Source organism: Mauremys mutica, chromosome 20 (genome assembly GCF_020497125.1).
Source record: "Mauremys mutica isolate MM-2020 ecotype Southern chromosome 20, ASM2049712v1, whole genome shotgun sequence".
Lineage (NCBI taxonomy): Eukaryota > Metazoa > Chordata > Testudines > Geoemydidae > Mauremys > Mauremys mutica.
Window position 1 is genome coordinate 19,215,899 of NC_059091.1, and position 140,585 is coordinate 19,356,483.

General features: G+C 56.2%; 2 protein-coding genes across 6 annotated transcripts; both read left to right on the forward strand.

Moving 5' to 3' along the window:
• Window positions 1-2,865: 2,865 nt before the first annotated feature.
• LOC123353812 lies at window positions 2,866-19,424 on the forward strand. Its single transcript, XM_044995225.1, has 6 exons — window positions 2,866-2,922; window positions 4,727-4,754; window positions 5,324-5,380; window positions 6,583-6,723; window positions 7,190-7,345; window positions 18,342-19,424. The coding sequence occupies exons 1-6, from the start codon at window positions 2,866-2,868 to the stop codon at window positions 19,364-19,366; spliced, it is 1,464 nt and encodes a 487-aa protein (XP_044851160.1). The 3' UTR covers window positions 19,367-19,424.
• Window positions 10,962-121,483, forward strand: LOC123353438 (adhesion G protein-coupled receptor E2-like). 5 transcript variants are annotated; one of them, XM_044994520.1, is made up of 17 exons: window positions 10,962-11,370; window positions 20,269-20,403; window positions 28,078-28,209; window positions 30,309-30,440; window positions 31,296-31,345; window positions 31,755-31,856; window positions 32,250-32,421; window positions 32,691-32,807; window positions 33,110-33,345; window positions 33,605-33,769; window positions 37,999-38,196; window positions 38,708-38,970; window positions 39,698-39,764; window positions 40,534-40,625; window positions 40,893-41,061; window positions 41,178-41,285; window positions 42,080-42,228. In XM_044994520.1, exons 2-17 carry the CDS (start codon window positions 20,385-20,387, stop codon window positions 42,083-42,085), a joined length of 2,028 nt encoding a protein of 675 aa, XP_044850455.1. In that variant the 5' UTR covers window positions 10,962-11,370; window positions 20,269-20,384; the 3' UTR covers window positions 42,086-42,228. The 5 variants fall into 5 exon arrangements, with proteins under 5 accessions (XP_044850455.1, XP_044850459.1, XP_044850456.1 ...); XM_044994524.1 differs by having other exon boundaries at window positions 10,963-11,370; window positions 38,843-38,970; window positions 42,080-42,227; XM_044994521.1 differs by having other exon boundaries at window positions 10,978-11,370; window positions 38,735-38,970; window positions 42,080-42,202.
• Window positions 121,484-140,585: the final 19,102 nt, after the last annotated feature.

The window sequence follows — 140,585 nt, forward strand, 5'->3', positions numbered from 1 at the left end:
GTCTAATGGCTAGAGCAGAGGACACTGGGGACGCGGACTCCTGGGTTCTATCCCCACAGCTAGGGGGAAGGGTGTTGGTCATGAGTTCTTGTCTAAGTGGCTGGCTGTACAAAGGGCTGGATCCTGTTGGGTGCTCAGTGCTGCACCCCTCTGTGCGTGCTATGTCCTGGGTGGGGGGGAGGTGCCACGCGTGTGACGCCAGCAGAAAAACCTAGTTTTCAGAAATATTTCTGTCCATGTGGTGCCAAGTGATTAATAAAATGGAGCATTCCTTGCCCTGCTTGGCCCTGCCAGTCCAGCCGCCCTCTGGGGAAGGAGGGAGGGAGAAGGAGACATCAGTGCTGCCCTGGGTCTGTGCCCACCCACCTTCCCAGAGCTTTGGGGGGGGTCTGGTTTTCAATTCAGACTTAGGTTCCTGAAACAAGAAGCCTGACTTACAAAGGGGCTGTGATTTGTAGGCAGGCAGCGCCATCTAGTCGACAGGGTGTCGGGGTGGGAGTCAGAACACCTGGGTTCTTTCCACTGATTTGGCAAATTGCATCCCTGCTCCGTGCCTCAGTTTCCCGACTTGCCTTTTGTCAGTTGAGACTGGGAGCCCTTTCGGGCAGGGACTGTCTCTCGCTGTGGGTCTGTTCTGCCCTGGTCACAATATGGCCTCAATTTTGGTCAGGGCTGACAGTCGCTACCGTAATTCACTTAATAACAAGCATTCTCAGATCCTGCAGAATCTGGGCATAACCAGCCAGCCAGGCCTGCTATTTTAGGAGCCTTGTTGTGGATTTAGGTGCCAGATTTTAGGTGCCAACATTTGGCACGTGGGTCCCCAGCTGGGCTCTGGATCCTGCACTGCATGTTCCAACTCGGCTCCCGTTGGAGGCAGGCGCTGTCCTGCTGGTGCGATGGGCTCAGGATTGGATCCAGGGGTAGTTTGAGCTCCTGTAGCTGCTATCTTTGATGCCTCCTGAGACCTGTGTGGCACAGCCTAGCTGGCAGCAGCTCTGTGGCACAGATGCCCGAGTGGTTCAGGGGCTACGCTGGGATGGGGAAAATCCAGGTTCAATTCTCAGCTCTGGCACTGAATTGCTCTGTGCCTCAGTTTCCACAGCAGTAAAATGGGGCAAATGGTTCTTCTCTTGCCTTGTCTGTTTGGGTCATTGGCTCTCAATACCAAGGCTTGTAGGTGCCAAGCTTGGTACAATGGGGCCTTGGTGCCACAGCAGTATGGCTAATAAATACCAGCAGTGACAGTAGAATTGGTGCCAGCCATTTGTTTGATCAGTGGCTTTGTTTTTTGTATTTGATTTCCTGGTTTCATAAAGCAGGGGGGAGCTGGGAGCCAGGACTCCTGAGTTCTCTTCCCAGCTGCCATTTGCTCTGAGACAGTGGGTGAGTTGTCGCTCAGTGCCTCAGTCTCCCCACCTGTAAAATGGGGCTGGTGGCAGCTCTTTCTCAGCATTGGGGCCGTGCGGGCTGTGAATGCCCGTGAGGCGCTTTAGGGCTGGATGGGGCCGAAGTGCCGCCAACGCGCCGTCAGGGAGGGGCCGGCAGCGCTCGTGTCCGGGTGTCGGCCTTGGCCTGGCAGCATCTCTCCCCATCGCCCCTTGGCTGGCAGGGCTGTAACGCGAGAACTGACGGAGCGAACGTGTCTAGTCTCACCAATGTCTGGAGCTACGGGCCTGGGTGGGAACTGAGCTGCCGGGATCTGTCGGCAGATTCCTCCTTGGCCTGTCTCCTCTTTGCCAGGGGCCGTCGTTCTGGTACAGTGGGGATCAGGCCCCTGTTGTGAGATGCGGGGCCTGGGCAGAAAGGCAGATACAGTATCATGGAGGCGGGGGGGCAGTTCTCCGGATCCCCGCAGGGTTACGCAGTAGCAGCGAGATGCTGAGGTGACAGCGATTCCTGGAAACTACCCAGGGCAGAGGAAAGCACAGTGGGGCCAGAGCCCGGCTGGTGTGAATCGGCCTCCTTCCACTGAGCTCAATGGAGCTAGGCCGGTTTACACCCACTGGGATTGATTCTGAGAAAAATGTCTGCTTTGAGAGGTGTTGGGAGGGGGAGACCCAGCACTCTGGGTGTCCTTGCACACCTGGGCACTATCACCTGGGTCCCTTGCACCAATCCCCAGCCCCTGGGTGTTCTTGCACACCTGGGAACTAGCACCTGGGTCCCATGCACCAATCCCTGGCCGCTGGGTGTCCTCGCACACCTGGACACTATCACCTGGGTCCCTTGGACCAATCCCTGGCTTCTGGGTGTTCTTGCACACCTGGGCACTAGCACCTGGGTCCCTCGCACCAATCCCCAGCCCCTGGGTGTCCTTGCACACCTGGGCACGAGCACCAGGTCCCTCACAACAGCTGCCGTAGGGCCAGGCTCCCTAGTGGGACAGGCTCTGTGCTCAGCACTTGTAGCTGGGATGACCTCAGCGAGCCTTGTTAGCAACCTGGCCCCACTGCCGCCCCTAACGGCTCAGGGCTTTCGACACCGCTTGAGTCCTGCCCTTCGGAGAAGTTGGGGGGAAGTAGCCAGGAGATAAGTGGCCTCGTGAAAAGGGAACCGATAAAACCCCTAGTTACTCCCCAGATGTTTTCACAACAGAGCCGGCCTTGGCGCTTCCCCCAGATTCCATGGTCTCGCTCCGTGGGGCCAGCCCCCCAGCTGGGGTGACAGCCTCGCTCCATTGGCCTAGCAAACTACTGCCCCCCTCCCTTCTCCCCGTACACCATCCCCCGCCCCTCTGCTTCAGCCCTGGGTGTTGGGTCTCTAGGTGCAGCCCATCTTTGGCCTTTCTACTGAGACTGGGTCAGGTCACTTCCTCTCATGCATTAGGTGTATTATGGTAGCAGCTACAGACCCCAGACTGAGATGCGGGGCCCCATGCGCCAGGTGCTGCACAAACTGGGGCAGTCGGCCTCGGACCACGTAAGATGCTCCTTAACACCCCTGCATCCCTCCCCCGCCCGGCCCCCGTCCCGGGCTGGGAGGTAAAACTCTGCAGATAAACTGTTGAACTCTGGGGCTGCACTGACCAGGGCCAGAGACTTTTGGGGTGTTGGACTTTTGGGTGTTTTTTCGGGTTGCTGGACTTAAGAGGAGTGAAGTTCTGGAACAGCCTTCCAAAGGGAGTAGTGGGTGCAAAAGACAAATCTGGCTTTAAGACTAAGCTTGCTAAGTTTATGGAGGGGATGGTATGATGGGATAGCCTAATGTTGGCAATTAATTTTGGCAATTGATCTTTGATTATCAGCAGGTAAGTTTGCCCATTGGTCTGGGATGGGATGTTAGATGGGTTGGGATCTGAGTTACTGCAGAGAATTCTTTCCTGGGGGCTGGCGGGTGAGTCTTGCCCACATGCTCAGGGTTTAGCTGATCGCCATATTTGGGGTCGGGAAGGAATTTTCCTCCAGGGCAGATTGGCAGAGGCCCTGGAGGTTTTTCGCCTTCCTCTGCAGCTTGGGGCACGGGTCATTTGCTGGAGGATTCTCTGCAGCTTGAGGGGTGAGCTGGAGCCGGTTTGCACGGGTTCGCGCGAACCCGTTGTTAAATTTAGAAGCGGTTTTAGAACCGGTTGTTAACTAGCTTCCCTGCGAGGGAAGCTTTGATGGGCTCTGCCTGGGAAGCATGTAATTCCTGCTCCTGGCCGCCAGGGGGCGCCGTGCTGCGCTGAGGGAGCCATGTGAGCTGCCTCCTGGCCCTGTTGCTGCTCCTGCTCTTTGGATCTCTGGCCCTGGGGCTCCTGCTGCTGCCTGGTGAGTCCCGGGCTGCGTCCTGCTGCGCCCAGCCCCCCCCCCCCCCCGTGTGAGTATCTGCGCCCCTCCCCCGCCTTCCCAGGGAGGGGCTAGGGATTCAGCACAGGGGCCAGCCCAGCCCTGCATGTCTGATTGCAGGAGAGTGGGGGTGCTGCTGGGGCCTGCGGGCCCCTGGGGCCGGGGCTGCTCGGACGGGGGGGACGCCATGGGGCCCTTTGCAGACGGCCCCCAGCTGGTCCCAGCCAGCAGCTCCTGGGTTGGAATTTGAGCAGCAGCTGGTCCAGGCTCCTGCCTGCAACCAGGGATTGGGGTTCATGGGCCCGCAGAAAGCCTAGAGAGAGACTGACCAGCCATGGCCGCCGGCCACCAGCCCCCAGCGCTGGGGGGACTTGGCTGGTGCTTCCGGCCCCATCTGGGAAGCGGCGCCCACTGCCGGGACCCCGTGTGCGTCAGGGGAAGGGGGACACCCCGGGGGCAGCAGATTCCAGAGGAAACCGCAGCTGAGCCTGCCTGAGAAACGAAGCCCAGACTGTGCAGAGCTAAATCAACCCAACTGTGCAGGCTGCCTCTGGGGGGCCGCAGGCCAGGAATGGGGTGGGGGGCTTAGCCCACCCCGCCCCCGCAAGGCTCTGTCATCTTAACCCCTTGTGGCCCCAGGAGGCACCGTTCTTCTGAGGCCAGAGCCTCTGGTTGTTTTTGAGTCCAGCTCCAGCACAGAGCAGAGCAGCCCAGCGGGATGGGCTAAGGGGGGAGTGTCCTCGACATGCAGAGGAGTAGGCTGTTATCCTGCAGTGGAACGATGTGACTGGCACTCAGTAAACAGATGGAGGGGGGAGTCAGTCACCCCTGGGCGAGCCTGGTGAATTGTGACAAGGCTGTGCAAGGGAAATCCTGCCCTCGGTGCCCCCTGCATGGCCCTGCCCCTGCCCATGGTGCTCTCTGTGCCCCTAATGGCCCCATTGACCTTCCCGCTCCAGTCGGTGGATCTGCCTGATACGTACGTACGTACGTGTGTGTGTGTCCGTGCGTGCGTGCGTGCCTGGAGTACCCAAAGTATAAATCCAGCCCTGACAATGGGGGCTCCCGGTCTTTGTTGCTCATACACACAATAAAAGACCCAGCTGCCCTGGCCAAAAGTCCAGTTCCTAACCAGAACCAGTTAAAAATATGACCAGGGACAGGGGCGGCTCTAGAAAGTAGGCTGCCCCAAGCAGCGCGGTGCGCTGCGCTGCCCTTCCCCGGTCTCGCGGCGGGTCCCCTCTTCCCGCGGCTCCGGTTGAGCTCCCGCCGACATGCCTGCGGCAGGTCCACCGGAGCCAAATGCCGCCCCCCCGGGAAAGGGCCGCCCCACGCGCCTGCTTGGCGCGCTGGGGTCTAGAGCCGCCCCTGACCAGGGATCCCAGCTGGGGCTGATTTCCCAGACCACCCCGTTTCTGCATTTTTAATTCCACCATCGGCAGGGCCCTGACTGGCCATTGGCCCAGGATTGGCAGGACTGGGGCGGCTGGGGGTGTGTGCAGCTGAGTGGCGGTTACCATCTGTCCATGGGGCCTCACCCTGTCTCTGCCTTCCAGGGCTCTGCATCGCCCTGTGCCTGTGGGGCACCGTGGCCCAGAATCCTGGCGTACAAGGTAAGACTGACTCCTCCTGGCTAACCTTCCCCAGTGCTCCCAGCTGCCCGGGCTCCGGCCTCCGGTCCCATTCCCTTGTGGGAGGAGAGCAGAGTCAGAGTTCTGGGGAGCCGGGAGCAGCCCTTTGGCGTGGGCGTCTTGGGGTGGGTTTACAGAGCAGGGTGGGTGCGTGCAGGGGAGAGGAGAAGGCCCCTGTGTAGCCCTCCCCTTCCCTTCCCAGCCCCGTGGCCAGCAGAGAATAGACCCTGGGGCCCAGGGCTCTACGCTGGGGGCTGGAGTGAGGGGCAGGTCCCCTTTGTAGCCAAGGGCCGGGTTACTGACCAGCCCGAATCAACCCCCTGATGGCTCAGATGTTAGAAGAGGCATTTGTACGTTCCCCCTCCCAAAATTGGGCTGAATTGAAACGGTCCCACGTGCACAGCTGGGGGGCGTTTGGGATTCGGGCAAATTCCCATTGACCCACTAGGGTCCTCCAGTGCTGCACCCACCCTGCTCCATCTGCTCCCATCCCAAGCCCTGCAGCCGGCTGAGCTACACTGCGATCCTTCCGCTCACGCTGGTCAGAAGGACGGATCCCAGCAGAGCCTGAAACACTGGGCAGCTAAAGGATCCAGGAGCCCCCGTAGGCAGGTCACAATCTGGGTCATGGGAGGCAGCTCAGGATCCAAACTGGCCTCGCAGCCAATTTTGGTCTCAGTCAATCCAGAGCAGAGCCGGGCAGGAATTTCCCAGGGAACCATTTTTTGCCAGAAAATGCCGATTCGGTTGAGAGGAATGTTTGGTTTTACTAGAAAAATTGCACAGAGGAGGGGGGAGATGAAATAATTTTCAAAATGAACAATTCCCGTGTTCTGGTTTGAAACGAGGTTTGGGTTTGAAACTGACGCTAACGAGAGTAATGACGAGAGCAACAAAAAGGAGAAAAATGGGGTGAGATTGAAAACGTTTCACTTGAAGCGATGCCCGGCTCCGGGGGCTCTGCCTGTCTGTGCCGGGGGCACCCCGGGGAGCCAAGGCCTCCTGTGCAGCCGAGGGCAGCTTGTGGCCAGGCGGTGGATGGCGTCGGAGCTGTTTGCCAGGCGCCTAGGGACGAAAATCAGTGAATGGGGCGTGTGAAAGGAGTCGATCCCCCTGTGTGTGTGGGGGGGGGGGGGAGCCGCTCTGCACTGTCTGACCCTGCCTAGCTGTTCCCGCCCCTGCAGGTACCACTGGGGACTGCAACAACCATGTGATATGCCCAGCAAACGCCAAGTGTGTGAACAGCACCCACTGCACCTGCCTGGATGGATACCAGCCAGATGGGAATCACTTCTTCTTCACCGACACAACAGAGACCTGCAACGGTAACGGGGCTCCCACGTTGTCCTGCGGGGGCTGGGACAGAGCAGAGCATTAAGGGCTGGAGCAGCCGACTCCACTGACTCCAGGGCCTGCTGGGGGTGCTCAGCCCAGCTGGGGAATGAGGGGGGGCAGCAGCTCGGGTGAGGGCCGCCCTCCTGGGGATCGAACCGGAGCCTCCAGAGTGAGCAGCAGGAGCCAGGAGTGTTGGGCTCTGTGAATGGGGCACAAGGTGGGGATCTGGGTGTTTGTGGGGCTGAACCCCCCATACCTGGGACAGGAGCCTCGGGGGGGCTGTTTCCAATGCTCCAGCAGCAGAAATGGGTAACTGAGAATCAGGCCCTTAATCACTAACCGCTCAGGGGCCCGTTCACCTGGGTCCTGTCACCCAGCTCAGTGCAGGGGCTGGGGAGTGATATGGGGAACGTCTCCCTGCCAGGACTGTACAGAGCATCCCCTCTTGCATTACAGATATTAACGAGTGTGTGGGGCCGAGCCCGCCAGACTGCGGAGCCAACGCAGACTGCAACAACGCACCTGGGAGTTACTCCTGCACCTGCATCGATGGCTACGAGCCCAGCTCTGGGAAAGCCAACTTCACGCACCCAACTGACAACAGCTGCCAGGGTGAGCTCTCCTCTGGCCCCACCTGCTGAGACCCCCCCTCGCACAAACAAATGCTCATTCCAGGCCTGGCGCTGCACCGGGGCTGCTGCTGTCTTTGGCAGTGGCCCGAGGCCGTCAGTGAGGCTGTGATGAGACGTGACCCTCACCTGCTCCCGCAGAGCATGGGGCCAGGCTCACCCCTGTGCCCGGCGCTTGAATGAGGAATAAACCCTCTGGGCTAGAAACAGACCCACGGAGCAAACTCCTTGTGCTGCAGAGATGCACTGGGGAGGGGGGAGGAGACCCTCGCTGGCCCCAGCATGCAGCATCTGGGCTGCTAGTGTCCTGCTGAGCCTGGGAAGGGGCCCCGGGAACGGCTCTGGGAATTGGGCTAATGAGTTCTTAAATTCGCCCCTGGTCCCCTATTGCTTGAGCTTCCGCTGGGGGCAGGCAGCCGTGCTCCGCTGTGGCCTCTAGGGGGCGCAGATGCTAGTTCGCGGGACCCTCCCACTGCCCCAAGCTCCCTACGTGGGCAGCGCTGGGAGGGGCATGTGCTGTGACTGGCATTGCCAGCCCAGCCCCAGGCTGCCCTGAGGCCCCCCGAGTTCCAGCAGTCTGGGGCGGGGACGTGGGGTTGGTCGTCGGCTCCGTGTGCTGTCCCGGCTCTGGGCGGGTCGCCGGCCCGGCAGACCCCCAGCGAAGTGCCCAGACAGCCCAGAGTCGGGGCAGTGGCCAAGGCGCTCGGCCAGGTTTATCGTCAATGCAGCCTGGTGCCAGCGCCCAGAGATGCCACAGGGACACGGCCACACGTCTGCCTCTGCCAATGGACCCCGACAGTTACAGACTGAGACAAACCATCCAGGATAAACAACCGACGTCCCAGCTTGTGTGTTTCACAACATGCTTGTTACCCCCCTTGTGCCTTTCTCCTGCTGCTTCAGACAAAACATTCCCCACCCGTCAAACCATCTGATCCTGTGCCAGGCAGGGGAATCTGGTGCTGGGATGTGGTTACATAGTCACTGTGTTGTAGCAATGCCGGCAATACCGGTGACGAGTTTGTTTACCGGATGGTGAACTTGCCGGCAACCCTCTGCTTTGTGACAGGGTGTGACTGGTGCCGGGGGGCAAACTGCACAGTGGGGCCGACAATCCCCCAAACTGTTGGTTATTTCTGATACTTAGATTCACCGAGCCAGCAACAAACCAGCTGCTCCGATACCGGCTGCTTCCCCAGAGCCAGAAACAGCTCCCGGCTCCTTTCCTAGTGTGGTTTCAAAGGCAGAATTTGGGTCATTTAGCCTGCAAGGTGCTTAACCCTTTCTGGCTCAGTGTCCCACAGGGCCGGACTTTGCTCAGAGCATCACTTCTGCTGACTTTGTTTCGGGCCTTATACCAGGCCCCTGCTCCAGGCTCTCTCTGCTCCAGCCCCATGTCGCTCCCCCAGGGCTGCTCTGTGAGGGGGATGTGCTGGGACTGGCATTGCCAGCCCAGCCCCAGGCTTCCCTCAGACACCCTGGCTCCCAGCAGCATGGCCCAGGGACACACAGGCTGGGCAGCTCCGTGTCGCTCCCCCAGGGCAGGGAGTTTGCCCAGGGCACAGACCGAGAGGTCTCTCTGGGCTCGCAGTGCAGTGGATTTGGAGACCCCTTTGCGCTGGTGAAGTTGGCGCATGCACCAATGCCAGTCCCCTGGCAGGGGATACCCACATGCTGGTGTCTCCACCGGGGGACGCTGGAAGCTGCCAGCTGCTTAATCACTTTGTGCTGGTCCCTCTCTGTGCTCCCTGAGCCCTCCGAGTCAGCAAAGCACGTGCTTAGCTCCAGCCCTGCCCAGCTACGCACTTAACTCAGCTCCAGTGGGTCTTAAATGCATGGCTGAGCTCGTGACGCCAATCCCAGGCATTAAAAAAAGATCAGATTCACTTAGAAAATCACGAGCTTTAGAAAGACCAGTGAGCAAGGGGCAGTGTGTGGAGAGAATTGAATTGAAAAGGGGCAAATTTAAAGCAGATACAAGGAGATACTCCTCCTCCCGGGGCAGCCGTAGCCTCTGGAACTCACTGCTACTGCGGCCAGGGGCCTGTGAATGTGTCGAGTTTTAAAGAGGGACTGGCTGTTTCTGTGGGGAACGACAATGCCTGGAGCTGTGCTAGTTAATGGACAATAATTCTGGGAGGGAGGGGAAAGCTCCCACTTCAGGGCTTAAGCCAACCTCTGACTATTAGAGACCAGGAGGAGTCCTGCATGGGGGCAGATTATCCCTCATCTGCTGCGAGACTCTGACACCTTCCTCTGTAGCACCCGTCGCAGACAGGATACCGGGGTAGATGGGCCTCGGGGCTCACCCAGGCTGGCAATGCCTGTGTGTTCCTCTGTGATTGGAACCTGAGGGGGATTTCTGCCAAGTCCCAGTGTTCCCACCCCTTGGGCAACTCAGCTTCAACCATGGACTCCTAAATCTCCCCAAATCTTGGCCCCATTGGGGCTTGGCCCATAGAGGCCACAGTGGCTGTTCTGGGGTCTGAAGGTCCCCTTCCCTCTGTTACGGTCACAGCACACGCACACAGTTAGAAACAAAGCATCACATCCTCTCGCTGGCAGGCTGCAGCTCAACACAGGGTTATTCTCAGAATCCAGAACCCTAGCACACGAGAACTCCAAACAGAGAGAGACAAAGCAGGCTGCTCCTGAAGGCAGATGGGCACAACTAACCCCACTTTGCTGTAGGCTGGCCCTTTGGCAGACACACTGCTGAAAACTCCAGATCCAATGTTTGTCACCTGAACCCCCCCTAGCCTGCAAGAAGGTCAGGAAGCCCCTTGCAGATGTAAAGTGAGAGCTTGTGATGCTAACGCAGTTTTCAATACACCATATTCTCCAGTGGCCGTTCTGCTGCCAGAGCAGCCTAATGTGGCCTGAGCGTAGCTGAGAATCAGGCCTGTGATTGTTAAGCTCCCAGGGGCCCGGTCGCTTGGGTCCCATCACCCAGCTCAGTACAGGTGGGTGATACAGGAACATCCCCTGGCAGGACTGTACAGCGCGTCCCCTCTTGTGTTGCAGATATTGACAAGTGTCAGGGCCCGAGCCCGGCAGACTGCAGACCCCATACAAACTGCACCAGCTCTGGGAAAGCAAATTTCACACACGCGAGTGGGGACACCTGCCAGTCCCCCACTGCACCCTGCGCAATTGCCCCCCACACACATACTTCCCACACACCCCTGGGCTCATTCCAGGCCTGGTGCTGCACTAGAGGCTGCTGCCATCTGCGGCAAAGGCACCTGATCCACTCACCGGGGCTGTGATCAGCTGTGACCCTCAACTGCTGCTCCAGCACTTGGGGGCCAGGATCTCCCCTGCCTCAGTGTTTGCATCGGGACTAAACCCCTATGTTTACAGGGAGGCAACGGGGAGACAGGTGGGGCCCTCACTGTCCGCACCACACAGAATCCAGGCTGCTAGTGCCCCTGAGTCTGGGAAGGGGCCTTGTGTATGGTCCACGTACAGCACAGTGCGCTCTGCCCCCTATGGGCCTGGGGGGCAGGGAATAGCCCCAGCGCAGGGCACCCCGGCCACGCCCCGAATCTCCCCCTCCCTCAGGGCTGGGAGCAGAGCCTTTTCCAGCCCCACACTGACAGGGAGCCCCCTGGGTGGGAGGGTGTTTCCTAGGGGGGCCGTTATCCCCCCGTAGGCAGCCAGGGCGGCCTGACCGGAGAAGGGGCCGGGGCGTTCCAGGCCCTTGTTTGTGACGTTCAGCCGGTAGTTAGAGCTTGTGTCAAGTCCCAGCCGGCCGTTCCCATGGAAACCGCCCGTTACACCCCCGTTTGGGGGGCGCAGAGCACCGGGCCCGTAGCACTGGGAGAACTCAGGAGCCCATTGGTTCAAACGCTTCCCCTGGCAGAGACCTCGCCCAGCCGTTCCTGCGCCAGCCCCAGGCCGCGTGGGATCACCCCAGCCAGTGCCCTGGGGCAGGTCTAGGCACAAGAAGAAATCAGCGCCGCAGGGATCTCAGCCAGCGTCCCGGGGATTGTGCGGGGATAGCTGGTATCGGGAGCCGTGTGGAGAATCCCTAGGGCTTCGCCCCGGGGGGATTGATGGCGATCGCTGTTCTCTTTGGAAGCGCACTGATTATTCCAGACCAGCAGGGGCGGCTCTAGGCACCAGCTAAACAACCGCTCCTCGGCTTGTCCCCGCGGGTGCACACCAAGAAGCGGCCCCTTCTCTGCAGCCCGGGCAGGGCTGCGCTACCGGCTCCCACCTTTCCGCGGTAAGCAGCCACCCCCCCCCAGGCGGAGCTGGTAGCGCGGCCCGGCCCCGGCTGCAGAGGAGGGGCCGCTTCTCGGAGTGCACCGGCGGGGACAAGCGGAGGAGAAGCGGCCCCTCCTCTGCAGCCCAGGCAGGGCCGCGCTACCAGCTCCGCCTGGGGGGGGGGGGGTTGCTTACCGCGGAAAGGCGGGAGCTGGTAGCGCAGCCCTGCCCGGGCTGCAGAGGAGGGGCCGCTTCTCCTCCGCTTGTCCCCCCCCGTGCACTCCGAGAAGCGGCCCCTCCTCTGCAGCCGGGGAAGGGCCGCGCTACCAGCTCCCGCCGCTCTTCCGCAGTAAGGCCCCACCCCCAAGGCGGAGCTGGTAGCGCGGCCCTGCCCCAGCTGCAGAGGAGGGGCCGCTCCTCAGCTTGTTCGCGCTGCTCTCCTGCGGGCAGCGGCCACCCCCCACCCTCCAGATGAACCGGTAGCCAGCTGCGGGCCGCCTCCCTGGGGGGGGGGGGCTAGGGCGGCGCTGCGCTGCTCGGGGGGGCAGGGGCTCGGGCTGCGGTCGGCGCCGCTTGGGGGGGGCGGTGCTCTTCTTTTCTGCCTGGGGCGGCAGAAAAGCTAGAGCCGGCCCTGCAGACCAGAGTGTCCGGACGGGGAGCGATTCCACAGGAGCTGTTACCCTCAATTTCCCCATGTACTTAAGCCCCTAGAGACACCCAATCTCAGAGCTCCCTGCAACTCGGAGCGAGTTTGGAAGCCGCGGGACACCCGTGTGCCCGAGGGAGGGGAGAGCTCTGGCCACACCACCGAGAACCCAGCGCATGGCCCCCCTTTTCCAGCAGACAGAGCGTCAGAGCTGGGGAAACAATTTGGAGCAGCGGCTGTGCTGTGGCTGGTTGTGTGTACAGCACCTGGCACCACGGGGCCCCGGCTGCAGCGCTACCCGCTATAAACATCCCAATGGAACCAGGACGGGATGGATAAGGACGCTGGAAGCTCTGTTCCCATCCCACGTGGACTCTTGGAAGCCTTCAGGGGCAGAACCCGATTGTACGTCGTTTCCGGAATAAAGCAGGTTCTGGAAACACGGAGCCGCCTTGGTGCTGTCAGGAGAACCGGCGAGTGTCGCATGGTCGAGGGGCGGAGGAGGCAGCACTTGGCAGGTTGCAGTTGGTAGATTCTGACAGGGTTCAGTCTGCCCTGGGAGCAGCTCAGCCTCTGAAGAGGCAAAACCGGGCACTGGCCAGGCTGAGACACAAGTAACGTGGCACCTGCACAGCACAGACGGGATCAGAGCTGAGGCCCATCTAGCCTGGTATCCCAGCTCCAACGGACCAAAGCCAGATGCTGCAGAGGACAGTGGAAGAGCCCTGCAGTGGCAGCCGGGGGATAATCTGCCCTCACTTCCTGGTCTCTAAAGCCTGAAGCCCCACAGCAAGAGGTTTTCTCTCTCTTCCCAAATGTTTCTCCCTTTAACTATGATCCCTCTGGCTGTTCTTATCATCCGCAGGAATGTCCAGTTGTTCCTGGAATCTTGCTAAATTCGTGGCCTCAGTGACTCCTGTGGTGGGGAGTTCCACCGGCTAATCGCACATTGCGCGAAACAGCCTTTCCTTGGCTCAGTTCCGAATTTCCCCTCTTCTCACTTCCCTGACTGGCTCTGGCTCTCGTGTTATGAGGTGGGGAGAACAGAAGGTCCCCATCCCCCTTCTCTATCCCCTTCAGGCATTTATAGACTCTTAACACGTCCCCTCTTACCAGGGCCGGTGGAAGCACTAAGCAAATTAAGCAGCCCTCTAGGGCGCCGAGATCTGGGGGGCACTAAAAAGCCGGTGCCTAAAAATAGACGCAGGCTCAGGCTGCAGATCGCAGACTGTAGGGAGGACGTAGATGAGAACTAGGCTCCCAGTGAATTGCTCTCCTGCCATTTACAAAGCCAGCGATTAGGGAAATCCTTTGATTCCATCACAGACCATAGGGAGGAGGAGGTGATAAGAACCAGCTCCCAGTGAATTGCTCCCCGGCTCCTGTCTCCTGCCATTCAAGCCTGGTCTACACTAGGCGTTTAAACCGGTTTTAGGAGCGTAAAACCGATTTAACGCCACAACCGTCCACACTAGGAGGCACCATATATCGATTTTAATGGCTCTTTAAACCGGTTTCTGTACTCCTCCCTAACGAGAGGAGTAACGCTAGTATCGGTATTAACATATCGGATCAGGGTTAGTGTGGACGCTGATCGACGGTATTGGCCTCCAGGAGCTATCCCACAGTGCAGCAGTGACCGCTCTGGACCGCAATCTGAACTCGGATGCAGTGGTCAGGTAGACAGGAAAAGCCCCGCGAACTTTTGAATATTTCCTGTTTGCCCAGCGTGGAGCTCCGATCAGCACGGGTGGCGATGCAGTCCGAAATCAAAATAAAGAAAGAGCTCCAGCACGGACCATGCGGATGTGATCGCTGTAAGGGCAGGCAAATCCATTCTATCAGCGCTCCGTTACAGAAGATGAAATTCAGAATCCTTTTTTAAAAATCTCCAGACAGACGCCATAGCAGGGACTCAGCGCACTGCAGCGTGACAAGCGTAACGGAAAGCCAAAGAATCAAATGGACGCTCATGGACTGGAGGACTGAAGCTATCCCACAGTTCCTGCAGCCTCCGAAAAGTATTTGCATTCTTGGCTGAGCTCCAAATGCTTCTAGGGTCAAACACAGTGTCCGCGGTGGGTCAGGGCATAGCTTGGCAATCTACTCACCCCCCCACCCACCCCCAGAAGCGAAAGGGAAAACAATCCTCTGACTCTTTTACATGTCACCCTATCTTTACTGAATGCTGCAGATAGACACGATGCTGCAGCCGTCAACACCAACATCCTCACTCCCCCCCCCCCACCATGGGTGGCTGATGGTACAAAAGGACTGGTAACTGTCCTCGTCATCAGTCTATTGGCACATGGGGCAGTAACTATGCTGATTAGCATCCGTCAGGTCAATCAAGGGCGCCTGGCCCTAATTTTTTCTGGTGGATGGTGCAGTATGGCTGGTAACCATCGTCATCATAGCAACAGGGGGCTGAGCTCCATCAGCCCCCACCCTTCATGTGTAAAGAACAGATTCAGTTGCCCCTGGACTAGCAGAGGGATGCTGGGCTTCTCTCCTACACACTGCTTAATGTCCTGTCTGGACTATCATAGCAGCTGGAGGCTGCCTTCCACTCATTTCTCACTAACAAGTCACCATGTCTTTTTATTCCTGCATTCTTTATTACTTCATCACACAAGTGGGGGGACAATGCTACGGTAGCCCAGAAAGGCTGGGGGAAGAACGGAATCAACAGGTGGGGTTGTTACAGGAGCACCCCCTGTGAATAGCATACAGATCATAGTTTCTGCAGGATCTGACACAGAGCAGCTGTGCTCTCTGGTTCTATGATACAGTGGTTATCTAGTACACTTGCCTATATTCTAGGCAGGACTGATTCTATTTTTAGATACCATAAAGGAGGGATTGACTCAGGGAGTCATTCCCAATTTTGGCTTTTGCGCCCCTGGCTAAGAGCAGCCAGGGGCACTTATGACAGCAGCAAATGGTACAAAAGGACTGGTAGCCATAATCATCCTCAGTTCCAATTTATAGAAGGGTTTGGATAGTGCAGTATGACTGGTAACCATCTCTGCTGTCATGCAAAAGCAAAAGCATGCTTCTGTGTAGCGCTGCTGAATCGCCTCTGTGAGCGGCATCTAGTACACATACGGTGAGAGTCACAAAAGGCAAAACAAGCTCCATGATTGCCATGCTATGGCATCTGCCAGGGCAATCCAGGGGAAAAAGGCGCGAAATGCTTGTCTGCCGTTGCTTTCCCAGAGGAAGGAGTGACTAACGACATTTACCCAGAACCACCCGCGACAATGATTTTTGCCCCATCAGGCACTGGGATCTCAACCCGGAAGTTCCAAGGGGCGGGGGAGGCTGCGGGAACTATGGGATAGCTAGGGAATAGCTACCCACAGTGCAACGCTCCAGAAGCCGACGCTAGCCTCGGACTGCGGATGCACACCACCGAATTAATGGGCTTAGTGTGGCCGCGCGCAATCGAGTGTATAAAATCTGTTTTACAAAACTGGTTTATGCAAATTCGGAATAGTCCCGTAGTGTAGACGTACCCTTTGAAAACCAGGGAAGTCCCAATTGCTCTCTGACTCCTGCCATGTGAAGTCCTTTGATTGTGAATCACTCATTGTACAGATTGCTGTGTCGGTAGGTACATTATTACAGTACTCGTTCTTCTGTCTTGTAGTACATTGCACAGCAGCAGCCAGAAGGAGAGTGGAGCAGCTGGGGGTGGGGGGTGCGTAAGACCCCCCCGCTGGGGCTAGGGTGACCAGATGTCCCGATTTTATAGGGACAGTCCCGATTTTTGAGTCTTTTTCTTATCTAGGCTCCTATTACCCTCCTGCCCCCATCCCGATTTTTCACATTTGCTGTCTGGTCCCCTAGCTGGGGCTGAGCGGTGCTGGCAGTGCGGTGCAGCCGGGGCCGGCTTGCATGGGATGCTCCTTGGAGAGCAGGCTGCAGGTTTTCCAGGGCAGATGCTCTGCTCCCTGGGGAGAGACGGGAGGGAGGCCACAACTGGCAGCTCTGTGGGCTCTCTTGCGTGGAGGGGCGGCTAAGCCGCTTTAACCCACCTCTCTGCGCCCCAGCTTTCTACCCTCCCGACCCTGCGTTGGTGTGAGGGCCGCGCACTCTCTGCCTCACAGTCCTGCCTGCCCCGCGCCCCCTGCCAGAGCGAGAGCCCAGCATTCAACTCCCCAGCCCGGGCGCAGGACGGACTGCGACACGCTCCTGTTGCCCTGGTGCAATTGCACTGTGACCTGGCCCACGGCTGCATGCCAGGGACTGGAGAGGAGAGCGTCCATTTCACCTTGCGGCTCTTTGAATCCTACCCCATCCGCCGCCCCCTCCTCACCCAAACCCGGTCTGCTCCCCTGGCACTCCCCAGCCAAACCCAAACCCTCAGTGACCGAACCCAGTCTGCTCCCCTCCCCCACCTAACCCGAACCCACACTGACCCGAACCCGGTCTGCTCCCCTCCCCCACCTAACCCGAACCCCCACTGACCCCAAACCCGGTCTGCTCCCCTCCCCTACCTAACCCAAACCCCCACTGACCCCAAACCCGGTCTGGTCCCCTCCCCCACCTAACCCAATACCCACTGACCGAACCCGGTCTGCTCCCCTCCCCCATCTAACCCGAACCCCCACTGACTCAACCCGGTCTGCTCCCCTCCCCCACCTAACCCACACCCCCACTGACCAAACCCGGTCTGCTCCCCTCCCCCACCTAACCCAAACCCCCACTGACCCCAAACCCGGTCTGCTCCCCTCCCCCACCTAACCTGATACCCCACTGACTCAACCCAGTCTGCTTCCCTCCCCCACCTAACCCGAACCCCCACTGACTCAATCCGGTCTTCTCCCCTTCCCCACCTAACCCGAACCCCACTGACTCAACCCGGTCTGAGCCGCGCGCCCACCTCACCCGAACCCCCACTGACCGAACCCGGTCTGCTCCCCTCCCCCACCTAACCCGATACCCCACTGACTCAACCCGGTCTGCTCCCCTCCCCCACCTAACCCGATACCCCACTGACTCAACCCGGTCTGCTCCCCTCCCCCACCTAACCTGATACCCCACTGACTCAATCCGGTCTGCTCCCCTCCCCCACCTAACCCGAACCCCACTGACTGAACCCGGTCTGCTCCCCTCCCCCACCTAACCTGATACCCCACTGACTCAACCCGGTCTGCTCCCCTCCCCCACCTAACCCGAACCCCCACTGACCGAACCCGGTCTGCTCCCCTCCCCCACCTAACCCGATACCCCACTGACTCAACCCGGTCTGCTCCCCTCCCCCACCTAACCCAATACCCCACTGACTCAACCCGGTCTGCTCCCCTCCCCCACCTAACCCAATACCCCAGTATGACGGAGTATCTGCCATTCTAATTTTATAAATTTTATTAATAACAATAATTAAATATTATAAAGGTAGAATAAAAAGTAGTACATTCTGATATGAAAGAATGAAGGAAGGAAGTATAGGTGACCAAAAAGGGTGTATTTCTGATTACAATCAACGTTGCTTAATTTTCAGGAAAAGTCATCCTGATCTCTTACTCAATGTTTACGTCACCTAGGGAAAGACATACAGAACGAGCTTATTCAGCTTCTATCCAATGCCATCCAACAAAAAATCCCAGCATCTGCTCATGCTGCAAAATACTTTTCGATCATTCTAGATTGTACACCAGATGCAGGCCATGTTGAACAAAATGACCATAATCATTTGGTTTGTGGATAGGCCTACTTCAGAGTCAGAGAATGAGACTGAATCAGTATTCAGAAAGGAACACTTCTTGGGATTTGTCGCTTACAGGGACAACTGGAGCTGGTATGACAGAAACGATTCTTCACCAGTTAGAAGAGATGTCACTGCCTATAGAAAACTTGTGTGGTCAAGGGTACGATAATGGGAGCAATATGAAAGGGAAATAAAATGGTGTCTGGCGAAGAATTCTGGATATTAATCCACAAGCCTTTTTCGTTCCTGGTAGTGCACATTCATTGAATTTGGTTGTTAATGATGCTGCAACGTGTTGCTTGGAGGCAACTGCCTTCTTTGATTTAGTTCAACGTGTGTACATGTATTTCTCAGCTTCTACACGTCGCTGGGAAGTTCTAACACACCACGCATCTAATCTCACAGTTAAACCATTGAGTGAAACAAGATGGGAAAGTCAAATTGATGCCTTGAAACCTCTTCGCTATCACCTTGGTGACATCTGTGATGCTCAGATAGAGATCTATGATGAAACTACTCTAACAGGGTCATCTGGCAATATGGCACGAGTTGATGCAAAGGATCTTGCAAAAGCCATTTCTAGTTTCAAGTTTCTTGTTTCTCTTGTTATGTGGTATGACATATTGTTTGAGATCAACATGACTGGCAAACAACTTCAGGCGAAAGAATTCGACATAAGTGACGCCATTAATCAACATGGAGAAACCAAGAAGTTTCTTGTAGGCCACAGAAGTGACGCAGACTTTGAGAAAACATTGGTAGATGCAGGTGAACTTGCGGAGGAGTTGGATATACCGGCACTTGTTGAACCTGATCCAATCCGTATTAGAAAAAAGAGGAAGCAGTTCACATATGAAGCAGATGACGAACCTATTTATAATCTGAAAGAAAAATTCAAAGTGAACTTTTACTTTGCAGTCATCAACACAGCAATACATTCAGTTGAAGAAAGATTCACAGTGATGCAGCAAATTAGTTCAGTATTTGGCTTCCTATATGATGTTTACCGTTTGCAAAATACAACACCAAAGCAAAGTATGGAACATTGCTTGAATCTGGAGCAAGCTTTGCAACATGGTGAATCCAAAGATACTGATGCCTTTGACTTGTGCAATGAATTGCAAGCAATTGCCCAACGAGTCCAAAAGAGTGCATCGCCGCAAGCTGTATTGAACTTCATATGCACAAATAAACTGACCGATAGTGTCCCCAACACAGGTAATGCTCTTCACATCCTCTTGACTCTCCCAGCTTCTGTGGCCAGTGGTGAGCGAAGCTTCTCGAAGCTCAAGTCGATAAAAACACACATGCGGACATCAGAGTTGCAACAAACACTTGTTGGGCTCTTGACCTCAATAGAACAAGGTCGGAGCACTGACTTGGAGGAACTTGTTTCTAAATTTGCTAAACTGAAAACGCCGAAAAATTAATTCTAACGTGTGACTTTGGGACAGTGTGTTGTGTAGAAGGCATGTGATTTATTTTCAGATCCAGGCTATGTTGTGCAAAGTGAAACCAATAACAGTGTCAACACTGTCAGGTTATTCATTTATTTTCATTAAATATGTAGACTAAATAATAAAATTAATAAATATTCAAGCCGAATGTGTATTAATTCTAATGAACAATGCCACGTTAGGCAGCATTCATTTCTGAAAGCTTTTAATAGGCGATGCTCACGGGGTGGGGGTGGGGGCGCAAGGTGGAAATTTCGCCTAGGGCGCAAAATATCCTTGCACCGGCCCTGCCTCTTACGTTCACTCTAAGGTGACAGTCCCAGTCTTTTCAGGCTCTCCCCGTAGAGGGATTTTCCAGCCCTTAATCATTCTCATTGCCTGTCTCTGAACCCCTCTGGTTCTGCACTGTCCTGTGTGCAAGGGGGTGCCCAGGGCAGCTCGTGGGCTGCAGAGGAGATCACCCCATTGACTGATATCCAGGCATTAGACCAGCCCTCATGTTAGTCTCTATCCCCTTCCTCCAAAGCAGCTCCCCATTTGTCCCCTCCAGGGGCGGACGCCTCATTCAGGCATTGCCGTCTGCACTGATATTGTGGCACTGGGCATCGCCAGATCCGCTTGGGAGCTTTAGCAAGCAGCACGCGCGTGTCATGGCAGGGCTGCTTTTCCCTTCCCAGCTGGAGCGGCTCATTCTGGACAATAGCCACTTGCTCCCATTCGCTGACCCAGTAACTGAATTCCTGGCTCTAACCAGCCCCGTCTCCCCAGAGCACGGCGCATGTTGGACGCCTGGATTATCCCGCAGCAGCGTCACCCCAGTGCCCAAGGTCCAGCTCCTAGATCAGCCTGACCCAGCGCTTTCTCTCTCCTTGCAGACATTGACGAGTGCCAGCGGAACACCACAATCTGTGAGCCCCACGGGAACTGCATCAACACGCCAGGGAATTACACGTGTAAATGCAGTGAGGGATTTGGGAAGAGTCAAAAGGATATGGCTAAGATCTGCACAGGTATAACAGGAGCTGGAAATAGTCATGGCAAAGGCATGATGCTTCTGGCTTGTCTGCAGTGTTACTAACGCGTGGTGTTGCCTTAAAGCCCCACCTCCAGGAGTCACGTGATTCTGCTTTTGGCTAAAATCAAAATTAGTGCCCAGCCCACGTGGTGGAGGAAAAACTGCCAAACCTTACGCTGGGGTGACCGACAGCTCCCAAACCAGAGTCAAACAAAATGAACCCAAAATGGATTTTTAAAAAAAAAATCTGGCTCAGGGTTTGGGGCTTTTAGTGATTGCTGTTAATGCACCGTCACTGAGCTTACCCGGGATCTCTGAAACTAACCCGCGTGCCTGGATGGTGAAACTAACAAGGTTGCTCTGAGGTCTCGCTCTTTCTCTGCGCCACACTCAGGCACAGTGTCTGTTCTGACTCCCAGCCTGTCTTACAAATTAGATACTGACCCCGGGGACTGAAGGTCGCCATGTCTCTTGCTAGGCTGCTTAATTCCCCCAAGGCAGGAGCAGAGGGCACTGAGGATGTCATTAGAAGCTGCAACATCCCCCCAAACCTGCAGATGCAATCAGAGCCCAAGATACTCTTTCAAAGCAGAGCTTTGAGCAGGAGCGGCTCTAGTAATCCGGCCGCCCCAAGCAGGGCGGCATGCCGCAGGGGGCGCGCTGCTGGGCGCCGGTCCCGCAGCTCCAGGGGACGTGCCTGCGGAGGGTGCACTGGTCTATGAGTCTATGAGTCCCGCGGCTCCAGTGGAGCTTCCGCAGGGATGCCTGCGGGAGGTCCACCCGAACCGCGGGACGAGCACCCCCTCCGCAGTCATGCCTGCGGGAGGTCTGCTGGTCTGGCGGCTCCGGTGGACCTCCCGCAGCCATGACTGCGGAAGGTCCGCCAGACCCACCTGCCGCCCTCCTGAGAAAATGCCGCCCCACGCGCGTGCTTGGTGCGCTGGGGTCTAGAGCTGGCCCTGGCTTTGAGGTGGGGGAAGGTCAGATCTTTGCAAAGCAAACTGGGCTGAGACAGAGCCAAGGACTCTGTGTTGGATCAACCTTTAATACAGCTTGGGCTCAAAAAGCCCCTTAGTTTCTAGAGCCCCATTAACTGAACCCTCAGCAGCTGCTAAGGCTGGGGAAGGAGCTGGCATCACAAAGGAACCAGCTTGGGTCATCAGCAGGAATCAAACCCAGACCCTGCCTGCTGAAAGCACACAGTTCAGCTGCTGGAGCTAAGGGAGTAACTCCGTTAGCTAGTCATTGTAGCAGGCTCTTATCTACTTATGGGAACCAGCCACCAAAGCAGGACAAACTTGCTCTCTCCTTGTTCCATGGCTCTAGCGAAGGCCGCTGGCACATACAAGCCCCCTCACAGGCATGGCATAGGCCCGTTGCCTTCAAAGAGGTTTAACAATGGAGCAAAAGTTGAATTTCTTGACAAAGAAACAAGGGATTTTTTCCAGCCCTGATGCACTCCTGGCCATGAGCCAGGGGACACAAAGCTCCTCTCAGTGATGGGGAGCAGAGGGTAAAAGCTGCATGGTGAGGCAGGGGAGACACATTCTTGGCCTTCTATGGAAGAAACGCGCGGAAAGAGACAGGTCTAGTTGGTTGGGTATGAGACTAGGACTCAGAAGACTTGGATTCTAGTCCCAGCACTGTTCCTGCTACGTGTCCTTGGGCAATTCCCTGCCTCTGTTCATAGAATCATAGAATCATAGAATCTCAGGGTTGGAAGGGACCTCAGGAGGTCATCTAGTCCAACCCCCTGCTCAAAGCAGGACCAAACCCAACTAAATCATCTCAGCCAGGGCTTTGTCAAGCCTGACCTTAAAAACCTCTAAGGAAGGAGATTCCACTACCTCCCTAGGTAACCCATTCCAGTTCTTCACCACCCTACTAGTGAAAAAGTTTTTCCTAATATCCAACCTAAACCTCCCCCTCTGCAACTTGAGACCATTACTCCTTGTTCTGTCATCTTCTACCACTGAGAACAGTCTAGATCCATCCTCTTTGGAACCCCCTTTCAGGTAGTTGAAAGCAGCTATCAAATCCCCCCTCATTCTTCTCTTCTGCAGACTAAACAATCCCAGTTCCCTCAGCCTCTCCTCATAAGTCATGTGCTCCAGCCCCCTAATCATTTTTGTTGCCCTCCGCTGGACTCTCTCCAATTTATCCACATCCTTCTTGTAGTGTGGGGCCCAAAACTGGACACAGTACTCCAAATGAGGCCTCACCAGTGCTGAGTAGAGGGGAATGATCACATCCCTTGATCTGCTGGAAATGCCCCTACTTATACAACCCAAAATGCCATTAGCCTTCTTGGCAACAAGGGCACACTGTTGACTCATATTCAGCTTTTCGTCCACCGTAACCCCTAGGTCCTTTTCTGCAGAACTGCTGCCCAGCCATTCGGTCCCTAGTCTGTAGCAGTGCATGGGATTCTTCCGTCCTAAGTGCAGGACTCTGCACTTGTCCTTGTTGAACCTCATCATATTTCTTTTGGCCCAATCCTCTAATTTGTCTAGGTCCCTCTGTATCCTATCCCTACCCTCCAGCGTATCAACCACTCCTCCCAGTTTAGTGTCATCTGCAAACTTGCTAAGGGTGCAGTCCACACCATCCTCCAGATCGTTAATGAAGATATTGAATAAAACCGGCCCCAGCACCGACCCTTGGGGCACTCCACTTGATACCGGCTGCCAACTAGACATGGAACCATTGATCACTACCCGTTGAGCCCGACCATCTAGCCAGTTTTCTATCCACCTTACCGTCAATTCATCCAGCCCATACTTCTTTAACTTGCTGGCAAGAATACTGTGGGAGACTGTATCAAAAGCTTTGCTAAAGTCCAGAAATAGTACATCCACTGCTTTCCCCTCATCCACAGAGCCGGTTATCTCGTCATAGAAGGCAATTAGGTTACTCAGGCATGACTTGCCCTTGGTGAATCCATGCTGACTGTTCCTGATCACTTTCCCCTCCTTTAAGTGGTTCAGGATTGATTCCTGTTGTTCTCTCCCACCTCTTGTCCATTTAGACTAGAAGCTTTTTATGGCCGTGTTGGTGCAGCGCTCTGGGTGCTGCCTTTAGGCGAATAACGATCAAGAGGAAGAGGCATAGTGGGAAATAGCAAAACTCTGTCATGGGAAAGAGAGAGAAGAGGAGTCTGAGAAAGAGCTGCTGAAGCACGGCCCAAGGGGAGGATCCGTGAGCGCTCTGGACTCTCCCCGCTGACTGACGTGTTTGCTGAAGTCCAGGTGAAGGGGATTTTAGCCACAAAGATTTCTGTGAGAAGTAAAAGTGTTATGGATAAATATCAGGGAGAGCTTAGCTTTCTTCCGTGGCCCTGCTCCTACTTCCTCAAGAAGGGTCACCACCCATCTGTCCCCAGGGATGGTGACTGATAGACCACTGCTGCTCTGAACGCCAGCGGGAAGCAGCAGAACAGCTCTGCATGCTGATCCAAACCTGCTCGTTCACTGGCCAACCCTTTGGCTGTTTGGGTAGATAAATGTCTGTGATTTTATTGGCAAACTGTTTGCTCCAAAAACTTGTCACGGATGTTGTACAATTGTTTGCCTGAGTCCCATGGTCTTTCTCTGCCTCCTGATTGGACGGCTGAAATGTTGGGTTAATAAGCAGGCAAATGTCGAATTCCAGCACTTGTTTCTGGCTGGGATTTCCAGGAGAATCAGTCATGGCCATTTCCGCAGCAGCTCAACCGCTTCCCCCAACCCGCGGGAATGACTGACGATGCGCCCGTCCCCCATGCGTCGCCACAAACTCAGTGTTTCTGTATGTGAAATGGTCACAAAGTGGGGGCCAGAGCCCCAGTGGTGTAAATTGGTGCAGCACCACTGACTTCAAGGGGTTTTCATCCCAGCTCTGCTTCTCCATCTCTCATTGCCCCAGACAGGACTGCAGGCTCCTCAGGGGCTGGCTGGCCGGAACGAATGCGTCTCTGCACGAACATGCCAGGTCCCTAGATAGAAAACCCCACTCCCTGCACGGGATGAGTGATCCTACTGCACCATGGAGCCCCGACATCCCCCGTGTATCCCCCTCTGCCCGGCAGCTGGCGCTACCCACGTTGGCAGCCTGGCGGGTGCCCGGCCCCCCAGCGTTTGGCTAGATCACGGCAGGGCTCTCTGTGCCCGGGTGGGGTGGGGCCCGTCTGTCAGATCAGACTTTCCACCGCGGTGAAAGGCCCCAGGAGCCAGGAGGGCAGTAAAGTCCCCTCCGTTTGGGGCCGGATTGGTGACCCGCTGGATGGCGACTCCGGCTGGGGCTATGCTGGGGGTCAGGCTGGGCAGGTCTCTTCTGGCTTCGGCTTCCACAGGCCGGATCGGCAGCGAGTGTTGAGCTGGTGTCATCTGTGTGAGGGCTTGGTGGATTCACCCTGTGGGGCTCTGGGCCTGGGGGTCACAGCAGGGTCCGGGAATGGACGTTGTTGGGCTGCTGCTCACTGCGCAGTGTTAGGAATAGGGGGATCCCCTGGGTCCAGCTGGCTTCCAAACAACCCGTTTACCAGCCGTGCAGGGCCTGGCTGCATGTCAGGGTCTGCGGGCTTCTGCCATAGACCCCCCGTGAGCACAACCAGAGACGGAGAGCAAAGAAACGAGCTTAAAGGGACAACATCCAATTCCCTGCACTCCCCTGGGCACAGCCCACCCACCCTTCTCCTAGTGCTCCAGGGGAGGGGAGGGGCGGGGCTGGGTGTATCCCGAACGGGGAGGGGACCCATGGGGCTGGGGTCTGTAACGCTGAGTGTGGCGCCCCCTTCTGGTGACTAGCTCCAGTTCAGCGCCCCCTTTCTTCTCCTCCACCATTGCAGCTCCCGGAGTCGCGGCTGCCCCGTGTCTTGGCCGTCCGGCCAGGTCACGCTGTGATCCCCATTCTGGGGGAGCCTTTCAAAGTCAGACCCCTCTGTCCTCTGCCTGCTAGTGAAACCCTTCCTCCGGGCTCCCAGCCCCCCCTCGGGGCTTCCTAGGCCCCCTCGCCTCAGGCCCCACCACTGGGCCCAGCCCTCGGGCTGTAGAGAAGCCCCACCTGTCCCCTCCCAGGCGAGCTTCCTTCTAGCCAGCGCCCTGCACGCAGCCTGAGTCACTTCCCCTTTACAGCTTAACTGGCTGATCGGCCCCCCCCTTAACCCCGCTCTGTCAGGGCTGGTGCAGGGAGGGGATCGCAGGGGCCTGGTCTGGAAAAGGTTGGGCCCCCGTTCTGGGGGTGGGGGAGGGGTTGTGCTGCAGGGATTGGGGCCCTGCAAATAGCAGGGAAGAAAGGAGAATTGAACGGGGGGGGGGGGGTAGATGGAGCAGACAGACTGACCGACAGACCACGCCCCCTGCAATGGGTGGGGGGTGCCTCCATGGTCATTCGCCCCCCTATGTGCCCCCAGCCGTGCTGTGTGTGACCCCCTCCCCCGCTTTCCCCTCTCAGACATTGACGAGTGCAACAAGACCCCAGATATCTGCGGCCCCAAGGCCACGTGTATCAACACCATCGGGAGCTACCGGTGTGAGTGCCGGGCCGGCTACGTCCCCTCCAACAGGAACACGACCCTGTGCCAAGGTGGGTCCTGCCGCGGGGGGCATGGAGGGGGCAGCTGGGGTGCTGGGCAGGGCCTGGGGTTACACAGGCAGAGGTCCTGCCCGAGGGGGCAGCGAGCTGGGAACTGGTCTGGGATGTTGCGCCAGCCCCCTGTGCCCCCCATGGACGGGGTCCCTCTGGGTCTCAGCCCTGGCCGGGGAAGGCTCAGCCTCCAGGCTCTCCCCTCCCCCAGCCCAGCCTGTCCGTCCACTGGGGTGTTTCCTGTTGTCTCAGAGCCACAGGCACCAGCGAGCCCAGGTCTGGCTCTGGGAGCAGAGCAGGGCCGGGCCGGGGAGGGGTGAGCAGGGCTGCCAGGGGTCGGGTGTCTCTCTCCACCCCCCCAGCAGTGTCGAATTCCAGCACTTGTTCCTGGCTGGGATTTCCGGGAGAATCGGTCATGGGCATGACTGACGATGCGCCCGTCCCCAATGCGTCGTCAGAAACTCAGTGCTGCTGTATGTGAAATGGTCACAAAGTGGAGCCAGAGCCCCAGTGGTGTAAATTGGTGCAGCACCACTGACTTCAAGGGGTTTTCGTCCCAGCTCTGCTTCTCCATCTCTCATTGCCCCAGACAGGACTGCAGGCTCCCCAGGGGCTGGCTGGCCGGAACGAGTGCGTCTCTGCACAAACAAGCCAGGTCCCTAGTAGAAAACCCCACTCCCTGCACGGGATGAGTGATCCCGCTGCACCATGGAGCCCCGACATCCCCCGTGTATCCCCTTCTGCCTGGCAGCTGGTGCTACCCACGTTGGCAGCCTGGCGGGTGCAGGTCCCTCCAGCGTTTGGCTAGATCACGGCAGGGCTCTCTGTGCCTGGGCAGGGCGGGGCCCGTCTGTCAGATCAGACTCTCCACCGCGGTGAAAGGCCCCAGGAGGCAGCGAGGGCAGTAAAGTCCCCTCCGTTTGGGGCCAGATTGGTGACCCGCTGGGTGGCGACTCCGGCTGGGGCTATGCTGGGGGTCAGGTTGGGCAGGTCTCTCCCGGCTTCAGCTTCCACAGGCCGGATCAGCAGCGAGTGTCGAGCTGGCGTCATCTGTCCAAGGGCTCAGTGGATTCGCCCCATGGGGCCCTGGGCCTGGGGGTCACAGCAGGGTCCGGGAATGGATGTTGTTGGGCTGCTGCTCACTGCACAGTGTTAGGAATAGGGGGATCCCCTGGGTCCAGCTGGCTTCCAAACAACCCGTTTACCAGCCGTGCAGGGCCTGGCCGCATGTCAGGGTCTGTGGGCTTCGGCCATAGACCCCCGTGAGCGCCACCAGAGAGCAAAGAAACTACTTTAAAGGGACATCACCCAATTCCCCTGCACTCCCCTGGGCGCAGCCCACCCACCCTTCTCCTAGTGCTCCAGGGGAGGGGCGGGGCTGGGTGTAGCCCGAACGGGGAGGGGACCCATCGGGCTGGGATCTGTAACGCTGAGCGTGGCGCCCCCTTCTGGCGACTAGCTCCAGTTCAGCGCCCCCTTTCTTCTCCTCCACCATTGCAGCTCCCGGAGTCGCGGCTGCCCCGTGTCTCGGCCGTCCGGCCAGGTCACGCTGTGATCCCCATTCTGGGGGAGCCTTTCAAAGTCAGACCCCTCTGTCCTATGCCTGCTAGCGAAACCCTTCCTCCGGGGCTCCTAGCCCCCCCTCGGGGCTTCCTAGCCCCCCCTCGCCTCAGGCCCCCACCACTGGGCCCAGCCCTCGGGCTGTAGAGAAGCCCCACCTGTCCCCTCCCAGGCGAGCTTCCTTCTAGCCAGCGCCCTGCACGCAGCCTGAGTCACTTCCCCTTTGCAGCTTAACTGGCTGATCGGCCCCCCCCTTAACCCCGCTCTGTCAGGGCTGGTGCAGGGAGGGGATCGCAGGGTCCTGGTCTGGAAAAGGTTGAGCCCCCGATCTGGGGGGTGGGGGAGGGGTTGTGCTGCAGGGATTGGGGCCCTGCATGTAGCAGGGAAGAAAGGAGAATTGAACGGGGGGGGGGGTAGATGGAGCAGACAGACTGACCGACAGACCACGCCCCCTGCAATGGGTGGGGGGTGCCTCCATGGTCATTCGCCCCCCTATGTGCCCCCAGCCGTGCTGTGTGTGACCCCCTCCCCCGCTTTCCCCTCTCAGACATCGACGAGTGCAACAAGACCCCAGATATCTGCGGCCCCAAGGCCACGTGTATCAACACCATCGGGAGCTACCGGTGTGAGTGCCGGGCCGGCTACGTCCCCTCCAACAGGAACACGACCCTGTGCCAAGGTGGGTCCTGCTGCGGGGGGCATGGAGGGGGCACCTGGGGTGCTGGGCAGGGCCTGGGGTTACACAGGCAGAGGTCCTGCCCGAGGGGGCAGCGAGCTGGGAACTGGTCTGGGATGTTGCGCCAGCCCCCCTGCCCCCCATGGACGGGGTCCCTCTGGGTCTCAGCCCTGGCCGGGGAAGGCTCAGCCTCCAGGCTCTCCCCTCCCCCAGCCCAGCCTGTCCGTCCACTGGGGTGTTTCCTGTTGTCTCAGAGCCACAGGCACCAGCGAGCCCAGGTCTGGCTCTGGGAGCAGAGCAGGGCCGGGCTGGGGAGGGGTGAGCAGGGCTGCCAGGGGTCGGGTGTCTCTCTCCACCCCCCCAGCAGTGTCGAATTCCAGCACTTGTTCCTGGCTGGGATTTCCGGGAGAATCGGTCATGGGAATGACTGACGATGCGCCCGTCCCCAATGCGTCGTCAGAAACTCAGTGCTGCTGTATGTGAAATGGTCACAAAGTGGACCCAGAGCCCCAGTGGTGTAAATTGGTGCAGCACCACTGACTTCAAGGGGTTTTCGTCCCAGCTCTGCTTCTCCATCTCTCATTGCCCCAGACAGGACTGCAGGCTCCTCAGGGGCTGGCTGGCCGGAACGAGTGCGTCTCTGCACAAACAAGCCAGGTCCCTAGTAGAAAACCCCACTCCCTGCACGGGATGAGTGATCCCGCTGCACCATGGAGCCCCGACATCCCCCGTGTATCCCCCTCTGCCTGGCAGCTGGTGCTACCCACGTTGGCAGCCTGGCGGGTGCACGTCCCTCCAGCGTTTGGCTAGATCACAGCAGGGCTCGCTGTGCCCAGGCAGGGCAGGGCCCGTCTGTCAGATCAGACTCTCCACCGCGGTGAAAGGCCCCAGGAGGCAGCGAGGGCAGTAAAGTCCCTTCTGTTTGGGGCCAGATTGGTGACCCGCTGGGTGGCGACTCCGGCTGGGGCTATGCTGGGGGTCAGGTTGGGCAGGTCTCTCCCGGCTTCAGCTTCCACAGGCCGGATCAGCAGTGAGTGTTGAGCTGGCGTCATCTGTCCAAGGGCTCGGTGGATTCGCCCCATGGGGCCCTGGGCCTGGGGGTCACAGCAGGGTCCGGGAATGGATGTTGTTGGGCTGCTGCTCACTGCACAGTGTTAGGAATAGGGGGATCCCCTGGGTCCAGCTGGCTTCCAAACAACCCGTTTACCAGCCGTGCAGGGCCTGGCCGCATGTCAGGGTCTGTGGGCTTCTGCCATAGACCCCCGTGAGCGCCACCAGAGAGCAAAGAAACTACTTTAAAGGGACATCACCCAATTCCCCTGCACTCCCCTGGGCGCAGCCACCCACCCTTCTCCTAGTGCTCCAGGGGAGGGGCGGGGCTGGGTGTAGCCCGAACGGGGAGGGGACCCATCGGGCTGGGATCTGTAATGCTGAGTGTGGCACCCCCTTCTGGCGACTAGCTCCAGTTCAGCGCCCCCTTTCTTCTCCTCCACCATTGCAGCTCCTGGAGTCGCGGCTGCCCCGTGTCTCGGCCGTCCGGCCAGGTCACGCTGTGATCCCCATTCTGGGGGAGCCTTTCAAAGCCAGACCCCTCTGTCCTATGCCTGCTAGTGAAACCCTTCCTCCGGGGCTCCCAGCCCCCCCTCGGGGCTTCCTAGCCCCCCCTCGCCTCAGGCCCCCACCACTGGGCCCAGCCCTCAGGCTGTAGAGAAGCCCCACCTGTCCCCTCCCAGGCGAGCTTCCTTCTAGCCAGCGCCCTGCACGCAGCCTGAGTCACTTCCCCTTTGCAGCTTAACTGGCTGATCGGCCCCCCCCTTAACCCCGCTCTGTCAGGGCTGGTGCAGGGAGGGGATCGCAGGGTCCTGGTCTGGAAAAGGTTGAGCCCCCGATCTGGGGGTGGGGGAGGGGTTGTGCTGCAGGGATTGGGGCCCTGCATGTAGCAGGGAAGAAAGGAGAATTGAACGGGGGGGGGGGGATTAGATGGAGCAGACAGACTGACAGACCACGCCCCCTGCAATGGGTGGGGGGTGCCTCCATGGTCATTCACCCCTGTGCGCCCAGCCGTGGTGTGTGTGACCCCCTCCCCCGCTTTCTCCTCTCAGACATCAGCGACTGCCACAGGATCCCAGATATCTGCAGCCTCAAGGCCACGTGCATCAACACCAATGGGAGCTACTTGTGTGAGTGCCGGGCCGGCTACGTCCTCTTCAACGGGAGCATCACCCTGTGCGAAGGTGGGTCCTGCCGCTCGCGGTGTGGGGGGAGCACCTGGGGGGCTGGGCAGGGCCTGGGGTTACACAGGCAGAGGTCTTGCCCGAGGGGGCAGGGAGCTGGGAACTGGTCTGGGATGTTGCGCCAGCCCCCTGCCCCCCATGGACGGGGTCCCTCTGGGTCTCAGCCCTGGCCGGGGGGAGCTCAGCCTCCAGGCCCTCCCCTCCCCCAGCCCAGCCTGTCCGTCCACTGGGGTGTTTCCGGTTGTCTCAGAGCCACAGGCACCAGCGAGCCCAGGTCTGGCTCTGGGAGCGGAGCAGGGCCAGGCCGGGGAGGGGTGAGCAGGGCAGCCAGGGGCCGGGCGTCTCCCCCCAGCAGTGCCTGTATTCCTGCTGCACGGCTGGATTCTCTGCCCTGGGAAGAGGCAGCAGGGGGCGCAGTCTGTGCCTAAGGGCCACTGTGGGGCCAGCCTGGGGCTCCCTGCTGGATTCTCCTCCCCCCCCCCAACACACCCCAGAACCACCCACAGCTGGGGGGAAAGAGTTGAGGGGAGATACGGCTGGGATGATTCCACAGCCCCCGCCCCACTGCCGCTCAGTCCCCCTAGGACAGGGAGGGGGAAGGGATCCTTTCACAGAGACCGGCTGGTGGGCAGAGGATGGGGAGAAGGGGCTGCGCACATGTGTGGGGCTCAGTGTGTGTGTGGGGGGGGGGGTCACTGCTCCCCCTGCTGCTGGGAGTGAGGGGGGGCTGCTGCTGCCCCCTGCTGGAGGGAATGAGTCCTGCTCTCTGTGCCTGGCTCTGGTGCATGCACCTACCCAGCCAGACCCCGTATTTCCCCCGCCCATCTCTCACTCCTCCTCCCTTTCCATCCCCAGAGCTCACCTGTCCCCCGCTGCTGGATGATGACAGCTCTGCCGGAGCCAAGGTGAGTGGGGCACAGACACCGGGAGACCCGATTCCCCTTTAGTGCCACGTTGCTTTTCACTGATCTCGCCCAACGAGGCTTCTGGGGCCAAACTCGCCCCTGGGCAAAGAGCCAGTGGCCAGTCCCTGGAGCCCCTGCAGTCCAGCCACGGCCCAGGCCTTTGCCCCCGGCGTGATTCTCACCCTCCAGGATCAGCAGCATCAGGCTGCTGCAACACACCTCAGCTTGCAACCACCGTCCCCCACCATCCCTTGCAAATGCCATGCACTCCCTGGGGGCCAGACGGGGCATTGTCCGTGCTCCCTCTGGCACCTGGCTTCTGAGCCGAGGGATCCTCTCGGGACGGGGGGATGTGGGCTGCAATTCTGTGATCTCTTTTCCTGAGCCAGGCCTGGGCCTTGTTTTGCAGAACCTCCTGGGCAGCTTCCAGGCACAGGTGGGAAGCCTCTGCCAGGTGATGCTGAAGGAGCTGAAGCAGATGGAACCACAGAACGCCGAGGGAAAGCTGCAGGTGCCAAGCCAAAGTTCGGGGCCTTGCTGGGTTTGTTCTCGTAAGGGGGAGGAATCGCTGCTCCTACTCAGATCTAGTCTCAGGGTGATCTATAGGGATTCAGCACCTGGAACAGGAGATAAATAAACAGCAACACTGCCCAGAAATTCCCATGCCTGCCTCTCCAGTGGGCTCTGTGCCCAGGAAGCTGGCTCTCCTAGGTTCCTAGGCTAGACGGGACCATTGTGATCATCTAGTCTGACCTCCCAGGCAGCGATGTCAATGGCAGGAGAACTTGTCTTTCCTTTCAGGGGGATTGTGGGAAGGCAGTGGAGGACTAGCAATCCGGGAATGGGGAGCGTGGCAGGGGCTCAGGCACTGTGACACCAACACCCCCCACGTTTGCTTGGCCAGGGCTTCTTGAACATTCTGGAGAAGCAGATAAATCTGGTCGGGCAGCAGAGCGAGAGCGTGGAGTGGAGACATCGGATCGCGACGGAGCTGATGACCATAGTGGAGAAGCTGCTGAGAACGCTGGCCCTGACCGTGCGTGATAGGATCAGCATCACATCCCCCAGTGGCACAGGTCAGCACCTGGCCACATGACTCCAGTTGGGCTTTCATCAACCGCAGCCTTCGCTCCCGCCCCACTCCTCACAGTGCCGCCTGCTGGGAGACAGGAGCTCCCCCACATAGCCAGTGCTCCCGCCCCACTCCCCACCGCGCCCCCTGCTGGGAGAGGCTGGGACTGGAGTAGCTGGGAGCTCCCCCCACAGCCAGGAAAGCACCTTGCCTAGCTACAGGCTTCCTCTCCATGTTCTCTGGTGTGAGCCCTGGCTGGCATTGTGGTTGCAGAGCTGGGGCTGGTGGTCAGGCAGGCTGGGAACCAGAGCCAGGAGACTGTGACACTGCAGCAGAGCAAGACGCAGATGGACTTAAAGTGGGCCGGAGCCCCAGGGCAGAAAAATGAAGGTATGTGGTCATCCCCTGTGCTGGGGTGTGTATAGCGATGGGCACGGCCAGGGCATTGGGAGCAGCAGCACAGTGCCCCCTGGTGCCAGGCTGAGGTATGAAGGGGGGGCGGAGCATGGCCAGGGCATTGGGGCCGGCACCCCCAGCAGTCCAGTGCCTCCTAGTGCCAGGCTGCGGTGTGTATAGCGATGGGACAAAGGCAGGTCATGGGGGTAGCACCCCCCACAGCACAGCGTCCCCTGGCACCAGTCTGCCCCAGGGCCCCTCCTGCCCCCCATTTCATCCGTCTCCTCTGTCCCTAGCAGGCGTCACGCTGGCCGGGCTGCTGACATACCAGGGGATGAGCCCCATCCTGGACGGTGCTGGGCGGGTGGAAGCGCCCGAGTGGGACAAGATCGGCCGGACGGGGAAGTGGGCGCATGAGCCGGGGCGGCCCAGCTACCGTGTGCTGTCTCCAGTGGTGTCGGCCTTCATCAGTGACCCGAACCCCCAGGCACTCGGCCTCTCCGTCAGCATCCGCTTCAGCCACCCGGTGCCGGTGAGCCCCTGGGCTGGGCATGGGGGGAGGAGAGCCTGGGGCGCTGCGGGGCAGAGCCTGGGCCCATCTCTAGTAACACCCCCCACCCCGGGCAGCAGGTGAATCCACCTCCCACCCAGGGACAAACTGATGCTCTGTGCCCCCAATGCAGCCCAGCCCCACTACACTCCCCCAATCTGCCCTCTCAGGGCCTGGGGAGTCCTGCCCCCTGTGCGGCTCCAGCCAGCCCCCCATGCACCAAGCGTGTCTCTGTCCCCAGGAGAAGAAGACTGACCTGCACCTCCTCTGCGCCTACTGGGAGCCTGGCAGCAGGCGCTGGGCCACCGACGGCTGCACCCTGCAGAAGTTGAACGCCACCATCACCCGCTGCCAGTGCAACCACCTGACCAGCTTCGCCGTGCTCATGGCCTTCTACGAGCTGGAGGTAGGCGCGGCCCTCGCTGGAGCCTCGGGGCTGGGCTGGTTCTGCTCTTCCCCTCAATCCTCCCCTGTGGAGCAGGAGTCACTCCAGATTCATTCCCCACCAACAGGCGGGGCCCTGGATCTGATCGGGGCACAAGGGAGACTCCCCAAGTAGCAGCGACCAATGTGTCTGGCCAGGAAGTTGGGTAAGGGGGGGCCAGGCCGTGCTCCACAACAGCTCAGGAGCCTTCTGCCCTGCAGCCCTTCCCCGCCCCCCGTCAGGTGCACTTGCTGGGGGGGTTTGGCTGTGGGGGCCAGAGCAGGGGGAGCAAGAGGGGCGTGTGGCAGTTTAATCCAGGGAGGGCGAGGGCCTGTTCTGCCCATGTTGGAGCCGGGGGGAGAAGAGAAATCAGGCCCCCGCCCTCCCTGGATTCATTCCTGCTCCATTGACAGCAGAACATCCCGGCTCCATTTGGAAAGGGGCAGGGCTGAGAATCCACCACGCCCCTGGGAAGCTGTTCCGGGGTTAATTTACCCTCCCTGCCCATTTCCAGTGTGAGGGTCTCGCTTCCAGCCCTTTGGCTGCTAGACAGAAGAGCCCATGATCACAGTCCCCACAGACTGACCAAGTCACCCCTTCCCTGTCTCTCTGCTAATCCCACTGAGCTCCTGGAGTCTGTCACTACAGGGCAGGTTTGCAAATCCTTTCACCGTCCTCACGGGCCTTCCTACTATTAATGAAATAATCTTATTTATCATTAATGATCATTAGTACACAAGGAGACTTCAAACATTAAAGTTCAGCACCTGCTTTACCATGGTGCCGATTCAGAATTCTTTCCCACACCCCAAGCAGGAGCTCCTAAACCTCTTGGGTTCTTTTAGTAAAAGCCCGGTTTAAAGTGCCCACTTTCATTTCCTTTGACTTTGTCTCATTCCTCCCGGCTTGTCCTCTCTGTTAACCCCTGGAGCGCTCTGCTAACGAGATGACGCACAACTAAAAAACACAACCCTGATTTGTTTACATCTACACACACACTAGATAGATAGAAACCAGCTTTTTAACACTAGCAGTAGCAATCTGTTGGGCATGTTTGTTTTTTGTTTGTTTTTACTAACCACTTTAATATGGAATTTTATGTTATTTCTTTGTATTCTTTTTTATTTCTTTTTTTCCAATAAATCCGGGGTTTGGATTCTTCTTATTTTTAAAAGCAGCAAAGAGTCCTGTGGCACCTTATAGACTAACAGATGTATTGGAGCATGAGCTTTCGTGGCATCCGACGAAGTGGGTATTCACCCACGAAAGCTCATGCTCCAATACATCTGTTAGTCTATAAGGTGCCACAGGACTCTTTGCTGCTTTTACAGATCCAGACTAACACGGCTACCCCTCTGATTCTTATTTTTAAAAATTCTTCTTATTTTTTTCCCCTACCTATTAAAAGAAATTAAATTAAGCAAAAGCTGCACTCATGGTCTTTAACTCGATCTGTTATTTCCAGAAGGGGAGGGGATGCAATCGATTTTATAGATTTATTTTTAATTTGACCATCTCGGCCCTTTGTGGAGATTTCTAGTTTAACGTAAGTACCAGGAAGGGCAGGGAGAAAACGAGGTTTTTCCAACAAGCATTGCAGCTGTCAGAGGCAGCAGTAGGAAGCCAGTAAATTAACAAATTGATAATTGCTCAAGAAACAACAGCAGAAATAAATTAAACAAATAAGAGAGGAGACTAAGGGGGGATATGACAGAGGTATATAATCATGAGTGATGTGGAGAAAGTAAATAAGGAAAAGTTATTCAGTTGTTCCCATAATACAAGTACTAGGGGCCACCAAATGAAATTAATGGGCAGCAGGTTTAAAACAAATAAAAGGAAGTTCTTCTTCACCCAGCGCACAGTCAACTTGTGGAACTCTTGCCTGAGGAGGTTGTGACGGCTAGGACTAGAACAGGGTTTAAAAGAGAACTGGATAAATTCATGGAGGTTAAGTCCATTAGTGGCTATTAGCCAGGTTGTGTGAGGAATGGTGTCCCTAGCCTCTGTCTGTCAGAGGGTGGAGGTGGATGGCAGGAGAGAGATCACTTGATCATAACCTGTTAGGTTCACTCCCTCTGGGGCACCTGGCATTGGCCACTGTCGGAAGACAGATACTGGGCTGGATGGACCTTTGGTCTGACCCAGTATGGCCATTCTTATGTTCTTGTGTTCTTATGGGGTAAACCCAGATCTGGAGCTAGGGGTAAATCCAGGCCAATGCTCTGAGGGTCGAGGGAGAGCTGCACTGGGGGATGCAATCAGAGGGTGTGTGTGGTGCATGTGCTCCTGTGTATGTGGGCATGTTTCACTTTCTCCCCACCACTCATGATTTTATATACCTCTATCATATCGCCCCTTAGGCTCCTCTTTTCCAAGCTGAAGAGTCCCAGCCTCTTTAATCTCTCCTCATATGGGACCCGTTCCAAACCCCTAATCATTTTAGTTGCCCTTCTCTGAACCTTTTCTCATGTCACTATACCTTTTTTGAGATGAGGAGACCACATCTGTACGCAGTATTCGAGATGTGGGCATACCATAGATTTGTATAAGGGCAATAAGATATTCTCCATCTTATTCTCTATCCCTTTTTAAATTATTCCTAACATCCTGTTTGCTTTTTTGACCGCCTCTGCACACTGCGTGGATGTCTTCAGAGAACTATCCATGATGACTCCAAGATCTTTTTCCTGATTAGTTGTAGCTAAATTAGCCCCCACCATATTGTATGCATAGTTGGAGTTATTTTTTTCCAATGTGCATTACTTTATATTTACCCATATTAAATTTCATTTGCCATTTTGTTGTCCAATCACTTAGTTTTGTGAGATCTTTTTGAAGTTCTTCACAGTCTGCTTTGGTCTTAACTATCTTGAGCAGTTTAGTATCATCTGTAAACTTTGCCACCTCACTGTTTACCCCTTTCTCCAGATTATTTATGAATAAGTTTAATAGAACTGGTCCTAGGACTGACCCTTGGGGAACACCACTAGTTACCCCTCTCCATTCTGAAAATTTACCTTTTATTCCTACCCTTTGTTCCCTGTCTTTTAACCAGTTCTCAGTCTATGAGAGGATCTTCCCTCTTATCCCAAGACAACTTAATTTATGTAAGAGCCTTTGGTGAGGGCTTTCTGGAAATCTAAGTACACTATGTCCACTGGATCCCCCTTGTCCACATGTTTGTTGACCCCTTCAAAGAATTATAATAGATTAGTAAGACATAATTTCCCTTTCGAGAAGCCATGTTGACTTTTGCCCAACAATTTATGTTCTTCTATGTGTCTGATAATTTTATTCTTTACTATTGTTTCAACTAATTTGCCCGGCACTGACGTTAGACTTACTGGTCTGTAACTTCCAGGATCATATCTAGAGCCCTTTTTAAATATTGATATAACATTAGCTGTCTTTCAGTTATTGGGTACAGTAGCTGATTTAATGGACAGGTTACAAACCATAGTTAATAGTTTTGCAATTTCACATTTGAGTTCTTTCAAAACTGGTGAATGCCATCTGGTCCCAGTGACTTGTTGCTGTTTAGTTTATCAATTAATTCCAACACCTCCTCTAGTGACACTTCAATTTGTGACAGTTCCTCAGATTTGTCACCTGCAAAAGATGGCTCAGGTTTGGGAATCTCCCTAACATCCTGCACCCTCTAGTGCTGTCTGTGTCTGCAGGCACATGCCCTCTAGTGGTGTGAGTGCACGTTTGTGTTTGTCCACCCACATGCACCCTCTAGTGTTCAGAAATGTTGTTGTTCATCGGAGGTGCTATACTGCTAACAGTTAATGGGGATTCTCCTTCAGCTCATCTGTCAGTGACCTGAGTTTTTCAGGCAGGAGGATCTGGGCTCTATCCCTGCCCTGTCAGACATTTCTGAGCAGCTGCCGGATGCAGCATAGAGACAGTCTAGGAAGCCGTGGGCTTGTGACAATGTTGTTCCCTGGCATCTGTAATGGAGGGACGGGGGAGCAGGAGTGAAGAAGGAAGGACAAAGGGTTCTAGCCCCAGTTAGGTTTAGGTCCCAGTGGGGCCCCAAGTCAGCCTCAGTGGACCCCCTTTGTAAAGGGCTCCCCCTCTGAGAGTACTTCAGCCCCATTGGCTGGGAGAGGCTGTGATGCCCGATGCTCCCTGGGAACACACGGGATGTGGCACCTGAACCCCTGGACTCCTCGCTCCCAGGGATTTTCCTTTCCTGTCCCCAGGAAGCGACTCTCAGTTTCAACATCATCACCTACATGGGACTGACCCTCTCCCTGCTGTGCCTCTTCCTCGCCATCCTCACCTTCCTCCTGTGCCGCTCCATCCGCAGTGTCAGCACCTCCCTCCACCTGCAGCTCTGCCTCTGCCTCTTCCTGGCCGACCTGCTCTTCCTCACCGCGGTGACCCGCCCCGGCAGTCAGGTACGGCCTGATTCTCCCCTGCTCTGTTCCTCCATTCGCAGCAGGGCTGGGGTGTGTGGCTTTGAACCCTTTGTGCTCCCTGGATTCTGGGCTGTGCAGGACACTGGGAGGGTTCCTGGGGGGATGTTTCCACCCTGTTAGGCCCCTTCACACTGGGCACAGTGCTCTGAGTGTCCCCAACCCCTGGAGTTCAGGCAGTTCTATCCCTATGTCACAGTCTCCCTGTGCCTCGATTCCTCTCCTACGTGACTTGCCCAAGGTCACCCAGGGACTCTGTGGCAGGGCTGGGAACAGAACCTGGATCCCCTGAGCCCTGCTCCCCTGCTCTAACCACTAATCTCTGCTCCCTTCCTGCATCAGCAATGTGCACCCGCAGGACCCTCCATAGACCGAGGAACCTGCCATCTCTGGGTCTCGGAGCGCTGTACCTGGAGAGCTGTGCTAGCAGGAATCCCAGTGTGACCTCCCCGGCTGGTCTCCCCACACTCAGCATTTCCCTTCCCCACTGCAGTGCCCCTGGGCTCTCTGTCTCCCCCAGGTGGCGTGTGCTGTCATTGCTGGCCTCCTACACTACCTCTTCCTGGCCTGCTTCACCTGGATGTTCCTGGAGGGGCTGCACCTCTTCCTCACCATCTGGAACCTGCAGGTTGTGAATTACACCAGCGCCAGCCGGTTCAAGAAGAGATTCATGTTCCCGTTCGGCTACGGATTCCCAGCCCTGGTGGTGGCTATTTCTGCAGCGGTGAATCCTGGTGGCTACGGAACTTCCAAACAGTACGTGCAGCGCCCGTCCCGAAGGGGAGCTGGGATGGGGCTTCCATGTGCTTGTCCAGCTCACCCCAGGTCTGACTTGAACCTAGATTTCCCGGCTCACCCTGCCTGGGAGCTGAATGTCCCACTGGAACCCTTCCCATCCCCAGGGACACTAAGCTGCCCCGAGCGCTGCAGTTGAGTTGCCCCCTGTCAGACATCTACACTCCTCACCCCACTGACGATGCGGAAGAACAAGCCAGAAAGATCCCAGCTTGGGTTTGTGAGGCTGGTGGGTAGGAAACAAATGCACCTTCTTCCTGTGTGCAAATCCCTGAGGATCCCCTCTCTAAAGTGAGTGACTCCACTAAAACAGGGTGTGGCGTGTTCTGGACACCCCAGGCGAGATCCTCAGCTGGTGTAAATCAGTGCAGCTCCACTTTCTTCAGTGCAGCTAGGCCAATGTCCCTCCGCTGCATGTCTGGCCCTCCATCAATACTGCGCCCATCCACCAGAAAGGGTCATGTGAGGAGCTGGAAGAGGAAGTGGTGGCTGAAAGCAGGAGATTCTGAGGTACATGGGAAGGGCTGTTTGCCTGGTGCCTGCAAGAGAGTCGACCATGTCACAGGCAGGCTGAGATCCATCTCGCTTTTGAGAGCCAGCTGCCCTGTGACACCCCCTCTCTGCCCCCGGGGCTGAAAAAGGGCAGTAATCCCATTAAAATCACTTTCTTCTTCCTCCCTCCCTGTAGCTGCTGGCTCAGCCTGGACAGAGGCTTTCATTGGAGCTTCCTGGGTCCAGTCTGTGCCATAATCCTGGTGGGTACCTCACAGAACCACAGGGCCCCATTCTCCTCTCACCTCTGTGACCCCATTGATTTCAGTGAAGCAGGGAGGGGAACGTGGCCCATAAAACACAAGGAAAGACCCAGTTAGGTCCCACCTGGCTCATCTGCTGTGGTCAGTCCCGGGATGAGTCCCTGTGCTGTGTCCCCAGGCCCACAGCCGTTACTCGGGCCCAGCTCCCAGGGACGTCAGCAGGAGTTTTGCCAGGTGAAGACAGAAGAGTTTAGTCTAGTCGAGTTAATGACCCAAGGAACGAGGAAGGGAGAGGGCTCCACTCTGCAGTGGTTTTTGTAGGGGGGAAACAAATGTCCCTCCATATTTCTCCCTACCCCTGGGGAAGTTGGTGGGGGGGAAATTTGTTACAGCCTGGAAGTGGCAGGAAATATTCTAGAGGCAGGATCTGGAATCTCTGAGCCAGATCCTGCTCTCAGTTACACCAGTGTAAACCCAAAATTACTCCTGACTGCACTGGAGAGGCTCCATATTGAACTCTGATAAGCATATGGCCCTTCTGATCCCATTGATCCAGATCAGCCCTGGCTGTGCTGTCAGCTCCAAGCATGGGGAGGGACCGAGAGCTGCCAGGGGATATTACAGGGGTGGGGATGATTCCCACCAGAAATGAGCAGTCCCTGGTTCTGCAGTGTTCGGCTCGGTCCCCTGGGATCGTTCTCTGCCTGAGCTGGACTCACCAGCCCCAGATGGGATGTTTTACAGGAAATATTTCCCACTCTTCCCACAGATAAATATAACGTTCTTTGCCCTGACCCTGTGGATCCTGAGAAACAAACTCTCCTCTCTCAATGCAGATGTGTCCACCCTCAGAGACCACAGGTGAGAAGGCAACAAAACAATCTTGGAGCGTCAGATGCCTTGGACTGGAGAGTCCTTGGCACCGGAGGGTGTGAGGGATTGTAGGAGGGGATCATCATATCTAGGATCCATGGGAACGAATTCCCAGTGTGTTTGCATTGAGAGTAACCCTGTCCCACACAGGAAAGCAGGGGCCGGTAGCTCCACCCCACTCTGCCTGGATACTGCTGACCCAATCGCTCCCCACAGGGTTATTGTAACGGGATCTCTCCATCTGCCTTTACCCAGGTTACTGACCTTTAAAGCCATCGCCCAGCTCTTCATTCTGGGCTGCTCATGGAGCCTTGGTCTCCTCCAAGTCGGCCCAGCAGCCACGGTCATGGCGTATTTATTCACCATCGTCAACAGCCTGCAGGGAGCCTTCATCTTCCTGGTGCACTGTCTCCTCAATCGCCAGGTAACGCCCAAGGCCCGTCAGCGCCCACCCAGCACCTTCACCAGCCTCACGGTGGCCATGTCTGATCTTCTCAGAGTTAGTTACATAGTGCAGTGACCGTGTCCCTCACTCTCCAGGTGAGAGAGGAGTACAGGAGATGGATCAAGGGATTCCGAATGTTCAGTACGAAATCTCAGACATACGATCTGTCCATGTCTGCTGTCCCCAGCACCAGCACCAAGACGGTAAGAGGTGCTCTGCTCTGCTCCAATACCAGCCTGTGACACAGTCATCTCTAGCTGGGTCTCATCACTGCTGTAAAGGTGCTTTGCCCCCTGAATGACTCAGGATTGGTTATGAGCCAGCTGGGAACGTCACTGCAAGTGTTAGTTAGGCGGACTAGGTGGTTGCCTAGGGCCCCAAATGTTTTTTAAGTGTTTCAGCGGCCGCTGAGGGAGAGGGAGTCTGAGCTGCCGCTGGCAGCCAGGGGTTCCACGGGGTCAGCGCCACCGCCGGCTGGCGGCAGCCCAGGGAGGTGAGCTGGCATGGGGAGGTACCGCAGGGCTCCCTGGGCCAGGGGGTGGGGAGCTGCCGCAGGGGGGGGGCGCCTCAGGGACGGGGGAGGCGGGGAGCTGTTGCGGGGGCGCAAGGTGGAAGTTTCACCTAGGGCGCAAAACTTCCTTGCACCAGCCCTGAGAGTCGGTCACTATCGAGGGGTATCCTAGATGTCTTAGGCACCAGAACAGAATGTCCTGTCCTGGCACCTCCGCGTTCCCTTCCGTTGGCTCTCCTGGGAGCTCCAGGGGTCACTCACTGTGGACTAGGCAGGCATTGGCTCTTGCAGTGTAATGATCTGAATAGATCAGATTGTCCCCTGGGACTGAAACCTTGTCAGTGCAGACAGATCATCCCCAATGAGCAGTGAGCACCATGAAGAATTTCCCTTGGCTCCATTATCCCTATGGATCAGTGTCCAGTTCGCACATTACACTCTCAGTGGCCTTCGAACCTATTGTCATTTTTCTGCTTTTCTTGCCAGGACTAACCCTTCTGCCAGGCGGAGTCGGCAGCAACCACGGCCGGGGTCAATACCTAGGAGTTCCAATACAAAACCGAACCGGCTGGAGCCCCCGTGACGTTGTCCTCCATGTGCTTTATGGAAATATGCTCATGAATATGACATAACTGGAATATGCTTTATGCTAAATACCCCTTGGATGGTGTCTTTAGAAAGCTTGTAATCTGCAAAGTGTGTTCATCCTATTTGTTTACATGAATTGTTTGGGTGAGTGGGAGCTCTGAGGTTCCCTGCTCCCCACGGCAGCTGAGCAGTTGTGGGGGATCCCACTGCCTGCAGCAGCAGGGAGCTCCAGTTCCCCGCCACCTGCGGCAAGTGGGAGGTCTAGGGTCCCCCACTGCCCACGGGGGATGGGCTGCTGCAGGGCCTTCTCACCTCCCACAGCGACTGAGAGCTCCGGGGGGGTCCCCCTCTTCCTGCCGGGGCTGGGCAACTGCAGGGGTCCCCAACTACCAGCTGCAGAGCAGCCGGGGATGCTTGGTGGTGGAGACGGCCTTCACCGTCCACGCCGCCATGCCACATGCAACCCCCTTCCACTGTGTCAAGATGATCGGCATTGCGGCTGAGCCCCTCGGGGAGGAAATGGGCCTTCCTCCCCCATCAGACTAGGAAGCTTCCCGCCCCCTGGTCAGTTCTGGGGTAGGGATTATTGGGGGGCAACGCTAATTGGAGGGGAAAGATCTCATGTCCGTGACCTCCAGGACATAATCGTAGCTTTAGCCATGAGCAAACTCCTACCCCAGAATATATTGAGCAGTGTCTTTCCTGGACGTGGGAAGCCCTGTTAGAACCACCCCCAGCAGCTGGAATATTCCACAGAAAAATCAGGCGTAACCCCGTTGAATTCAGTAGAGTTACTCCTGCCCTGCACCCGGGTAACTGAGAGCAGTAGCTGGCCCACCTCAGCACCACACTGGTGTCCCGCAGCTCTGACTCATCTCCCAAAGCCCTGGGAAGTGGCCAGTCTCCAATCTCAAGGGTGGATGCTCAGGGGAAGGAATAACCTACATCCTGGTGAGGAACCCAGAGGGGGATCGTCCCTAGGACATTACAAGGCCTTATGGTTGAGGAGATACCAAGAGCCTTTCATCTCCAGAGCAGCAGCTGACCCCTTGTTGAGGAGAGGGGCCAGACCAGCCTGTGCTGGACCTGCACCCTAAGACTACCTACCTCCTCGGTAGCTCATTTCCTCAGAAGGTCTCAGTGTCCTTTACCAAGGAGGCCATTATCAGTATCCCCATGTTACATAAGGTTCCTGGGAAACAAGTGGGGGCGATAGACGGAACACATATCCCTATCTTGGCACCAGACCACCTTGCCAAAGAGAACATAAACCGAAAGGGATACTTCTCAATGGTGTTGCAGGTGCTGGTGGATCACAAGGGCCATTTCACCAACATCAGTGTGGAATGGTCAGGAAATGTACATGACGCCGGCAGCTTTAGGAACTCCAGTCTCTTCAGAAAGCCGCAAGAAGGAACTTTCTTTCCAGACTGCAAAATAACCATTGTTGACGTTGAAATGCCAGTGTTTATCCTTGGAGACCCAGCCTACCCCTTGCTCCCACGGCTCATGAAGCCGTACACAGGCAGCCTGCACAGCTGTAAGGAGCAGTTTAACCATAGGCTGAGCAAGTGCAGAATGGTGGTGGAATGTGCCTTTGGACGTTTAAAAGCCCGCTGGTGTAGTTTGCTAACTAATTTAGATCTCAGTGAAAGCAATATTCCCATTGTTGTTGCTGCTTGCTGTGTGCTCCGCAATATCTCTGAAACAAAGGGAGAAAAGTTTCCGGTGGGGTGAGGGGTGGAGGCAGATTGCCTGGCAGCCACCTCTGAGCAGCCAGACACCAGGGCAATAAGAAGAGCACATTGAGGTGCACTGCGTCTCCGTGAGGCTTTGAAAAGTAGTTTCATCCATGAGCCAGAGTGATGTGAAACTTACGTGTGTTGTTCCTTACCAAGCTGCCCCCTTCATTGCATGTCCTCCCCGCCCCCGTAAACTAGACCCCCGCTGACCACAGTGTGCTGAGCAAATAAAGAGCCTTTTCTCCTCAAGCCATTAACTTTTATTATGCTCACAAACACTGATGAGAGTCAGCAAAGAAAAGTAAAGATAAACTGGGGCTATGGGGCTGATAACACTGAGGTGGGGGAGAAACAAGGACGGGTTGCTTACAATTTGTACCACAGTAACAATCAAAGCTGTGGGCATGGGCCCCTTCTGTTCCTTGTCCCCTCCCCTGGAGTTGAGTACAAGGGATACCGGAGCGTCCCCTCTCCCCCCGGCCCTCCCCCGCCCCCATCCTAGGAAGTCTGGGAGAGAAGGATGTGGAGCTTGGTGACGAGGGCAGCAGGTTCAGCATAGGGTGCAGCAGGACTCTAGTGTCCAGCTGCCTTTCTTCAACCTCAGCCAGACGCCTCAACATGTCTGTTTGCTCCCTCATAATCCGAACCATCTCGTCCGGCGTGTCATGCTCCTGTTCCCTGCCTTCTCTCCCATCCTCACGGTCACTGTGCATGTTCTCCGACAGTGCAATCCTCCATGCACTGAGCTCGGGCTTGTCACTCTCGGAGCCAGGCATTAACTCACTGAACATGTCCTCCCGAGCCTTCTTTTTCCACCTTCTAGTCTGGAAAAGTCACTGTCCCGGTGTGGAGGATGCGACCACGGACAAGGTTTCAGCTGCAAAGAATGCAAAGCACAAGGGTAGCGTTGACAGTGCAGACATTGTTTAAGGTGCAAGGTTAAATCTTTTCATAAAAGAAACAGCCCTCAATGCACTTCCCCAAGAGCTACTGTGACGGTACCTCTCATAAGGCTTTATGGGAATATGACATAACTGGAATATGTTTTGTGCTGCCTGTGCCATGTAACATATCTCTGTAAAGGTTATGGTCTGCCATATCTGTTCATCCTATTTGTACACAAATATCATTTTCTACTTGAGGTTAAGAATATTGGCTGTATACTTGCTTGGTTTCTAAGTAAGCTTTGTGATGCATTTGGTCAGTTTCTTTAGGAAGGAATTCGCAAGGTTAAGTACCTGATCGGAAGCACTTGGGGAACAATGCATCTTGGAAGGCTCCAATCCACATAAGTCTTCCTGGAGATATACAAGACACCATGTGGACAATAGCTTCTGCCTGTAAAGACTGTGAGTCATGTATGGACATGTGACTTGCCCAGATGACTCCAGAACTCCATGTCAGAGCTGGATTTGCATAGGAGCGAGGAGGGGGATCTCCACCCACAAGAGAAAGTCTTTTTAAACCCGAGAGACCCCTCCATTGGGTCTTCAGCTGGCTAAAGAAGGAGCCTCTTCACCCCCCAGGATACTTGAAGGAAACTGGAACACAGGACAGTAACTACAGTGGGTGTGAGTGATTGCTGGACCCAGGCGAAAAGGAGATTAGTCTGTAAAAGGGAGCATTCTGGAACTGGTGAGGATTTTATCTGTATTCAGTTTGATTAGACATAGATTTGCACATTTTATTTTATTTTGCTTGGTGACTTACTTTGTTCTGTCTGATACTACTTGGAACCACTTAAATCCCACTTTCTGTATTTAATAAAATCACTTTTTACTTATTAACTCAGAGTGTGTATTAATACCTGGGGGAGCAAACAGCTGTGCATATTTCTCTATCAGTGCTATAGAGGGTGAACAATTTATGAGCTTATACAGGGTAAAACGGATTTATTTGGGCTTCGACCCCAATGAGAGTTGGGCATCTGGGTGTTAAAGGCAGGAACACTTCTGTGAGCTGCTTTCAGGTAAACCTGCAGCTTCGGGGCAGGTAATTCAGACCCTGGATCTGTGTTGGAGCAGACGGGAGTGTCTGGCTCACAGGGTGCTGAGTCCTGAGCTGGCAGGGAAAGCAGGAGCAGAAGTAGTCTCGGCACATCAGGTGGCAGCTCCCAGGGGGGTTCTGTGATCCAACCCGTCACAGTCATAAAAGAAACAGCCCCCAATGCACTTCCCCACAAGCCACAACGTAAGCAGAACCACTGGCTACTGCAAGAGTCGCTCTGCTGCTGCAGCCATGGTGAGTGAGCCCACGAGGCAGGGGCGGGAGTCTTGTGCTGCAGCTTTTCAGACATCTGGGATCAATGGTTCCAGTCTCAGCACAGCCCCTTTCCCGTAGCAACCTGGACGGTGCTTGAGGACAGGCACCAACGTCAAGCCCCGCACAGACAGTTTGCTTGTTAAAGAAGCAGCAAGGGGTTGGGGTGGAAAGGAACAGGAAGTTTGCCCCCCCCCCTTTTAAATGCTGGCTGCAGTGTGCGGTGATCCCACAAACAGGGCATGCCCGGGAAAGCGAGGTTGTGTGACCCAGAGTTCACCAAACCGGGGTGGGTTACTTGCGGCTTAGGGGCTAGCACTTATAACTTCCCCCAGTTCCCCTAGGGAACCATATGCGACATCACTCTCCTGAGGGTAAGAGAGGTGGAAAGGGAGCAGATGCTGCAAGCGTCTAGGTCCAGACCTGGCCCTTATGCTGCAGTGCTGTGTGCCGCAATGACGCCAGAAGAGTTAACACTGGAGCGGCGTGGGAAAGTGTCCCACCATGGTGGACGAAATAAGGCATCTCTTCCCAGAAACCTCCTGCACAGGATTGCAGAGAACCTCCGGGAGAGCTTCCTAGAAATGTCCATGGAGGATTCCCAGTCCATCCCCAGGCACATAAAAAGTCTTTTTCGGAGATCACCCTCTGCGTAGCTGTGGACTGGCCGCCACTAACTACTATCCCAATATTTTAATTCAGATTAAACATTAAAAATAATAATAGCATTTAACCCCTACAGTCTGGGGCACGACTCCATTCCTGGCAGTTCATAATATGAGGCCAGACCCTCAGTTGGTGTAAATGGGTGTGTGGACGCCTTTGGACCGATGCCGATTTACACCAGTTGGGGAGCTGGGAATATCTGCAGTTCTACACGGGTAACTTGTATTTGTGAATCTAACCCTTAAGGGCGCCTGCTCAGAACAGCTTTGCCGGCGCTCATTCAGGCAGGGACAGCTGAGTTTACGCTTGTCTTCAGGAAGGCACTCGAACGAGGAAGCTTTGGAGAATGAAGTCTTGTTGGCAGGACAATATAGTGGGGCCCTGACTAATGACCTCAGCACACGTCATCATAGACTCCGCTGGCCAATGGCAACCAGGAGAACAAAGAAATGTCTTTAGCCAGAGGGAATGTGTTGTTCTAAAGCAGCCAGAGGAGGAAATAAGGCAGGTGAACCACACCCCACTGCTCACCACAATCCACCCAGGACAGAGCGAACCACCAGGAAAGGGGAATTCACTGAGCCGAAACGGACTTTACGTGGGTGTCACAGGGTCCGCACAGGTTTCCGCCTTCTCGCCCTGTGCTGAGGCTGGTAAAATAAGAGCCCTCACGCCTGCTCCTGGGGTTTCACCCTTGTGCTTTATGTTACAGGGCCAGCGTGCAGCCCCCTTTATCCCCCAACACTTATCCCCTTTCCACCCCGTTCCAGGGTCTCCTGGCCCTTGAGGCTCCCGTACTGTGGTGAGGAGACAACGCTGTCGCCTCCTGTCACCTCCCAGGCTGACCTCCTGACTGAGTTTGGTTCCGGGCGTTTATATCCCGCTCAGCCTTCAGCCCAGCTGTCACTGCCTAGCTCAGTCTATTGCAGTGAGCCAGCCCTTGTCAGGGCCCGCAGCTGGGCTCCCCGCTGGCTGCTTTGAGCCTCTGCCCCTGGCCTCTGCCCGAAGGCAGGGCTCAGCCAGCATTTTAGCAGGGCAGTCAAGGGGTTTCACACCTGCCCTGCCACAATGGGCAAACCCACATGTGTGTGCAGCGTTTTTCCTCAGGGGAAGGTTGATCTATTTGGAAGAAGCACGTTGGTGACACTGACCCAGAGCTGTTCCTCTAGGAGGGGCCACAAGAAAAGGGGACCTGGCAAGACCCACACATGAGAGTGATCATAGGAGGAGGAGCTTGAGTGTATTTCTTTGTCTCTTTTAAGCTTGAGCTCACGGACACCTGGATGGGAGGACTGGAGAGCTCCAAGTCCTGGGGAGTTGCTCCCTTGAAGACCCTGCCTTATTGGACCATTGCCAAGGACCATCTGTCGGGAATCAGGGCCTGCAGCAGACCCAGTCTCCAGGCAACCTAACGAGCTCAGGTAGCCTGTACCAAGATGCCGGATGGGTGGGAAGGGTCAGCAGACAGACTCCTAAGCCCAGCAGTGGCAGTTCAGTAGCTGCTCAAAGCTTCTTCCCACAGCTATGGTAGCTCCAGCCTTGGTGCAGCCCTGCTCCTGCCTTGCCTCTCTCCAGGTAACCTGGTTCTGACCCTCAGCTCCGATTCCTCATCTCCAGCTTCGGCTCCGACCCCAATTCTGACCCTGGGTTCTGACTCCTGGCTCCTGCCCCTGGCTCTGACCCTTGGTGCTGGTATTTGGCCCCTGGCTCTGACCTGCGGCTCCGGTTCTTGGCTACTAGGTCCTGCTCTGACCACTAGACCTGACCACCCACATCCCGCTCTCTGACACCGTCAAACACGGATAGTCATTAGCCACCTCTTCCATCTTCTTCCTGTGTTAACTCGGTTACTACAGCACCACCTGGAACAGGACTGATGTTCTGTCTGCGTCTCCAAGACGACAGCAGCAGACAGGAGCTACAATCACAACTGAGACTTGGACAGCACCATCTCACTCATAGGGAGCCGCACTGTGAGCTGGATGAAGATCTGTTCTTCTGTTTGTTTCTGTTAAGAAGAGCTACTGCTCAGAAAGTGGCTAAGGCCTTGGCTACACTTGCGAGTTACAGCACAATAAAGGAGCCCCGGGCGCCCCAGCTCACTCCGTGTCCACACTAGCAAGGCACACAGAGCGCTCTGACTCCGCTGCTAGAGCGCTCCTGGTTCTCCACCTCGGCGAGTGGAATAACATTTGCTGCGCCCCCTCTGGAGCACCCTGGGGCCAGTGTGAATGGGGTGTTGCATTACTGCGCTCTGATTGGCCTCCAGAAACGTCCCATAATCCCCTTAAATCAAGTGGCCACTCTTGTCATTGTTTCTGAATTGCTGCAGGAATGCGGAAATGCCCTTTCAAAGCTCCCTTTCTGACAGCCGGCTGCTTATCTGCCCCAAGACAAAGCAACCAGTACGGTGGAATGTTGCATCGCAGGAGCAGAAGCGGAGTCTGACAACCAAGTGTAATCTCAGGCAGAGAGCTCGTTTATTCCACTCCAGCATGCTCTTATATACAATCATATCAAGCAATCAGGCAATAACTAATTGGTTGATTAAATTAACACAAAAACAGCTGTGACCTTGTGAGATAATTTTCATCCTACACACCTGTCTAACTTATCTCACATTTCTTTTCCCACACCTCCCCCCTGTATTCAAAAAATCAAAAGGAGAGGGGAAAAGGAAAGAGAAGAAGAAAACATTTCCAACTCATAACAGCATAACACTATAACCTATCACAAATCAAAATTAAAACTTTATACCTGTTTTCAAAAGTTACTCTATTTTGTAGTGCAGAACAGTAAACAGAATCGTCCAAACTCTGCCTTGCACCCTAGACAACCTTAAAAAATAGTTCAAGTTCCCTATTCAGGAGGGTGCTTCGACACTCAAATTCTATTTACTTCAGTAGAACTTAAGTATATGATTATCAATATTTTGGAAATGTTTATATAATATGCAAAATAATGGACATATACTGTAAACTGAACCAAAGTATCTTAGCACTATTTTAGCTATGTATCTGCTTTCTATATTATGTTATTCATAAAACATTTCCAACTCATAACAGCATAACATTATAACCTATCATAAACCAAAATTAAAACTTTATAAGACCAACCTATATGACCATGCAATCCTAGACATATAACCCCAAAAACACCGAACAAACAAAAACAAAACACAACAAACAAATGATGTAAAATCTACAGGATTCCCCCCTCTCCTTTGCACACCAGCTTGTGCTGTTACCAAAGTATCCCTCAGATGTCAGGCGATCAAACTGACACTGAGGGTGGGGGGAGGTCCTAGACACATCAAACCACATAACAACACAACAACAATTCTGGCCAGAAAACAGACAACACGAAACATCACAAAAACACAAGACATAAATCTTAACTCTAAATAATAATTGTATAATACACTAAATGCTATACAGCCAACACAAAATTTCTTTCAGGCACAGCAAAAATCATTTCAAACAAGTAACTCATTCACGGAGAATCAAACAGGAAAAGTCCTGGCAGAGCTAACAAACAGTTCTCCTCCAGGGGCTCTGGTTCCGCGGCGCCTGGGCGCGTCTCGTAAGGCTCCTCCGCATCTGCCTACCGTCGCTCCGGAGGACACAGCCAAGGCCGGACCCACTTCGCTGGTATCCACCTGGGACCTGCATCAGTGGCAACACACGCATAACCCCTGCCCCACGTTAGCAAGTCAACTGATCCTTTCCATATTTGCTGCTGATAATCAAACCATTTGACCGAGGGTCGGGGGGCCACACCCTGCTCTTCCCCAGTCATCCCGCTGACATGTTTATTTTAGGCAGTCTGTAACAAAATGAATAGTAGAAAGGCAACAAATTCTTAAAAGAAATCAAGAAGGTATACAATCTTCCAGAAGTCTATTCTTCTCCTGTTATTTTTTTTTCCATATAACTGTTGCGTGTCTACTACAGTAGGCTGCAAAACATACAGCAAGAAGGATTGGCTTGAAGGCATTTGATGTTTGTAAATAAATCCACAGCTGAAAAGGTGATACATGATCAATCTACTAGGACAATTCTGAACATGTACATACGTAGGTAAAGTCCAGGCTACATTAAATTAAAAGAAAAAAGTCAGTGCATTTGTCATCTTAAAGTTACTGTTTTTTCAAAGCTTTCTTTTTGCTCCTTGTTGTGCGGACCACAAACAAATTAGAAGGGGTAACAGTCCAGCATAAATGAGAAAAAGCTGTCACCTGTCCCAAATACTCTGACAGTTTACCCCTTCCACAATGTGCAGGGTGGAAGGCCCCAATCTTCAAGTAGTTGAAGTTTTCTACATATGTGGCTATACAGTTACAATCTTTTTGCTTGGATACATGCTTTTAATTCAAGGGCATGAAAGGGAATCAATCATCAAAACAAATCTCTGCTAGCTAATATTCTAATAGGGCTGGTAATTTTGCTATTCTGGCCGTTTCATTTTTCTGAGAATCTTTTATTGTTTTACAATTTTGTAAATGCTGAAAATCAACACAAAGTACACAAACAGCCATCTCACCAACCCTATACTCTTCTTGCACTTTAAAATATACTTTTAGACTAAAAACTCACTATGTATGTATAAATTTGGTGATTAAGTCATGAACAGTACATTACTATTTCTTGTTTAAAACCCTTGGCTGGTATCTGCTGGTGCTGCCTTCTTTTAAGCTTCAAAACTTGACCGATCTCTTCTGAAGATGCAAACAGATAAAAAGGGAACGAGGGTGCATTTGTTACTTATGGGTATGTCCATTTTCTAAATCCCCCTTTCAAATAAAAACCAAAGGAAAAAAAAAAAAGTAACAGTGCAAGATAACAAAACACACATAGCTTTCCAGCAGTTTGAAATCGCGGGGGGGCACCTGGCTGTTTTTACCAAGATGTAACCAATTAAGAATTGCCAGGAACACCCGTAGAGTGCTGCAGCGCAATGAAAAACATAACCCCCGCCATTGTCAGTCTTAATGAGGGCAGGAACCCCCATCACAGCAAAGCATGCCTGCCAATGCTCAATCACATCGCGAGAGCCAGTAGAGGCCAATGCCGTCGCCCTCTTCCATACTGGACTCAGGGAGAAAGCCTCCTTATCGCCCTGAGCCACCGATTTCCAAAGCTCACAGCCCAGCCGCTCCCAAACAGTTTCACCACTTGGTTGAACGGAAAGTCCCCTTCTTCGTCCCCACCGCAACAGGCAGGATAACGCATCAGAGGGGAACTTTTCTCCCCGCCGCTCCGTGATGCGTATCAGATCTGCTGACGCAGCGGTTCCCATATTAGCTGCTCACCTCTGGGTTCGGGTGTGCCTCCCTTTTCAGACGCCCTGCGGCTTGCCGCTCAACACTGAGCTCAGGTGCGCCTCCTTTTTTCGGACGCCCTGCGGCTCCCAGCCGCTCGACACTGAGACTCAGGTGCGCCTCCTTTTTTCGGACGCCCTGCGGCTCCCAGCCGCTCGACACTGAGACTCAGGTGCGCCTCCTTTTTTCAGGCCACCGATACTATTGCCCCCAGCTTCTCCACCATTTGTTGCATCGCAGGAGCAGAAGCGGAGTCTGACAACCAAGTGTGATCATAGGCAGAGAGCTCGTTTATTCCACTCCAGCATGCTCTTATATACAATCATATCAAATAATCAGGCAATAACTAATTGGTTGATTAAATTAACACAAAAACAGCTGTGACCTTGTGAGATAATTTTCATCCTACACACCTGTCTAACTTATCTCACATTTCTTTTCCCACAGTGGAATGCTGTGTGAGAGAGAGAGGTGGGAGGGAAAGGGGGGGTCTGCTGCTGTCTGAACTTACAAGAACCAAAAACCCACTCTCTCTCCCCTCATATACACACAACACACTCCCTGTCACACTCACCCCACCCCTGTTTGAAAAGCACATTGCAGTCACTTGCATGCTGGGATAGCTGTCCATAATGAACTGCCTCCAATGTCACTGCAAGTGCTGCAAATGTAGCCATGCCTGCACGCAAACAGCTGTCAGTGTGGACAGACTGCGGCGCTTTCCCTACTGCGCTCTCCGAAGGCGGGTTTAACTCACAGCGCTCTACATCTGCACGTGTAGCCAAGCCCTTGGGCATTACAGCAGCACCACCTTAGATGACTGCTTACAGCGTATGGCTACACTTGAGAGTTGCAGCGCTAGTGGAGGCTTTCCAGTGCTGCAATTAGTAACTGTCCACACCTGCAGGGCACATCCAGTGCTGCAACTCCCTGGCTGCAGCGCTGGCTGTACACCTGAGTCTGCTTGGAGTATAACGATTGCAGCACTGGTGCTGCAGCACTGGTGCTCGTAAAGTGTGGCCACACACCAGCGCTGTTATTGGCCTCCAGGGTATTAGGAGATATCCCAGAATGCTTTTAACTGAATTACTCTCTTTGTTTTGTTATGATGCTGTCATGAATAGTTAGTAAAGGGTTAAAGCATAGTACCTGGTGGGCATCTGACCTGAGGACCAATCAGGGAAGAGAATTTGAAACTCCTAGGAGGGAACTTTTCCCTCTGTTTGGGGGGGTCTTTGTCTTTGGCCGTTTGGAGTTCAAGAGACCAGACGAGTTAATCAAGTCCCTACAAGTTACACCTTTCTGAACTAATTTCTTCTAGTCAAGATAGTGAGTATTAGAAAGATACTTTGTGTCCTTATCTAATAATCCTATGTTTGCAATTCTGTGTGTTTGTTATTGATTATTCTTAATTCTGCTTGTACTGGTTGTACTGAGAAAGAGAGAGGATTCTCTCCAGAACTTAGCAAGGTTATACCCTATGAGTGCCCAGCTTGGATTCATAGAGATTCTGTATTTTCTTTTGTTCTCTTAATAAATTCTTTTCTTTTCTTTGGACTTGGTTAATTCCTTCCCTTGGGGAAATTCAGGGGAAGGGGAGGGGGAAGTGGGCTGCTTCCCTGTGTGTGTGAGATTCAAGGAGTTGAATCAGGGGGGAGGGGGAAGGTTCCTCCTCTGTGAATTGATCTGTGTTCCCAAGGGGGGAAACAGGGGTGTCCCGGCCCACGGAATTGACCGGGTGGTGGCAGCCGAAGGGAAGACCTACCCTAGGATTTTGGGGTGGGGGAAGACATGCGGGTCCTCACTTTGAAACCGCCCAGTTTCAAGTGAGGGTAGACTCTGACATGGTGGCAGCGGTGGGATTCGAACCCACGCCCCCGAAGAGACTGGAGCCAGATGGATGGCATCGGTAGACAACACGAAAGCTACTGCCAAGGGGAGCGAATCCAACAGGGTACACACCGACACTAAACCCTACCGTCGCGGACCAATCAAACCCACACCTACAACCCACGGACAGTCACACTCTACCTCTTCTTCTACCTCACCAGTCTCCAGTAGACCAACACAAACCGGTGACCCATCAACTGGGCGATGTTTTCAATGCAATGAATTGGGGCATATCAAAGCCAAATGCCCAAAGAACCTAAACCGAGTGCAACTCCTTGCACCTTCACACCAAGGAAAGCCGGACATAGATGTATCTCAAATACCCTTAGAACATAGGGAAACTTTGAGAGTGGACGAAAAGGAGATCATCGCATGGAGAGACACTGCAGCACATGTGTCAGCTATCCACTGAACCTTCGTGGACCCCAAATTCATCAACCAGAAAACCAAAGTGACAATTCGACCCTTCATGTCAAAACCTGTAACATTACCTACAGTGCATTTACCTGTCCAGTACAAGGGCTGGTCAGGGAAGTGGACTTTTGCTGTCTATGACAACCATGCGATTCCCATGCTACTGGGGAACGACTTGGCCCGACACATTGAACAGCAAAAAACAGAGGGAGGGGTTACACGCAGCCAAGCCAGACGAGCTGCCGGACCCATCCCTGTTCCTGAGCCATCCACCGGGACCCCGTCTGTGTTACCAGAGACCCAGACAGAGGTGGTGGAACCGGATCCCAGGCCAACACCTACAGCAGCCATAGTACATCCAGTCCCAGAACCAGAACTGGAAGAGCAACCAGTGCCAGCACCGGCGCCAGAGCTTGCAACTCCACCGCCAGAGGGCGCCAACGGGCCTGAACTGGCAGAAGCAGCAAACAACCCTACCCTAGAGGCTCAGCCGGAGCCTGAAATAACACCTCGTGGACCAGCGGAGAGCGGTTCACAGTCAACAGAAACAATCTCATCACCTACATCACGTCCAGAGGAACTGGTGTCTCCCGCCTCAAGGGAACAGTTCCAGACTGAGCAGGAAGCTGATGACAGCCTCAAGAAAGCATGGGCGGCGGCACGCAGCAACCCACCGCCTCTCAGCTCCACTAACCGATCCCGGTTCGTTGTGGACCAAGGACTTTTATACAAGGAATGTCTTTCTGGTGGACACCAGGAGGGCTGGCATCCTCAAAAACGGTTGCTAGTTCCGACGAAGTACCGGGAAAAGCTCTTAAGCTTAGCCCATGATCATCCCAGTGGCCATGCTGGGGTGAACCGAAGCAAAGACAGGTTGGGAAGGTCCTTCGAGTGGGAGGGGATGGGCAAGGACGTTGCCAAGTATGTCCGGTCTTGTGAGGTATGCCAAAAGGTAGGAAAACCTCAAGACCAGGTCAAGGCCCCTCTCCAGCCACTTCCCATAATTGAGGTCCCATTTCAGCGAGTAGCTGTGGATATTATGGGTCCTTTCCCAAAAAAGACACCCAGAGGAAAGCAGTACATACTGACTTTTGTGGACTTTGCTACCAGATGGCCGGAAGCAGTAGCTCTAGGCAACACCAGGGCTCAAACTGTGTGCCAGGCCTTAACTGACATTTTTACCAGGGTGGGTTGGCCCTTCGAGATTCTAACAGATTCGGGAACAAATTTCCTATCAGGGACCATGAAAGACCTGTGGGAAACTCATGGGGTGCATCATTTGGTTGCCACCCCATACCACCACCAAACTAATGGCCTAGTGGAAAGGTTTAATGGAACATTGGGGGCCATGATCCGCAAATTCGTCAATGAACACTCCAATAATTGGGATCTAGTGTTACAACAGTTGCTGTTTGCCTACAGGGCTGTTCCACATCCGAGTTTAGGATTCTCACCATTCGAGCTGGTGTATGGCCATGAGGTTAAGGGGCCATTACAGCTGGTAAAGCAGCAATGGGAGGGGTTTACACCTCCTCCAGGGACTAACATTCTGGACTTTGTAAGCAACCTTCAAAACACCCTCCGAGACTCTTGGGCCCTTGCTCGAGAGAGCTTAAAGGATGCTCAAGCGGAGCAAAAGGTCTGGTATGATCGACATGCCAAGGAGCGGTCCTTCAAGGTAGGAGATCAGGTCATGGTCTTGAAGGCGCAACAGGCCCATAAGATGGAAGCGTCCTGGGAAGGACCATACATGGTCCAGGAGCGCCTGGGAGCTGTTAACTACCTCATAACATTCCCTGATTCCTCTTTCAAGCCTAAAGTGTTTCATGTTAACTCTCTAAAGCCCTTTTATCCCAGAGAATTACAGGTCTGTCACTTTACAGTTCAGGAAGGAGATGACACCGAGTGGCCTGCAGGTGTCTACTACGAAGGTAAAAGAAATGGTGGTGTGGAAGAGGTGACCCTCTCCACAACCCTGCAACGTTTGCAGCGGCAACAGCTCAAGGAGCTGTGCACTCACTTCACGCCCTTGTTCTCAGCCATCCCAGGACGGACTGAGCAAACCTACCACTCCATTGACACAGGTAATGCTCACCCGATTAGAACACCACCCTACCGGGTGTCACCTCATGCCAAAGTTGCTATTAAACAGGAGATTGACAACATGTTGGAGATGGGTATCATCCGCCCTTCTACCAGTGCATGGGCATCTCCAGTGGTTCTGGTTCCCAAACCAGATGGGGAAATACGCTTTTGTGTGGACTACCGTAAGCTAAATGCTGTAACTCGTCCAGACAACTATCCAATGCCACGCACTGATGAGCTATTGGAAAAGTTGGGACGTGCCCAGTTCATCTCTACCATTGATTTAACCAAGGGATACTGGCAGGTACCACTAGATGAACCCGCCAGGGAAAAATCTGCCTTCATCACCCATGCAGGGGTGTATGAGTTTACTGTGCTTCCGTTCGGACTGCGGAATGCACCTGCCACCTTCCAAAGGCTGGTGGATGGTCTACTAGCAGGATTGGAAGACTGTGCAGTTGCATACCTCGATGATGTGGCCATTTTTTCTGATTCATGGCCCGAACACCTAGAACATTTGAAAATGGTTTTAGAGCGCATCAGGCAGGCAGGACTAACTGTTAAGGCCAAAAAGTGTCAAATAGGCCAAAACAGAGTGACTTACCTAGGACACCAGGTGGGTCAAGGAACCATCAACCCCCTACAGGCCAAGGTGGAGGCTATCCAACAGTGGCCTGTCCCAAGGTCAAAGAAACAGGTCCAATCCTTCTTAGGTTTGGCCGGATATTACAGGCGATTTGTACCACACTACAGCCAAATCGCTGCCCCACTAACTGATCTGACCAGGAAAACCCAGCCAAATGCAGTTAAGTGGACTGATGAGTGTCAGAAAGCCTTTACCCAGCTTAAGGCGATGCTCATGTCGGACCCTGTATTAAGGGCCCCAGACTTTGACAAACCCTTCCTAGTTACCACCGATGCATCTGAACGTGGGGTAGGAGCGGTACTAATGCAGGAAGGACCGGATCACAACTTCCATCCTGTCGTGTTTCTCAGCAAGAAACTGTCTGAGAGGGAAAGCCACTGGTCCATCAGTGAAAAAGAATGTTACGCCATTGTGTATGCCTTGGAAAAGCTACGCCCATACGTTTGGGGCCGGCAGTTCCAGCTACAAACTGACCATGCTGCGCTAAAGTGGCTTCACACCAACAAGGGAAACAACAAGAAACTTCTCCGCTGGAGCTTAGCTCTCCAAGACTTTGACTTTGACATTCAACACATTTCAGGAGCTTCCAACAAAGTTGCTGATGCACTCTCTCGTGAAAGTTTCCCAGAATCAAGTGGCTAAAAACTGTTCTTAATATGTTTTCATGCTTAGTAGTCGATGTAATAGTGCATGTGTTTTATTACTCTGGTTGTTTTACAGTTCTAGGAGGAAATCGCCGCCAGTGGATCCCACTGTGACGATTTGGGGGGCGTGTCATGAATAGTTAGTAAAGGGTTAAAGCATAGTACCTGGTGGGCATCTGACCTGAGGACCAATCAGGGAAGAGAATTTGAAACTCCTAGGAGGGAACTTTTCCCTCTGTTTGGGGGGGTCTTTGTCTTTGGCCGTTTGGAGTTCAAGAGACCAGACGAGTTAATCAAGTCCCTACAAGTTACACCTTTCTGAACTAATTTCTTCTAGTCAAGATAGTGAGTATTAGAAAGATACTTTGTGTCCTTATCTAATAATCCTATGTTTGCAATTCTGTGTGTTTGTTATTGATTATTCTTAATTCTGCTTGTACTGGTTGTACTGAGAAAGAGAGAGGATTCTCTCCAGAACTTAGCAAGGTTATACCCTATGAGTGCCCAGCTTGGATTCATAGAGATTCTGTATTTTCTTTTGTTCTCTTAATAAATTCTTTTCTTTTCTTTGGACTTGGTTAATTCCTTCCCTTGGGGAAATTCAGGGGAAGGGGAGGGGGAAGTGGGCTGCTTCCCTGTGTGTGTGAGATTCAAGGAGTTGAATCAGGGGGGAGGGGGAAGGTTCCTCCTCTGTGAATTGATCTGTGTTCCCAAGGGGGGAAACAGGGGTGTCCCGGCCCACGGAATTGACCGGGTGGTGGCAGCCGAAGGGAAGACCTACCCTAGGATTTTGGGGTGGGGGAAGACATGCGGGTCCTCACTTTGAAACCGCCCAGTTTCAAGTGAGGGTAGACTCTGACAGATGCCTCTCTTTGTTTTGTTGTGAACTCGGGGCTCTAGGAGCTGCTTATCTAAAAAACAAACACAGCTCCTGTTTGCTGTGATCAATCTGTAACTGACTGTGAACAATCAATTGAGATAACCCACTACCTTGCTGTGAATGAGGCAGGCAGGGGGATGAGTGTTTGCTTGAGGAGAGAAACAGCGGGGGCCGGGGGGAGAAAGGGAGTCCGTTGGAGCAGCTGCTTATCTGGTCTGCAGGCTGTTTGCAGTTAAGAGTAAATGAGGGGTCGGGGAAATTTTCAGATTTTGCAAGGCAGGGAGCTGATACACAGTGTCGGCTCCAAAAATCCTCTCTCTCTCTCTCTCCCCCGCTCCCTGTCACACTCCTCCCCACCCCCCTCTTTTGAAAAGCACGTTGCTGCCACTTGAATGCTGGGATAGCTGCCCATAATGCATCACTCCCAACACCGCTGCAAATGCGGCCACACTGCAGCGCTTGTAGCTGTGAGTGTGGCCACACACCAGCGCTTTCCCTACACAGCTGTACGAAGACAGCTGTAACTCCCAGCGCTGTACAGCTGCAAGTGTAGCCATACCAGGTAACACCCACAGGCCACTGGCATCTCTGACCATTACGTCAGCAACCAGCCACTCAGTATGGGCACCTCTTCAGTTTTACTGACTGCAGGATTAAAAAGGTAATTTTGTGACCAGATCCTTCACACCAGTTAATTTTAACAAGAGGGAAGGAAACTGGCCAGAATAGGGAAATAACAGATAAGTTAACAGATAAAGAATCTTTAGATAAGTTAGATCTATGCAACTCGGCAGGGTACACCCTAGAGTGCTTAAGAAACTAGCTGAAGCAATCTCTGAACCATTGGCAATGATCTTCCAGAACTCATGGAGGATGGGTGAGGTTCATAACAAGGGCAAACTTCAAAAAAGGGTACAAAGGAGTTCTCAGGGAAGTACAGACCAGAGAACCCAACTTCAATACGCAGAAAGATACTGGAACAAATGGTTAAACTGCCAATTTATTAAAACCTAGAGGATAATAAGTGATAGGAACAAGTCCTGACAAACAAACATATTTTCCTTCTTTGATTGGGTACCCAGTCTAGTGGATGGCGGGAAGAGGTGGACGTAATGTATCGTGAATTTAGTCAGTCTTTTGACACAGTCCCACAAGACATTTTCCTACTCAAGCTAAGGAAATATGGACTAGATGAAACTACCAGAAGGAGGGTGCAAAGCTAGTTGGAAGTCGTTACTCACAGGGGAGGGATGGGGACTCACTGGCTTGGCAGCAGAACTGCAGAAAAGGGTGTCAGGTTTCTGGTGAACCACAAATGGAAAGTGAGTCTACAGTGTGATGGTGTTGAAAAAGGGAAAATGCCATTCTGGGATGTATTGACAGGAGTGGGGTGGGACAGAGATGGGAGGTGACTGTTCTCCTCTATTCGGGGTGGGAGAGCCGTGTCTAGGTTTGGGTGCTGCGCTTCAGGAAGGATGAGGACAAATTGTGCAGAGTCCAGAGGAGAGCAACAGAAATGATCAGAGGTTTAGAAAACATGACCTGTGAGGAAAGGTTGAAAGAACTGGGCATGTTTTGTCCAGAGACAAGATGGCTGAGTGGGGACATGATAATAATCTGCAAATATGCAAAAGGTTATAAAGAGGAGTGTGATCAATTGGTGCCCATGTCCACCAAGGGTAGGACAAGAGGGAATTGGCTTAGTGAGCAGCAAGGGAGATTTAGGTTAGATATTTATAAAAACTTTCTAACTCTAAGGATGGTTCAGCACAGGAACAGGTTACTAGGGAGGTTGTGGAATCCCTGTTTTGGGGGGATTTTAAGAACAGGCTGGACAAACATCTGCAAGGGATGGTCTTGCTGCACTTGGTCCTGCCTCAGCACATGGGGATTGTTTGACCTCCTGAGGTCCCTTCAACGCAACATTCCAGTGATTGTGTGAAGTGATGCTAGGCCCTCTGCACTGTGGTTAATTACCCCATAGGTACTCAGCAAGGTAAATGCTTATGGGGCTGGGAGAAGTGGTAGGGTGGAAGGAAGGAGAGCAGGGCATGCTGGGAAGACGGTGCTTTCCTGTGTGCAGTGCTGTCAGTTGATACGATATAATGCAACAGGACATGAGTCAACTTGGCTTCTTGTCTAATTTCCCCAAGATAAGGAAGCTGCAAAGCTCAAAATCCTCAGAATTCGACCTGTCCTGACAGCGTCTGAACCACCATGGGAACCTGCGGTGACGTGTATCCATTGGGTGAGTGGAACAAAGTCCATGGGCTGAACTCGGGTGGGGCTAGGAGAGTGCAGAGGGGCCCACAGGTCTGTCTGCACTGGGGCTGGAAGGTGAATGTTCCAGCTCGAGAATACATAGTCGCGCTAGCTCTCATCTGGCTAGAAATAGAAGTGTCACTATGGGGCGGGAGGGGCTGGCCACCCTGAGGGCATATTTGTGGTCTTGGACAGGATCATAGTCGGGGCAGGGAGCCTCTCCTGTTACTTGCCCAAGCACAGCCACGCTTAAATTTTTGACATGCCAGCTGGGTCAGAGGACGCCTGGGTCTGTCTCCCTGAGCTAGAATTTACCCCTAGGCATACGCTACATTGCTGTAACGTGCAATTTCCTCTGCTCCCTCCAGTACTCACGTTGCACCAGCTAAGACTCCATCCAGACTCACTGAAATGCCCTCAGATTTACTGGGCCAGATTCCTGGGGCTGGCTGAGATGGGCTCATCTGAGATGGACTCACTATGAGACCAGAGCGTGGAGGGGTCCCAGATGGCTTTTCACCACATTCACAGCTACTGAATCCCAGGGGATAACTGCAGATCAGTCTGGTCCCTGGAAGCAGAGCAGCCCAAAGCTTTCCCCGATTCATCCTCAACTGTCTATAGCCCCAAGGGACCATTCCAGCAGCTGGCAATAGCCAGAGTGTAGGAGTACGTTGGCCACACCGCTCACCTCTGGGAATGCCCACTGTGCCTGGGGGCTGTAACACAGAGCCAGTACAGGAGGGGCATTTCCAGGTAGCTGGGTGAGGCAGCTTTCTGTAGCGGCACAAAGCCGGGGTTCCGAAATATTACTACAGTAATAATAGTTCTTAATGAGAGAATTGACTTCATTGGATTTACAGCAGAATCACAGTGGGGTAAATAAGCAAAATTTGGTCCAGAGACAAGGGCCAGGAGACATCTCTCTCTCTCTCTCTGTTGCTTATTTCTGTCTATAACATCTTTAAAACACGTATTTAGTTTTTATTTCTCTCAAGTATTTCTCCTCCTCTTGCTGGGAATGGGCGACAGGGGATGGGTCACTTGTTGATTCCTTGTTCTGTTCATTCCCTCTGGGGCACCTGGCACTGGCCACTGTTGGCAGACAGGATACTGGGCTGGATGGTCCTTTGGTCTGACCCAGTAGGGCCGTTCTTATGTCTTTCACTTAAAGGAGCATTTGCCTGGCTTTAGATGCCTTCAGGGCTAGAAGCAAACCTAGGACTCCTGGGTTCTATCCCAGCAGTGGGAGGGGAGTGGGGTCTAGTGGCTAGAGCAGGGGAGGCTGGGGGCCCGGACTCCTGGGTTCTATCCTCACAGCTGGGGGAGGGGTGTTGGTTGTGAGTTGTTGTCTAAGTGGCTGGCTGTACAAAGCGCTGGACCCTGTTGGGTGCTCAATGCCCTGCCCCTCCGTGCATCCTATATCCCGGGGGGGGGGAGGTGCCACCTCTGTGACGCCAGCAGAGAAGCCTCGTTTTCAGAAATATTTCTGTCCATGTGGTGCCACGTGATTATTAAAATGGAGCATTCCTTGCCCTGCTTGGCCCTGCCAGTCCAGCTACCCTCTGGGGAAGGAGGGGGGGAGAGGGAGACATCAGTGCTGCCCTGGGTCTGTGCCCACCCACCTTCCCAGAGCTTTGGGGGGGTCTGGTTTTCAATCCAGACTTAGGCTCCTGAAATGAGAAGCCTGACTTACAAAGGGGCTGTGATTTGTAGGCAGGCAGCGCCGTCTAGTCGACAGAGTGTCGGGGTGGGAGTCAGAACACCTGGGTTCTTTCCACTGATTTGGCAAGTTGCATCCTTGCTCTGTGCCTCAGTTTCCCCACTTCCCTTTTGTCAGTTGAGACTGGGAGGCCTTTGGGGCAGGGGCTGTCTCTCGCTGTGGGTCTGTGCAGCCTCTGGCACAATAGGGCCTCAATTTTGGTCAGGGCTGATAGTTGCTACCGTAATTCACTTAATAACAAGCATTCCTGCAGAATCTGGGCATAACCAGCCAGGCAGGCCAGCTATTTTAGGAGCCTTGATGTGGATTTAGGTGCCAGATTTTAGGTGCCCAAGTTTGGCACGTGGGTCCCCAGCTGCGGGCTGAATCCTGCACTGCATGTTCCAACTCAGCTCCCGTTGGAGGCAGGCGCTATCCTGCTGGTGCGATGGGCTCAGGATTGGATCCAGGGGTAGTTTGAGCTCCTGTAGCTGCTGTTATCTTTGATGCCTCCTGAGATCTGTGTGGCACAGCCCAGCTGGCAGCAGCTCTGTGGCCCAGGTGCCTGAGTGGTTCAGAGGCTACACTAGCATGGGGAAAATCCAGCTTCAATTCTCAGTTCTGGCACTGAATTGCTCTGTGCCTCAGTTTCCACAGCAGTAAAATGGGGCAAATGGTCCTTCACTTGCCTTGTCTGTTTGGGTCATTGGCTCTCAGTGCCAAGGTTTGTAGGTGCTGAGTTTGGTACAATGGGGCCATGGGGCCACAGCAGTATGGCTAATAAATACCAGCTGTGGCTTGTGTCTGTGACAGTAGGATTGGTGCCAGCCATTTGTTTGATCAGTGGCTTTGTTTTTTGTATTTGATTTCCTGGTTTCATAAAGCAGCAGGGAGCTGGGAGCCAGGACTCCTGGGTTCTCTTCCCAGCTGCCATTTGCTCTGAGACAGTGGGTGATTTGTCGCTCAGTGCCTCAGTTTCCCCACCTGTAAAATGGGGCTGGTGGCAGCTCTTTCTCAGCAGTGGGGCCGTGCGGGCTGTGAATGCCCATGAGGCGCTTTAGGGCTGGATGGGGCTGAAGTGCTGCCAATGCGCCGTCAGGGAGGGGCCGGCAGCGCTCGTGTCCGGGTGTCGGCCTTGGCCTGGCAGCGTCTCTCTCCATCGCCCCTTGGCTGGCAGGGCTGTAACGCGAGAACTGACGGAGCGAACGTGTCTAGTCTCACCAACGTCCAGAGCTACGGGCCTGGGTGGGAACTGAGCTGCCGGGATCCGTCGGCAGATTCCTCCTTGGCCTGTCTCCTCTTTGCCAGGGGCCGTCGTTCTGGTACAGTGGGGATCAGGCCCCCGTTGTGAGATGCGGGGGCTGGGCAGAAATGCAGATACAGTATCATGGGCGGGGGCAGTTCTCCGGGTCCCCGCAGGGTTACGCAGTAGCAGTGAGATGCTCAGGTGACAGCGAATCCTGGAAACTACCCAGGGCAGAGGAAAGCACAGGGGGACCAGAACCCTGCTGGTGTGAATCGGCCTCCTTCCACTGAGTTCAATGGAGCTAGGCCAGTTTACACCCACTGGGATTGATTCTGAGAAAAATGTCTGCTTTGAGAGGTCTTGGGTGGGGGAGATCCAGCACTCTGGGTGTCCTCGCACACCCGGGCACTAGCACTAGGGTCCCTCACAACAGCTGCCTCAGGGCCAGGCTCCCTAGCGGGACAGGCTCTGTGCTCAGCACTTGTAGCTGGGATGACCTCAGCGAGCCCTGTTAGCAATCGGCCCCACTGCCGCCCCTAACGGCTCAGGGCTTTCGACACCGCTTGAGTCCTGCCCTTCTGAGAAGTGGGGGGAAGTAGCCAGGAGATAAGTGGCCTTGTGAAAAGGGAACCGATAAAACCCCTAGTTACCTCCCGGATGTTGTCACAACAGAGCCAGCCTTGGCGCTTCCCCCAGATCCCACGGTCTCGCTCCGTGGGGCAGCCCCCCAGCTGGGGTGACAGCCTCGCTCCATTGGCCTAGTAAACTACTGCCCCCTCCCTTCTCCCCCCTGCCCTCCCCCTCTGCTTCAGCCCTGGGTGTTGGGTCTCTAGGTGCAGCCCATCTTTGGCCTTTCTACTGAGACTGGGTCAGGTCACTTCCTCTCGTGCATTAGGCATATTATGGTATCAGCTACAGACCCCAGACTGAGATGCGGGGCCCCATGCGCCAGGTGCTGCACAAACTGGGGCAGTCGGCCTCGGACCATGTAAGGTGTCTCTTAACACCGCTGCACCCCTCCCCCGGCCCCGGGCTGGGAGGTAAAACTCTGCAGATAAACTGTTGAACTCGGGGGCTGCACTGACCAGGGCCAGAGACTTTTGGGATGTTGGATTTTTGGGACTTTGGGTGATATTTTGGGTTGCTGGACTTAAGACACCGAGGGGGAAAGGACACTGCCAGACTCACTTGGGGGTGGGTCTTTTGCTCATGGTTTGTGTTATGAATCCTGTTTGTGGGGTTTCCCCAACATGATGCCGCATTGTTTCCCTCCTTTATTGAAAGGCTTTTGCTACACTCAGAATCCGTGCTAGTGAGAGGGGAAGTATTGCCTCCTAGAGGCGCCCGGGGGGCGGGGGGAGAAGGGGGAGGGATGTAATTGTCCCCGGTCACTGGGTGGGGGCTCGAGCCGGTTTTGTGTTGTGTTATTAAAACGGAACTGCTAGATACTGACCCCAGCCCTTGTTGCTGCCAACTCAGCTGGGCAGAAGGGTTACATGTAAAACTAGGCAGATATCTAGATGCGTTGATGTACCCTCGAAAGACCTGTGCATCCCCCGGGGGTACACGTACCCCTGGCTAAGAACCACTGCTCTGTATGACACGGGAGGTGACTGTCCCGCCCTGCTCGGCACTGGGGAGGTCTCAGCTGGAGTCCCGTGTCCAGTTCTGGGCGCTGGCGCTTTCGGGAAGACGTGGACACGTTGGAGAGAGGCCAGAGGGGAGCCACAAACATGAGCAGAGGTTTAGCAAACCAGACCAGTGTGGAAAGGTTCAAACACGGGACATGTTTAGTCTTGAGAAACGATGACTGAGGAGGGACCTGAGAACAGCCCCCACATACGCTGAGGGCTGTTACAAAGAGGCCAGAGATGTTCACGGAGGGGCCTTCCTGCCTGTACGTTTGCCGTGGTGGTGCAGCCCTGTCGGCCCTCGGATTTCAGAGATGGGGGGAGGGGTAATTGATTTTCTTGGACAAACTTCTGTTGGGGGAAGAGCGGCAGCTGTGGAGACCTCCAGCCCTGGGGGGGTTAAGAACAGGTTGGACAAACCCCTACAGGGATGGGCTAGGGATGAGCTGGTCCTGCCTCAGCACAGGGGCCAGCCCAGCCCTGCATGTCTGATTGCAGGAGAGCGGGGGTGCTGCTGGGGCCTGTGGGCCCCTGGGGCCGGGGCTGCTCGGCCGGGGGTGGGAACGCCATGGGGCCCTTTGCAGACGGCCCCCAGCTGGTCCCAGCCAGCAGCTCCTGGGTTGGAATTTGAGCAGCAGCCGGTCCGGGCTCCTGCCTGCAACCAGGGATTGGGGTTCATGGGCCCACAGAAAGCCTAGAGAGAGACTGACCAGCCATGGCCGCCGGCCACCAGCCCCCTGCACTGGGGGGACTTGGCTGGCGCTTGCGGCCCCATCTGGGAAGCGGCGCCCACTGCCGGGACCCCGTGTGCGTCAGGGGAAGGGGGACACCCCGGGGGCAGCAGATTCCAGAGGAAACCACAGCTGAGCCTGCCTGAGAAATGAAGTCCAGCTCCGGCACAGAGCAGAGGAGCCCAGTGGTGTGGGCTCAGGGGGGAGCACCTTCAGCATGCAGAGCAGTAGGCTGTTATCCTTCAGTGGAGCGATGTGACGGGCACTCAGTAAACAGATGGGGGGCGGGGGTCAGTCACCCCTGGGCGAGTCTGGTGCATTGTGACAAGGGTGTGCGAGGGAAATCCTGCCCTTGGTGCCCCCTGCATGGCCCTGTCCCTCCCCATGGTGCTCTCCATGCCCCTAATGGCCCCGTTGACCTTCCCAGGTCTGGGCAGGTGCAGCCAACGATTCAGTCTGAGGATGCTGGATCCAGATGAGAGTTCGGCTCGTCCACTGGTAGCTGGGCTGGCTGTGCCGGGCTGGGGTGTGTTGGTGCCAGCGCTGAGAGCGTTGTGTGCCCGTCACTCCAGTCGGTGGATCTGCCTGACACACACGTGTGTGTGTGTGTGTGTGTGTGTGTGTGTGTGTGTGTGTGTGTGTGTGTGACTTTTCCATAGTCCATTCCCAGAGCAGCCCCCCACCCCAGTCAGCCCAGCCCCTCCCCCCTTGGGATGTGCTCCTGCCCCAGAGTTTGGGCCCAGGCTGACGCCAACCCAGATCCCTCCCTCCCGCCAGCAGCCGGGCTCTGCGGTGACTCTGATCCAGCGCCCCAGGGTGAGCGCACGTCTGTCCGGCGTGGAGGAGGGCAGAGACGGGGACTGTCTGCACTTTGTCTGGGGCCGCAGCTGCGGGAGTCGGGCCCTTTCCATTGCGTCAGGGGGAGAATCACCCGTTTGTCCCGGGATCATTTCTCAGCACCAGCCTCTGTTCCTCCAGCGCCCCGGAGGTGGGGGGCAGCTCTGATTCCACCCCCCAGACAGACCTCAGGGGCAGGACGTCCTCGGGGCTGGGATGGTACCTATGGTGCTGTGTCAGGAGGGTCCCTGAGTGCCTGACAGTCCATGCAGGTTGGGGGGGGAGCACAGGGCCTGATCCATCCCTCACTTACACCATTTCACAGCAGGGTTACTCCAGATTTACACCCTACGTTGGAAAGGAGAACTAAGAGCTTCTGTCCAGGTGGCGGTAACAAGGCCTGTTTTACAATGGGGTGGCTCCTGGGGGCAGTGAGAGGAGACTCTGCCCCCCACCCTAACCCCCCTTGGCTGATGGTGCCAAGCACCATGGGTCCCTTGGGGGTGAAAGGTCTGATCTGGGTGCTACTCCCCCTGCCTGTGCCTCCCTGGCACCCCAGGAGTTAGCGTGGCCTCTCCTGTACCCAGGCTGTGGGTCAGATCCCTCCCTGGGGTGACTCCGCGCAGACCTGCAGCCGGATCTGGGCACCTCCCCTGGCCTCTGGGTCTCTGCCCCTCACCCTGTTCCTCTCTCGTTCACCTGCCTGGCCCCCTCTGCTTGGCGAGGGCCCAATCCTGCCCCCCAGCCCACTCCCAGACTTTCCATGCTCAGATCCCCCCGACCCCGAACAGCCAGGGGTGTCTCTGCTGTGGCTGCCAAGGGGCTGTTGGGGGGGGGGGACGGAGGGAGGGGCCCTGGCTAGCTCCGCACTGTCTCTTTAAGGCTTCCTGACACCCCGCCCCCCTTAATGTTCCTTTTCACCCCTTCTGCCCCCTGGGAAAATGTTCTTGCCCATTGGGAGGCAGCTGCTGGCCAAGGCCTGGAGGGGCCGGATGGGACAAAGGGACAGTTATTCTGTGCGCCCGCCTCCGGCTGAGACATGAGCCTGAGACGTTCCCGGGGTGGGAGGGAACATGACTCATCGCCCCCCTTCCCCCAATGGGGACTTAAAACGTCAGGGGAGCCGGGATGTGTCTGTGGTAGTGGCAGACCTGGAAGGGGGGCACTGGATCGTACCTGGGAGCACAGGAGATGGGATGAGTCCCCATTGGGTCGGGGGGGCGCATGCCAGATCCAGGGTAGCTGTACTGGATCCAGGGAACTGGTTGGGGGGGCTTGTTGGACCAAGGAGGGGGCAGTTCGGACCTAGAGAGCAGGGGAGACAGGTTGGACCCAGGGGGGAGGTGGGAGTCTGGAGGTCTGGGGGGCCATGTGGGACCCAGAGAGCAGGGGGCTAGTTTGGGGGTTCAGGTGGGAATCCGGGGTCAAGGGGGGGCAGGTTGGATGCAGGGGTTGAGGGGGGCCAGGTGGGAATCCAGGGGGTGGGGGAGTTCGGGTCTCTCGAGTGCCTGCGTCAGCTCTTGGCCGAGGTTGTTCCATGATTCACGCTTCCCGGCGCGGTGGGAGGGGACGGCGCTCACTGGTAGTGGTCACCGCCCAGCCGTTGCCGTCTGAGGGGGCAGCCTGGGGGTGGTGCGATACCCCGGCTCCTGCCGGCTACACGGGACCCCAGGGGCAGCAGCAGCAGCAAGCCCTGGGTAAAGTGCTGGAGTGTTATTATTGCAGTCCTGGGCTGACTCAGCAGGGGGCGCTGTGGGGAGAGGGTTGCACTGGGGCTGGTGGGTGGGGAGGCGGCTGCATGGGAGATTCTGGCCACGTCCCTGGCGGGGAGGAGGGGGCAGGGACCCACAATCACGTCTCTCTGGACAGAGTCACAGCAGCTCATCACCGGTGGGAGGGTTTGAAGGATTCTCCCCCCATTCCGGCCTGGCTGGTGTTTGAGCAGGGAGGGTCCTGGGGGCTCTTTGTCCCTGCATCTGATGCTACAGCAGGTTGCCGGTGTGTGTGAACGTACATGTCTGTACCTCTGTGCCCGTGCATGAGTGTGCAGCACACGTGTGTGCCTGTGCGTTGGTGTGGGCGCACTGGTATGTACATCTGTACTTGTTCACAGACATTAGCACACATCTGCACATTTGTGTGCATGCCAGAGTATGTGTGCATCGCTGCATGTGAACACTAGCGTGTGCGATGCATATGCATGGCATGTGGGTAATTATCCTGCTAAGGCACTATGGGAACTTGGCGGACAATTGAAGTGTTACCCAGGGTTCTTTCAACCCAAAGCTCTTAGTAACTTTTACTCTGTGCAAGGAGGTGTCAGGAAATAAATCAGGAGAGACACGGTCATCCGGCAGATAGATGGCTGGCACAAACAGGGCAACACAAGAGTGTTTTCACTTCAAGCTAAACTTTACTTAGCCTCAAGCACTTAGACACGTCCAGAACAGATTAGTAAAACACCCCCAACCCTTGACAATTACCAAAGCTGAGTGTGGCTTTTGAGTGACACAGCAGCAGGCTTCCGCTGGCCAAATCTTCCATCTGCCGGTGGGGACTGAAAGGTGTATCCAGAGAACAAATCCAAAAGAGTCCCCAAATGAGTCCAACTATCTCAAGCTTTTTCCCCTTATTTATACATTAGTCATAGAATAACATGTCCCTTAAAGAAACCTTGTTAATACGTCTGTTCGTCTATAAGGTGCCACAGGACTCTTTGCTGCTTGTTAATAAGCAGTTTCAATGATCAAGCAAGAGGCTCCTTCTGATTATTGATTAACCAGGTGTGGGTTTTTCCAGAGTTTGCAGCCTTGAGACCCCAACAGACATTCGCGGGGCACATCCTGCTCTTTTAAAATGCCTGTATCAGCAACTTCAGCACAATTCTTATCAGGAAGGATGCGGAGTCAAGTTGTCCTTTCTGGGGCACCCCCAACCCCTTCCCCTCCTGCCTTGCTCAAGCCGAGATTGCGGAATGGCCAATTTACAGCTTGCTGACTGGGCCGCCTTTAGCCATAAGCCATAGTGGTTTCAAGCACTTTACTGGTTTGCCAAAGTCTCCCCGTACAGAGGGACCAGCCCCAGCCCAGGCATGGATGTTGGGGCTGTGGCGCCCCCTAGTGGCTGAGGCTGTGCAGTGCCGCTCTGTGGGCACAAAGGTTCGATGTGGGTGGGGGAAGGTGTTGGGGGGCTGGACTGGCCTTGGGGATCAGGTCCCCTGTGCTCCAGTCTAGCCCCCGATAGTGGAGACTAAAAATTGCTGACAGGAATCGTATGAAATGAGTTTGGCCCTGCTTCCAAGCTGGGCATCAGGATTCCTGGGTTCCGTCCCAGCTCTGGGATGAGGGGAGTGGGGTCTAGAGGTTACAGCAGGGAGTGGGAGCCAGGACTCCTGGGCTCTATCCCCAGCTCAGAGGAGAGGGGAGTGGGGTCTAGTGGTTAGGGCAGGGGTAGGCATCAGGACTCCTGGGTTCTATTCCTAGCTCTGCCCCCGCACCAATGGCCCATCTCAGAGGAAAGGCCTCCAAGGGGCAAAGCCCTTCGCCCCGGGTGGGGTGGGGGGTGTCCCAGCAAGGCTGGGGCTGCCTGGGAACAGGCCCTGCTGCTGCCCCTGTTATAAAGAGCCCGAATAGCCAACACGTCCCCTCTCAGGGCAGGACGACGGCTCGTGTTTTAACGGGGAGGGGACGTTACCCTCAGGGCCAACTGCCCTGGGACGTGGCAGCTTCTCCATCACGTGGAGTCGCACAGACGGGCTGTCCCCTCTCCAGCTCTGTGCTAGCTCCATCCCCAGCTACGGGCTGGATGCAGGAATCCCTGGGTCATTCTGTAACCCCCAAGGAGATTCCTGGAGCTCTGTCTGCTGGCAGCTCAGGGAGGAGGAGCCAAGGCAACCTCAGAGTCTGCCCAGCAACCAATAGGGAGTGGAGATGCCCCTCCCAGGGAGTTGAGGAGAGGGAGAAGCCATTTTGAGGGGAGGCTGGAGCCAGCCAGGGAAAGGCCAAACAGGCTTTGAGGGGAGCTGGTGAGTCCCAGGCCTGCAAGCAGGGTTCCCCCTGAGAACTGGCCTCTAGGGACCTGACACCAGATTCCCCAGCTGGGTTTTCCTTCCTCACGGATGATTCCCAATTGTTATGTTCGCTGAGAAATTTCCCCAGCCAGGCTGGGTTCGCCTCCAGCTCCCCTGGTGAGACCAGTCCCCACATGGTCAGCACTGCTAGTCCAAGGCTGATTCCTGCCTGAGGAGGATCCCTGCCAGCGGACAGCAGCCCCTGGAATCGTCCAGCGTCATCCTCAACCCTGAAAATCATTTGGGGAGCTCGTGAGTGCCTTGTCTTTAGTTAGTTAGTCAGGGAATTTGTTTTGGGGACCCTCTACTCCCTGAACTGTGTCCTCAAGCCAGGGAGTGAGGGTTTGAGGATTTTATAATCTACCGCTTAAAATACCCGTGTCAGGATGTAACAAATGCAAAACTAGTGTCCTGTTGGTACGCGTACTTTGCTGGGGCCCTTGATGACTGATACAATTCTCTGCAGAGGTGTAGCAGTGTGGCTGACTGGGTTCAGTACAGCCCAAAAGACCCACAAGTGGGAGGAGGTGGTGAATCCCTCCACAGGTGTAATAAGCGGTAGATTATAAAATCCTCAAACCCTCACTCCCTGGCTTGAGGACACAGTTCAGGGAGTAGAGGGTCCCCAAAACAAATTCCCTGACTAACTAACTAAAGACAAGGCACTCACGAGCTCCCCAAATGATTTTCAGGGTTGAGGATGACGCTGGACGATTCCAGGGGCTGCTGTCCGCTGGCAGGGATCCTCCTCAGGCAGGAATCAGCCTTGGACTAGCAGTGCTGACCATGTGGGGACTGGTCTCACCAGGGGAGCTGGAGGCGAACCCAGCCTGGCTGGGGAAATTTCTCAGCGAACATAACAATTGGGAATCATCCGTGAGGAAGGAAAACCCAGCTGGGGAATCTGGTGTCAGGTCCCTAGAGGCCAGTTCTCAGGGGGAACCCTGCTTGCAGGCCTGGGACTCACCAGCTCCCCTCAAAGCCTGTTTGGCCTTTCCCTGGCTGGCTCCAGCCTCCCCTCAAAATGGCTTCTCCCTCTCCTCAACTCCCTGGGAGGGGCATCTCCACTCCCTATTGGTTGCTGGGCAGACTCTGAGGTTGCCTTGGCTCCTCCTCCCTGAGCTGCCAGCAGACAGAGCTCCAGGAATCTCCTTGGGGGTTACACTCTCCCTGGGTGAAAGTCCTTGCCGTCCTCGGCAAGGGTCATTTAACCACAAAACAGCATGCAAGGTCCTCTTCAGCAGGTAATAATAAACATTGCTTAATGGACAATAAATGTAATTTACCAACAAGTAGGTATTGCCATGTCCACATACAATATTAATTTAAAATAACATGAAATTGTTATTCAATGTACATTAATAACATTCTTACTATATTGACATAAATGACTTAACCTTGGAGTCTCCATTGTTAACTATCAGACAGAAACAATAATAGGCCACCCGCACCCATCTGTTTACTAAGTGCAAAGGGACAGAGGTGGAGGTCCCTGGAACGTCATAAGTGAGTTTCTGTACAGGCTTTCGCTCTCGTTCTGAACGTCGAAGTACAGGAGCTTCTTCATTCTCAGGGCTCTCAGCAGTAATGGCTGCAGGACAATCAATGATTTCCCTCTCTGCCGGTTGTATGGATTCTCCCACATCCTCTAGAGGGGGAACCGTACTAGCTGGTAAACCACTTGCCTCTTCAGGCGGTGCCAGCAGGCAGGGGTTATCATGCTCTATTGTTGACTGATGGGGAACAAATGGTGCAGCTTCAGGGTTAAGAATTTGAGCTAGAGGAGGCCCAGATTCTCCCTCTTTAATAGTTTCTACCTCAGGTAACAGCTCATGAAGCATAGAAGGTGTTGGATAATAGGGGAAGAATTCCTCCTCACTGCTACTTTGTGAATGAGGATCATTTTCTCCAAGGGAGGTTAAAGACTCGCTGTCTGCCTCCTCAGCAGATTCAAGTTGTGCAGGAAGGCTTCTTTCTGCAGAAACTTGCTTCCTTAGTCTAGAGCGAGTAATGGGTCGCCGGGAGGGACCATATTCACTATTGTTCTCTTCACCTATTAACTGCCCCACTGGCAAGAGGTGGTTTCGGTGAATAGTCTTACAAACATTTTTTCCATTTTCCATCCTAAGGCGGTATACAGGCAAGTCTGGTAGCTTATCAACCACTATGTAGGTGTCTCCATTCCACCGGTCAGCTAATTTGTGCTTTCCAGTGAGACCTAGATTTCGGATTAAGACTCTGTCTCCTACCTGCAGATCCTGTTCACGGACCCGACTATCATATCTCTGCTTGTTGGCAAGGTTGCTTTTCCTGGCTGCTTGGGAGGCCAGTTTGTAAGCTTCCCGCAAGTCACGTCTAAGATTTTGAATGTACTGGAGATAAGTTGTTTCGCTAGCTTCATCAGAGGATATCCCGAAACATAAGTCAATCGGTAGCCTTGCTTCTCTACCAAACATTAAATAATAAGGAGAAAATCCAGTGGACTCATTTTTACTGCAGTTATAAGCATGCACAAGGTAACTGACATGCTCACTCCATCTGGTCTTTCGGGATGGATGCAGAGTTCCCAACATGTTTAGCAAAGTCCGGTTGAATCTCTCCGGTTGTGGATCTCCCTGAGGATGGTAAGGAGTGGTTCTGGACTTCCTTATTCCTAAGGTTTTTGTCAGTTCATGAATTAGTCTGCTTTCAAAATCTCTTCCCTGGTCAGAATGGATTCGGGCAGGGAAACCATAATGTACAAAGAATTTGTCCCATAAAATTTTGGCCACTGTACTAGCTTTTTGGTCTTTTGTGGGATATGCTTGGGAATACCTTGTAAAATGGTCAGTAATTACCAGTATACTGGAGTGGTTTTTTCTATCAGGCTCCAATGACAAAAAGTCAATGCACACCAATTGCATGGGTGCATCTGTAGTGATGTTCACCATAGACGCTGCCCTTTTTGGCAGGGTCTTCCGCTTAACACACCGAGAGCATCGGTTGCAGTGGTTTTCCACAGATGCCATCATTTTGGGCCAATAAAACCGGTCTCTGACCAATTGCAAAGTCTTGTCTACCCCCAAGTGACCATGATCATCATGCAAAGACTTCAACACCATCTCCTGGTATTCTCTGGGTAAGACCAGTTGTTTTCGCACATGGCCCCTTATAGTCTGGATGGTCCGGAATAACAGGCCTTTGTTGACCACTAAATGATCCCACTCTTTTAAGAGAAGAATTGTGCTGGGGGGAAAGTTAGCCTTGGATATGGGTTTCTCACCCTTTTCCACAGCTTCCAGCACAGGCCTAATGTCTGAATCTTTCCACTGAGCTCTTCTCAATTCAGTCGGAGTTAACTGGGGCAATTCAAAAGTCTTTAGCCCAATGAGGTTGGCATAAAGTGTAGGTATAGCCTTGTCAGATACCCCCAGTGTATCAGCATATCTTTCATCATTTACATAAGGGGACTGCAGTTGTCCTATTATGGTCTTGCAGGTGGCACGAATAGCAGGAGAAGGTATTTCCATCCACTCAGACTCTTTCTCAAGTGAGTTATGAGGGCGACGGGACAATGCATCTGCATCTGCATTGGTTTGACCCGAACGGTACTGCAGCTTAAAGTCATAAGCAGCCAAGGCAGCCATCCATCGCTGACCAGTAGCATCTAGTTTAGCTGTGGTCTGCACATAAGTAAGTGGGTTATTATCAGTTTTTACTACAAAGGTCGCTCCATACAAATAATCATGAAGTTTGTCCACAACAGCCCATTTGAGAGCTAAAAACTCAAGTTTGTGCACAGGATAGTGTCTTTCCGATGCAGTCAGCCCTCGACTGACAAAGGCCACGGGTTTCCATTGATTCTCATAATTTTGATAGAGAACTGCTCCTAATCCATCAAGACTGGCATCTATGTGAAGTTCATAGGGCTTGGTAGGATCTGCAAAGGTTAATACTGGTGCAGTAGTGAGTTTCTCAATAAGGGTATGGAAAGCGTGGTTGCATTCCTCGGTCCAACGGTCCCCAAAGGGCTCATTCACCTTGAAATACCTCTCAGGAGGACTCGCAAGCTTATGTTGGGGTGATCTCTTCCACGTTGGGGGGTAGCCCCTTGACAAATTGGTGAGAGGTCTCACAATGGAGGAGTAATTTTTTACAAATCGGCGGTAATATCCACAGAAACCTAGGAAAGACTGTAAAGCTTTCAGGTCTTTGGGTATAGGCCAGGTGGTTAGTGCCTCAATTTTCTCTGAGTCAGTCGCCACACCTTCTGCCGACACAATATGGCCTACATATTTTACTCGGGTCTGACAAAATTGACATTTATCAAGTGACAGTTTCAACCCACTAGCTTCCAGGCGGTCTAACACTTTCATTAGTCGAACTTCATGCTCTTCCAGAGTCTTCCCAAAAACAATTAAGTCATCCAGATACACCAGCACTTCTAACAAATTCATATCCCCCACCGTCTTTTCCATCAAACGCTGGAATGTAGCAGGAGCTCCCGAGATACCTTGGGGCATCCTCTCAAACTGGTAGAATCCTAAAGGGCAAATGAAAGCTGTTTTCTCTTTGTCTTCAGAGCTCATCGGGATCTGGTAGTAGCCGCTTCGTAAATCTAAGACAGAGAACCATCTGCTTCCTGCTAGGCAAGCTAAGGCATCATCTACCCTGGGTACAGTGTATTGATCTGGGATGGTCCTTTTATTCAGTGTGCGATAGTCCACACACATGCGCACAGCCCCATTTTTCTTTCGCACCACCACAATAGGGGATGCATAAGGGCTACGGGATTCAGAAATTATTCCTGCTTCCAATAGTTCATGGATATGCTTTCTCACATCCTCAATGTCTGCAGGTGCCAGTCTTCGGGACCTTTCCCTAAAAGGCCTGCCATCTGCCAAACGAATGGTGTGTTCCACGTTAATGGCACACCCCACATCCCATTCCTCAGTGGAAAACACATTAGGTCTCTCACTTAGCTGTTTTTTCAGTCGGTCTTTCCAACTGGGAGATACAGGAGAATCACCAAAATTAAAAAGATCAGGATCCAATGCCTTACAGGTCTTTCTGGATGCAATTGCAGGGCTCACGACACTCTCTACCCTATACAATCGTGCCAACACCATTCCTTTCCTGATGGCTATGGGATGGTTGGTTTCGTTTCTTACTCTTACCACAATGCCAGCTTCCTCCATCTGTGGTAAGGATAATAAACCTCTCTGAACCATCAGACCACTAGGGAGGTTATCTCCATCAGCAGGCTCCATCATCACTGTAGGAGGGAGGCTGCAACTATGCTTCTCAAGTTTTCCTCTCAAGTCAATCTCACCATGAGGGGGTATGGACAAAACCACTTTGGATACTCTTACAACTTTCCCTAGTGAGTCATCGACAGAGCTATCATGGTCATAATACATCCTAGACTTGCCCAGGTTTGGCTCTCGCCCTGGAGGGCAAACCATGCCTGGGGTCTTCTGGCCCAAACGACCACAAAGAGTGGCCAAAGACTGGAACATGTTGCTGTTGGTCCCAATCAATATGGGAATGCCATCAGAATTTTGCATCTCAGGACAAATCAAAGCCAGAGTATCACATTCCTGGAGACATCCAGCCAGTTCTGCAGGAAAACTTAGAGTCACTAGTACATACCCATCGTACGGATAACTAGCATTGCTAAGGCCCCATATTGCCAGTCCCTCTAGAGGATAGATCTTCACTTGAGGCAGGAATTGCCGATGGAACTCTCTAGTAATAATGGTGACCTGAGATCCACTGTCGAGCAGGGCCCTACAAGGAATCCCTTCTACCATCACATTAACTACTGCTTCCGGGCCTATCAATCCCTCTGGGAATGGGCTCCAGGAAGGCTGTTCATAGCACAACTTAGTGGAGCTCTGCCTGTGACGGCTCCCAGTATGCTCCCTTCTTCGTTGTGCTACTTTCTCTTCGTTCCTTGGGTTGTCACACTGGGTGGAAATGTGCCCATCCTCACCACATCGGTAGCAGAATCTCTTGTTCCTTGGGAGGGTCACCAAGGTCTTCTTTACAGGTTCTCTGTTGATGTCCTCTCTCCCTGGGCAAAAAGGAGGGTACTTCCTTTCCATCAAAGGTGGTGGAAGAATTTCGCTAGGTGACCCCTGAGGCATCTTACTTGTCATAAATTCAGTGAGCTGTGCTGTCAAGGTTTTAAGCTGTTGATGGAGGTCCTCAGTGGTGGACAGGCAAGGGTCATCCTTTGGTTTGTTAGGAGCAACAGTCCTGCTCAATGAGATCTTATTCCTCTCTCTAGCAGTTCTCTTTTCCTCCTCCTCTCGGACTTCTCGGAGCAATTTATGGAATTCTGGAGGGCTGTCCAATCGGTCCACGAGTTTCAATTTCATAATTAGTAAGTCATCATAAATGGCACCTCGTATGACCTGTTCTAGTCGTACTCGGTGTTCCTTGCTCCTCTCAGTGCCTTTACGGCGGATGCACAGTTGAAGGGATGGTTCCAATCTGTGAAGATAGGAAGACAGTTTTTCACCTGGCTGTTGGTAACAGGACCGAAATTGAAAATAGAGGTCTTCCCCTGTCTCCAGGCTCCCAAAGGCATCCTCCATCGCCGAGAGATAGTCATCAACAGTGGCAACAGGCTTGCTGGCTTTTAATGCATAGATTACATTCCCTGCAGGTCCTCGCAGGCTTTCTGCCACACGTTTCCTCTTTTCAGCCTCACTACATTGCCATTCCTGCATCACCTGATTTAGTTGATGCCTCCAGGTGTCATAGTCATCTTCCCCTACAGGCACTGGTTTAATACCTGAAAAGAACTTCAGCTTTCGGTAAGGGCCCGATTCATATGCTGTCTTTATGGACTCCCCTATTGCTTGTCCCATAGCAAAAATTATTTGGTCCGTAGAACTGGGGTGAGGTACAGGACTACTTCCTAAAAGAGTCCTTAATTCACTCATGGTCTTCCCTTCCTGCCTAAGAAAGTCTCTCAATTTGGACTGAAAATTGATAGTTTCAGATGGTGAGGCAGGTGGGGAGGGAAAACGTGATTGTGCTTGTATGGTCACCTTCCATCCATCCTTCTCTCCATCTGGCAGAATTACATGGGGAGTCACCACAGTAGACAGTATAATCTTGCTCTCTACAAGAAGGGATAAAGTAGCTTCCCCTTTTCCTTGCATCTGACTCCGAACCACACAAGTTCCCCATTCTTTAACATTAGCAATCTCCTCTTCAATTTTTCTAATGTCCCATTCAGTGGGTACATTCGTGAGCAGGAAGTGGCGTTCAGGGTCAGCCCCCTCCAGCTCACACCAAGTCACAAGCCTCCTCTGGTAATCCATACTGGGAATTTACGTGATTTCCCAGGAAGACAGCAGGGGTGTATATAAGGTCTGAGTTTAAAAGACGGGATCCCAGCGGTGCCTCCAATGTAGCGCCCCTCTCCACCTGATTACCTCCTTTACTGGCAATCTACTTACAGGTTCTGATGGACAGGTCTGGGTTCTTTTGGATCCCGCCACCCACTCAGTAGGGTGAATCTTTTTTGGTTATGAAATTAGTTGGCGGTGCCTCCACCCCCCTCACTCCTTCCTGGCAGAGTCACCAGGGCAGCTTGGGCGGAAAATTCTAACTACAGAGGAATCCCCACTTATTTGCCAGATAGTTGGAGACTTCCAAGAAATAACACAACACATAAAAATATATTCAACACAACAATTATATTAAACAGGCAACAATACAACATAACAGGGGAAACACTATTTTTAGGGTCACCGGTGCCCACACTTAAAATACCCGTGTCAGGATGTAACAAATGCAAAACTAGTGTCCTGTTGGTACGCGTACTTTGCTGGGGCCCTTGATGACTGATACAATTCTCTGCAGAGGTGTAGCAGTGTGGCTGACTGGGTTCAGTACAGCCCAAAAGACCCACAAGTGGGAGGAGGTGGTGAATCCCTCCACAGGTGTAATAAGCGGTAGATTATAAAATCCTCAAACCCTCACTCCCTGGCTTGAGGACACAGTTCAGGGAGTAGAGGGTCCCCAAAACAAATTCCCTGACTAACTAACTAAAGACAAGGCACTCACGAGCTCCCCAAATGATTTTCAGGGTTGAGGATGACGCTGGACGATTCCAGGGGCTGCTGTCCGCTGGCAGGGATCCTCCTCAGGCAGGAATCAGCCTTGGACTAGCAGTGCTGACCATGTGGGGACTGGTCTCACCAGGGGAGCTGGAGGCGAACCCAGCCTGGCTGGGGAAATTTCTCAGCGAACATAACAATTGGGAATCATCCGTGAGGAAGGAAAACCCAGCTGGGGAATCTGGTGTCAGGTCCCTAGAGGCCAGTTCTCAGGGGGAACCCTGCTTGCAGGCCTGGGACTCACCAGCTCCCCTCAAAGCCTGTTTGGCCTTTCCCTGGCTGGCTCCAGCCTCCCCTCAAAATGGCTTCTCCCTCTCCTCAACTCCCTGGGAGGGGCATCTCCACTCCCTATTGGTTGCTGGGCAGACTCTGAGGTTGCCTTGGCTCCTCCTCCCTGAGCTGCCAGCAGACAGAGCTCCAGGAATCTCCTTGGGGGTTACAATTCTCTGGCCAGTGCAGTGCGAGAGGCCGGATCAGCCTGCTCCCGTCCTGGCCTTAGACTCTCTGAATTAATGGCTCGGCCTTCGCTCCCAGGGGACCTGTGATGCCGTCACCTCCCCAGCTCCCTCGTCCTCCATGGAGTCTCCCCGGGGGAGATCGGCCGGAGCTGAATTTCAAAGCCGCGCCCCCTTTCTAGCTCCCTTCCTAGGAAAGCACAATGGGGTTCCCCAGCCCGCTGGGCTTCCCCTTTGCACAGCACCTCGGGCACTCAACCCCGGGTCCTTTATCATCTGATTCTTTGCACTCGCGTGTGGTTAATGACTCAGAGCAACAGGCTCTAAATAAACACCAGCATGAGGGGGCGGATCTGGGCCGATACCTGAGTGAAAAGCAGATCAACAGCAGCCTGTGTGGTGCCCCATCCCCCCCTCGGTGCTTCCCCTTTCCAAGTGGGTTTGTCCATTGCATGGACGCACTGGGTGACCTTGGGTAAGTTATTACCTGTCACTGTGCCTCAGTTTCCCCATCCTCCCTGACAATGGGGGCTCCTGGTCTTTGTTGCTCATACACACAATAAAAGACCCAGTTGCCCTGACCAAAAGCTCAGTTCCCAACTGGAACCAGTTAAAAATATGACCAGGGATCCCAGCTGGGGCTGATTTCCCAGACCACCAGGTTTCTGCATTTTTATTTCCACCATCAGCAGGACCCTGACTGGCCATTGGCCCAGGATTGGCAGGACTGGGGTGGCCGGGGGTGTGTGCAGCTGAGTGGCGGTTACCATCTGCCCATGGTGCCTCACCCTGTCTCTGCCTTCCAGGGCTCTGCATCACCCTGTGCCTGTGGGGCACCGTGGCCCAGAATCATGGCGTACAAGGTAAGACCGACTCCTCCTGGCTAACCTTCCCCAGCGCTCCCGGCTGCCCGGGGTCTCCAGCCTCCGCCCCCTCCGGCCCCTTTCCCTGGTGGGAGGAGAGCAGGGTCTGGGGAGCCGGGAGCAGCCCCTTGGTGTGGGCGTCTTGGGGTGGGTTTACAGAGCACGGTGGGTGCGTGCAGGGGAGAGGAGAAGGCCCCTGTGTAGCCCTCCCCTTCCCTTCCCAGCCCCGTGGCCAGCAGAGAATAGACCCTGGGGCCCAGGGCTCTACACTGGGGGCTGGAGTGAGGGGCAGGTCCCCTTTGTAGCCAAGGGCCGGGTTATTGACCAGCCCGAATCAAACCCCTGATGGCGCAGACGTTAGAAGAGGCATTTGTAGGTGTCCTCCCCCCCCCCCCCAAAATCGGGCCGGAGAGTTTCCTGTGCTGTGTTCAACTGTCAATAAACCCTCCTGTTTTACGCTGGCTGAGAGTCGCTCCAGTCTAGAGAACAGGGCTGCATCAACCCCTTTGCGGGTGGAGACACCGGGGGTCCAAAGCGAGGGGACTCCCTGAGGGGGCCCAAAGGGAGAGACAGACGTGCTGAGACTCCGAGAGGTGCAGCTCCAGGAGGTGGAGGGGCCTAACCGCGGGAGAGAGTAGACCCCCGAGAAGGGCTGTCACACTGAAGGGGGTCCCCCCCACGGACCGCACAGGGCCACGAGTGAGCACAATCTGTGAGTCCGTGACAGGAGGCAGCTCAGGATCCAAACTAGCCTCACGCCTGATTCCGCTCTCAGTCAATCCAGAGCAGAGCCGGGCAGGAATTTCTGAAGGAATCATTTTTTGCCAGAAGATGCCGATTCGGTTCAGAGGAATATTTGGTTTGGTCAGAGGAAAAAATTGCTCGGAGGGTGGATGAAATAATTTTCAAAATGAACAATTCCCGTGTTCTGGTTTGAAACGAGGTTTCGGTTTGAAATTGACACTAATGAGAGTAACGACGACAGCAACAAAAAGGAGAAAAATTGGGTGAGATCGAAAACGTTTCACGTGAAGCGACGCCCGGCTCCGGGGGCTCTGCCTGTCTGTGCTGGGGGCACCCCGGGGAGCCAAGGCCTCCTGTGCAGCCGAGGGCAGCTTGTGGCCAGGCGGTGGAGGCATCGGAGCTGTTTGCCAGGCGCCCAGAGACAAAAATCAGCGAATGGGGCGTGTGAAAGGAGTCGATCCCCCTGTGTGTGGGGGGGGGGGGAGGAGCTGCTCTGCACTGGCTGACCCTGCCCAGCTGTTCCCGCCCCTGCAGGTACCACTGGGGACTGCAACAGCCATATGCAGTGCCCAGCAAACGCCAAGTGTGTGAACAGCACCCACTGCACCTGCCTGGATGGATACCAGCCACATGGGAATCGCTTCTTCACCGACCCAACAGAGCCCTGTGATGGTAACGGGTCTCCCACGTTGTCCTGGGGGGGCTGGGACAGAGCAGGGCATTAAGGGCCGGAGCAGCCAACTCCACTGACTCCAGGGCCTGCTGGGGGTGCTCAGCCCGGCTGGGGAATGAGGGGGGGGGGCAGCAACTCGGGTGAGGGCCGCCCTCCTGGGGATCGAACCGGGGCCTCAAGAGTGAGCAACAGGAGCCAGAAGTCTTGGGCTCTGTGAATTGGGCGCAGGGTTGGGGGGCTCATCACACTGACCCACCTGAATCCCAGCCTGGGCCCTAATCAGCCCCTGGGTGTGCAGAGACAGATGGGCCCCACGGGAGCAGAATGGGGCAACCCTGGCTATACTCCCCCCTCCCCAGCCTGCAGGGATCCAAGGAGGGAGGGAGCTGAGGAGAGGCAGCTTGTCACCCTCCCCCCCCCAAATACACAGGGAGCCTGGATCCCCAGGGGGAGTCTCCCCACCCTCCCCTCACATGAGGGATCTGGGTGTTTGTAGGGCTGAACCCCCCGTACTTGGGACAGGAGGCTGGGGGGCTGTTTACGACATTGCAGCAGCAGAAATGGGTAACTGAGAATCAGACCCTTAATCACTAACCGCTCAGGGCCCTGGTCGCCTGGGTCCCCTCACCCAGCTCAGTGCGAGGGGCTGGGGGTGATATGGGGAACGGCTCCCTGCCAGGACTGTACAGAGCGTCCCCTCTTGCATTACAGATATTAAAGAGTGTCTGGAGCCGAGCAAGACAGACTGCGGACGCAACGCACAGTGCATCAATGTGCCTGGGAGTTACTACTGCCGCTGCATCGATGGCTACGAGCCCAGCTCTGGGAAAGCCAAGTTCATAAACGCGAGTGAGAACAGCTGCCAGGGTGAGCTCTCCCCTGCTCCCACCTGCTGACACCCCCCCTTGCACACACAAATGCTCGTTCCAGGCCTGGCGCTGCACCGGGGCTGCTGCCGGCTTTGGCAGTGGCCGGAGGCGTCAGCGAGGCTGTGATGAGACATGATGCTCGCCTGCTCCCACAGACCATGGGGCCGGGCTCACCCCTGTGCCTGGCACTTGGACAGGGAATAAACCCTCGGGGTTAGAAACAGACCCACGGAGCAAACTCCTTGTGCTGCAGAGATGCGCTGGGGAGGGGGGAGGGGACCCTCTCTGGCCCCAGCACGCAGCATCTGGGCCGCTAGTGCCCCGCTGAGCCTGGGAAGGGGCCCCGGGAACGGCTCTGGGAATTGGGCTAAAGCGTTCTTGACTTCGCCCCCGTCCCCTATTGCTTGAGCTTCGCTGGGGGCAGGCAGCCATGCTCTGCTCTGGCCTCTAGGGGGCGCAGCTGCTAGTTCGAGGGACCCTCCCACTGCCCCAAGCTCCCTGCGTGGGCAGTGCTGGGAGGGGCATGTGCGGTGACTGGCATTGCCAGCCAGGGGCGGCTCTACGTTTTTGGCCGCCCCAAGCAGTCATGCGCGGGAGGCGCCCCGAGCCGCGGGAGCAGCGGACCTCCCGTGGGCATGACTGCAGAGGGTCCGCTGGTCCCGCGTGGCTTGGCTGGACCTCCCGCGGCTGCGGACGGCTCGCGGGTCCGGCGGCTTCGCTTGAGCTGCCGCAGGCATGCCTGCGGGAGGTCCAGCCGAGCCGCGGGACCAGCGAACCGTCCGCTGTCATGCCTGCGGGAGGTCCACTGGAGCCGCCGGCCGAGCGCCCCCTCCGCAGTCATGCCTGCGGCAGGTCCGCTGCTCCCGGGGCTCCGGTGCACCTCCCGCAGGCATGCCTGCGGCAGGTCCGACGGCCCAGCCTGCTGCCCCCCACCCCGGACGCCCCCTAGATTTTGCCGCCCTAGGCACCAGCTTGTTTTGCTGGTGCCTAGAGCCGCCCCTGTTGCCAGCCCAGCCCCAGGCTGCCCTGAGGCCCCCGAGTTCCAGCAGTCTGGGGCGGGGACGTGGGGTTGGCGTTCGTCGGCTCCGTGTGCTGTCCCGGCTCTGGGCGGGTCGCCGGCCCGGCAGACCCCCAGCGAAGTGCCCAGACAGCCCAGAGTCGGGGCAGTGGCCAAGGCGCTCGGCCAGGTTTATCGCCAATGCAGCCCGGTGCCAGCGCCCAGAGATGCCACAGGGACACGGCCACACGTCTGCCTCTGCCAATGGACCCCGACAGTTACAGACTGAGACAAACCATCCGGGATAAACAACCGACATCCCAGCTTGTGTGTTTCACAACATGCTTGTTACCCCCCTTGTGCCTTTCTCCTGCTGCTTCAGACAAAACATTCCCCACCCACCAAACCAGGGCCGGCTTTACGCCGATTCCCTCGATTCCCCTGAATCGGGCCCCGCACCCAGTGGTGAGCTGAAGCCGGTTCCCAAGCTCCAGCAGCTGCCCGCCCCGCCCCCGGCCCCAGCTCACCTCCCGCTCCTCCCCTGAATGCTCCGCCCCCTTCTCCTCCCCCTCGCCTGCTTCCCGCGAATCAGATGTTTGCGCGGGAAGCCTGGAAACAAGCAGGTAAGCTGGGGCGGGGGGTGTGAGGAGGGCTCCAGGGAGGCGCAGTGCCGCTCCAGCCCGGCCCCGGCCCTGACTCTGGCCGGGCGGCGCGGCTCTGGCTCGGGTCCCGGCTCGGCTCCGGCGGGGGTAAGCGGCATGGTAAGAGACCAGATCCGGGGGGGGGCTGGATAAGGCAGGGGCAGGGAGTCCCAGGGACAGAGAGCGGGTCGGGGAGGTTGGATCGGGCAGAGGTTCTGGGGGGGGCGGTCAGGGCATGGGGAATGGGGAGGTTGGGTAGGCGTGGGAGTTCCGGGGGTCTGTTGGGGTGGTGGTGGATGGAGTTGGGGCAGTCAGGGGACATGGAGCAGAGTGAGTTGGGTAGGGGGTGAGGTTCTGGGGGCAGTTAGGGTGGGGGCTCTTGGGAAGGAGTGGTCAGAGGACAAGGAGTGTGGGGGGGTTGATGGGTTGTGATTTCTGACGGGGGGAGGACATGGGTGGGGGTTGGATGGGGGGGATGTACTCACCGGGTGGTTCCCTACCGGGTCTTCGATGGCGGGTCCTTCAGTGCCACGGAAGACCCGGAGCAAAGACCCGGAGCGCCGCTGGGTGAGTCATCCCTGCCAGGGCCCCGCCAAATCGGGCTCCGCACTTCCTAAAGCCGGCCCTGCGTCAAACCATCTGATCCTGCGCCAGGCAGGGGAATCTGGTGCTGGGATGTGGTTACACAGTCACTGTGTTGTAGCAATGCCAGCAATACCGGTGCGGAGTTCGTGCACCGGACGGTGAACTTGCCGGCAACCATCTGCTTTGTGTCAGGGTGGGACTGGTGCCTGGGGGGGCCACACTGAGGTTGCTCCATCAGGGCAAACTGCAGAGTGGGGCCGACAATCCCCCAAACTGCTGGTTATTTCTGATACTTGGATTCACCGAGCCAGCAATAAACCAGCGGCTCTGATACCGGCTGCTTCCCCAGAGCCAGAAACAGCTCCCGGCTCCTTTTCTAGTGTGGCTTCAAAGGCAGAATTTGGGTCATTTGGCCTGCAAGGTGCTTAACCCTTCCTGGCTCAGTGTCCCACAGGGCCGGACTTTTGCTCAGAGCATCACTTCTGCTGACTTTGGTTCTGGCCTTGTGCCAGGCCCCTGCTCCAGCCTCTCTCTGCTCCAGCTCCATGTCGCTCCCCAGGGCAGCGCTGTGAGGGGGATGTGCTGGGACTGGCATTGCCAGCCCAGCCCCAGGCTTCCCTCAGACACCCTGGCTTCCAGCGGCATGGCGCAGGGACACACAGGCTGGGCAGCTCCGCGTCGCTCCCCCAGGGCAGGGAGTTTGCCCAGGGCACAGACCGAGAGGTCTCTCTGGACTCGCAGTGCAGTGGATTTGGAGACCCCTTTGCGTTGGTGAAGCTGGCGCATGCACTAATGCCAGTCCCCTGGCAGAGGATACCCACATGCTGGTGTCTCCACCGGGGGACGCTGGAAGCTGCCAGCTGCTAAATCACTTGGTGTTGGTCCCTGTCTGTGCTCCCTGAGCCCCCCAAGTCAGCAAAGCACATGCTTAGCTCCAGCCCTGCCCAGAGACGCACTTAAATTGGCTCCAGTGGCTCTTAAGTGCATGGCTGAGCTCATGACGACAATCCCAGGCATTAAATAAAATCAGATTCACTTAGAAAATCAGGAGCTTTAGAAAGACCAGTGAGCAAGGGGCAGTGTGTGGATTGAATTGAATTGAAAAGGGGCAAATTCAAAGCCGATAAAAGGAAATACTCCTCCACCCGGGGCAGCATTAGCCTCTGGAACTCACTGCTACCGCGACCAGGGGGCTGTGAATGTGTCGAGGTTTAAAGAGGGACCGGCTGGTTCTATGGGGAACGACAATCAGGGGCGGCTCTAGGCACCAGCAAAACAAGCTGGTGCCTAGGGCGGCAAAATGTAGGGGGTGTCCCCTGCCGTCGGGGAGGGCGGGAGGCTGGGCCGGCGGACCTGCCGCAGTCATGCCTGCGGGAGGTCCACCGGAGCCCCGGGACGAGTGGACCTGCCGCAGGCATGACTGCGGAGGGGGCGCTCGTCCCGCGGCTCGGCTGGACCTCCCGCAGGCATGACTGCGGCAGGTCAACCGGAGCCCGGGACAAGCGAACCTCCCGCAGGCATGCCTGCGGGAGCTCAACCGGAGCCGCGGGAAGAGGGGACCCGCCGCAGGACCGGGGAAGGGCGGCGCAGCGCACCGCGCTGCTTGGGGCAGCGTGATTTCTAGAGCCGCCCCTGACGACAATGCCTGGAGCTGTGCTAGTTAATGGACAATAATTCTGGGAGGGAGGGGAAAGCTCCCACTTCAGGGCTTAAGTCGACCTCTGACTATTAGAGACCAGGAGGAGCCCTGCATGGGGGCAGATTATCCCCCCCACTGCTGCTGCGGGACTCTTACACCTTCCTCTGTAGCACCCGTCGCAGACAGGATACCGGGGTAGATGGGCCTTGGGAGTGACTCAGACTGGCAATGCCTGTGTGTTCCTCTGTGATTGGAACCTGACGGGGATTTCTGCCAAGTCCCAGTGTTCCCACCCCTTGGGCAACTCAGCTTCAACCATGGACTCCTAAATCTCCCCAAATCTTGGCCCCATTGGGGCTTGGCCCATAGAGGCCACAGTGGCTGTTTGGGGTCTGAAGGTCCCCTTCCCTCTGTTACGGTCACACCACACGCACACAGTTAGAAACAAAGCGTCACATCCTCTCGCTGGCAGGCTGCAGCTCAGCACAGGGTTATTCTTAGAATCCAGAAGCCTAGCACACGAGGACCCCAAACAGAGAGAGACAAAGCAGGCTGCTCCTGAAGGCAGATGGGCAAAACTAACCCCACTTTGCTCTAGGCTGGCCCTTTGGCAGACACACTGCTAAAAACCCAGATCACGTGTTTTTCACCTGAACCCCCTAGCCCACAGGCAGGTCCAGGAAAACCCCTTGCAGATGTTAAGTGAGAGCTTGTGATGTTAGCACAGTTTTCAATACACCATATTCTCGAGTGGCCGTTCCCCTGCCAGAGCAGCCAAGCTCTGAGTGGCCTGAATGTCGCTGAGAATCAGGCCTGTGATTGTTAAGCTGCTAGTGGCCCGGTCACCTGGGTCCCACCACCCAGCTCAGCACAGGTGGGTGATACAGAAACGTCTCCCTGCCAGGACTGTACAGAGCGTCCCCTCTTGTGTTCCAGATATTGACGAGTGTCTGGGCCCGAGCCCGGCAGACTGCGGACCCCACGCAAACTGCACCAACGTGCCTGGGAATTACTCCTGCAGCTGCATCAATGGCTACGAGCCCAGCTCTGGGAAAGCCAACTTCACGCATGCGAGTGAGAACAGCTGCCGGGGTGAGCTCTCCTGTGGCCCCACCTACTGACTCCCCCCTCACACACACAAATGCTCATTCCAGGCCTGGCGCTGCACCAGGGCTGCTGCCGGCTTTGGCAGTGGCCTGAGGCCTCAGCCAGGCTGTGATGACATGTGACCCTCACCCAGGCTCTCTCAGAGGTCCAGAGAGGCGCAGGCCACTTCCAGCTGTTGAGGCCTCCAGCCATAAGAAACATACAAAATGACGACACATGAAAACAAAATAAGGTACCAAAAAAAGAGTGAGACGTAATTTAAATATTGTTTATTTAACAAATGCTTTTGTAGCCTTTTTCTGTGCAAATGCACTAATTACTGAGGAAAAATCTCGTTGTCGTGCAGTGTCACAGCTGACATTAAGCATGGGGAGCCCATTCACACGCTCCTGTCCCATAGCTGAACGGGGATAGTTCTTTCCCTGCTTCAACACGTTGAAGGTGCCTTCACCTGAAGCCACTGACGCAGGCAAACTGACAAAAACACACAATATCTATGAGCAGTTTTAACTCTTTAATATGATAAAATCTGTATCAGTTAAGAAAAAAATTATGTCTTACCAAATCACATCTTATTTCCTTAAATTTGCAGCTCTAAGCTGAGAGAAGGTGGGTCACATTGATTTTGGTCTGATAGGGACGCGCATAAAAACAAGTCGCAAAACTTATCAAATGCCACAAAATTAAGTGTCTAAATTTGAGTCCCCTTTGAACTTGCGGCCCAGGCCAAATGGCCTCCTGGCCTCTCTCTGATTGGCCGTGGCCTTGTCTGCTCCTACAGCACATGGGGCCGGGCTCACCCCTGAGCCCGGTGCTTGGATGGGGAATAAACAGACCCACGGAGCAAACTCCTTGTGCTGCAGAGATGCGCTGGGGAGAGGGGAGGGGACCCTCGCTGGCCCCAGCACGCAGCATCTGGGCTGCTAGTGCCCCCCTGAACCTGGGAAAGGGCCTCGTGTCTGGGCCATGGAAATAGCACCGTGCGCTCTGCCCCCTACGGGCCCTGGTGAGGAGAGAATAGCCACAGCACAGTGTGCTCCAGCCCCACCCCCGATCCTCCCCCATGGGTCCTGGGGGGCAGGGAATAGCTGCAGTGCTGGGCCCCGGCCTCGGCCCTACATCAGGGGCTAGGAGCAGGGTGGGGGCAGGACCCCTACAGCAGCTCCACACCAGCTGGGGTGGCCCCTTTTGCAGGGTGGGGGATTCTCCAGTGGCCGTTCCCCTGCCAGAGCAGCCTAGTGCTGCCTGAGCCTAGCTGAGAATCAGGCCTGTGATTGTTAAGCTGCCTGAGGCCCGGTCGCCTGGGTCCCGTCACCCAGCTCAGTGCGGGTGGCTGGGGGTGATACTGGGAACGTCTCCCTGCCAGGATTGTACAGAGCGTCCCCTCTTGTGTTGCAGATATTGACGAGTGTCAGGGCCCGAGCCCGGCAGACTGTGGACCCCACGCAAACTGCACCAATGTGCCTGGAAGTTACTTCTGCACCTGCATCGATGGCTACGAGCCCAGCTCTGGGAAAGCCAACTTCACGCACGCGAGTGAGAACAGCTGCCAGGGTGAGCTCTCCCCTGGCCCCACCTGCTGACACCCCCCCTTGCACACACAAGTGCTCATTCCAGGCCTGGCGCTGCACCAGGGCTGCTGGCGGCTTTAGCAGTGATCTGAGGCCGTCAGCGAAGCTGTGATGAGACCTGACCCTCGCCCAGGCCCTCTCAGAGGTCCAGAGAGGCGCAGGCCACTTCCAGCTGTTGAGGCCCCAGCCATAATAAACCTACAAAATGACGACACATGAGAACAAAATAAGGCACCAAAGAAAGAGTGAGACATAATTTGAATATTGTTTTATTTAATAAATTCTTCTGTAGCCTTTTTCTGTGCAAACGTATTAATTACTGACAAAAATCTCGCTGTTGTGCAAAGTCACAATTTGACCTTAAGCATGGGGAGCCCATTCACACGCTCCTGTCCCATAGCTGAACGGGGATAGTTCTTTCCCTGCTTCAAAACGTTGAAGGTGGCTTCATCTGAAGCCACTGATGCAGGCAAACTGACAAAAATACGCAATATCTATGAGCATTTTTAACTCTTTAATATGACAAAATCTGTATCAGTTAACAAAAAAATTATGTCTCACCAAACCACATCTCTTATTTGCTTGAATTTGCAGCTCTAAGCTTGGAGAAGGTGGGTCACGTTGATTTTGGTCCGATAGGGACGCGCATAAAAACAAGTTGCAAAACTTATCAAATGCCACAAAATTAATTGTCTAAATTTGAGTCCCCTTTGAACTTGCGGCCCAGGCCAAATGGCCTCCTGGCCCCTCTCTGATAGGCCATGGCCTTGTCTGCTCCTACAGCACATGGGTCCGGGCTCACCCCTGAGCCCGGCGCTTGGATGGGGAATAAACAGACCCACACAGCAAACTCCTTGTGCTGCTGAGATGCGCTGGGGAGGGGAGGGGACCCTCGCTGGCCCCAGCACGCAGCATCTGGGCTGCTAGTGTCCCGCTGAGCTAGGAAGGGGCCTCGTGTCTGGGCCATGGAAATAGCACCGTGCGCTCTGCCCCTATGGGCCCTGGTGAGGAGAGAATAGCCACAGCATGGTGTGTCCCAGCCCCACCCCCGATCCTCCTCCATGGGTCCTGGGGGGCAGAGAATAGCTGCAGTGCTGGCCACCGCAGCCTCGGCCCCTACATCGGGGCTAGGACAGGGGTGAGCAAACTTTTTGGCCCAAGGGCCACATCGGGGTCCGAAACTGTATGGAGGGCCAGGTAGGGAAGGTTGTGTCTCCCCAAACAGCCTGGTCCCTGCCCCCTATCTTCCCCCTCCCACTTCCTGCCCCCGACTGCCCCCCTCAGAACCCTCGACCTATCCAACCCACCCTGCTCCTTGTAGACTGACAGGAATACAATGCCCGTTGGGGGCAGGGATAGCTCAGTGGTTTGCCCATTGGCCTACTAAACCCAGGGTTGGGAGTTCAAGCCTTGAGGGGGCCACTTAGGGATCTGGGGCAAAAACCAGTACTTGGTCCTGCTAGTGTAGGCAGGGGACTGGACTCAATGACCTTTCAAGGTCCCTTCTAGCTCTAGGAGGTATATCTCCAATTACATTATGTTAATTTTTTACGTATGTTAAACTGCCCCCCTCGGACCCAACCCTCCCTGTCCCCTGACTGCCCCAAACCCCATTCACACCCCTGCCCCCAACAGGCTGCCTGGGACTCCCACACCTATTCACACACACCCTGTCCCCTGACCTCCACCCCGTCCAACTGCCCCCTGCTCACTGTCCTCTGACTGCTCCCCAGGACCCCCGACCACTTATCCAACCCCCCTGCTCCCCGCCCCCTTGCCATGCTGCTCAGAGCATCAGGAGACTGGCAGCCGCACCTCCCGGAGCGCTGGCAGCATGATGAGCTGAGGCTGCGGGGGAGGAGGGACAGCAGGGGAGGGACCAGGGGCTAGCTTCCCCGGCCGGGAGCTCAAGGGCCAGGAAGGATGGTCATGCGGACCGGATGTGGTCCACAGGCTGTAGATTGCCCACCTCTGGGCTAGGAGCGGGGTGGGGGCAGGACCCCTACAGCAGCTCCACACCAGCTGGGTGGCCCCTTTTGCAGGGTGGGGGATTTTCCAATGGCCGTTCCGCTGCGAGAGCAGCCTAGTGCCGCCTGAGTGTTGCTGAGAGTCAGGCCTGTGATTGTTAAACACCCAGGGTCCCAGTCGCAGTGGACCCATCACCCAGCTCAGTACAGGTGGGTGATACAGGAACGTCTCCCTGCCAGGACTGTACAGAGCGTCCCCTCTTGTGTTGCAGATATTGACGAGTGTCAGGGCCCGAGCCCGGCAGACTGCGGACCCCACGCAAACTGCACCAATGTGCCTGGGAATTACTCCTACAGCTGCACCAATGGCTACGAGCCCAGCTCTGGGAATGCCAAGTTAATGAATGCAAGTGAGAACAGCTGCCAGGGTGAGCTCTCCCCTGCCCCCACCTGCTGAGACCCCCCCCTCGCACACACAAATGCTCCTTCCAGGCCTGGTGCTGCACAGGAGCTGCTGCTGGCTTTGGCAGTGGCCTGAGGCATCAGCGAGGCTGTGATGAGACGTGACCCTCGCCTGCTCCCCCAGAGCATGGGGCCGGGCTCACCCCTGTGCCCGGTGTTTGGACAGGGAATAAACCCTCGTGGTTAGAAACAGAACCACGGGGCAAACCCCTTGTGCTGCAGAGATGTGCTGGGGAGGGGGAGGGGACCCTCGCTGGCCCCAGCACGCAGCATCTGGGCTGCTCGTGTCCCCCTGAGCTGAGAAGGGGCCTCGTGTCTGGGCCATGGAAATAGCACCGTGCGCTCTGCCCCCTACGGGCCCTGGTGAGGAGAGAATAGCCACAGCACAGTGTGCCCCAGCCCCACCCCCAATCCTCCCCCATGCGTCCTGGGGGGCAGGGAATAGCTGCAGTGCTGGGCCCCAGCCTCGGCCCTACATCAGGGGCTAGGAGCAGGGTGGGGGCAGGACCCCGACAGCAGCTCCCCACCAGCTGGGGTGGCCCCTTTTGCAAGGTGGGGGATTCTCCAGTGGCCGATCCCTGCCAGAGCAGCCTCAGTGTAGCTGAGAATCAGGCCTGTGATTGTTAAGCTGCCTGGGCCCTGGTCACCTGAGTCCCATCACCCGGCTCAGTGCGCAGGGTTTGGGGGGGTGCCAGGACTGTACAGAGCGTCCCCTCTTGCATTACAGATATTAATGAGTGTCTGGGGATCGCCGGAACACCTGCCAGGGTGAGCTCTCCCCTGGTCCCCACCGCACCCTCCTCAGTTTCCCCCACCACACACACACACACCCCTGGGCTCATTCCAGGCCTGGTGCTGCACCAGAGGCTGCTGCCGGCTGCAGCAAAGGCACCTGATCCACTCACCAGGGCTGTGATCAGCCGTGACCCTCAACTGCTGCCCCAGCGCGTGGGGGCAGGATCTCCCCTGGCTCGGTGTTTGGATTGGGACTAAACCCCTAGGTTTGCAGGGAGGCTCTGGGGAGGCGGGTGGGGCCCTCACTGCCCCCAGCACACAGAATCCAGGCTGCTAGTGCCCCTGGGCCTGGGAAGGGGCCTCGTGTATGGTCCACGTACAGCACAGTGCGCTCTGCCCCCATGGGCCTGGGGAGCACGGAATAGCCCCAGCACAGGGCACCCCGGCCACGCCCCCGATCTGCCCCCTCTCCCTGGGCTGGGAGCAGAGCCTTTTCCAGCCCCACTCTGGCAGGGAGCCCCCTGGGTAGAAGGTTGTTTCCTAGGGGGCCATTATGCCCCCGTAGGCAGCCAGGGCGGCCTGACCGGAGAAGGGGCCGGGACATTCCAGGCCCTTGTTTGCAACGTTCAGCCAGTAGTTAGAGCTTGTGTCAAGTCCCAGCCGGCCGTTCCCATGGAAACCGCCCGTTACACCCCCGTTTGGGAGGGGCAGAGCCAGGGGCGGCTCTAGGATTTGCGCCGCCCCAGGCAGGGCGGCACGCCGCGGGGGACACTCTGGCGGTCGCCGGTCCCAGCGGCTCCGGTAGACCTCCCGCAGACATGCCTGCGGAGGGTTCGCTGGTCCCATGGCTCCGCGGGACCAGCGGACCCTCCGCAGGCACATCTGCAGGAGGTCCACCGGAGCCGCCTGCCGCCCTCTGGCGGAATGCCGCCCCAAGCATGCGCTTGGTGCGCTGGGGTCTGGAGCCGGCCCTGCGCAGAGCACCAGGCCCGTAGCACTGGGAGAACTCAGGGGCCCATTGGTTCAAACGCTTCCCCTGGCAGAGACCTCGCCCAGCCATTCCTGCGCCAGCCCCAGGCCCCGTGGGATAACCCGAGCCAGTGCCCTGGGGCGGGTCTAGGCACAAGAAGAAATCAGCACCGCAGGTATCTCAGCCAGCGTCCCGGGGATTGTGCGGGGATAGCTGGTATCGGGAGCCGTGTGGAGAATCCCTAGGGCTTTTCCCCGGGGGGATTGATGGCGATCGCTGTTCTCTTTGGAAGCGCACTGATTATTCCAGACCAGAGTGTCCGGACGGGGAGCGATTCCACCGGAGCTGTTACCCTCAATTTCCCTGTGTACTTAAGCCCCTAGAGACACCCAATCTCAGAGCTCCCTGCAACTCGGAGCGAGTTTGGAAGCCATGGGACACCCGTGTGCCCGAGGGAGGGGAGCGCTCTGGCCACACCACCGAGAACCCAGTGCATGGCCCCCCTTCTCCAACAGACAAAGCGTCGGAGCTGGGGAAAGCGCTTTGGAGCAGCGGCTGTGCTGTGGCTGGATGTGTGTACAGCACCTGGCACCACGGGGCCCCGGCTGCAGCGCTACCTGCTATAAACATCCCAGTTGCACCAGGATGGGATGGATAAGGACGCTGGAAGCTCCGTTCCCATCCCGCATGGACTCTTGGAAGCCTTTGGGGTCAGAACCCGATTGTACGTCGGTTCTGGAATAAAGCAGGTTCTGGAAATGCGGAGCCGTCTCGGTGCTGTCAGGAGAACCCGCGAGTGTCGCAGGGTCGAGGGGCGGAGGAGGCTGCACTTGGCAGGATGCAGCCGGTAGGTTCTGCCCCAGGAGCAGCTCAGCCTCTGAAGAGGCAAAACCGGGCGCTGGCCAGGCTGAGACACAAGTAACGCTGGCACCTGCACAGTACAGATGGGATCAGAGCTGAGGCCCATCTAGCCTGGTATCCCGGCTTCAACGGGCCAAAGCCAGATGCTGCAGAGGACGGTGGAAGAGCCCAGCAGTGGCAGCCGGGGGATAATCTGCCCTCACGTCCTGGTCTCTAATACTCAGCTGGGCTGAAGCCCCACAGCAGGAGGTTTTCTCTCTCTTCCCAAATGTTTCTGCCTTTAACTATGATCCCTCTGGCTGTTCTCATCATCCGTAGGAATGTCCAGTCGCTCCTTGCAACTTCCTATATTCTTGGCCTCAGGGACTCCTGTGGTGGGGAGTTCCACCGGCTAATCGCACATTGCGTGAAACAGCCTTTCCTTGGCTCAGTTCCAAATTTCCCCTCTTCTCACTTCCCTGACTGGCCCTTGCTCTCGTGTTATGAGGTGGGGAGAACAGAAGCTCCCCATCTCCCTTCTCTGTCCCCGTCAGGCATTTATAGACTCTTAACACGTCCCCTCTTACCAGGGCTGGTGGAAGCACTAGGCAAGTTAGGCAGACCTCTAGGGCGCCGAGATCTGGGGGGCGCTAAAAAGCCGGTGCCTAAAAATAGACGCAGGCTCAGGCTGCAGATCACAGACTGTAGGGAGGACGTAGATGAGAACTAGGCTCCCAATGAATTGCTCTCCTGCCATTTACAAAGCCAGCGATTAGGGAAATCCTTTGATTCCATCGCAGACCATAGGGAGGAGGAGGTGATAAGAACCAGCTCCCAGTGAATTGCTCCCCGACTCCTGTCTCCTGCCATTCAGAAAACCAGGGAAGTCCCAATTGCTCTCTGGCTCCTGCCATGTGAAGTCCTTTGACTGTGAATCGCACATTGTACAGATTGCTGTGTCGGTAGGTACATTATTACAGTACTCGCTCCTCTGTCTTGTAGTACATTGCACAGCAGCAGCCAGAAGGAGAGTGGAGCAGCTGGGTGGGGTGGGGTGCGTAAGACCCCCCGCTGGGGCTAGGTGACCAGATGTCCCGATTTTATAGGGACAGTCCCGATTTTTGAGTCTTTTTCTTATCTAGGCTCCTATTACCCTCCTGCCCCCGTCCCGATTTTTCACATTTGCTGTCTGGTCCCCTAGCTGGGGCTGAGCGGTGCTGTCAGTGCGGTGCAGCTGGGGCCGGCTTGCATGGGATGCTCCTCGCAGAGCAGGCTGCAGGTTTTCCAGGGCAGAGGCTCTGCTCCCTGGGCAGAGAAGGGAGGGAGGCCACGGCTGGCAGCTCTGTGGGCTCTCTTGCGTGGAGGGGCGGCTAAGCCGCTTTAACCCACCTCCCTGCGCCCCAGCTTTCTACCCTCCCGACCCTGCGTTGGTGTGAGGGCCGCGCACTCTCTGTCTCACAGTCCTGCCTGCCCTGTGCCCCCCTGCCAGAGCGAGAGCCCAGCATTCAACTCCCCAGCCCGGGCGCAGGACGGACGGCGACACGCTCCCATTGCCCTAGTGCAATTGCACCGTGACTTGGCCCACGGCTGCATGCCAGGGACTGGAGAGGAGAGCGCCCATTTCACCTTGCGGCTCTTTGAATCCTACCCCGTCCGCCACCCCCTCCTAACCCAAACCCGGTCTGCTCCCCTTGCACTCCCCAGCCAAACCCAAACCCCCACTGACCAAACCCGGTCTGCTCCCCTCCCCCACCTAACCCGAACCCCCACTGACCCCAAACCCGGTCTGCTCCCCTCCCCCACCTAACCCGAACCCCCACTGACCCCAAACCCGGTCAGCTCCCCTCCCCCACCTAACCCAAACCCCCACTGACCCCAAACCCGGTCTGCTCCCCTCCCCCACCTAACCCAACCCCACTGACTCAACCCGGTCTGCTCCCCTCCCCCACCTAACCCGAACCCCCACTGACCCCAAACCCGGTCTGCTCCCTTCCCCCACCTAACCCCACTGACCAAACCCGATCTGCTCCCCTCCCCCACCTAACCCAATACTCCACTGACTCAACCCGGTCTGCTCCCCTCCCCCACCTAACCCGATACCCCACTGACCCGAACCCAGTCTGCTCCCCTCCCCCACCTAACCCAATACCCCACTGACCGAACCCGGTCTGCTTCCCTTCTGCTCCCCAGCCAAACCTAGACCCCCCACTGACCCAAACCATCTGCTTCCCTTCCCCACCTAACCCAACACCCCACTGACTCAACCCAGTCTGCTTCCCTTCCCCCCCAATACCTCAGTATGACGGAGTATCTGCCATTCTAATTTTATAAATTTTATTAATAACAATAATTCAATATTATAAAGGTAGAATAAAAAGTAGTAGATTTTGATATGAAAGAATGAAGGAAGGAAGTATAGGTGACTAAAAAGGGTGTATTTCTGATTACAATCAACGTTGCTTAATTTTCAGGAAAAGTCATCCTGATCTTACTCAATGTTTACGTCACCTAGGGAAAGACTTACAGAACGAGCTTATTCAGCTTCTATCCAATGCCATCCAACAAAAAATCCCAGCATCTGCTCATGCTGCAAAATACTTTTCGATCATTCTAGATTGTACACCAGATGCAGGCCACATTGAACAAATGACCATAATCATTTGGTTTGTGGATAGGCCTACTTCAGAGACAGACAATGAGACTGAATCAGTATTCAGAAAGGAACACTTCTTGGGATTTGTCGCTTACGGGGACAACTGGAGCGGGTATGACAGAAACGATTCTTCACCAGTTAGAAGAGATGTCACTGCCGATAGAAAACTTGTGTGGTCAATGGTACGATAATGGGAGCAATATGAAAGGGAAAGAAAATGGTGTCCAGCGAAGAATTCTGGATATTAATCCACGAGCCTTTTTCGTTCCTTGCAGTGCACATTCATTGAATTTGGTTGTTAATGATGCTGCAACGTGTTGCTTGGAGGCAACTGCCTTCTTTGATTTAGTTCAATGTGTGTACGTGTATTTCTCAGCATCTAAACGTCGCTGGGAAGTTCTAACACACCACGTATCTAATCTCACAGTTAAACCATTGAGTGAAACAAGATGGGAAAGTCAAATTGATGCCTTGAAACCTCTTCGCTATCAGCTTGGTGACATCTATGATGCTCTGATAGACATCTATGATGACACTACTCTAACAGGGTCATCTGGCAATACGGCACGAGTTGATGCAAAGGATCTTGCAAAAGCCATTTCTAGTTTCAAGTTTCTTGTTTCTCTTGTTGTGTGGTATGACATATTGTTTGAGATCAACATGACTAGCAAACAACTTCAGGCGAAAGAATTCGACATAAGTGACGCCATTAATCAACGTGGAGAAACCAAGACGTTTCTTGTAGGCCACAGAAGTGACGCAGACTTTGAGAAAACATTGGTAGATGCAGGTGAACTTGCGGAGGAGTTGGATGTACCGGCACTTGTTGAACCATGTAAACGGGCTACTCACCGCCGCGGCGCCTCCTGCTGGTTTTTCCGGGGAATTAGCTCTTTTTCAGCCCGGAGCGCCCTCTGCAGGCCAGTGATCCCCTTTTTTCCTATCGGCCCCGTGTCCCTCCCAGGACCCGGTGCCCCTTTAACTATAATTGGGTCTCCCCCTCCCAGGGGAACCCCCACCCTACTATCCCCACTTTGCCTCAGTAGTGGCCACTGACAGTCATGGTCTAGCCCCACACCCTGGGGCAGACTGCAGTACAGCCCACTCATCACAGGCAAAAGGGGTTTGGACCTGCTGCTTTGTCCTACCCCTGGGCTGCCCTCTGCAACCCCAGTACCTTTGGCCCACTGCTAGGCCGCAGCCTGGGGCTTTCCAGGCTGGAGCTTCCCTAGCTCCTCAGCCTGTCCCCCAGCCCTGCTTCACTCAGGTATTCAGCCTCAAGCTAAGCAGCCAGGCCCATCCCTCTCTGAAGGCAGAGAGAGACTGACTGTGCTCTGGCTTCCCTGCCTTCTTATAAGCCCCAGGGCTTCAGTTTGGGGCGTGGCTGCAGCTGCAGCCACTTCCTTACTCAGCCCAGCTTCCAGAGCCACCGCTCTCAAGCCCTGGCAGGCAGCATTTCAAGCCCCTCCGGGCAGGAGCAGGGTCCACCCTGCTACACACCCTCCCCCTCAAGAACCCCTGCAGCGGGGGGGGGGGGGGGGCAGGCGGGGTGTTCTACCGGCCCAGCTTTCTTCTCAGCTGGGCCCGCAGGAAATCTCTTTCTTGCCGCAGGCCCTCCATTGCTTGGAGCAGCCTGCTGACTTCCCCCTGGTTCTGGGTCCCCACCATAGACCTCCCTGGTCCTCTGTGGGTTCCCCCTTCAGTTTGGGTTCCCACTTCGGCCCTCCTGGCCCTTGTGTGGGTTCCCTGATTGAGGTGAGGCCGCTTTGCCCCAGCCCCTTTCTGCTTAGGGGCCTCGGTCTGGACTACCCCTTCCTGGCGGGGGGTCCTAGACCGAGCCTCAGTTACCGGCCTGTCCCCTTTCTGCCCCAGGGGGCATTGCCTCTTGATCTGGCCCTTAGTGTGGCAGTGGAAGCACCCTCGAGGCCTCCCCCCTGCCTCGGCCCCAGTTTTGTGGGCCTTAGCCCTTCTTTCTGGGCTTGGCTGGGCCCTGCGAGCTCCGTGGGGGCACTCCCTCTTCAAGTGTCCTGGTTTCCCACAGGCCCAACAGTTCCTTGGCCTTGGCCCCAGCCTCCTGCCCCAGGTGCCTGGGCTCCAATGAGGTCCGTGTGCCCTCCCCTGCCGCAGCTGAAGCAGCCCCGCTTGCTGTTCGGCGAGCCGAGTCCCCCAGGCTCTCCAACAGGAGTCTCTGTATCGTTTCTCCACCATTTTGGGCTCAGCTCGTCTCTGCGTGCCCGGTCTCGGACTCGGGGCCCGGGCGGCCGGCCCTAGAGGGGCCTCGGCTTCCAGAAAGTCTTCCATGAGGGTGATCGCTGCGCGCAGTGTTTGCGGTCGGTGCCGGAGCACCCACGCCCGTCCGGGTGTCGGGAGAATGTGAGTGAACTGCTCAAGGACGATCTGTTCTGTCAGTTCCGCGGTGGTTCCCCGCTCAGGCTGTAGCCACCTGCTAGCCGCGTCCTTTAGTTCCTGGGCGATGGCCCGGGGCCGGGCGCCTGGAGGATAAGGCGTTCCCCGAAACCGCCGTCGAAAGGTCTCGGGGGTAATGTCGAAAGCGTCCAAGATGGCGGCTTTCACTCGCACATAAACTCGAGCCTCATCGTCGGGGAGCCCCCGGTAAGCCGTCTGCGCAGGCCCCGTCAAATAGGGGGCGAGGAGAGTCGCCCACTGGTCCGGTGCCCACCCGGCCACTGCCGCCACCCGCTCAAAGGTGACGAGATACGCCTCGGGGTCATCCTCGGGCCCCATCTTGGTCACGCGTACCGGTGGCGCAGGGGGTGCAGGCGAAGCGGCCCCCCCTGGTGCGCCGCCACCGGGGCTCGACCACAGGGTGGCGAGCTGCTGGAGACATTGGGTCTGTTGCTCCCGATGCTGGACCCCCAGGGTCTGAAGTAGCTGCTGCTGGTGGGCCCCCAACTGCTGCACAAGCTGCTGTTGCTGCTGCCGCTGGCTCTCGGCCAGGAGCTTAATAAGGGCCTCTACCTCCATCTCTATCTAGGGCCGTCCTCTTCTGGGCAACTGTCCCACAGTCATAGAATCATAGAATCATAGAATCTCAGGGTTGGAAGGGACCTCAGGAGGTCATCTAGTCCAACCCCCTGCTCAAAGCAGGACCAAACTCAACTAAATCATCCCAGCCAGGGCTTTGTCAAGCCTGACCTTAAAAACCTCTAAGGAAGGAGATTCCACTACCTCCCTAGGTAACCCATTCCAGTGCTTCACCACCCTACTAGTGAAAAAGTTTTTCCTAATATCCAACCTAAACCTCCCCCTCTGCAACTTGAGACCATTACTCCTTGTTCTGTCATCTTCTACCACTGAGAACAGTCTAGATCCATCCTCTTTGGAACCCCCTTTCAGGTAGTTGAAAGCAGCTATCAAATCCCCCCTCATTCTTCTCTTCTGCAGACTAAACAATCCCAGTTCCCTCAGCCTCTCCTCATAAGTCATGTGCTCCAGCCCCCTAATCATTTTTGTTGCCCTCCGCTGGACTCTCTCTCCAATTTATCCACATCCTTCTTGTAGTGTGGGGCCCAAAACTGGACACAGTACTCCAAATGAGGCCTCACCAGTGCTGAGTAGAGGGGGATGATCACATCCCTTGATCTGCTGGAAATGCCCCTACTTATACAACCCAAAATGCCATTAGCCTTCTTGGCAACAAGGGCACACTGTTGACTCATATTCAGCTTTTCGTCCACCGTAACCCCTAGGTCCTTTTCTGCAGAACTGCTACCCAGCCATTCGGTCCCTAGTCTGTAGCAGTGCATGGGATTCTTCCGTCCTAAGTGCAGGACTCTGCACTTGTCCTTGTTGAACCTCATCATATTTCTTTTGGCCCAATCCTCTAATTTGTCTAGGTCCCTCTGTATCCTATCCCTACCCTCCAGCGTATCAACCACTCCTTCCAGTTTAGTGTCATCTGCAAACTTGCTACGGGTGCAGTCCACACCATCCTCCAGATCGTTAATGAAGATATTGAACAAAACCGGCCCCAGCACCGACCCTTGGGGCACTCCACTTGATACCGGCTGCCATCTAGACATGGAACCATTGATCACTACCCGTTGAGCCCGACCATCTAGCCAGTTTTCTATCCACCTTACCGTCCATTCATCCAGCCCAGACTTCTTTAACTTGCTGGCAAGAATACTGTGGGAGACTGTATCAAAAGCTTTGCTAAAATCCAGAAATAGTACATCCACTGCTTTCCCCTCATCCACAGAGCCGGTTATCTCGTCATAGAAGGCAATTAGGTTAGTCAGGCATGACTTGCCCTTGGTGAATCCATGCTGACTGTTCCTGATCACTTTCCCCTCCTTTAAGTGGTTCAGGATTGATTCCTTGAGGACCTGTTCCATGATTTTTCCAGGGACTGAGGTGAGACTGACTGGCCTGTAGTTCCCTGGATCTTCCTTCTTCCCTTTTTTAAAGATGGGCACTACATTAGCTTTTTTCCAGTCATCCGGGACCTCCCCCGATCGCCATGATTTTTCAAAGATAATGGCCAATGGCTCTGCAATCTCATCGGCCAACTCCTTTAGCACCCTCGGATGCAGCGCATCTGGCCCCATGGACTTGTGCTCGTCCAGCTTTCCTAAATAGCCCCGAACTACTTCTTTCTCCACAGAGAGCTGGTCACCTCCTCCCCATACCGTGCTGCAGAGTGCAGCTGTCTGGGAGCTGACCTTGTCTGTGAAGACAGAGGCAAAAAAAGCATTGAGTACACTAGCTTTCTCCACATCCTCTGTCACTAGGTTCCCTCCCTCATTCAGCAAGGGGCCCACACTTTCCTTGACTTTCTTCCTGTTGCTAACATACCTAAAGAAACCCTTCTTGTTACTCCTAACATCTCCGGCTAGCTGCAACTCCAAGTGTGATTTGGCCTTCCTGATTTCACTCCTGCATGCCTGAACAATACTTTTATACTCCTCCCTGGTTATTTGTCCAATCTTCCACTTCTTGTAAGCTGTTCTTTTGTGTTTAAGACGAGCAAGGATTTCACTGTTAAGCCAAGCTGGTCGCCTGCCATATTTACTTCTCTTCCTACACATCGGGATGGTTTGTTCCTGCAACCTCAATAAGGTTTCTTTGAAATACAGCCAGCTTTCCTCGACTCCTTTCCCCGTCATGTTATTCTCCCAGGGGACCTTGCCCATCAGTTCCCTGAGGGAGTCAAAGTCTGCTTTTCTGAAGTCCAGGGTCTCTGTTCTACTGCTTTCCCTTTTTCCTTGTGTCAGGATCCTGAACTCGACCATCTCATGGTCACTGCCCCCCAGGTTCCCATCCACTATTGCTTCCTCTACTATTTCTTCCCTGTTTGTGAGCAGCAGGTCAAGAAGAGCTTTTCCCCTAGTTGGTTCCTCTAGCACTTGCACCAGGAAATTGTCCCCTACACTTTCCAGAAACTTCCTAGATTGTCTGTGCACTGCTGTATTGCTCTCCCAGCAGATATCGGGGTGATTAAAGTCACCCATGAGAACCAGGGCCTGTGATCTAGCAACTTCTGTTAGTTGCTGGAAGAAAGCCTCGTCCACCTCATCCCCCTGGTCCGGTGGTCTGTAGCAGACTCCCACCACGACATTACCCTTGTTGTTCATACTTCTAAATTTAATCCAGAGACACTCAGGTTTTTCTGCAGTTTCATACTGGAGCTCTGAGCAGTCATACTGCTCTCTTACGTACAGCACAACTCCCCCACCTTTTCTGCCCTGCCTGTCCTTCCTGAACAGTTTATATCCATCCATGACAGTACTCCAATCATGTGAGTTATCCCACCAAGTCTCTGTTATTCCAATTACATCATAATTCCCTGACTGTGCCAGGACTTCTAGTTCTCCCTGCTTGTTCCCCAGGCTTCTTGCATTAGTGTATAGGCATTTAAGATAACCTGCTGATTGTCCCGCTTTCTTGGTCTGAGACAGGAGTCCTCCCCTCTTGTAATCTCCTGCTTGTGCTTCCTCCCGGTATCCCACATCCCCACTTACCTCAGGGCTTTGGTCTCCTTCCCCCGGTGAACCTAGTTTAAAGCCCTCCTCACTAGGTTAGCCAGCCTGCTTGCAAAGATGCTCTTCCCTCTCTTCGTGAGGTGGAGCCCGTCTCTGCCTAGCAATCCTTCTTCTTGGAAGACCATCCCATTGTCAAAGAATCCAAACCCTTCTCTCCGACACCATCTGCGTAGCCATTCGTTGATTTCCACGATTCGACGGTCTCTACCCTGGCCTTTTCCTGCCACAGGGAGGATAGATGAGAACACCACTTGCGCCTCAAACTCCTTTATCCTTCTTCCCAGAGCCACGTAGTCTGCAGTGATACGCTCAAGGTCATTCTTGGCAGTATCATTTGTGCCCACGTGGAGAAGCAGGAAGTCCTTGCCCAGGCCTCTTGTATCAGGGGTGGACCGCTATGCGGATTCTCCACCATATGTAAACGGGCTACTCACCGCCGCGGCGCCTCCTGCTGGTTTTTCCGGGGAATTAGCTCTTTTTCAGCCCGGAGCGCCCTCTGCAGGCCGGTGATCCCCTTTTTTCCTATCGGCCCCGTGTCCCTCCCAGGACCCGGTGCCCCTTTAACTATAATTGGGTCTCCCCCTCCCAGGGGAACCCCCACCCTACTATCCCCACTTTGCCTCAGTAGTGGCCACTGTCAGTCATGGTCTAGCCCCACACCCTGGGGCAGACTGCAGTATCAGCCCACTCATCACAGGCAAAAGGGGTTTGGACCTGCTGCTATGTCCTACCCATGGGCTGCCCTCTGCAACCCCAGTACCTTTGGCCCACTGCTAGGCCGCAGCCTGGGGCTTTCTAGGCTGGAGCTCCCCAGCTCCTCAGCCTTTTCCCCAGCCCTGCTTCACTCAGGTATTCAGCCTCAAGCTAAGCAGCCAGGCCCATCCCTCTCTGAAGGCAGAGAGAGACTGACTGTGCTCTGGCTTCCCTGCCTTCTTATAAGCCCCAGGGCTTCAGTTTGGGGCGTGGCTGCAGCTGCAGCCACTTCCTTAATCAGCCCAGCTTCCAGAGCCACCGCTCTCAAGCCCTGGCAGGCAGCATTTCAAGCCCCTCCGGGCAGGAGCAGGGTCCACCCTGCTACAAACCAGATCCAATCCGTATTAGAAAAAAGAGGAAGCAGTTCACATATGAAGCAGATGACAAACCTATTTATAATCTGAAAGAAAAATTCAAAGTGAACTTTTACTTTGCAGTCATCAACACAGCAATTCCTTCAGTTGAAGAAAGATTCACACTGATGCAGCAAATTAGTTCAGTATTTGGCTTCCTATATGATGTTTACCGTTTGCAAAATACAACACCAAAGCAAATTATGGAACATTGCTTGAATCTGGAGCAAGCTTTGCAACATGGTGAATCCAAAGATATCGATGCCTTTGACTTGTACAATGAATTGCAAGCTATTGCCCAACGAGTCCAAAAGAGTGCATCGCCGCAAGATGTACTGAACTTCATATGCACAAATAAACTGACCGATAGTGTCCCCAACACAGTTATTGCTCTTCGCATCCTCTTGACTCTCCCAGTTTCTGTGGCCAGTGGTGAGTGAAGCTTCTCGAAGCTCAAATTGATAAAAACACACATGCGGACATCAGTGTTGCAATAAAGACTTGTTGGGCTCTCGACCTTGTCAATAGAACATGACATTGCTCGTAGCACTGACTTGGAGGAACTTGTTTCTAAATTTGCTAAACTGAAAACGCCGAAAGATTAATTCTAACGTTTTACTCGGTGACAATGTGTTGTGTAGAAGGCATGTGATTTATTTTCAGATCCAGGCTATGTTGTGCAAAGTGAAACCAATAACAATGTCAACACTGTCAGGTTATTCATTTATTTTTATTAAATATGTAGACTAAATAATTCAATTAATAAATGTTCAAGCCGAATGTGTATTAATTCTAATGAACAATGCCACGTTAGGCTGCATTCATTTTTTAAAGTTTTTAATAAGCGATGTTCGGGGGGTGGGGGCGCAAGGTGGAAGTTTCGCCTAGGGCGCAAAATATCCTTGCACCGGCCCTGCCTCTTACGTTCACTCCAAGGTGACAGTCCCAGTCTGTTCAATCTCTCTCCACAGAGGGATTTTCTAGGCCCCTGATCATTCTCATTGCCTGTCTCTGAACTGCTCTGGTTCTGCACTGTCCTGTGTGCAAGGGGGTGCCCAGGGTAGCTCGTGGGTTGCAGAGGAGGTCACCCCATTGACTGATATCCAGGCATTAGACCAGCCCTCGTGTTAGTCTCTATCCCCTTCCTCCAGAGCAGCTCCCCATTTGTCCCCTCCAGGGGCGGACGCCTCATTCAGGCATTGCCGTCTGCACTGATATTGCGGCACTGGGCATCGCCAGATCTGCTTGGTGGCTTTAGCAAGCAGCAGGCGCATGTCCCAGCAGGGCTGCTTTTCCCTTCCCAGCTGGAGCGGCTCATTCTGGACAATAGCCACTTGCTCCCGTTCGCTGACCCAGTAACGGAACTCCTGGCTCTAACCAGCCCCGTCTCCCCAGAGCACGGTGCATGTCGGACGCCTGGATTATCCCCCAGCAGCGTCCCCAGTGCCCAAGGTCCAGCTCCTAGATCAGCCTGACCCAGCGCTTTCTCTCTCCTTGCAGACATTGACGAGTGCCAGCGAAACACCACAATCTGTGAGCCCCACGGGAACTGCATCAACGTGCCAGGGAGTTACATATGTAAATGCAATTGGGGATTTGGGAAGAGTCAAAAGGATACGTCTAAGATCTGCACAGGTACAACCGGAGTTGGAAACTGTTGTGGCAAAGGCATGATGCTTCTGGCTTGTCTGCAGTGTTACAAACACGTGGTGTTGCCTTTAAGCCCCACCTGCAGAAGTCACGTGATTCTGCTTTTGGCTAAAATCAAAATTAGGGCCCGGCCCACGTGGTGGAGGAAAAACTGCCAAACGTTACGCTGGGGTGACCAACAGCTCCCAAACCAGAGTCAAACAAAACGAACCCAAAATGGATTTAAAAAAAAAAAACCTTGTGACTTTTTTGCAGCCTGGCTCGGGGTTTGGGGCTTTTATTGATTGCTTGGTGTTGGCGATGCTGTTAATGCACCGTCACTGAGCTGACCCAGGATCTCTGACACTAACCCGCATGCCTGGATGGGGAAACTAACCAGGTTGCCCTGAGGTCTTGTTCTTTCTCTGCGCCACACCCAGGCAAAGTGTCTGTCCTGACTCCCAGCCTGTCTTAGAAATTAGAAACTGAGCCCGGGGACTGAAGGTCACCATGTCTCTTGCCATGCTGCTTAATTCCACCACGGCACACGCATAGGGCTTGGAGATGTCATTAGAAGCTGCAACATCCCCCCAAACCTGCAGCTGCAATCAGAGCCCAAGATGCTCTTTCAAAGTAGAGCTTTGAGGTGGGGGAAGGTCAGATCTTTGCAAAGCAAACTGGGCTGAGATGGAGCCGAGAACTTTGTGTTGGATCAACCTTTAATACAGCTTGGGCTCAGAAAGCTCCTTAGTTTCTGGAACCCCATTAACCTGAACAGCTGCTAAGGCTGGGGAAGGAGCTGGCATCACAAAGGAACCAGCTTGGGTCATTAGCAGGAATCAAACACAGACCCTGCCTGCTGAAAGCACACAGCTCAGCTGCTGGAACTAAGGGAGTAACTCCATTAGCCAGTCATTGTAGCAGGCTGTTATCTACTTATGGGAACCAGCCACTAGACCAGGACAAACTTGCTCTCTCTTTTTTCCATGGCTCAGCAGCCTTCGCTAGAGGCTGGCACATACAAGCCCCCTCACAGGCATGGCATAGGCCCGTTGCCTTCCAGTAGGTTTAACAATGGAGCAAAAGTTTGAGTTTCCTGCCAAAGGAACAAGGGATTTTTTCCAGCCCTGATGCACTCCTGGCCGTGAGCCAGGGGACACAAAGCTCCTCTCAGTGAGGGGGAGCAGAGGGTAAAATCTGCATGGTGAGGCAGGTGAGACACATTCTTGGCCTTTTATGGAAGAAACGCGCGGAAAGAGACAGGTCTAGTTGGTTGGGTATGAGACTAGGACTCAAAAGAGTTGGGTTCTAGTCCCAGCTCTGTTCCTGCTACGTGTCCTTGGGCAATTCCCTGCCTCTGTTTTTCTCTCCCACCTCTTGTCCATTTAGACTAGAAGCTCTTTATGGCCGTGTGGGTGCAGCGCTCTGAGTGCTGCCTTTATGCAAATAATGACGGAGGGGAAGGGGCGTAGCAGGAAATAGCAAAACGCTGTCATGGGAAAGAGAGAGAAGGGGAGTCTGAGAAAGAGCTGCTGGAGCACGGCCCAAGGGAAGGATCCGTGAGCGCTCTGGACTCTCCCTGCTGACTGACTTGTTTGCTGAAGTCCAGGTGAAGGGGATTTTAGCCACAAGGATTTCTGTGAGAAGTAAAAGCATTATGGATAAATATCGGGGAGAGCTTAGCTTTCTTCTGTGGCCCTGCTCTTACTTCCTCAAGAAGGGTCACCACCCATCTGTCCCCAGGGATGGTGACTGATAGGCCACTGCTGATCTGAATGCCAGAGGGCATCAGCAGAACAGCTCTGCCTGCTGATCCAAACCTGCTCGTTCACCGGCCGACCCTTTGACTGTTTGGGTGGATAAATGTCTGTGATTTTATTGGCAAACTGTTTGCTCCAAAAACTTGTCACTGATGTTGTACAATTGGTTGCCTGAGTCCCATGGTCTTTCTCTGCTTCCTAATTGGCCAGCTGAAATGTTGGGTTAATAAGCAGGCGAATGTTGAATTCCAGCACTTCTTCCTGGCTGGGATTTCCAGGAGAATCGGTCATGGCCATTTCCGCAGCAGCTCAACCGCTTCCCCCAACCCGCGGGAATGATGGACGATGTGTCCGTCCCCCATGCGTCACCAACTCAGTGCTGCTGTATGTGAAATGGTCACAAAGTGGCGGCCAGAGCCCCTGTGGTGTAAATTGGTGCAGCACCACTGACTTCAAGGGGTTTTCATCCCAGCTCTGCTTCTCCATCTCTCATTGCCCCAGACAGGACTGCAGGCTCCCCAGGGGCTGGCCAGAACGAGTGCGTCTCTGCACATACAGGCCGGGTCCCTAGGTAGAAAACCCCACTCCCTGCACGGGGTGAGTGATCCCGCTGCACCATGGAGCCCCGACATCCCCAGTGTATCCCCCTTTGCCCAGCAGCTGGCGCTACCCACGTTGGCAGCCTGGCGGGTGCACGTCCCTCCAGCGTTTGGCTAGATCACAGCAGGGCTCTCTGTGCCCAGGCAGGGCGGGGCCTGTGTGTCACATCAGACTCTCCACAGCGGTGAAAGGCACCAGGAGCCAGCGAGGGCAGTAAAGTCCCCTCTGTTTGGGGCCGGATTGGTGACCTGCTGGCTGGCGACTCCAGCTGGAGCTATGCTGGTGTCAGGCTGGGCAGGTCTCTTCCGGCTTCGGCTTCCAAAGGCCGGATCGGAAGCGAGTGTCGAACTGGCATCATCCGTCCCAGGGCTCGGTGGATTCGCCCCACGGGGCCCTGGGCCTGGGGGTCACAGCAGGGTCTGGGAATGGACATTGGGCTGCTGTTCACTGCACAGTGTTAGGAATAGGGGGATCCCCTGGATCCAGTTGGCTTCCAAACAACCCGTTTACCAGCCGTGCAGGGCCTGGCCGCATGTCGCGATCTGTGGGCTTCTGCCATAGACCCCCGTGAGCGCCACCAGAGAGCAAAGAAACTAGTTTAAAGGGACATCACCCAATTCCCCTGCACTCCCCTGGGCGCAGCCCACCCACCCGTCTCCTAGTGCTACAGGGGAGGGGCGGGGCTGGGTGTATCCCGAACGGGGAGGGGACCCATTGGGCTGGGGTCTGTAACGCTGAGCATGGTGCCCCCTTCTGGTGACTAGCTCCAGTTCAGCGCCACCTTTCTTCTCCTCCACCATTGCAGGTCCCGGAGTCACGGCTGCCCCGTGTCTCGGCCGTCCGGCCAGGTCACGCTGTGATCCCCATTCTGGGGGAGCCTTTCAAAGTCAGACCCCTCTGTCCTATGCCTGCTAGCGAAACCCTTCCTCCGGGGCTCCTAGCCCCCCCCTCGGGGCTTCCTAGCCCCCCTCGCCTCAGGCCCCCACCACTGGGCCCAGCCCTCAGGCTGTAGAGAAGCCCCACCTGTCCCCTCCCAGGCGAGCTTCCTTCTAGCCAGCGCCCTGCACGCAGCCCGAGTCACTTCCCCTTTGCAGGTTAACTGGCTGATCGGCCCCCCCCTTAACCCCGCTCTGTCAGGGCTGGTGCAGGGAGGGGATTGCAGGGTCCTGGTCTGGAAAAGGTTGGGGCCCCCGATCTGGGGGGTGGGGGAGGGGTTGTGCCGCAGGGATTGGGGCCCTGCACATAGCAGGGAAGAAAGGAGAATTGAATAGGGGGGGTTAGATGGAGCAGACAGACTGACCGACAGACCACGCCCCCTGCAATCGGTGGGAGGTGCCTCCATGGTCCTTCGCCCCCAGTCGAGCTGTGTGTGACCCCCCTCCCCCGCTTTCCCCTCTCAGACATCGACGAGTGCGAGACCCGAGATATCTGCGGCCCCAAGGCCACGTGTATCAACACCATCGGGAGCTACCGGTGTGAGTGCCGGGCCGGCTACGTCCCCTCCAACAGGAACACGACCCTGTGCCAAGGTGGGTCCTGCCGCGGGGGGCATGGAGGGGGCACCTGGGGGGCTGGGCAGGGTCTGCGGTTACACAGGCAGAGGTCTTGCCTGAGGGGGCAGCGAGCTGGGAACTGGTCTGGGACGGTGCGACAGCCCCCCTGCCCCCCATGGACGGGGTCCCTCTGGGTCTCAGCCCTGGCCAGGGGGAGCTCAGCCTCCAGGCCCTCACCTCCCCCAGCCCAGCCTGTCCGTCCGCTGGGGTGTTTCCAGTTGTCTCAGATCCACAGGCACCAGCGAGCCCAGGTCTGGCTCTGGGAGCGGAGCAGGGGCCAGGCCGGGGATGGGTGAGCAGGGCTGCCAGGGGTCGGGTGTCTCTCTCCACCCCCCCAGCAGTGTCGAATTCCAGCACTTGTTCCTGGCTGGGATTTCCAGGAGAATCAGTCATGGGAATGACTGACGATGTGTCCATCCCCAATGCGTCGTCACAAACTCAGTGCTGCTGTATGTGAAATGGATACAAAGTGGGAGCCAGAGCCCCAGTGGTGTAAATTGGTGCAGCACAACTGACTTCAAGGGGTTTTCGTCTCAGCTCTGCTTCTCCATCTCTCATTGCCCCAGACGGGACTGCAGGCTCCCCAGGGGCTGGCTGGCCAGAACGAGTGCATCTCTGCATGTACAGGCCGGGTCCCTAGGTAGAAAACCCCACTCCCTGCACGGGGTGAGTGACCCCGCTGCACCATGGAGCCCCGACATCCCCCGTGTATCCCCCTTTGCCCAGCAGCTGGCGCTACCCGCGTTGGCAGCCTGGCGGGTGCACGTCCCTCCAGCATTTGGCTAGATCATGGCAGGGCTCTCTGTGCCCGGGCAGGGCGGGGCCCATCTGTCAGATCAGACTCTCCAAAGCGGTGAAAGGCCCCAGGAGCCGGCGAGGGCAGTAAAGTCCCCTCCGTTTGGGGCCGGATTGGTGACCCGCTGGGTGGCGACTCCGGCTGGGGCTATGCTGGGGGTCAGGCTGGGCAGGTCTCTTCCGGCTTCAGCTTCCACAGGCCTCGGCAGTGAGTGTCGAGCTGGCGTCATCCGTCCCAGGCCTCGGTGGATTCGCCCCGCGGGGCCCTGGGCCTGGGGTCACAGCAGGGTCCAGGAATGGATGCTGTCAGGCCGTTGCTCACTGCGCAGTGTTAGGAATAGGGGGATCCCCTGGATCCAGCTGGCTTCCAAACAACCCGTTTACCAGCCGTGCAGGGCCTGGCCGCATGTCGGGGTCTGCGGGCTTCTGCCATAGACCCCCATGAGCCCCACCACAGAGCAAAGAAACTAGTTTAAAGGGACACCACCCAATTCCCTGCACTCCCCTGGGCGCAGCCACCCACCCTTCTCCTAGTGCTCCAGGGGAGGAGCGGGGCTGGGTGTATCCCAACGGGGAGGGGACCCATGGGGCTGGGGGCTGTAAAACTGAGTGTGGCGCCCCCTTCTAGCGACTAGCTCCAGTTCAGCGCCCCCTTTCTTCTCCTCCACCATTGCAGCTCCCGGAGTCGCGGCTGCCCCGTGTCTCGGCCATCCGGCCAGGTCACGCTGTGATCCCCATTCTGGGGGAGCCTTTCAAAGTCAGACCCCTCTGTCCTATGCCTGCTAGTGAAACCCTTCCTCCGGGCTCCTAGCCCCCCCTCGGGGCTTCCTAGCCCCCCTCGCCTCAGGCCCCCACCACTGGGCCCAGCCCTCGGGCTGTAGAGAAGCCCCACCTGTCCCCTCCCAGGCGAGCTTCCTTCTAGCCAGCGCCCTGCACGCAGCCCGAGTCACTTCCCCTTTGCAGCTTAACTGGCTGATCGGCCCCCACTTAACCCCGCTCTGTCAGGGCTGGTGTGGGGAGGGGATCGCAGGGTCCTGGTCTGGAAAAGGTTGGGACCCCCGATCTGGGGGTGGGGGAGGGGTTGTGCCGCAGGGATTGGGGCCCTGCATGTAGCAGGGAAGAAGGAGAATAGAATGGGGGGGGGTAGATGGAGCAGACAGACTGACCGACAGACCACGCCCCCTGCAATTGGTGGGGGGTGCCTCCATGGTCATTCACCCCTGTGCGCCCAGCCGTGCTGTGTGTGACCCCGTCCCCCGCTTTCCCCTCTCAGACATCAGCGACTGCCGCAGGATCCCAGATATCTGCAGCCTCAAGGCCACATGCATCAACACCAATGGGAGCTACTTGTGTGAGTGCCGGACTGGCTACGTCCTCTTCAACAGGAGCATCACCCTGTGCGAAGGTGGGTCCTGCCACTGGAGGTGTGGGGGGAGCACCTGGAGGAGCAGGGCAGGGCCTGGGGTTACACAGGCAGAGGTCTTGCCCGAGGGGGCAGTGAGCTGGGAACTGGTCTGGGACGGTGCACCAGCCCCCCTATGCCCCATGGACGGGGTCCCTCTGGGTCTCAGCCCTGGCCAGGGGAGCTCAGCCTCCAGGCTCTCCCCTCCCCCAGCCCAGCCTGTCCATCCACTGGGGTGTTTCCGGTTGTCTCAGAGCCACAGGCACCAGTGAGCCCAGGTCTGGCTCTGGGAGCGGAGCAGGGCCAGGCCGGGGAGGGGTGAGCAGGGCAGCCAGGGGCCGGGCGTCTCCCCCCAGCAGTGCCTGTATTCCTGCTGCACGGCTGGATTCTCTGCCCTGGGAAGAGGCAGCAGGGGGCGCAGTCTGTGCCTAGGGGCCACTAGAAGCCACTGTGGGGCCAGCCCGGGGCTCCCTGCTGGATTCACCCCCCACCCCCACCACACCCCAGAACCACCCACAGCTGGGGGCAGAGGGCTGAGGGGAGATACGGCTGGGATGATTCCACAGCCCCCGCCCCCACCCCACTGCGGCTCAGTCCCCCTAGGACGGGGATGGGGGACGGTTCCTTTCACAGAGACCGGCTTGTGGGCAGAGGATGGGGAGAAGGGGCTGCGCACATGTGTGGGGCTGAGTGGGGGGGGGTCACTGCTCCCCATGCTGCGGGGAGTGAGGGGGGGCTGCTGCTGCCCCCTGCTGGAGGGAATGGGTCCTGCTCTCTGTGTCTGGCTCTGGTGCATGCACCTACCCAGCCAGACCCCGCATTTCCCCCCGCCCATCTCTCACTCCTCCTCCCTTTCCATCCCCAGAGCTCACCTGCCCCCCGCTGCTGGGTGATGTCAGCTCTGCCGGAGCCAAGGTGAGTGGGGCACAGACACGGGGGGGGGGGAGGATAGACCCCGATTCCCCTTTAGGGCCACGTTGCTTTTCACTGATCTCACACAACGAGGATTCTGGGGCCAAACTCGCCCCTGGGCAAAGAGCCAGTGGCCAGTCCCTGGAGCCCCTGCAGTCCAGCCACGGCCCAGGCCTTTGCCCCCGGGGTGATTCTCACCCTCCAGGATCAGCAGCATCAGGCTGCGGCAACACGCTTCAGCTTGCAACCGCCGTCCCCCAGGGGCTGATTGTCTAGTGTTACTGGGGCTGTCTGCATGGGGGATGGGAGAGCAGGGGATGACTTTAGGTGAGAGGGTCCCTGAGCCTGTAACCTGAGCCAGGAGGAGGGTGGGGCCAGGTGACACCTTTGCCCAGGAAACTGGACAAAGAGAGAGGAGGCGCTGGGGGCGGGAGTGAGTCGGCTGGAGGGGTTTCCAGTTTTGGGCTGCCTGGGAAGACGCAGGGAACCCCGAGTCTGGGGTCTAAGCTCCTTGTCCCCCAGAGGGACCTGGCTGAGGGGTCCTGGTTGTACCTACAAGCCCTGCTTGGGACTGTTCCTGTCGTCTAATAAACCTTCTGTTGTACTGGCTGGCTGAGAGTCACGGTGAATCACAGGAAGTGGGGGGTGCAGGGCCCTGACTCCTCCATACTCCATGACACCTTGCAAATGCCGTGCACCCCCTAAGGGCCAGACGGGGCATTGCCCGCGCTCCCTCTGGCATCTGGCTTCTGAGCCAAGGGATCCTCTCGTGGACTGCGATTCTGTGATCTCTTTTCCTGAGCCAGGCCTGGGCCTTGTTTTGCAGAACCTCCTAGGCAGCTTCCAGACACAGGGGGGACGTCTCTGCAAAGCGGCGCTGGAAGAGCTGAAGCAGATGAACTCTCAGAACGCTGAGGGAAAGCTGCAGGTGCCAAGCCAAAATTCAGGGCCTTGCTGGGTTTGTTCTCGTTACGGGGAGGAATTGTTGCTCCTACTCGGATCTAGTCTCAGAGTGATCTATAGGGATGCAGCGACTGGAACAGGAGATAAATAAACAGCAGCACTGCCCGGAAATTCCCATGCCTGCCTCCCCAGTGGGCTCTGTGCCCAAGAAGTTGGCTCTCCTAGGTTCCTAGGCTAGACGGCACCATTGTGATCATCTAGTCTGACCTCCCAGGCAGCGATGTCAATGGCAGGAGAACTTGGCTTTCCTTTCAGGGGGATTGTGGGAGGGCAGTGGAGGACTAGCAATCTGGGAATGGGGGGCGCGGCAGGGGCTCAGACACTGTGACACCAACACCCCTCACGTTTGCTTGGCCAGGGCTTCTTGGCCATTCTGGAGAAGCAGATAAATCTGGTCGGGCAGCAGAGCGAGAGCGTGGAGTGGAGACACCGGATCGCGACAGAGCTGATGGCCCTAGTGGAGAAGCTGCTGGGAACGCTGGGCCTGACCGTGCGTGACAGAATGATCAGCATCACATCCCACAACGGCACAGGTCAGCACCTGGCCACATGGCCCCAGTTGGGCTTTCACACCCACAGACTACACTCCCACCCCACTCCCCACAGCACCCCCTGCTGGGAGATGGGAGCTCCCCCCCGACAGCCAGTGCTCCCACCCCACTCCCCACAGCGCCCCCTGCTGGGAGATGGGAGCTGCCCCCCGACAGCCAGTGCTCCCACCGCACTCCCCACAGTGCCCTCTGCTGGGAGACAGCAGCTCGCCCCCCAGCCAGTGCTCCCCACAGCGCCCCCTGCTGGGAGAAGGGAGCTCCCCCTGACAGCCAGTGCTTTTGCCCCACTCCCCACAGCGCCCCCTGCTGGGAGAGGCTGGGACTGGAGTAGCTGGGAGCTCCCCCCACAGCCAGGAAAGCACCTTGCCTAGCTACAGGCTTCCTCTCCCTGTTCTCTGGTGTGAGCCCTGGCTGGCATTGTGGTTGCAGAGCTGGGGCTGGCGGTCAGGCAGGCTGGGAACCAGAGCCAGGGGACCGTGACGCTGCAGCAGAGCAAGACGCAGATGGAATTAAAGTGGGCTGGAGCCCCAGGGCAGAAAAATGAAGGTATGTGGTCATCCCCTGTGCTGGGGTGTGTATAGCGATGGGCAAGGCCAGGGCATTGGAAGCAGCAGCACAGCGCCCCCTGGTGCCAGCCTGAGGTGTGTTGGGGATGGGGCACGGCCAGGGCATTGGGGGTAGCACCCCCAGCAGCACAGCACCCCCTGGCACCAGTCTGCCCCAGGGCGCCTCCTGCCCCCCATTTCATCCCTCTCCTCTGTCTCTCGCAGGCTTCACGCTGGCCGGGCTGCTGACATACCAGGGGATGAGCCCCATCCTGGACGGTGCTGGGTGGGTGGAAGCGCCCGAGTGGGACAAGATCGGCCAGACGGGGAAGGGGGCACAGAAGCCGGGGCGGCCCAGCCACCGTGTGCTGTCTCCGGTGGTGTCGGCCTTCATCAGTGACCCGAACCCCCAGGCACTCGACCTCTCTGTCAGCATCCGCTTCAGCCACCCGGTGCCGGTGAGCCCCTGGGCTGGGCATGGGGGGAGGAGAGCCTGGGGCACTGGGCAGCAGAGCTGGGCCCATCTCTAGTAACCCCCCCCTCACACTCTGGGCAGCAGGCAAATCCGCCTCCCACCCAGGGACAAACTGATGCTCTGTGCCCCCAGCCCAGCCCCTCATACCCCCCAGACCTGCCCTCTTGGGCCCTGGGGAGTCCTGCCCCCCATGTGGCCCCAGCCAGCCCTCCACCCCTCTCCTGCCCCCCATGCACCAAGCGTCTCTCTGTCCCCAGGAGAACAAGACCGACCTGCGCCTCCTCTGCGCCTACTGGGAGCCTGGCAGCAGGCGCTGGGCCACCGACGGCTGCACCCTGCAGAAGTTGAACGCCACCATCACCCGCTGCCAGTGCAGCCACCTGACCAGCTTCGCCGTGCTCATGGCCTTCTACGAGCTGGAGGTAGGCGCGGCCCTCGCTGGGGCCTCAGGGCTGGGCTCGTTCTGCTCATCCCCTCAATCGTCCCCAGCGGAGCAGGAGTCACTCCAGATTCCTCCCAGAGTAAAGCCATTCCCCACCAGGGGCGGGGCCCTGGATCTGATCAGGGGCACAAGCAGCCTCCCCCCTCCCCTAGGGCTCAGGGGGACTCCACATGTAGCAGCGACCAATGTGCCCGGCCGGGAAGCTGTGGGGCAGAAGGGCCAGGGGGCTCACCCCATTGCATTGCAGGGCAGGGAGCCATCCCCATCCCCATCGCACAGAGGCAGGGAGGGGTTAAATGCCTCACTCAAGGAGACACAGGGAGGTGACATCAGAGCTGGGAACTGAATCCAGGAGTCCTGCCCCCAGCCCCCTCCTCTGACCCCTAGATCCCGCTCCCCTCCCAGAGCTGGTAGAACCCAGGAGTCCTGAGCTGCAGCACCGTAGCCACAAGCGCATCCGTCTGGTCTAAAAGCAGCTCCCTGCCGGGCAGGGGCTTCCTCCCGCCAGGCGGGGGCGCTCTGCTCTCTGCTACAGGGGAACGGCCCCGGCCCCTCGCACTTTCTGGCGCCTCCGTCCTGCAGGGATCGGTGCCAGGGACTCCCCCTTGGTGGGTGGTGACCCTAGAGCCCCCTCGGCTTCCCATGGCCCTGGGGCTGTGGGTCGGCCCTGGGGCTGTGGGTCAGCCCCTTGGGGGCGGGGAGGTGCAGGCTGGGCAGCATCAAATCCATCTGGGTGGCTGGACCCAGCCAGACTCTGGTTCCCGCAGACTGCCTGGTGTCGCCACTAGGGGGCGCTCCCAGCCGCAGCGCAGAGTGAGACCGACAGGCTAGTCCGGCTGTCCCCTAATGCCCGGCCTGGCTGCTGCCTCTAGGTGGGTTCGGGGGGGGGGGGGACCCTGACTAACCCCCTCACCCCACCCACCCCCGGCACAGGACTGGACCCTGGACGTCATCACCAAGGTGGGGCTGGTGATCTCGCTGCTGTGCCTGCTGCTGGCCATCGTCACCTTCCTCTTCTGCCGCGCCCTCAAGGGCCCCCGCACCACCATCCACCTGCACCTCTGCCTGGCGCTCTTCATCGCCTACACCGTCTTCCTCACCGGCACCTCCAGCACCGGCAACAAGGTACCCGCCCCCCCGCCAGCCTCGGGCCCAGCGCCCCCTGCTGGGAGCTCCTCCTCCCCGCCAGCCTCAGGCCCTGCTCCCCGCAGCGCCACCCCCCGCCAGCCTCGGGTCCCACTCCCCACAGCGCCCCCTGCTGGCAGCTCCTTCCACCCGCCAGCCAGCCTTGGGCCCCACTCCCCATGGCACCCTCTACAGGGAGCTCCCCCCAGCCAGTGCTCCTGCCCCGCTCCCCACTGCGCCCCCTGCTGCTTGGGGCTGGGGCTGGAGGAGCCGGGAGCCCGGCCCTGACGTCCCACGTCCCGTTGGCTGCAGGAGGTGTGCGGCGTGGTGGCCGGGCTCCTGCACTATTTCTTCCTGGCCGCCTTCTGCTGGATGTGCCTGGAGGGCGCCGAGCTCTACCTGCTGGTGGTTCAGGTCTTCACCCCCCACGGCCTCAGGCGCCGCTACATGTTCCTGCTGGGCTACGGCGTGCCGGCCCTCATCGTGGGCGTCTCGGCCGCCACCTACAGCCAGGGCTACGGCACGGCGCGCCAGTGAGTCACCGGCCCGGGGGGGGGCCCAGTGCTCGCGGCCAGGGGCTCGAGGGGAACAGGGCCCCGTGCCCAGGCAGCACACGGGGGCAGGAGCGGCTCAGCCGGGCGGCCGCTGCCATCCAGGCCCACCAGGGGAGGGGAGGGTGGGACCCCATGGGGTGGGTGAGGCCAGCGTGAGGGAGGGGGGCACCTTCCTGCTGCTTGGGCCAGGGGCACCTGCTCAGGGCCCCAGCGCGGGACACTTGTACAACACAGGGAAGTTCCCGGGCATGAAGGGGGGGGTGGGGGGACTGGCAAGTCTCCATCCCCCACTCTGCCAGTGGGTGGGGGGGCAGACCCCACCCTGCAGCGCCCCCTGCTGGCAGGTGAGTGACTGGCCCGTGTCTGCCCCTCCCCCCACAGCTGCTGGCTCTCGCTGAAGAAGCAATTCATTTGGAGCTTCCTGGCGCCCGTCTGCATCATCATCTTGGTAACTCCCCTCCCCCAGCCCAGCCCCCTGCCAGCGCCTGGCCCCCTGGCCGGCCCCTGAGGGCCTGGCTGGCAGCTGCCCTCACTTCTTTCCCCTGCCACCCAGCCCCCGCTCTGGGGCAGCTGGGCCCCTTGCTCCCCCCCCCCCCCATGTCCCCAGCCTCCAGGGATAGAGCAGTGTCACTATGGGGAGTGGGGTGCCCTGCCCCAGGGGCTGCACAGCTGGCAGATCCCATAGCCCCCACCCCTGGGACACAGCTGCCCCCCTCCCAACCCGCCTCTCCCCTGCCCCCGGCAGGTCAACGCTGTGATCTTCGTGGTCACCGTCTGGAAGCTGTCGCTGAAATTCGCTGACATCAACCCCGACATGAGCCAGCTGAAGAAGCTCAGGTAGCGGGCGCGGCCCCCGTGGCAGCAGAGACCCTGGCACTGCCCAGCTGCCCCTATCAGGGGAGGGGGAGCTGGGGGGGCATAAGAGTAGTGAGATGTCACCCCCCCATTTGTGGGGGGAGGGAGCCACATATGAGTGACATATGGCTGGGGGGCAGAGTCTGGGGCGGTGGGGCTGTGTGCAGGAGACGTCAGTCACATGCGGGGGGGGGGGCAGTCTGACTCAAGGGGAGGGGCCCTGAGGAGGGAGGGGAGGTGGGCCCTGGTGGAGGGGCGGGGCCATGTGACTGGTTCCCCTCCCCCGCAGGGTGCTCACCATCACGGCCATCGCCCAGCTCTGCGTCCTGGGCACCACCTGGATCTTCGGCATGTTCCAGTTCAACCAGCGCAGCCTGGTCGCCTCCTACATCTTCACCATCCTCAACAGCCTGCAGGGGCTCTTCATCTTCCTGCTGCACTGTCTGCTCAAGAAACAGGCCAGTCCCCCCCCCATAGCCAGCACTCAACCCCTGCCCCACAGCCCCCCCGCGGTGCCCCCACTGCCGGCACTCATCTCCTGCCCCAGAGCGCCCCCACAGCTGGTGCTCAATGCCCACCCCATAGTGCCCCCACCCTGGGCACCCCCACTGCCAGCGCTCAGCCCCCTGCCCCACAGTGCCTCCCACCGGGCCCCTCCATAGCCAGCGCTCACCCCTGCTCCACAGCATCTCCCCTCCCCTGGGCACACCCCCACAGCCGGCACTTAACCCCCACCCCATAGCACCCCCAGGCACCCCTACAGCCAGCGCTCACCCCCTGCTCCACATAGCCTCCCCGGGGCTCCTTCCACAGCCAGTGCTCAACCCCTGCCCCCCACCACCATCCCCAAGCCACACACCCCAGGCTCCCCCCAGCCAGCGCTCAGCCCCCACCCCATAGCGCCCGCCCCCCCCCCGGCACCCCTACAGCCAGCGCTCAGCCCTCACCCCATAGCGCCCGCCCTCCCCCGGCAGCCCCAGAGCCAGCGCTCAGCCCCCACCCCTCAGTGCCCCCCCCCCGACAGCCCCAGAGCCAGCACTCACCTCTGCTTCACATAGGCCCCCCTGAGGCTCCTTCCACAGCCGGCACTCAACCCCTGCCCCACAGCCCTGCCGCTGGGGGCTCCCCCCAGTGCCCTCTGCTGGGAGGGGCTGGGGCTGGCGTAGCTGAGAGCTCCCCCCCCCGCGCACCCAGTTCTGGGCCCTTGTCTCCCTACAGCTGAGGCCCCACCCCTGCGAGCTCCCCTGCGCCGTGGGGTGACCAGCCCTCTCCTCTCTCCTGCCAGGTGAGGGACGAGTACCGCAGGTGGCTGAGCTGCGGCGGCCTCAAGGGACCAGCCAAGTCCTCCGAGTTCTCCAGCTCAACCACCATCACGCGGGTAAGGGGGGGCCGGGCTCCACAACAGCGCAGGAGCCTTCTGCCCTGCAGCCCTTTCCCATTCCCCCTTTCCCTCCTGCTCCAGCCCCACAGCCAAACCCCACCCAGCAAGTGTTGGGGGTGGTGGGGGGTTAGAAACGAGGCAGAGCTGGGCTGGAAAGGAATTAGAAGCCAGAGAGAGGGGCTGGGACCCCTGGGGTCTGTCCCCAGCTCTGAGAGGGGCTGAAAGCCAGGACTCCATGTGTCATTTTGACTCACCGTGTCGCCTTAGGGCCACTAGTGACCAGCCTGTGGGGAGGGGACAGTGGGGGGGTCGAGTCCTGCTCTAACCCCCCCCCCCTTTCCAGCAGGGGCTCCAGCGGTCGCAGGAGTCAGGGTTGTAGCTCTCTTGCGCTCAGCCCATTTCTGGACACCGCAGCTTTGCACATGAGAAAACCCGGCCCCTGCCCCCGGCCTGGCCCTGCCCGTGAGCACAGACCCACCACGCACCTGGACTCGCCGCATGCAAATGCTTCAGTGGTTGCCCAGTGGAACCGTTACGCTGCCCAGCTGCCCCCACCCGCTGGGCACTCACCAGCCCCAGGCCTGCGCGCTGCCAGCATCACCAGCAATAGCGATGGCCAGCAGGGCAGCCGCTCAGCTCTGACACAACATACTCTGGCCACAGGGGGCGCCTTTCCCTTCGGTACGAAAGCTGGGTGCAGGCAGTGGAGATGAATCCAGCCAGCAGAGATGAACCCACTCCCCAGAGGACCCCACCCCTCCCCCAGCACTGCAGCTTCTTATACCTTCTTATATCTCTTGATGACGGTATGACACGGCCTGAGCTGAAGGAGGCAAGCGGCCCCCAGGGCTCGGCTGTCTGTGTCTCACTGGTGGCACTTTTTTTTTTAAAATGATCTTTTTAAAGTTATTAAAATATTAAGTTTTGTGACAAAAACAGCTGCTTCAAGGAGCCACGTGTGTGGTGTCTGGAGAGAACCCAGGAGTCCTGACTCCCAGCCCCTGCTGCTCTAACCCTCTAGATGACACGGTCTAAGGGCAGCTGGGCCCACGGTGATCCTCTGAGTCCAACCAGCTGCAGAACAGGCCCAGCCCTCCCTGGATTAACTCCTGCTCCATTGAGAGCAGAACATCCCGGCTCCATTTGGAAAGGGCCAGGGCTGAGAATCCACCACGCCCCCGGGGAAGCTGTTCCGGGGTTAATTTACCCTCCCTGCCCATTTCCAGTGTGACAATTTTGAAGAGCTCATGATCAAAGTCCCTATAGACTGACCAAGTCACCCCTTCCGTGTCTCTCTGCTAATCCAATTGAGCTCCTGGAGTCTGTCCTACAGGGCAGGTTTGCGAATCCTCACGGGCCTTCTGGCCTCTCTCCAATTTATCAGCATCTGTCTGGAAGTGGGGACAGCAGAACTGGACACTAGTTAAGCGGCACTCAGACCAGTGCCAGATACAGAGTAAAATAACCTCCCTGTTCCTACCTGAGCTTCCCCTCCATGCATCCACTGAAAGTTATTTCATTAATAGTAGTATTAGTTATTATTACTGATCATTAGTACACAAGGAGACTTCAAACATTAAAGTTCAGCACCTGCTTTACCATGGTGCCGATTCAGAATTCTTTCCCACACCCCAAGCAGGAGCTCCTGAACCACTTTCAGAAGTGCTGTGCCGAGTCTTCATTTATTCACTCTGATTTAAGGTTTTGCGTGCCAGTAATACATTTTAACATTTTTAGAAGGTCTCTTTCTTTAAGTCTATAATATATAACTAAACCATTGTTGTAGGTAAAGTAAATAAGGTTTTTAAAATGTTTAAGATTAAATTAAAATGCAGATTTCCCCAGACCGGTGGCCAGGACCCAGGTGGTGTGAGTGCCACTGAAAATCAGCTTGTGTGCCACCTTCAGCACACGTGCCATAGGTTGCCTACCCCTGGTCTACACACACACACACACATATAAAAACCAGCTTTTTAACACTAGCAATAGTAATCTGTTGGGTACGTTTGTTTGGTTTTATTTTATTTTTACTAACCACTTTAATATGGAATTTTATGTTATTTCTTTTTATTCTTTTTTCATTCCTTTATTTCTGTTCTTCCGATAAATCCTGGGTTTGGGATTCTTCTTATTTTTTTCCTGCCTGTTAAAAGAAATTAAATTAAGCAAAAGCTGCACTCATGGTCTTTAACTCGATCTGGTATTGCCAGAAGGGGTGGGGATGCAATTGATTTTATACATATATATATATATAATTTGACCATCTCAGCCCTTTGTGGAGGTTTCTAGTTGAACATAAGTACCAGGAACGGCAGGGAGAAAACGAGATTTTTCTAACGAGCATTGGGGCTGTCAGAGGCAGCAGTAGGAAGCCAGTAAATTAACAAATTGATAATTGCTCAAGAGAAAACAGCAAAAAAAAAAAAAAGCCAGGCTTGATTCTTTCCAATCCATGTTTTTCTCTCTTTCTCTCGGCTTATTTTGTATTTCCAAGTGCACTGGGGTGGGAAGGGTGGGGGCAGATCTATATTTATTTTTGTTGGAGGGCTAAACACGCTTTTTTCCCACAGGTCCAGCAAGGATCCCATGGTTCTGGGGTGTTAAAAACCTTCCTGATGTGGCTTTTTTTGTTTGTTTTAAGTTGATTGCTTCCTTGTCCATTTCGGCCCCGGCTGCCTCCATCCCCTGTGCGCCCAGGAGGGATAGAAACCAGCTAACCCCCCCTCACCCCATCTTTAACAATGTGTTTCTCCTCCTCCTCCTCCCGCCAGGAGCCCTCCATCCATCCCACCTCACCACCCCCAGCCTGGGCCGTGGGGCCAGCCCGACTGAACCTGTGAGTCTCAGAGAGGAGTCTGTGATCACTCAGAGTGAGACAGGAACGGGGTCAGATCACACAGCTGGGGCTAGAGCCCCCAGCCTTGAGTAACAGCATGGCCCAACCCCCACCCACCCAGCACCCGCACTAAAGAGCAACTCTGCTGGTTTGCACCAGCTGTCGATCCTTTATCCGTCCGGGGCCTGGGCCACAAGAGGGCAATGCACACAACTGCACACACATACTCAGACATGCATGTGCAGAACACAGGAGACCCTGCACACGTATGTAAACATGCATGAATGGAACATGCACACACACACCAACAGGCGAACACAGATGCACCCACTGTATCACACACCCCCATGCATGCCCATGCACACACATAGGAACATGCATACACGGGGGCACATATATGTACCCATGCACACACACTCTCTGATTGCATCGCCCAGTGCAGCTCTCCCTCGACTCTCAGAGCATTGGCCTGGATTTACCCCTAGCTCTGGATCTGGGTTCACCCCAGGCCCCGGGAAGCTGGGCAGCAAAGATGGGCTGAGGGCAGCACCAGGTGGTTGAGATGGGAGTGGGCGTGGGACAAGTTTCAGAGCAGGTGCAAACACTCCGGAACCAGCGCTGGCTGGCTGCCATCAGGGACTGAGGCCATCCCCAGCACTGGCCTCGGGGCAGGTAGGGGATGGCAAAGGCAGGAACATCTCCCCTCTTCCCCCAGCCATGAGTCCCTGTCTCTCTGCTGCCCCTGGCTGGCAGGAACTGGGCAGTGCACTAGGCAGGTTGGATGGGAGCCCCTCTGGGGCAGCACAGGGCGCAGGTGGGGTTGACAGCAGGGAAAGGCCTAGGACTGCCAAGGGCATCAGGATGAGCCCAGAGCAGGGTTAGGCAACCTATGGCACGTGTGCCGAAGGCAGCACGCGAGCTCGTTTTCAGTGGCACTCACACTGCCTGGGTCCTGGCCACCGGTTGGGGGGGGCGGCGGCTCTGCATTTTAATTTAATTTTAAATGAAGCTTCTTAAACATTTTAAAAACCTTATTTACTTTACATACAACAATAGTTTAGTTATATATTATAGACTTATCGAAAGAGACCTTCTAAAAATGTTACAATTACTGGCACGCGAAGCCTTAAATCAGAGTGAATAAATGAAGACTCAGCGCAGCACTTCTGAAAGGTTGCCATCCCCTGGCCCAGAGGGTCCCCGTAGCTGGAGCTCACAGGTTCAGGCGGAAAGGTCCCACATCCTGCTCCAGCTCGTCCTACCAGGCTCCCCCGCCCCAGCTCAATAACGACCTGCTGTTCTGGCAGAGGAATCCCGACTGGAGACTCTGTGTGTGTGTGTGTGCGTGCATGTGTGTGTGTGTGTGTGCGCGCACACACGTGCATTGGGGTTCAGTGGACACACTGGCCATGCTAATGCAGGAGAGATGTGGGCGGGTGCTGGGAGAGACACCCACAGCGTGGGGCCTGGACCTGCCTCCCCCCAGCTCCCCCAGCTGTAATGATTCTTTGAGATGTGTTGCTCATCAATTCCAGTTAGGTGTGTGTGCGCGCTGCGTGCACGGATGTCGGAAACTTTTTTCCTAACAGCTACTTGTTGGACCGGCTGGGGAGGCACCTGGAGTGGCGCCGATACGGCGATTTATATAAGTCCCTGCCAGCCCAACCCCGCTTCAGTTCCTTCTTACCACCAGTGATGGTTGTTGGAACACTGGTCTCTTGCTTATCAAGTGCTCCACTAATCCCCAGCTTTCTCTTATCTTACTAGTTACCTTTGTTAGTTAATTGTTGATAATTATCTTAGTGCTAAGTGTAGTTTAGTAGTTGGGGGCAGTTCTACCCTTCAAGGAATGCCCTGCGGGGCTCCAGGGCATGCCGTCCCAGGGCTTCAAACCCTGCAGTTCTTGTAACAAGCCCGTGTGCGATCCCCACAACTCCTGCCTTAGGTGTCTGGGGGAGGCCCATTGGGCTGACAAGTGTAAGATCTGCAAAGCGTTCAAGCCCCAAACAAGGAAAGAGAGGGAAATCCGCCTCAAGCAACTCCTCATGGAGTCCACGCTGCGTCCCTCCCAAGATGCGGAACCAAGCGCCTTGGTGCGCAGTGCTCCCCCAACGGTACCGGCCACGGAACCGCAAAAGATCCCACACCTGCTTCGGGACTGACAGTCTCCCAAGCCCCAAAGACGTCCACCCTGGCAGCACTCCCACTCCCCAGTCGCTCGAAAAAAGCCTTGGGAAAACCCTCTATTAGGCCCGAAGCAGTCGCTGTGGCCCCAACCAAGCAAAATTCGAACCAGGCCTCTAAACCTGGCAAAGTCGCTAGGCCCTGGTCTGCTCATGCCAGTCTGTCAAGACGCACATGCCATTTTCCTGTGGCTCAGTGGGAAGCTCCTGCAGCTCTCGCCCTTTCTGAGTTTTCCAGCTCTGCTTTTATTTCCTCCTCTGAAGACATGCAGAAGTCAGGTGCCTCGTGGGCGCTGCTGTCTGAAATTGGTTGGGTCAAGATGAGGGTGGGGAGGATTTTGGGGGGGGCAATTTGACAATTGAACCATTCTCCCCACACACACACACACACAAAAATCAGCCGGATCATCTTTGAGCAAAAGAACAACAGAAACCCAAATGGCACTTTTTTTTTCTTTCTTTCAAAGGACAAAACAACAAAAAACAAAAAATTCTCCCTTTTCAAGCACAACTCTGAATTCTCGCGCCCTCTTCTTCCCAGCAGAGACCATGGGAGCCAATATCACATGAATACATCATTACGCTGGGAGTGGGGCTTAGGATGGGGTGGAGGGTTAATTCGGGGGAGGCGGGTTGGGATACAGATTGAAATGCTGTAAATATGAAATTTCAAACAAACAACAAAAAGAGGAATTGAGGAATCCCTTGAAAAATAAAACAGGGATTTAAAAAAAATACAACAAATCAACCACAGTCCCAGGGAACTGTTTGTATCCTGGAATTAAAATATATATCTATAGATATATACTGAGCTATATATAGATATATACTCCAGCCCCATTGACTGTTGAGGGGGCAGGTGAAGGGAACAAGGAGACCCCCCTCCCTGTTTGCTGAAGTCAGGCGAAGGGATCACAAAAATTAAGAGCAGATTTTTACAATCAAAACAAAACAAAAATAACTTTTTGGCACAATTTTTATGTAATATATACATATAATGCGTCATTTCTGTGACTTTCTCAACATTCCCTTTTCCTGCTGGATAAGGTCCTTTCTCATACATCTTGACAAGGCTCAGTCATTTTCTCACTGCCACTGTGGAATTGTGGGTAAAAAAAAATTACCGTAAGACCCAAAGATGCTGTAACTGTAGGTTAGGAACATTGTTTGGGGTTTATTTTGCTTTTTTTCTGGCCGGGGCTGTTGGGTGTCGGGAGTTTTTAAGTCTATGGTTATTTATTTGCATCCCTCTGAGCTGGAAGGCATTTGACGGGGTCGAGTTGAAGGGGCAGGTGGGCGTGTGGCTCAGATTCATGGAGTGTGGAAGGGTTTCACTCTCTGGTTCCTTTTCTCCCAGCCTGTGGAACTACTCGAGAGTGTGAGAGATCATGGAGGGTGGGGGGGTTAGAACAGTCCTGGGCTTCATCGGCTTGGATGTAGTGATTTAAATGTTGGATAGAAGGGTGGAGACATAAGAGGCAGGATCCCTAGCTGGTGTGAATGGATGTTGCTCTGCTGGTGTCCATGTAGCTATGCTTATTGGCACCCCGCTGGGGATGGGGCCCAAGGAGCTTGGGAAACTCAAGCTCCCACTCCCAGTGTCCAGCAAACGCCCTGGGTGAACTGCAGGGTGTAGGTGACAAGTGGGTGATATTTACCATGTTGCCCTGGCCAGTGGTCTCTGGCCAGACACAAGGCCAGCAAAGGGCTGGATAGGCCCTGAAAAGTTTTTTCCAGCTCTAGGCCTTGGTGGGGGTAGATGTACCACCCACTAGTGTCATTCCCCTGCCCCATGGAGAGCAACCAGCCCTCACCCACCAGGGCCATCGCTGAGAGCTGAGCACCCGTGAAACTCAGGGGTTTCAGCACAGCCACCGTCCCACCTCGCCGGAGTGAAACCCACAGGCAAGATGGCTGGCAGCTCCCCGCCCAAGCCAAGTGCCCAATAGGACAGCTGAGGCATGCAGGGAAACTGGCCTGCAAAGCCTCCTGAGATACTGAGGGCTGCTTCAGTGGCTCCGTTGGAGCTGTATGCCAGGCCACGGACACCCCCCCAGGGTCCCCCCTGAACACCGCGTCTTGCACCAGAGTCAATGCAGCATCCAAGTCTGTTACTCTAGGATATGTGAGTGTTTTATTCAACAACCGATGACTTGCCCCCTCATTCCCCCCTCAGCCTCCTCCTTTTGTCCAATGCCCAGCCCGGGCCCTGGGCTCAGCAGAGCCTGAGCTGAGAGGGTGCAATGGGGGTGTCAGCTGCACAATCCCTTTTGCAGCTCTGGGATAACACAGCACAGCTTCTCCTGTCCGTCCTGGCCTTGGCATGGGAACAGCTCCAGTTCCCATTGCACTGAGGGGAGCCACTCCCAGCCACCCCCCAATGGGAACTGCCCATCAGTCCCCTGATGGGAGCTGGGCTGGGGTCTGGTCTCCAGCCCTCGCTGCACAGTCAGGGCAGTCACGCCCTTGTAGGACATTCCTGCCTCCCAGTCTGCGCCAGGAGCCTGCATTTCACCCTCCCGTCACAAGTGCAATGAGTTCGTTAGCTGAGCCGGGCTCAGCCCTGCTGGGCGGTGGGTTTTTCAGGACGCTGGGGGACGTTTAAGCAGCAGGTTTGTTCTCTTGCTGGGAGTTGCATTTGGAGGCTATTTGAAAGCTGAGTGTGGGAGTGATTGGAGCCATGTGACTTTTGCGCCTATGAAATCTTTGCAGGGCGATTGGGGGTTGGGACGGCTGCCTCGCGACGCCTCCCAGGGAGCAGCTGTCCAACCAGGGTTCGCGTCCGTGTCACGGCTGGATTTGGTTGCGTGGGCTGTTACTCACATGGGGCTTAGCGCCCAGATCCGTTTGGAGGCAGAGGTCAATTCTGTATCTCCTTGTAAACGGGCCAGACTCACCCCCGCGGCGCCTCCTGCTGGTGACTCCGGGAATTAGCTCTGTTCCAGCGTTCGGAGTGCCCTCTGCAGGCTGGTGATCCACCTGTCTTCAGGCCCCCCGTGTCCCTCCCTGGACCCGGTGCCCTTTCACATGGGGTGCTGCCCCCTAGCAGTAACCCCTTTCTCACTGGGTCTCCCCTCCTTGGGGAACCCCCACTCTCTAGCCCCACCTTGCCTCAGTATGTGGCTACTGTCAGTCATTGTCTAGCCCCACGTCCTGGGGCAGACTGCAGTATCAGCCTATTCATCACAGGCAAGGAGGGTTTGGACCTGCTGCTTTGTCCTACCCCTGGGCTGCCCTCTGCAACCCCCAGTACCTTTGGCCCTTTGCTAGGCCGCAGCCTGGGGCTTTCTAGGCTGGAGCTCCCCAGCTCCTCAGCCTTTTCCCCAGCCCTGCTTCACTCAGGTATTCAGCCTCAGGCTAAGCAGCCAGGCCCATCCCTCTCTGAAGGCAGAGAGAGACTGTCTGCTTCTGGCTTCCCTGGCCTTCTTATAAAGCCCTGCTGCTCAGTTTGGGGCGTGGCCTCAGCTGCAGCCACTTCCCTAATCAGCCCAGCCTAAAGCAGCCGCTCTCAAGCCCTGCCAGGCCACTTTTAAACCCCTCACAGCAGGAGCAGGGTCCACCCTGCTACACACCCCCCACCTCAAGAACCCCTCCACCGGGGGGCAGGTGGGGTGCTCTACCGGCCCAGCTTTCTCCTCAGCTGGGCCCGCAGGGAATCCCTCTCTTGCCGCAGGCTCTCCAGTGTTTGGAGCAGTCTGCTGGCTTCTTCAATTGTCTGGGTCCCCACCATAGTCCTCCCTGGTCCTATGTGGGTTCCCACATCAGTTTGGGTTCCCACCTTGGCCCTCTTGGCCCTTGTGTGGGTTCCCTGTGTAAGGTGGGGCCTCTCTGCCCCAGCCCCCTTCTCTTTAGGGGTCTTAGTCTGGACTACCCCTTCCTGGCGGTTAGTCCCAGACCGAGCCTTTGTGTCGGACACTCCCCCTCTCTGCCTCAGGGGGCAATGCCTCTTGATGTGGCCCATGGTGTGGCAGTGGAAGCACCCTTGACGCCTTCCCCCTGCCACGGCCCTAGTTCTGGTTGTTTGGGCCCTAGCCCTTTCTTCTGGGCTGGCCCGGGCCTTGGGAGCTCCATGAGGGCACTCCCTCTTCAGGTGTCCCTGCTCCCCACAAGCCCAACAAGTTTGGAGCCCTCCTGTTAACTTCACAGGGGGCACTCCCTTCTCAAGTGTCCCTGTCGCCCACAGGCGAAACAGTCTTTAGGCCCCGGCCTCCAGCCCAAGGTGCCTGGCCCCTGTTGAGGTCCATGTGCCCGCCCCCGCAGCAGCTGAAGCAGCCGTGCTTGCTGCTCGGCAAGCCGGACCACACAGGCTCTCCAATAGTAGTCTATGTTCTTCATTTTCTTCACCGTCTCAAAGTCCAGGCAATAGTCCCAAAGTCCTTGCTCTGGCCCCTTGTATCAGGGGAAGGACCGCTATGCCCGCATTCTCCACCACATGTAAACGGGCCGGACTCACCCCCGTGGCGCCTCCTGCTGGAGACTCCGGGAATTAGCTCTGTTCCAGCATTCGGAGTGCCCTCTGCAGGCTGGTGATCCACCTGTCTTCAGGCCCCCTGTGTCCCTCCCTGGACCCGGTGCCCTTTCACATGGGGTGCTGTCCCCTAGCAGTAACCCCTTTCTCACTGGGTCTCCCCTCCTTGGGGAACCCCCACTCTCTATCCCCACCTTGCCTCAGTATGTGGCTACTGTCAGTCATTGTCTAGCCCCACACCCTGGGGCAGACTGCAGTATCAGCCTATTCATCACAGGCAAGGAGGGTTTGGACCTGCTGCTTTGTCCTACCCCTGGGCTGCCCTCTGCAACCCACAGTACCTATGGCCCTTTGCTAGGCCGCAGCCTGGGGCTTTCTAGGCTGGAGCTTCCCAGCTCCTCAGCCTTTTCCCCAGCCCTGCTTCACTCAGGTATTCAGCCTCAGGCTAAGCAGCCAGGCCCATCCCTCTCTGAAGGCAGAGAGAGACTGTCTGCTTCTGGCTTCCCTGGCCTTCTTATAAAGCCCTGCTGCTCAGTTTGGGGCGTGGCCTCAGCTGCAGCCACTTCCCTAATCAGCCCAGCCTAAAGCAGCCACTCTCAAGCCCTGCCAGGCCACTTTTAAACCCCTCACAGCAGGAGCAGGGTCCACCCTGCTACACTCCTGTTCTGTGGGGGTTGGAAATTCCTCTGCTCACAACCCGGCAAACCAACCAGCCTTATGCCCTCCCGTCTAGCCCGTGGCTGGTGCCGCCTGGATGTTTCTGCATCCGAGGTGCAGCCCTTCGGCAGGCCTAGCCCCACCCCAAAACCAAAGACATACCCGGCGGAGCGAGGGGCTGGCTGCCTCCGGCTAGCGCTGGTGGGAGCCAACAGTGCTCGGGGCAGGGGGGCTCCAGGGTTGGCAGGTTATCGTGAGGGTGGGTAGAGCCTGGCATGGCCCAAACGAGCCCCCCAGCAGTGGGTCCCATTGGCCTGAGCCCCATGAGCTGTAGCTGGATTAGCACGTAATCCTGGTGTGATGGTGCGGTTCTGGTGGGACCCAACTGAGAGTGCCAATTCAGGACCAATTGCTTAAACGGGGCAGTTACAGCCCAAGGCTGGGGTTTTTCCACCTCTAAAGCAAACCAAACCAGCCAGACAGAGGACTTTGGTTTCACCCCACTGGCTAACCACAAGTCACACAAGCAATTTCCTAAGACACTCCAGTCTCCCAGTATCACCACCAGTGCCACTCGTCCTGGGGATGAATGGTTATGAAAACCAACACCCCAATAAAAGAAAACAGTTCTCTCGAACCCAAAGAATCAAGCCCCAGACCCAGGTCAATATACAAATCAGGTCTTAGTCACAAATCACGCTGTTGCCAATCCTTTAGAATCTAAAATCTAAAGATTTATTCATAAAAGGAAAAAGATAGAGATGAGAGCTAGAATTGGTTACATGGAATCAATTACATACAGTAATGGCAAAGTTCTTGGTTCAGGCTTGTAGCTGTGATGGAATAAACTGCAGATTCAAAATCAAGTCACTGGAGTACATCCCCCGCTGGGATGGGTCATTCAGTCCTTTGTGCAGAGCTTCAGTTTGTAGCAAAGTCCCTCCAGAGGTAAGAAGCAGGATTGAAGATGAGATGGAGATGAGGCATCAGCCTTTTAAATTTTTTTCCAGGTATAAGAACCAATGAGAAGCCTGTGCCACCCCCTTTCCATGAGAGATCTCCTCTGTGATTGGCTAGCTGTTAGCCAATGGCTAGGAAGATGTGCTCCATTTCCCTTGGTGACTCCATTTCCCTTGGGGTCATGGGCCAAGTTGGGATAGAGCAGCTGCAGGCCCACAGAGTCCACAGCCCCATGGGCCATAAGGAGGATTAGAACCCACGACCTGCTGAGCCCAAAGCCACCTGTGCAAATTCTGCACCCAGCCAGTAGGGGGCGGTGGTGCAGGCACCATCGCATTGCAGCAGGTAATGAGGGAGGTGCTTCTGCCCCTCTGCTGCCCATTGCCTGTGGACAAGGTGTCTCTGAGCCCTTCCCTCACCAGGAGATGGCAGAAGGGGGGACCCCTTAGTCCCACCATATGGCCAGCCACCCATGGGGACCCTCCTGGGGCCCTTCAGGCACCCAACCCTCCCCCCATCCTTGAGCTGAGGGTGCAGCTCTCCCAGCTGGGAGCTAGTAGAAGGTTGTTGTCCTCATTAGCAGGTGCTTCCTCTGCCAGGCCCTATGGGTTTAGCTCCCCCTTTTCCCATCACACCCCTCGTTGGCCCAATGCCACCACATGTTACCCAGGGCTGCCCAGTGGGTGCCTGCAGAATAGCGCCACCTCCTGCCCTCCTGCCTGCTGGGTGTTGGGCCTGTCTCTCACTTGGAATTCCGTTGCTCCTTCCTTCCTCTATTCAATATGCCAAACCAATTTTGGGTCGAGTGCATTAAACAGAACAAAAGACAAAAGAATTATAACAATAATGACGATGCAGATCATTTAAAAAAAGAACAAAAAAAATACCAAAAAATGGCAACTATTGTTGAGTTACAAACGAGAAATTCAAACAATAAAGGAAACAAGAGTTCTTGGAACCAAGGGGCTGAGAGCTGGGTGGTTTTGTTCCGGCAGGTGTGGCAGGCAGGGCGGGGGGTCGAATGGCACAGCAGGCAGGGCAATGAAAGCCTGGGGGCAGGGATGGTGCCTGGGGAAGGTGCCAGGGAGTGGGGGGTGATGCCAGGGGCTGGGGAGGGGATGCTTGAGGCGGTGAGGTGATGCCAGGGGGCACAGGGGTGCGTGATCAGCTGTTTAGGGCTATTCCTCCCCCACCCCATTCTCTGTTCATTAGCCCCTTCTGTGTCAGCCCAGCATCTAGGGAGCCCCCTAGTGGTGGTCCCAGGACGCTGCTGAGCCAGAGAACAGCTAGGTTGGGTCAGGGTCCATCAGCCCCAAGACAGAATCTGCCTTTATGGTCACCACCGGGGAGGCCAGGCTATTTCCACCACCAGGGGGCGCTGTGCATGCCCACACCTCAATCACACCCACCCAGACAGACAGCTGTGGGGGGATGGGGGGCTCGGGGCACAGGGTGGCCCCATCACTGTGGATGTGAATGAACGTGGCCCTCAGGGGTCAGCGCCCGGCATCGCCTCAGCCTGGTTCTGGTTTCCAGAGGCCCATTGGGAGCTGGCAGCCTGGCAGCCCCTCAGCTCCCCCCACCCCCATGTTCTGGGAGCCCCGTCTCTGTGGCTCTGGCAGCCCCAGTGCCCCTCTGCACAGACCATGGGGGCAGCTGCCACCTCCACACACCCTGGAGCTGAGACCCCCTCAAACTCATTTCATAGTCAGGCCCAGGCCCCATTCCCTGCCCTGAGTCTGTATCAGAGCCAGCGCCCCCTAGCGTGGCAGGGCCCTGTGTCCTATTCCCGCCCCCGAGCCAGGCTGAATTTGATAACAGTGATTAGACTGGGGATCAATGGGGAGGTTGGGAGTCAGGACTCCTGGGTTCTATCCCCAGCTCCGGGGAGGGGGAGATGAGACTGCGCCAGCCCCCTGCAGACAGCAGCTCACCTGCACCAGAATCAGCCCTGGCTTGGAACTGGGAGACTCCCAGGGAATTGGGGGGGGGGGGGCATAGAGATTGCTGGGGGGGAGGGGGGCTGTGTGAAAGGCCTTGGGGTCTCCATCCCGCCTTTCCTCTGCCGGCCAGGAGATGGCAGCAAACCCCAGCGAGCACGACTGGCCCTGCCAGGGTGAGCCAGGAAGGGAGGGATGGATCAGATACACCCCCAGGCCTGAGTACGGCCAAGTTAGCAGCCACACTCCCCCCGCTTCTCCCGTCTCCCCCTCCCCTGAGGCACCCGTGGGGGCAGCTGGCAGGAGCTGGGGTCCAGGGTGGGGAACTGGCCTGGCAGGATGAATGGGGAGAGGATGGCAGGTCTGTCTGTGCTGCGTCCTTCTGTCCTTTGGGGGGGTCTAGCCCCACTCTAACCACTCGACCTCCCTCCCCCCAGCCTCCTTTCCATCCAGTGGGTCCCTGCCCCCCCCCAATGTGGGGGTGTGGGGCTCAGCCCCCTGCTCGGCTTGGCTGCTGCACGGCTGCCTTGGGGGCAGAGATTATCCCCATGCTAACTTGGCACCAAACTGGGGTGGGGGGGGGACTCATTCAAACCATGGGCTGGGACTCAGGAGCTCTGGGGTCAGTTCTTGCCTCTGCCACTGACTTCCCTGAGTGACCTGGGTCAGTCCCTCTGCACTGCAGGTTATCGTCCCTGGTTCGATGGGGAGCTCTTTGGGCAGGGACTGTGTGTATGTGCAGAATCTGGCACCATGGGGGCCCTGATCTCAGCCGGGGTCTGCGCAGCACCCAGCACAATCGGGCCCTAATCTCAGTTCTCATCTGCCCCCTGTCTGGAGAGACACAGCAGGGTTCTGGCTCTGTGTGATCAATTCTATTGCCCTCCAGTGACCAGGACTGCTGTGTGGTTAATAGACCTACAGCTGCAAGCTGCTGAGGGAGCGCTCCCTGAGCTCAGCTGGGTTGGGACCCGTCTCAGTCTCCCCTTGTGGTCTCCGACTGGAGCTGTTATTTGTTTTCTTCATTTCCACACTGCTCTGTGTTGTTGCTGCATGGCTGTTCAGTAGCCCCTGCCCCCTGCCCCAGAGGTGGCTACATCTCAGCACCGGGCGAGAGATTCCCATAGAAACAGCCCCCGCGCCCCACCCCAGAGGCGGCTGCATCTCAGTGCCAGGCGAGGGATCCCTGTATAAACAGCCCCTGCGTCCCACCCCAGAGACGGCTGCATCTCAGTGAGCTGAGAACTCATCCCTCTATAAACAGCCAGAAGTGTCCCTAGGTGCCGCGGCAGCGCCGGAGAGTTCTGAATGTCCCGGCCAAGAGCTGACCCGAGGACAGCCCAGCTGGGAGCAGCAGCTGGGCCCATTGCCCATCGCAGCCCCACAGCCTGTGACAGGCCAGCGCTTCCGTGTCACCCCCCTGCAGCTGACAGCGCTCTGTCCAGAACCCCGCTGGGGCCCTGCTGCATGGCCCCTGATGGAGAGACAGCTGATTTCCACCAGCTGGGCCCTGGCCCCATAGACACCAATTTCCACCAGCGGGGGCCCTGCTCTCTGCTCCCATCCCCACAGCCCGAGCACTGAACTTCGCTCCAAGATTGGCAGCAATAAAACCAGCTGGCTCCTTGGATGGAAAAACGATTCCCGCCCCCACAGCCCATGGTCCCTGCATCTCTACAGCAAATTGCACAATATTTATGGGGTGGGGGGGGCAGAGCCAGCTAGCCATGACATCGCAGTGGGGGAGAAGCAGAGCGTCCCTGAGGGCTGTATGCCTGCTGCACTCCACCCCCTGAGCTACAGGAGTCGCTCCCTCAGCCAGCAGCTTGAGTTGGCTGTTATCCTCCATAGGGTGCAGGCACTGTGCACCCCCGTGTTCCCTCAGTGCTGTGACCCCCGTTGGTCTCCAGCCATTGTGGTGCAGAGGAATCCCCAGCAGTTGTGGCTCTCAGGGATCCCCCCACCCCAATCTGGACCCTGTTCCCCAGATCAGGGCGCAGGCCTCCACCCACCTCCCAGGAATCATCCCATTGCTCGCTCGGGGGGCAGCCCCCCAATTCCCCAGCAGGGAGTGGGGCCGGGGTCAGGTCCAGAGCGGAGGATGCTGGCGAATGCCCTCTGGCCAGACACAGAATGGGAACAGTTGGGGAAAGCCCCATCCCAGAGCCCACACCAGCTCGTCAGCCTGCAGCCTGCCCCATATGGACCCTGGCCCACCTCCATGAGCTGCGCCTCCATGGCCCCCACTTCCCCACTGGGGCTGCTGCCCAGGGGCCCCATTGTTAGCCACAAAAGAAGCAGCGAAGGTCAGACCCCTCCATACCAACAGCCCTGACCCTCTAGGCTGCAGGGAACTCGCTGTGGGCCGTATAGGGCATATGGCACATAGGTGCCATTCTGACTCTGTCCAGAAGGGGGCAGACTCGAGCTCTTGCTCATACCCGCAGGGTGTCACAGCAGCTCACTGAGAGCCAGACCAGAAAATTCCCACTGAGCTAAACACCTTCCAGCGCCCCCCTAAATTAAGAACCGCACTCACACGTGCCAGCCAGCCCGGGGGCAGGGTAGGAGTCAGGACCCCTGGGTCCTTTCTGCTGCTTTCTGAGCGCCCCACCCCCCACCAGCATCTTTCTCACGTTTCCTCCCAGGCAGGCAAAATCGCCAACTCAGCAAAAGAAAAAAATAAACTCAGAGCGGAAAAAGCTCTTGTGTGGGTGAAGCTGGCGTGACGCAGACGGGGAGGGAGCTGGGGAGGGAGGGGGCTGAGGAAAGGTGGCAGTGCCAGGCCGCCCTCTGGAGATGTTTGTGTCTCTCCTTTGACAGGCACATGCACCTTCCCCTGTCACTGCAAAAGGGTTCTGGGGCCAGATCCCCAGCCGGTGTCAATGGGCCAGATCCCCAGCCGGTGTCAATGGGCGTCGCTGCACTGGTGTCAATGGGCCAGATCCCCGGCTGGAGTCAATGGGACAAATCCCGGCTAATGTCAATGGGCGTCGCTGCGCTGGAGTCAATGGGCCAGATCCCCGGCTGGAGTCAATGGGCCAGATCCCCGGCCGGTGTCAATGGGCATCATTCCATTGGACTCAATGAGCCAGGCCAGATCCTGGCTGGTGTCAATGGGCCAGAACCCGGCTGGAGTCAATGGGACAGATCCCGGCTGGTGTCAATGAGCGTCGCTGCGCTGGTGTCAATGGGCCAGATCCCAGCTGAAGTCAATGGGCCAGATCCCGGCTGGTGTCAATGAGCGTCGCTGCGCTGGAGTCAATGGGCCAGATCCCAGCTGGAGTCAATGAGACAGATCCCGGCTGGTGTTAGTGGGTGTCCCTGCATTGGAGTCAATGGGCCAGATTTTAGCTTGTGTCAATGGGACGCCGCAGGTGCTGCTGGAAAGGCTGTTGGGGAGGAGATTCGGGGGGGACTCGTCTTGCTGAGTCCATGTTAAACCTGATGCCCCAGCAGTGCTGGGGGCGCTGTGCAGCGGGGAGCAGGTCAGGGACTCGGGGGGGTGGGGGCTCCCGCCTCTCAGTCAGTGCTGACCCAATGCCCCAGCATGGCACTAGGGGGCGCTGTGCTGCAGGGAGCAGGGCGGGGTGAATGTCTCCTCATTAACCCTTCACCTCCTGGACAAATCCACATGTGCTGTGTCAATCCTGTTGTTTCTCTTGACAGCTATTTTCAGGGGCGCCTGCCTGGCTTTGTGCTGCCAGCCAGTTCCATTCAGCCTGGACTGCAAATCGACAAGGGATTCTGCTTCACTCCCTGTCTTACTATGTTGCACCGTGTAGCTGTTAAGCAGCCCCTGCGCCCCACCCCAGAGGCAGCTGCATCTCAGCTCCGGGTGAGGGAGCCCTGTATAAAAAGCCCCACGCCCCACCCCAGAGCTGGGTGCATCGGAGCTCCCAACTGAGGGATTCCTAATAAACAGCCCCTGCGCCCCCCTCACCCCCAACACAGCTGCATCTCAGCACCAGGTAGGCGATCCCTGTGTTTATAGGGTTTAATGTGATTCTCCCTGACCACCCCCCTTCTGGCAGTGAGTTGCACAGTCTGCAGTTCGTAAGTTCACCACCCAGCCCCCAGTGCATCTGTCCCCAGAACTCCCCTCAGCCTCCCCTCAGTGCCCCAGCCAGCAGCCGCAGGTTGGCTCCCGATGCCAGCTGAGCCTGCGACCTGAGCGGTGTCCGAGCTCCCTGGGTCGCGCTGGCTCTGGGCAGGCGGGCGCCCGGGCGCAGGAGGCGGAGGGTGCAGGGCGAAGCAGGTAGTTGCTCAGTACGAGAGCTGGGATATCCTGTACCGACCAGGTAGGGGAAAGCAGCAGGATGTGGGTTCTCGGGTCTGTGCGCTGCACTGGGGAGCAGGTACAAACTGCCAGTTCAGCAAACAGCCACTGGAGCCCCAGAGCTCAGTGTAGGGCTCCGGGCCCCAGATCCCCCCCCACTAGGGTTGAATTAGGGGCTTTGCACCCCAGACTCCCCCACACTAGGGCTGAATTCAGGGCTCCAGACCCCAGACTCCCCCACAGTAGAGCCGAATTCAGGGCTGTGGCCCCAGGTCCCCCCAATCAGAGATGATTTTAGGGCTGCGGGCCCCAGAATTTCCCCCCCACCCGCCCACCAGAGCTGAATTCAGGCTCTGGGCCCCAGATCCCTCCCTCCCCCCAGACCTGACTTTAGGGTTCTGGGTCCAAGCCGCCACCTCCTCCCATGTGCCCAGGTCCTGCCACACAGATAGTTCCCTGCCCCGAGGGCTCCCTGCCCCCTGCTACTCCAGCCTGTGCCGCTGCCAAGCAGGCAAAGCAGAACAGGACGAGTGAAGGTCTCCGCGGCGGCTGGGGGTGCAGGAGAGTCCTGCAGCGAGGTGGGGGCGGGGGGGTCAGAGGGCTGCGAGCGAGCAGGGCTCTGAACTGCCTGGGCCACAACTTCCCCACAGCGTGACCACACCAGATGCCTGTGGGCGGCAGCACCTGGAGGAAAGAGACAAGAGCATCAGGGCCTCCGGGCCTCTGTGCAGCAGGGGGACGAGCTGCACAGCCAGAGATGAGGGGAAGTGTCATGGGAAGGGCACCTGGCACTGGCATCCTGGGCAAGCTGCCCGGGGAAGTGGGCAAAGCCCAGGTCAGGGCTTGGATGGGAGACCTCGGAGTGCAGCAGGGATCAGGGTGGGGGTCCCTAGGGAGCGCTCCCCTCACTGTCACTGCTGGCCCAATGCCCCAGTGCGGCGCTAGGGGCGTGGGTGAGTCCACAGAGGGCACTGGGCTCGGCGCTGTGCTGTGGGATACGCCATCTCCCCAGGGAACTGCCGTCTCCCTGTTCTCGTGCTATGAGACAGAGACAACAGGTCCTGATCCCCCTTTTCTAGAGCAGTCAGGAGTTCATAGACTTTTATCGCACCCCCTCTTATCCGTCTCCTTTCGAAGGTAAACTGCTATAAAGAGCTGCGGTGCCCCCACTCTGGAAGCAGCAGCATCTCCATAGGGCCCCCTGCATAAACAGCCCCTACGCCCCACCCCAGAGGTAGCTGCACCTCAGCACTGGTTGATATAAACTATCCCAGTGGTCCCTAAATTTTTTACCTTGTGCCCCCCTTACCCTTGTCCACACACCCCCTCCGAGCCAGGGGTAAGAAGGCTGAGGCTGGGGCCATAGCTGGGGGCAGGGGCAGGAGCGGATCCCGGGTGCAGGGCCGGGAGCGGATCCCCAGGCATGGGGCTGGCAGCCGGTTCTGGGCATGGAGCTGAGAGCAGAGCCCTGGCCACGGGGCAGGAGAGAAGCTGAGTGGCACTTCCTCCCCGCCACCCTTAGGGGCTGGCCCAGGCTCCTGCTGTGCCCCCCATATGTTCCTCCATGCCCCCCTAGGAGGGCGAGCCCCACAGATTGGGGACCTGTGAACTCTCCCCTTCTCTTTGAGCTGCAGGAGCTCGGCACTGCTGAAAATTGAGCTGGGGTTATCAAGCCGTGCACCCCAAACATGAAGGGCCTAGTTCTGAAAGCATCACCCGCTCTCCTGTGCCTCAGTTTCCCCCGCTATGCTGCAGGGAAGAGCCCTGCCCTGCCTGGCTTTGTGTCGCTCCTTGGGCGGGAAGGGCTGAGAAGGCAGCTCGCCATTAGCGATTGCACTGCAATGATCAAACAGCAGCTGTGAATCGCTAACGGTCGGTGCAGCGTCCCCAGCTCTCGCCAGCCACACGACTTCAGCCAGGGCTGGAGCCACTGTTCATCGGTCATCCCTGCAATCCTCTGATTGGCTGCCCTTCTCCACTTCCCCGCCTCCTGGGGAAGGGCAGCCAATCAGGGCTGTTGCAGGTTGCAGGCTGAGCTCTCTCCCTCTCTTCAAGGGCCAAGAGGAGTTTTGGGGTGGGGGAGGGGAAGCAGTGGATAATAATCTCATTGGGCAGGAGGGAGCAGGAAGAGCCCAGCCACTCAGGGCAGCTCCATTCCCCCCTTCCCCTCCCATCAGGGCCGGCTCCAGGGGTTTGGCCACCCCAAGCAACGGAAAACAAACAACCCCCCCCAAAAAACAAAATTAAAAAAGCCGCCATTGTGATCGACGGCAGCGCCACCGCGCCGCTTTCTTCTTCGGCGGCCGGTCCTTCCCTCCAAGAGGGACCAAGGGACCCGCCGCTGAATTGCCACCGAAGAGCCCGACGTGCCGCCCCTTCCCCATTGGCCGCCCCAAGCACCTGCTTGCTGGGCTGGTGCCTGGAGCCGGCCCTGCCTCCCATGAACAATGGATCAGTCCGTTCATCACTATTTACCCCCTCCTCTCCTGTGAACCATGTGAGTCAGTTCACACTCTGCTACTCCCCGCTCCCCTCCTGTGAACAATGGGTCAGTCCGCTCTCTGCTCCACCCCCATCCCCTCTATCCTTGCCGCCCCTGGCAGGGGAAGGGGCTGTAGAAGGATCCCCTGGAGCTGCAGATGTGGGCCCGGCCAGCCCAGAATTAATTGATGACAATGCTGGAGACTGAGCCAAAGCTGGAAACCTCTGCAGCATCAGCAGCCAATGAGCTCCTGCAGTGGGGCAGAATCACCAGTGTTACTGCCCCATATACACATCATGGGGGGCAGGTGGAGTTCACACCCTGTAACTGCCCCCACACACACATGGGGGGAGACAGGGGGAGTTCACACCCTGTAACTGGCCCCACACATACCTGGGAGGGGGGACAGGGGGAGTTCACACCCTGTAACTGGCCCCACTCATGTCGGGGGGACAGGGGGAATTCAAAATAACAACAGACAAACCCCCACACCACAATCTCATCTCTTTTTACTAAAATCTCCCGATTTGAGGGACGAGCTCCTGATTTTGGGGTTTGTCTCACTTTATCTCCTGGTGCTGTTAGTGATCAGCTCCCACCCAGAGCAGAGAGAGCCTGACCCACCTGGCCTCTAGGGGGAGCTGTTTGCTTGGTGACATATAATATCTGATTAGTATCAATCCTTGGTGATTATTTCCCATTAGCCCTGGCTGTTGAAGGTCCCATGGAGGCACCGACATGGTTCAGGCTGATGGTATCAGGCTCTCGCTCACTTGCTCCCTCTGTCTCGTTCTCTCACCTTGCAACTTCCTCAGCCGGTGCCGGCCTTATAAATGCTGCTATTTCCAGCCTGCCCCGCTTGTGCCCCGCCTCCCCCCACCGCAGCACCCATTGGCGCAATGAGAAAGAGGAACTGGTCTGGGCCACTGCAGGGGTATGTGGGTTTGAGGGAACAGGCTGTACTTCTAGGTTAAGTACAACTGTATAAACACATGATGCCACAAATGCAATTGTGTGACTGCAACCGTGCAAGC

What these genes read in the sequence shown, in the direction of transcription:
- LOC123353438 (XM_044994520.1), top strand. An exon ending in GAACACGACCCTGTGCCAAG is followed by an intron (nt 28,210 to 30,308) that starts GTGGGTCCTGCT and finishes TTCTCCTCTCAG; the next exon opens with ACATCAGCGACTGCCACAGG. An exon ending in CCCAGGGCAGAAAAATGAAG is followed by an intron (nt 32,808 to 33,109) that starts GTATGTGGTCAT and finishes CTCTGTCCCTAG; the next exon opens with CAGGCGTCACGCTGGCCGGG.
- LOC123353812 (XM_044995225.1), top strand. Translation starts at nt 2,866, where the DNA reads ATGCGGGGCCCCATGCGCCAGGTGCTGCACAAACTGGGGCAGTCGGCC. An exon ending in GGCAGTCGGCCTCGGACCAC is followed by an intron (nt 2,923 to 4,726) that starts GTAAGATGCTCC and finishes TTCCCGCTCCAG; the next exon opens with TCGGTGGATCTGCCTGATAC. An exon ending in AACTGACAACAGCTGCCAGG is followed by an intron (nt 7,346 to 18,341) that starts GTGAGCTCTCCT and finishes CTAATCTCACAG; the next exon opens with TTAAACCATTGAGTGAAACA.